Source organism: Quercus lobata, chromosome 2 (assembly GCF_001633185.2).
Source record: "Quercus lobata isolate SW786 chromosome 2, ValleyOak3.0 Primary Assembly, whole genome shotgun sequence".
Lineage (NCBI taxonomy): Eukaryota > Viridiplantae > Streptophyta > Magnoliopsida > Fagales > Fagaceae > Quercus > Quercus lobata.
The window spans coordinates 100290374-100402384 of NC_044905.1; the positions used below are offsets into that span (position 1 = coordinate 100290374).

Consider the following 112011-nt stretch of genomic DNA (forward strand, 5'->3'; position numbering starts at 1 on the left):
TCACATATTAGCAATTTATAGCAAATGTAAAGATGCAAACTTTGTAAGTAAATAGTAAACAAAACTCAATGTCAGAACCAAGAAGAAAGCACTCTAATCCGAAACTCAGTGCAAATGTAAAGATACAAACTTTGTAAGCAATTTATAACAAAGATGCAAACTCTGGCTTTGCTATCTTTTTGGAAATTATGCAATGTACCCAAACCAAGTTCTTATCACCGATACTAATCTCTTTGGTTTTCACATTTGACTACAAAATCAAGAAAAAACTTAATTAGCACAATAACTTACTTGACCCGATACATAGAAGTGGTTTTAATGAAAATGAGCCCACATACATTTAGCCACATGATGCAAAATTCAATTTCAATTTCAGATTCTAGACACATGGCACAAAATTAGAGTTCTAATTTGGAATTCAATTTCACACTCTCTCTGCTTCACCTATTATTTTATATATAGATTATAGGCACTATTAGTGTTTTTGTTTTTTTTTTTGTTTTTTTTTTGTTTTTGTTTTGTTTTGGAGAAAAGGCACTATTAGTACTTATTAGAAAAAAAGTAGCCCCACTCCCTACTTTTACCAATAAAGTATACTATAGCATAACATTTAAAAAAAAAATTAAAAAGTAATTAACTATATACAAGTTAGGGAAATATGGGAGTTGACCAAGTATATTATAACAATTTTTTGTTTTTGTTTATTTATTTTTTTAAAATTTATTATTATTATTATTATTATTATTATTTATTTATTTATTTTTGTGTTTGTGCTTTTTAAAAGTATCCCTTATCCCCCAGTTTATGCACAAGATGCAATAGCATCCTGACCAACAAAAAATCTTTGGGGGAAAAGAGAGCCATATTGTAAATATTCCAACTAGAAAATGGGGAAACAAATATTTGATATGTTCAATGATGGAAGGTATTATTTCATAAAGTAAAAAAACTGATGGAAGCTATTATGCCTCTCTGTAACAATCAATAAACATGTACCTTGCCCTTATCTACTTCATACCTCGTCGGTCCACACCTCACCTGTGATAAACATTGGGATCGTGAATATTCCAACAAGAAAAGAGGGAAGCAATTTTTTCATATCTTCAATGATGGAAACCATGACCTTCCCTACAACAATAAACCCTAACCCATATTCAAATTATATAATTGCCTCCCTAGTCCCTGCCCTCAAAGAAATTCCTCCTTGTTAATTGGCCCTAAGGAAAAAAAAAAAAAAAAAAAAAAAATCTAAATGATTATATTTAAATGAAAAAATAAAAAGTGATATATGATTGACTTTTCAATTTATATTTTTTTTAGATATATATTATTATCTTTATTTATTAATTAAAGTTTGGTACAATAGAGGGTAAGAATCAATTTGATAAGGGTGATACCCTTTGATAATACAAAATTACAACATTTGAATAGTAATTAAACCCAGCTATTCTGTTAGGTTGCGATCTCATCCCCCTCTTTTTCTAAAGGTTAGCACATTGATTGGCCTTAAGGTACTACACTCTACGGTGCACTCAGCAACTCCCTACAGTCCAAAACCAAAGATGCAAAAACAGGAGGAAAGCAATTGTTAGAAGTGATAAACTTCAATACAGTGTTAGAAATTTAGAATCAATGCCCATAATTCTACATGCATGATTGTTGCCTTTTCCAATGTTAATGGCAACAACTTAGATGCAGAGCTAGTATTTTGTGAGCCAAACGTATAGAGTGTGCTTCTCACATACATGTGAGTTCCATAAATGTGGGGTTCACATGTTTGTGAAAGACATGTTCCATATATCTAACGCATAAGATAATTTTTCCTAATTCAATTATTCATTTTTAACATTGATTTTATTATCTCAATTTATACTCTTTAAGTATTCAAATGATATTAGTTCAAAAGAAAAGTATTCAGATGAAATATTTAAACATATTATATTTAATGAATCTTTTAAGTTAATATATGAATTGATATTTTGGAGAAACATAAATATAATTAGATTATATTGAATCCTAACTAAACTTGACAGATATTTTGAATCTTAATTACAATTTACATTTACATTATATTTTGTATGATGATTAATTTTTGTTTATTTATTTATTTGAGTTTTTATTAGTTAATAATATTTTTTTGCAAATTAACTTTGCTGTCAACATCATCTTTTAATCTTTCATGTCTTCAAATTCAATGATAAAAGCTATGGCCTTATCTACTTATTCTGTTCACAATTGTGGGCTCCACACATGACTCGTGAAAAACATTGGGATCAAACTGGTGGTGGTGACATATATTAATATTGGTCTAGTTAAATCACGATAGAGGAACATTCTCGTCGTCGTTAAGGATCTTATCATTTTGATTTTGATTTTGATTGCCCACCAAAATAGACGCCATGGCAGCTAGCATGCATACACAAATTTTTGTTACTTTCTACCGAAATATGAAATAAGTCCATTAATTGTCTTGTAGTTTTTAACTTTGGTTGGCCATCCTTAACTTCATCTTTACTCTTTTAAGACGAATAAAGATTGAGAGAGCCTGAGGATATAGTTTGTCATAACTTGTTAAAATGGCTGATTGAGTAGTGAAAAAAAAATATATAAATTTGTGTGAAAGTAATTGTCTACTATTTACTGCCAATAACTTTAATAAATTGTAGTAAAAGTTATGTCCACAGAAAAAATATAAAATTTCCTCTATTTTATGGTCAAGATTTAATTTTCTACAATTGTTAAAATATTTTTGATTTTTATGTCATTTAAAGTAAGTTATCATTTCTTATTTGGTAAATGAAATTTTAGAAGATGTGGCAGCATGAAATTTTGGTATAATAGCAACATTAATGACTAACCTCTCACGATTTCACCACAAAGTCGGAAATTCCTAGAGAAAGAGAACAGAAGAGCGGTGAAAATGAAAAGAATGTAAACCTTTTCCATGAGATTAACAAGTCGGATGGTTAAATTGCATTTCCGAATTTGCAGTCTTAATGTCTTATCACTCTATCTCACAAAAGCACACATGGAGGCTTGCAAGTCAGATTATTGTTCTGCCTTTTGTTGTTAATAAAAACTGCAGTTTATCAAAAAATAAATAAAAAAGAACATATATCACCACAACACGTGCTACAAAATGTTTATGTGGAAACACTTGCCAACTTGATACATTGTAGAATATTAGTAAAAATTAGTTCACACACCCTGTTATACACACTTTCTAACTTGAAAATTATGACTTCGAGTCATGATTTATGTGTAGTTTGAGTGTGTGTGAAGGTGTGTAAATATACCCCACCCATAGAATATATAGCGCACATTTTTTAGTGCGGTTTATTTTATTTTTAAATACAATTGCATATTTGTAGAAATAAAATATTAGGTCAAAATCTCCCTGTACTTCCACTTTCATCATGCCCTCTCAAGCTACCTAAACCACTTGGAACTATACTCCCTCATCATCATTTTATGGTAGAAGAAAGTATATTATGCATTTGACATAGCGTATCTTCTCTTTCACATTTGAGTTCCATGTATTTATTTGTTATGCTAAAATTTTGTGTGTGTGTGGTTTCAATTATTTACCATACATATAAAAGAAATGCTCATTTTTTCACATGAATGATAGATTTTACCATATTTAATCAGTAACACTCATTATGATATAAGAAGAGAGAGCATTGCTCCCAAAGTAAAGAATAATTGCTCATCTTAAAGGCATGTGTTTCTATAGAGTTATGACTTCACGTCTAAAAATAAATGCAGGGAAGAGAAGTTTAGAGATGCAGTGGCCTGGAGAAGCTGAGGCGCCGATGATGGAGAACCTAGCGGTTGACATGATGAACATTTCTCAAAAGGGATTGATGCAAATTTTCCAAGGGTCTTTCATTAAATTGCTGTGTACATGGTGTAGAGAAAGGGTCAAAGCTTTTAGTGTGAGAAAAATGAACAATCTTGCTTTTGTTTGTTGATTTTGAGTTTATTAAGTTTTTGTTGTGTAATAAGGTTGCAGTTCTAGTGTAAGCTGGTTGATTTCATCAATATTTATGTCGGTGATTCCTTTGGTAGAACTGGTTGGATATGGTGATGATATAACCAACAAATAAGAACTGGGGGAAGTGAAGTATGAAACCATGTTAGATAAGTGCATTTTGGCAAGCGTCTTTTTCCCTAGCTTCTTTTTCTACTGTACTTTCAGTAAATAAACAATTCCGAATCATCACATTGGCCTTCCTTACAATTTACAGAGAATCTTATTGTATTAAATTGCATTTGAAATGAGTATGAGCATTGAATATTCAAAATCACTATTAGGATTCAACTAAATACTTACAATCCTCCATTAACATAAATAAATAAGCAACATTGAACATGCAAAATCACAATTAGGATTCAACTAAATACTTAAAATCCTCCATTAGCATAAATAAATAAACAGAATAGTGACAATCTTCTATTGCTTTTTTGACGTCTACATGAGTTGATCCATGTAACTACCTGTTTCTTGCTATGTTACATATCCTTCGAAAGGAGGCAGAAAGTGCTAACAAAAAAATTTACGCTAGTAGCCGAGGGGTTAACTAAAAAATGCCATCAGACTTCAGTTTCCAGAATTCCAGCATGAACAAGGGATAGCTCATGATATTACACAAAAATGGCCATAAAAGGGAATTTTCCCACAGAATATTGTTCCATCCATTCCATCAAGATCTATTAACTTTCCAACATAAATTTTCATTCAATTCTATAACATATTTGCGAGTCACTGTTATCCCTTCACCCTGCTGTCATGTAACCAGTGTGTATTGTCCAAGCCAGTTAAGTCAATAAGCCTGTGTTTGCGAAACTTACGTTTGGGGAACAAGAAATCATCATCAATGAATCTTTGTAGTGAATGGAGACCTCACCACCTTCAATAGGAGCCTTCAGATTCTTTTGCAACATTAACTAAACAGCTCTCTTACATTGATGAATTCACACCTAAATGCTTAATTTTACTGACTAATATTATGGCTGAGAGGGCAAGAATAAGGTGGGCTAGCATAGGTTAGTGCAAAAGAACTATTATGCATTTCATTCACCAGATGAGATGACCACAAAAACATCATCAATGGCCCATTTTCTTGGTTCTGACTTCTGTGGAGGGTTAATTATGGCACACTCTGCATTTGCAGTGCGGTAGCCAATCACAATTTCCTGCCTTTGACGACCCCTAATCATTATATCATAAAAGCAGAGTACTTCCTGGTCTAATAAATAGAATTCTGCAGGCTTGATGCATATCTCGTTCCCCTGCATGGAAACATGTCAAATTCGCACAAATTTCTAATTTTCTAGATTTGAATGGGTTATCATCAGTGATAGCATGTGCTGTAGCTGTTAAGATTGACAAGTTAAGCATCAGTATCTCCCCACTATAGAAAGAGCAAATAAATATATCCACCTAGCTAGAGGTGAAAACTGGAGGGTTGTCATTGTGGAAACTGACTCAAAAATCAGTATTGATGCTATCCTGGACTACACGGGTTGCCCCCAATGGGCTATCTCCTCTCTGGTGTCTGACATTTTGTTTTTGGCAAAAACTTTTGATTCAAGTTTGTTTTTCTGGGTAAAAAGAAGTGGAAATGCTGCTGCTCATGAAGCAGCAAAGTACGCACTAGAGTCCTTTATTTCCTTTTGTTTGTGTTCGGACAATCTTCCAGCCAAAGTGGCTTCAGCTTGTAAGGAAGATGCCCAGGCTTTGTTCCTTTCAGTTTGACTTTGAAATATATTGAAGTTTATCAAAAAAAAAAAAAACATTTTGCACTTGAGAAAACCATATTGAGTGACTCCTTCATTTTTTCATCAATATGGACCATCCATTTTTAAGTGAACATTCTCTTTTCGAAGGTTATCTTTCCTTGTATTTCCACTTGTCCATGTTAGTATTCTCAATTCAGTTACACTCATTTCATGAACATGGTACCTCGTAACAGCTTAACATTCAGTACCATAATGTATAATTGTCTCATAGCAGGCTTATAAATTTTTTTGTTTAACTTAATATGTAATTTATTGTGCACTTCTCCATTTCATCAACCCCACTCTTATCCCATGATTCACATCTTCAATCTCTCAATCTTTATGAATTATTGATCCAAGATATTAAAAGCTCTCGCTTTTTGGTACACCTTCACAATAAAGTCTTACGAACTCTTAATCTTTGTTTTATTCCTTAAATTCTAAAGTATATTTGTTTAGGTCCTATTTAACCTAGAGCGTTTAGATTCTAAAGCATCTTTTCAAATTTCTAACTTGACATTAACTACTTGTCTAGTTTCATTCATTAAAACTATATATATCATTTGCAAAAGGCATACACAAGAGACTTGATCTTGAATACTTCTAGTCAACTTTTCCATCACTAGTACAAAGATATATTGTCTTAATACTAATACTTGATGTAAATCTATAGTGATATTTGATAAGAAACTCACATTTGACGCCTCTATTTGTTTTCACACTGGTTACAACTGACAACTTAAATTCGGTTGTTGTTGAAATGTATGGATGAAATGATTGAATTTGTAATGATGTTTGACAAATTGCAGGTGGATTAATGGTTATTCTTTTGTATTATTCACTGCATAATTTTTGATATCAAATATATGATAAAACAAGTTCATACTCGATTTTTGAATCTGGAATAGGTGGTTAGCATTAGGCAGTTCTATTCTTAATTCTGGAGAGGTTGGAAAGCAGATATCATCACACCAAGTACTAACCATTATACGGAAGATATGCTATTACTATAGAATGATCTAAACTAAACTCAAAACACATGCGAATGTTATAATCCGACTTTACATTGTTTCCAAATACGTTATCGTGCATCATACGGGTGAGTACATCCCCATGGATCACACAGATTAGTGTCACACCATACGTGAGGTGTAGAGAATGGAGATATTGACGAAGACGAAGACGAGGAGTTGCTCTCCTTAGACTTTTGATCCAGCCAATTTCATTTGATTGGCTCATCTCTCCTGACTCTTGAAAGCATAATTTAAGTTTCTATATTTTATTTCTGTGTGGAATATTTTCCAAGCGGATTTTTCAGTTTGAACTGTTTTCTCCCGTTGCTATATTTTGTTTACTTGAAGAACTCCAAAAGGTCAAGCGCTCCCGTGCTTGGAAATGTAGTGGCAGTGTCAAACCCCAGCTCCTAGACTTAGAAAACTGACCATTATTTCCAGCTACCATACTCCGTTCACAATGGGTAACTGGAATTAAGAGTATTTTGGAAAATTCGGTTAAGCACCCTTAAATTAATTATATATAATGACTATATGTTTTGTTTGACATTTTGGTGGTTGGATTATTCAAAATTAAAATTTTAATATTTCAGTGCTATCATACTGTTCAACGTTATTTCGTCATTAACAAGTTGACTTTAAAATTTAGTATCATTATTGATTAATATATATATATATATATATTTTATGTTGCTATAAATGTCAATTACAATAAATCATTGCTACTTATTCTTAGCTTAGCTCAAGGTTTGATTTCCTCTCCAAAAAAAAAAAAGAAAAGCTCAAGGTTTGATTGAGAGACTATAAACCTTTTTAGATCTGAAGATATTTGTTTTTTAGTAAGTGAGTTACGTTTTATTCTAAAGAATTTACAAATTAAAAAAAAAAAAAAAAAAACTACTGAAAATGATATTTCACTATTATTATTATTATTATTATTTGATAGTTACAATTTACAATAATGAGGGGAGTAAGGATTTAAACTCTAAAAACACAATGGCGTGTAAGTTAGATACAAGACTCATTACAAATTTTACCATTACTAGCATAATATGGTTTTGATATCTCAATTTTTTTATTAAAAAAAAATTAAATATTTTTGAATTGTGCCAATGACTAATAAGAACAAGAAAATCAATTGATTTGTTTATAGAGTGGTTATAGGGGTTGTACTTATTTTAATAATTTCTATTGCAACAATGACACAACAAAATATAAGATGATATCATAACTAATTCTTTGATTTTTTATATCAAAATGAAAATTATTACGAATTTAGTTTAGAATTAATCACCAATTATTTTTAGAATGGGTAGTGATTAGTTTACGTGGACCCCAATGTAAATTTTTACGCCTATAAATTATTCATACGTAGTGATTAGTATTTGCTTGCCAGTTGCTCATCTTTGAGTTGAGAAACCAAAAACACGAACTTAGCGTCCAAAATTCCAAATGACCAAAACAACTATCTTCCTCTCCTTTCTTCTCCTCCTTTTAGGACATGCGAACTCTAAGTCTCAGCTAAATGACAAAGAACAAACAGTCCTCCTGAAACTAAAGCAACATTGGCATAACCCACCATCTCTAAGCCACTGGCACAATCCACTATCTCTAAGCCACTTAAACTCCTCCCACCATTGTAACTGGCCAGAGATCACTTGCACCAGTGGAACAGTCACCCAACTACTACTTCAAAACAAGAACATCAACCAAACAGTCCCACCCTTCATTTATGACCTTAAGAACCTCACAGTCATTAACCTTTCAAACAACTTCATTTCTCAAGAGTTTCCTAAAGCGCTCTATAACTGTTCCAAGCTTGAAGACCTTGACCTCTCACAGAATTACTTCAACGGCACAATCCCAGTTGACTTTCACCGCTTGTTTGGCCTGCGCCACCTCAACCTTGGAGCCAACAACTTCTATGGTAACATTCCAGCATCTATTGGACAGTTAACGGAGCTAAGGACGCTTCAGCTTTTCCAGTGTGCATTTAACGGTTCTTTCTCGCCAGAAATCGACAACTTGTTCAAACTTGAGTCACTGCAGTTGGCCTATAATGTAAACATGACAGCAGCAGAGTTGCCTTCGAGTTTCACGGAGTTGAAGAAGCTTAAGTTTTTATGGATTACTGCTTCTAATTTGAATGGGAAAATCCCAGACACGATTGGAGAAATGGAGGCTTTGGTGCATTTGGATTTGTCAATAAACAATCTGACTAGGAAAATTCCGAGCAGTTTGTTTATGCCAAAGAATTTAAGTATTGTGTTTCTTTTCAGAAACCAATTGTCTGGGGAGATTCCTCGGGTGGTTGAAGCATTAAACATTGATGTTATTGACCTCTCGGATAATAAATTGACCGGAAGCATACCTGATGACTTTGGCAGACTCAAAAACATGACAGGTCTGAGTTTGTACTTCAATCTGTTATCTGGAAAAATCCCGGACAGTATTGGCCGTCTTTAAAGTCTAGTGGTCCTTAAAGTGTCTAGCAACAATTTATCAGGGACTCTGGCTCCGGACTTTGGGCGGTATTCTATGCTTGTAGAGTTCCAGGTTGCAGACAATAAGCTTGAAGGCAAGTTACCAGAACACTTGTGTGATAACGGAAGGTTGGAAGCTATGGTAGCTTATAACAACAACATCACTGGACAATTGCCTAAGTCGCTTGGCAATTGCAATGGTTTGAAAATTGTGACTGTTTACAATAATAGGCTTTCTGGGGATATTCCTAGTGGCCTATGGACATCGTTGAATTTGAGGGTCTTGATTTTAAGCGACAATTCGTTTACAGGCGAGCTTCCTCAAAGAGTGGCAAGGAATCTCTCAAGATTGGAAATAAATAACAACTTCTTTTCTGGTACGATTCCAACTGGAGTGTCTTCCTGGAGGAATTTGGTGGTATTTGAGGCTAGTAATAACCTCTTTACTGGGACAATTCCTCGAGAATTAACATGTCTTCCTCATTTAACAACTCTTTTTCTTGATCAAAATTGACTCTCGAGCTCCCTTCCACTAGATATTGTATCGTGGAAAACATTAAATACTCTAAACCTTCGCCGAAATAAAATTTCTGGACCTATTCCAAAGAAATTAGGTAATTTGGCACGTCTTACAGAGTTGGACTTGTCAGAAAACCAACTTTTTGGCCAAATACCTCTCCAACTTGGCCTCCTGAACCTCACTTTACTCAATCTCTCTTCCAATCATTTGACTGGGAGGATCCCAACACAAGTTGAAAATGATGCATATGCCAGCAGCTTCTTGAACAATCTTGCTCTCTGTGCTAATAAGCCATCACTAAACATTAACAGCTGCAACAATTCTGACCATCATGAATCGAGAAAAGTTCTCTTCAAATATCTTCCTTTAATTATAAGTTTTGCGGGAGTAGCTCTACGAGGTTTAGTTGCAATGAGCAGTATTTATAGGAACAAAGAGCGCAATAATTAGATTTCACAAGGAAGTTGACCAAATTCCAGAGGGTGAATTTCAAGGAATCAGACATTTTATCAAGATTTACAGAAAATTTGATTGGTAGCAATGGATCAAGATGTTAGGATTAGTGTCCTAAAATCCTATTGCTCTATATGATATCATGTATGACATTATGATATAAATAATAAAATTTTATTATCTAAAATAATGGTAACATGAATATTTGGACTTTATCATATAATCTTTGAGATGCATAGTATGTGATTTAGTCATAGAAGATCTTTGTAAACTATAACGTGTCACTAAAATGGTTTGTCTTGATCATGGAAGTGAAGATCTCTAGTTGATATGTTGATGTGTCTTAAGTGTATAAGACATATTAAATTAGACCGTTGTGAGATTAATTATTCTATTAACTATTGCCACAAGGACACCAATCTATATATCTATATCTGTATCTATATCTATATCATATCATATACTACATATAATAGCAGAAGCCGAGAGAAAGTTGATTCCTACAATTAAGGAGGTGTTGCAATGTAGGAAAAGTATCTATCTAAAATTCAGCCACTTTTAAGTTAAAAAGCGATACATTATTTATTATTATTATTTTTTAAATAACTATAAAAGCCAAACTATTTTGTTAGTTAGCACATTTTTGAAACTATTTAGGTATCTAACAACTTGAGTCTGTTAAACTCGATTTCGCTGTAGCAAATCGAGTTTTAAAGACTCGATTTCCATGAGGTGTGTAGCTGAGGTGGATCAAAAAATCCACGTGGAAATCGAGTCTTTAAGACTTGATTTCCGTCATCTTCTTCCTTCATTCTTTTTCTTTTCTTTCTCCATCTACCGCCCTTTTCTTTTCTTTCTCCATCGTTCTTTTTCTTTATTTTCTCCATCTGCCATCCTTTTCTTTCTCAATCTGCCGTCCCACTCCCTTCTTTCAAGCCCCAAAAACCCAAGAAAGTCTAACTACATCTAAGATCTAACTGCTTCCTCAAAACCTTAAACAACATCGGTGGAAAACATTAGAGCTATATCATTTAGAACACTTAATTAACCATAAAAATCGAATCTTTGAAACATGGGTTCCATATAGAATAAAAATAAATAAAAGTAGATTTATACGGAATCAAGACTTTGATCATTTTCCACAACACCACCCAAATATGCGTATGCCGCTAAATGAAACTACAATCCAATGAAATAGAGCTCTACCAGAAATTTGAAGAAGATTTTGAATCAAAGTAGAAATGGAAGAGTGTTATCTTCTTGTTTTCTGGGTTGGTAAAGAAATGCGAGAAAAGTGTGGTTCCAATTTCCAAGCCCATGAAAGACAGAGATAAACTGGGTCTGTGAAATGTTGTGGGTTTTTTGGGATTTTTTGTTGCGGGTCTGTGTTTTCAGATGAGGGTAGAGACTCGAGTTCCATGTGGATTTTTGATCCACCTCAGGTACACACCTCATGGAAATCGAGTCTTTAAAACTCGATTTGTTACAATGAAATCAAGTCTAAAAGACTCAAGTTGTTAGACACTTAAATAGTTTCAAAAATGTGCTAACTAACAAAATAGATTGGCTTTTATAGTTATTTAAATTTTTTTTTTTTTTAAAAACCGGGATTTATCCATATATTAGATCTTTCTCTTAGTCAATATCTACGAATATTTAGAAACACCATATAGATATTGATTGATCTATATTTTCTAAGATTTCATTTATGCTGACACATAAGTTTTTGCAAACTCTAGCATCCTATTCCTAGTACAAAATAATAAAGACAATTTTGTGTATGAGAGGACGAAAGAGGGATTAAATGAGGCTCATTTAACATTTATTCTATAAATAGCTCCCATTAATTTAAACTTAATTATTTAATGAAGCTCTCTTTTTATGGGACAATGAAGCTCATATGTTATATAATTTATGTAAACGAATATTCTCCTAAAAAATTTGCAATCATATTAGGTTGTAAGCAATAAACCTATACGTGTCAAATATCTATATATATATATACCAAATATAAATTGTTTGATTGCTATATGGCATTGGTAAATTATATTTTTTTAAACAAATTGAGAAACTAGAAAAACCTAAAGTTGCAAAGTACAAATATATACAGACAAATATATCAAAAGTCTTAATACTTTAAAATAAAGTTAAAATGACTTTAACATTTGGCATATTTGAAGATTTCAACTCTTTACAAGTAGAAAATCATTTTGTTTCTCTTGTGTGCGCATGCATGTTGTGGGGATTCGAGGACCGAGAAAGACTAAGACTGCTATGACCATCATTTATTCCTTAGGTGGAAGCACTTTAAACCCGAGGAGTGGGCTTGCCCATAGAGAGGAGAGGAAGACAAAATATCTCCTGGAAACCTGAGTGGAGAGAATGGTGTTCAAAGAGAGAGTCAAGGTAGGTGAAAGAAGTTTCCTGTGAAAGCTTACCTACTACCTCCATATTAAATGACTGGCAACAGCTTTATCAGCTGCATTGATGAGGAAATGACCCCTGAATAGTACATTCACAGCTAAACAACCCCTTTTACCACCTTCCGCAGGAGTCTAATATGACAAGTGTCCTAAGGAGGACCTAGAGGATTGCAGATGGAGGGCTAAGATGCAAGAAGTATAGGATTATATAAAAGAAGAGAACTTCTAGATGAAGGGATCCGGAAAAAAAAATGAAGATATTAGAACAAGAACAATAAGAAGAAAGAGAGAGAGAGAGAGAACAATGTGTATCTTTGTGTAAGAACATCTTCCTCAGGCGGGCTTGAAAAGAACCATTAATGCTATTTGTTTTTAACTTCCGTTCATTCCTATTTGAATCTATGGACTTGAGCCCGACTTGTTTTCCCCACTCTCTTAACAAATATTTATCTGTTTGGGCCTAATTGGGTGGTGTAGGCCTCACAACTTTAAGTGGGTTTAGACCCCTAATTTTCGTGTCCTTACACATGTGTTTGTTTCTATAATTTTTAAAACAAAAAAAACAACTCTTGATAGGTAGAAAATTGTCTTGTGGCATAAGAAAAATTTTCAAATAATTTTATTCCTTCAACAAAATTGATAAAAGGGACAGATCACTCAACTATTTTATCAAACAATTTTTGTGTATGTGACAAAGAGTTTCGATAGCTACTTCCACACCCAAAAAAAAAAAATAATAATAATAAAAAATGAGATTAAATTCTATAATAATGTGGTATTAAACCCATGTTTTACCATTTCAATCCTAACTTGTCACATCATTTTATCATATATTTAAAAATAAACACAACCACACCTAATCAATTGTAATTTCTGTATACCACCGCATACCCTTGGTGCGATGGTCACTTTATAAATATAAGTGTTTATGGGGTGTGGGGGTAAGGACCGAGGTTCAAGTTCCCAAGAGAGAATTTCACACACACATACACTTAGATTAGACTAGAGTAGAATTTCTATCTTGTATCAAAATTCTAATTCCTATTTATAAATCCAACCAAATTGGAAGTTTATTGAGATGATATTAGATAAGTAGGATGTAATGAAGTTTAAGTGAAATGCTGATATAGTAATCACTTATTGGATGGTGTAAAATATAAGTTTTACACTTCATCCTTATCAAATTCGGACTCGTAATAAATTGTGTGTGATAGTGTGAAAGATAGAGGAATAGAGGATTAAATGAGGCTTATTTATTATATAATTAACTCCCATTTATTTAGGAATTCATTAATCAGGCTAATTAATTATATCATTAAATGTAAATATACAAGGCTATAAGCAATAAATTTAGGGAAAAGTTAATGTATGCTCTAAGGCCATTAGTTTCATAAATATATTTTAAAAATTTATATGGAAAAATAAAAAGAAAACAGATTTTTTTAGGTTAAACTACATGTTTGGTCCCTATTTTATACATCATATTTTAATTTGGTTCCTAACTTTTTAATTGTGTCAATTTGGTCTCCAACCTTTGAGTTTCGTGTCAATTTAGTCCCTATCATTATATTTTGGATGAAAATTGATGACACATCAAATAGCCAAAATAAAATTTTAGTGTATTTTCACATCAATGAAAGCTAATTTTTTATTTTGGCCATTAGATGCGCTATCAATTTTTATCCAAAAAATAACAGGAAGGATTAAATTGACGTGGTACTGAAAGGTTGGAGACCAAATTGACATAATTGAAAAAAAGTTTGTGACTAAATTGAAATATGATGTATAGGATAGAGACCAAATACATAGTTCACCCTTTTTTTTAATAACTTTTTTATATTTTCTATGAAAGTGGTATCAAAACTTTCCTCAAATGGTCCATTTACAAATACCCAAAGGACACCTGTTAAGAAGACCAATAAACATAATACACACCAAATGTGTGTGATGTGTACAATTTTTGTTTGACATTTGGCATTGGTAATTTATATCATTCTAAAAAAAATTGAGAAACTAGAAAATGCAAAAACCTTTACAAACTAAAGTTTATTATAAAAGCCTTACAAACTAATTGGTTCCACTTCAACAATTAAAAAATAAATATATGAATAAAATTTTTATAATTGCTGATAGTAATTTGTTGTAAGGATTATGTAGTAAAATTTGTAGTAGTACTTATGAGGAAATTTTTACTTGTCAAGAATTGGAAGCACCAAATATACAAAACGGAAGTAGGGATGGCAATGGGGCGGGGCGGGGCCGAAGGATGAGATCTTTGCCCCCGCCCCGCATGGATTTTTCTTGCCCCATCCCCGCCCCGCCCCGCATGATGGGGAAAATTTCTTGCCCCATCCCCGCCCCTTAAGGCCCCATGAAGACCCGCAGAGCCCCACCCTGCATCATAAAACTTTATTTCTTGTTAATTTTCCCTATAACTATTACTATTTTTTCAAATAAAATTACATGTTTCAATAATAAAAATATACTTGAAATTATAAATAAATTTATCCTATCAAATTAAACTAATTTTTAGCAAAAACTAAATAATATTATCTAAATGTTTAACAAGACAATATCACGACAAAAATCTCATAACATGATAAAATAAAATTTTAACAAGCTTAAAGAAACAGTGTTGTTAAGCAGCCAAATGCCCACACAAAATTACAAAAACAATTACACAGACACATATTTAGAGCCACAGACCCGTAACTCATTAAAAAAAATTATATTATGTACATGATGAAAAGTAAGTTGAGAAAGACCGTATGAATCATGAATGAAATCATTAATTCAATAGTATATAAATTTGTTTCCAATAAAGACAAAAAAAAGAAGTTAAAATTGGTACCTTATTTCCAACTTTGCTAGAGAGAAAAAAGAGGTAAAGCCACGTTAGGTAGAATAAAATAAGTTGATGATATTTTTGTTTAAATAGTAGGGTTTTAGGATACAATAAAATTACAATTTAACCCTTATTAATGCGGGGCGGGGTGGGTCTAAAAAGTGTAAACCCATCCCCGCCCCGCCCCGTGGTGTGGGTCTAAAATCTCGCCCCATCCCCGCCCCACCACCTTTGCGGGGCGGGGAAAACCCGCACGGGGCGAAGCGGGGAGGGGCGGGTCAAGCGGGGCGGGGAAAAATTGCCATCCCTAAACGGAAGAGTCCATATTTTTTTGACCAATTTCTGTTTTATATTAAGAGTTTCATGATATATTTCTACTTATATGTATTAAGATAAATTTGATTTGTCCTAATTTGGTAATAATAATAGCCCAAATTTCATTCTTAAAAAAAAGCCCAAGTTTTACAATAACACTTTCCTATTGGCGGAAGAAGCACACAAATTGTATTCCCAAAATATTGTAGAATTATTAGTAATTAATTGTTGGGAAATTTTTTTTCTTAAAATAAATTTTGGTTGGGAAATTAAAGAACAAAATGACAAAATTGATATGTACTATTTATATGCAATAAATAGCATTGACTTATAAATAACTAAATTATTGAGGTATCCTGCATAACACAGAGGTGCATTTTTCTTTATCAAAATGGAGTTTTATTTTGCTTTCCCTCTATTTATGGTGTTTTTCTTAGTTTTTTCAAGCGGTAATACGGTTCTCTCTTTTTCAAGTGGTGATCCGGTTCTCTCTTCCTCTTCTTGTAGTAAGTGGAAGTTCCTTACATTTTTTTAATGTGGTATTATTAAATTTTATAGTTCCTATATGATTATTTATAAATCAAGTTTTTGAAAACAAACCGAACATTTAAACAAATGAAAAAGAAAATGTTTGGAGTGTAAACAAGTTATAGATTTTTCTTCTGATTTTGATTTTAAAGGAATCCCTTTGTCTTTCTTTGTGCTCATGTTGCATTGTTGTTTGAAGTATAATTTTAATTAGTGAGTTTTAGGAGTATAGCTTCTGTATATAAAGTAATAACTAAAGTGATATATGAATATTTGGTGAATTATGATGAATAGCATATTGAAGTTATGAATTTATTGAACACTATAATATAAAGCATCGTCCTAAAAACTCCAAATTTTAACTTTAGTCTTAATTCTGTTTTCAGAGTCAAGGACCCTTAAAATTCTTCAGTGCACACCCCCCCCACCCCCCCACCCCCCCACAAAAAAAAAAAAAAAAAAAAAAAAAAAAAAAAAAAAAAAAACTAAACTTTTAAAGGCTAAAGCAGGTTTTGACAACTCTAAAAGCAAATGGACCTCAAAATCTATTTATCACTTCATTTTTGGGTCAAACCATAAAGTTGTGGGATTCCCTTCATAGTTGCAAATTAAAAAAAAAAAAAAAAATTATTATTATTATCAAGTCAAGTTTATAATGCAGCATATATTTGTATGAAACCCTCTCTTAAAAATTTGAATTCAGTGTTCCCATAATGCAATATTAAATTTTCATAGAATGGGCTACTTTTCTCTGTTGGCTGATTGTTAAATTAAGTTTAGTACAAAGACAACATAAGTTTTCATCTGTTACATTTTTATTTGGAATTTTAAAACATTTATGTACATATATAATGGTTTCCTTTTTACTCGGTTTTGAAAACAGATCCTCCAACATGCCCAGAACCAAATAGGACCATTGTCCTTCCTCCCTGTTTAAATAAAAAATGTTCCCGACATTGCACTGACGTTGCTCGAGAACCTGTCAATGGTTGCTGCATTTCCTTACGCACTTGCTGTTGCAAATTTGCTGTGTCAAATGAAACTATATAGAGATGGAAATCCTACCTCTTTTAAACATTTGATTACCTTGAAATGAATATCAAACATGAATAAAATAAATACATTTCATATGTGTGCTGATTTGTTTGGTAATTATTGATGACGTAACTCTCACTAAAAAGAGAAATGTTATATCCACAACATTTTCACAACAAATTTTAAGTATCAGATTGTTATATTTAGATATCTCACTAAAAATGGTATTTTTGTTATTTAGATATCCCAAAAAAAAAAAGCCAAAATTAATCCATACTTAAAGAGCAAATGTTTTTTTTTTCCTCCATACCCCCATAAAAAAATTTAGGCAAAAGTGGGCCTTCAAAAAAAAAAAAAAGGCTAAATTGTGCAAAATTTTGAGAGTTTTTTTTTTGTATAGAAGCAATGCTCATTTTTTCATATGAATGATAGATTTCACCATATTTAATTAGTAAGACTCATTATGATATAAGAAGAGAGAGCATTGCTCCCAAAGTAAATAAATAATTACTCATCTTAAAGGCATGTATTTCTATAGAGTTATGACTTAACGTCTAAAAGTAAATGCAAGGAAGAGAAGTTTAGAGATGCAGTGGTCTGGAGAAGCTGAGAGGCTGATGATGGAGAACCTAGCGGCATGGTTGTCAAAATCCCGATTTGGATCTTACGATTCTACGATTTTATGATTCCACCTACTCAAAACGATCTAGATCTTTCAAGGATCTTAGCGATCGTTCAGGATCGGTAGGATCGCATGATTTTGACGATCCTAAACAACTTTGGTTTCTTATAATCTTCTTTAACTTGACAGAAGGCTCAGTTGGACCAAAATGAAAAATAAAATCCCAATAGACCAAGTTTTTCCACTCTAATATAGAGAGAGTGTCAGTTGGACTCAAATAAAAAATATCCCAATAGAGTGTCACATTTTGAGGTTTTTGGCCTCTATAAATGATGCTTGCAAATGGATATAATGATGTATGGTAATTATATTAATGAATGTATAATTTATGTGATTATTTAACATACCAATATGTATTTTTTGTTTTTTTCTTAAATAATGTAGGATCTTACGATCCACGATCCGATCCTACGATTTACGATCCCACATACCTCCAACGATTTTACGTAGGATCCCGATTTTGACAACCTTGCCTAGCGGTCAACATGATGAACATTTCTCAAAAGGGATTGATGCAAATTTTCCAATAGTCTTTCATTAATTTGCTGTGTACATGGTGTAGAGAAAGGGTCAAAGCTTTTAGTGTGAGCAAAATGAACAATCTTACTTTTGTTTGTTCAGTTTGAGTTTATTAAGTTTTTGTTGTGTGATAAGGTTGCTGTTCTAGTGTAAGCTGGTTGATTTCATCAATATTTATGTCAGGGATTCCTTTGGTCGAACTGGTTGGATACGGTGATGATATAACCCAAAAAATAAAGAACTGGGGGAAGTGAAGTATGAAATCATGTTAGATCAGTGCATTTTGGCAAGCCTCTTTTTCCCTTCTTTTTCTACTGTACTTTCAGAAAATAAACAATTCCAAATCATCATATTGGCCTTCCTTACAATGTATAGAGAATCTTAATGGAATAAATTGCAATTGAAATAAATATGCAATTGAATATTCAAAATCACTATTAGGATTCAACTAAATACTTACAATCCTCAATTAACATAAATAAATAAGCAGCATTGAACATGCAAAATAACTATTAGGATTCAACTAAATACTTACAATCCTCCATTAGCATAAATAAATAAACAGAATAGTTACAATCTTCTATTGCTTTTTTGACGCCTACATGAGTTGATCCATGTAACTACCTGTTTCTTGCTATGTTACATATCATTCGAAAGGAGGCAGAAAGTGCTAACAAAAAAATTTACGCTAGTATCAGAGAGGTTAACTAAAAAATGCCATCAGATTTCAGTTTCCAGAATTCCATCATTGAACAAGGGATAGCTCATGATGTTACACAAAAATGGCCATAAAGGGGAATTTTTCCCACAGAATGTTGTTCCATCAATTCCATCAAGATCTATTAACTTTCCAACATAAATTTTCATTCAATTCTATAACATATTTGCGGGTCACTGTTATCCCTTCACCCTGCTGTCATGTAACCAGTGTGTATCGTCCAAGCCAGTTAAGTCAATAAGCCTGTGTTTGCAAAACTTACGTTTGGGGAACAAGAAATCATCATCAATGAATCTTTGTAGTGAACGGAGACCTCACCACCTTCAATAGGAGCCTTCAGATTCTTTTGCAACATTAACTAAACAACTTTCTTACATTGATGAATTCACACTAAATGCTTAATTTTACTGACTAATATTATGGCTAAGAGCGCAAGAATAAGGTGTAGCATAGGTTCGTGCAAAAGAACTATTATGCATTTCTTTCACCAGATGAGATGACCACAAAAACATCATCCATGGCCCATTTTCTTGGTTGTGACTTCTGTGGAGGGTTAATTATGGCACACTCCGCATTTGCAGTGCGGTAGCCAATCACAATTTCCTGTCTTTGACGACCCCTAATCATTATATCATAAAAGCAGAGTACTTCCTGGTCTAATAAATAGAATTCTGCAGGCTTGATGCACATCTCGTTCCCCTGCATGGAAACATGTCAAATTCGCACAAATTTCTAATTTTCTAGATTTGAATGGGTTATCATCAGTGATAGCATGTGCTGTAGCTGTTAAGATTGACAAGTTAAGCATCAGTATCCCCCCACTATAGAAAGAGCAAATAAATATATCCACCTAAGATCAGATTATTCTTGTGGTAAAAATAATTATGGATAAGTTCCCCAGCTAGGCAACTAAAGAGAGAGAGCTGAGTTAAATAAACATTAAAATAATATCAATTTACAAATTTAGGGTCCATTTGGTTGGAGGAGTGAAAAAGTGGAAGGATAGAAAATGAGGAGAGAATAGAAAAGTGGGAGGATAAAAGAGATTTAGTTTTCTCCCATTTGTGTTTAATTGGAAGGATGGAAAAGTGGAGAGATAAAAAACTTATTTGTTTGGTTGAGAAGAAAAATGAGAGAATGGAAAATGAAGTTGGTATAAAATTTACAATTATGTCTCCATTAATTAAAACAAAAAAGTAACATTTTTTTATTAAAAACATTGTGTATGGACACTCAAATATTTTTTTTAAATAGCACAAGCCAAAGGAAGATGAGCACAAAAAAAAAAAAAAAAAAAAAAACACTACTAAGAAGAACAAAAAAAGCCAAAAAAAAAAAAAAAAAAACACAACTGGCAAGAACAACGCCCATGTGCACTACGCACATGGGCATTTTGGTCAGCTCAAATTGAGCTTTTCTCCCACCAGTTTTCTCCTTATTTTGGGGGCCCAGAGAGAACACCCGGGCTGTAATACCCCAATTTTTGTTTTTTTTTATGATTATCACTGTACCTTGTCAATCTTATTATAGAGTTGAGGTAGTATATGTGTGTGCACAGTAAGATGGGAGTAGACAATTTTTGTGGTGCTACAAATAGGTGAGAAATTAAAATTTTAGTGCATACAATTTGGTGCGGCAATTAAAATAATAAATAAGAAGGATGAAGATGTTTTATGGGCTTCTTGGAGACTAAAGAGATAAGCTCAAGAGGATTTTAAAGTCCAGCCCATTATTCCACCAAGCCCACATCAGATTAAAATATAAAGGGGAGGAAAAGATAAATTAGGGTTTCATCACTAAGGAGGCTAAGAGGTGTTTCTTTTCTTGGAGTTTGGAGCACATACGATTGAAGAGGCAAAATTGTTTAGGGGCTTAAGATTTGGGCTACGAAATCAAGGTGAGAACTCCATCTTAATACTATTATACTGTTATAAACCTTGAGATATATTTATGGTTTTGGCAGAAAGATGTTGTATATTAGGTAGTTTTATCGTGTTTCTTGAGTTATATATATATATATATATATATATATATATATATATATTAAAGGATGGCTTATGTTAGGATGACTTTAAGATGGTTTCGTTGGGATATAAATATATATATAATCCAAAAGTTGAGCCACTGAATTTCAAGGATCTATGGTTATGGCATATGTCTTCCTACGGACATGTAAATTTATAATATATTTGAAGTCAATGATCTTGCCACCGTGTGTACCCATGGAAATAGACATGGATCAAAATATTAGTAATAATCATGGCCTTCACGTTTTTCATCGGAGTCATTTAATTAAATCCTAAGTTGGCCACTGTGTGTCTCTAGAATAAGCCATGGATTACAAATATCTATTCAGGTATATGGCTCTTACAATTTTTCATTGGGGTTTTATATTAAATCTTAGGTCAGTGATATTTTGGCTACTGCTCTCCTCATGGCGATATGAGTTTCGATTAATGCAAGGGAATATTATTAGTTAGAGAAACTTTAATTTGGTGTTAAGGTGTTATCAGTTCAGCACAGTATTTTTTCCTAGTGAGTCAGTTTGTATAATTCAATAAGTTTTATATTTTGTGGCGGATAGTAAGTAATTTCTATGATTGAATATAGGTCTTATTTAAGAGTGTTTTGAGGCCTTTGGAGGTTGTTTCGGCTGGACTTTCAGAGGGATTCAAGTACTGTAAGTAATTATGCATAATATGCACAAGTTTTGTCCATTAGGTTCTTAGAAGTTAAAAGTTTTCAAAAGTTTTGTATTTCAGACTTATATTTTCTAAAGTTTGTCAAAAGTATTTTTGCATCATTGAAAGAGAAATTTCGACTATTAAATAATGTTTTAAAGAGATACTTTGAATTTTAAATAACGTTTTGAATGTCCAAATCTCATTTAAAAGATGATTTATAAACTAAACTATTTTCCGTAAATAATTGAGTTTCAATGTAAATTTTCTAAAAAGGTTCTTGTCCTTGAAATTTGTTAAAACCAAGTGATTTTAGTCATATTCCTATTCTCAAATTGTATTTAAAATGTTTCTTTTAGCAAATTTAATTTTCATATTTACTCAAGAATTGTAATATATTTACATAAACTCCTCAGTCGCTATTCGTTTCCCAAGAGAGTCAAGCATCCTTTGATTTATGTTCTATTCAATATTGTGATCTTTGATATGCCTCTGTATTTGAAAGGAAATTGTTAATATCAAGCAAATTATTTTATTTTGTATAAACTTTGCTTTGTGATATGTGATTTAAAATAAGTGTTTTTAGAATTGATCAGAGATATCAGATATGTGTGTAAATCCGCTCACAGGATTGTATGTGAGAATATGTGTTGATCCCTCACCAACAGGGGTTAGATGTTGGTATCCGCTCACAGGATTGTATGTGAGAATATGTGATGTGTATATGTGACACTGTGTTCTGATCAATTATCTGTATGTGTTTTCGAATAACTTTAAGATTTGATTATATACATGTGTTTAGTGGTTCTTTATATGTTTGGAAAACTATATCGAATATTTTGAGTGAAATTGTGAAATCAAACTCGTGCTTTGCTTGACTCTATTCTGTTGTATATTGTGTATAATTGCTTACTGGATGTGTGGCTCACCCCATCAATTACAATTTTCAGATTAAAGTTTAGTTGGGGGAACAGAACCTTTGGATTGCTTCGTAAGGTGCAAGGTAGAGCGTGGGAGTTTTAGGCGAAGTCAATAATACTGGAAGTCTTAAAAGATTATTAGTTATTTCTTTTTTTTCCGCTTTAGATTGCACTGTTTTTTGGAGATTATTCTAAATTTGAGGAGTTTGGATTTTGTAAGAGGTTTTATTTAAGAGTATTGTTTCTTTGGAGTTTTTAATTTATTTTGGATTAATTACGTTTATGGAGTTATATAAGTTTAGTAGTTTGGTCATGCATCTAAATTCATGTTCCATGGATTTGGGTCGTGACACGGGCCCCACCACTTTTTTTTCCCTCTCCCCTCCCAACCAAACAACCGCTTAAAATGCTATCGTTCCACTTTTCTCTCTTAAATTTTTCATCCTCCCTAAAATCCCTCCACTATTTTTCTTCCTAGTAACTGTAATAGGAGATTTCATAACCTGGGGATGCAGTAGCAAATGTCATAACTTGGGGATGCAGTGGCAACTAGCCACATCAACGTGATAGCTTAAAAGGATTATTCAAAATTATTCAGACAGATCTAGTACCTACTCGATGTGGGAATTAACAGTTAACATATGCCCACAAAATGCTTCCAAGTTTCAAATCATTGGCAACTCACATTTCAAATTGTTGTCTTAAGGTGCTACAATCTCCTGCACTCAAATTTCTATTCAGTCCACATCATGTAGCAGTTCTCCTGAGCTACTAGAAGCTACCAAATTACTTTGTACTATTGATCACAACCCAAAGACAAACTAGCTTCACTCGTGTAATAACTTAAAGTGGACTAGTTGTAATTGGAACTTCTTGTAATCACTTGTATATCATACACAATGTGGAATGCAGTGATGGCTCCACAATGCCTTCACATTATAAATCATTGGCAATGTAATCCTTAGCACAAGGTAGCATGAGAAACAATTTTCACGTGCTTCATATGATATTGCATTGCAAGAGTCAAGGGAAGAAGTTTGACCACCATTAGTTTTGGAAAGTATTAGCAAACTCAACAATGCCTGTATCTGAAAATCCATTTCATTGAGAGTCCTTTTATGGAGAGACAAATTACCATGTCAACTAATAATGTGTTCTATTCTCAAATTACTCTGAAGGTTGACAACTCTGAAATATAGCTATACAACAAGTATACATCTAATATTATGATTAACCAAACTCTCTGCCCTGCTTAAGCATACTGAATATAGGCTTAGTCAACAGCAAGACTGCTAATAAGTATGACAAATTGAAAGAATAGGGATTATGATCACCCATTTTGAATAAGCAAGCCAACTAACTTTTATATGCATCAGCTCATATGGTATCAAAGACTAAAATTTTTACACACAAGGACTACTAATGTTCTTATTGTTTAGTCTCTTCTATCCACTGTAATAGAATCTAACAAAGAAATTTGGACTGGGTCATATTGCTCTCTTCCTAATTAGATTGCATTAGCACTCCTATTCTGTCTCCAGAAAGGTGAAATTATTTATCAGAAAAGAAGACATTTGTGGACTGATGAATTCCTGGCCATTATCAACAACATTATTGTGTTCATCAAACCAGAAATAAATAAATAAAGGATGGAGCATGAAAGGTACCTCCCCTGCGAACAGCTCCTCGAGAACGCGATTTATTTGCTTGTCTTCAGCCACCATTGCTAGTGCCATACTGACCAGTTCATTTGATAACACATAGTCACTGATTCTGGACACTGACACCAGGTTTCTAGTCCTAGAATCCAGGATTTCACTAAGAATTATTGATTTGTCTGAAGCATTCTGCATTTGACGGATCCAAGAGCTGTGAGAGAACCCAGAGAACCGTAAAGAAGGTGAATTTCTATCTTTGTGTTGAAGACGCTCTGACTGCAATCCATTAGATAACATGCAGATTTTATCAGCAGTCAGAAGTGAGAAATCCGTATGTACAATGACAATGTATGGTGGTTATAAAAGTTTTGGTTGAGCTATAAACAAAAAGGACAATCACAAACTTAAAACACACGAACACTCGAACAAAATATTGCAATTGTAGCTACCTGTATATCTCGTATAAGAAGAAGAGTGGCAAGAGATCGTGAATCAGCTTGCACAACAGAGTCCTCCAGCAATTCATCTGCAAGAATTAAAATCTGTCCATTTAGAGTTAGTAAGTTATTAAAGAATTAACAAAAGAAATTTCCAGAAGTTCTTGTTCATACTCAAAAAGGGAAAAATCTGCTTTGTAAATTAACTACCATGCTAATTTAGATGTTGTGAATAGCTTACATAAGTTAGTATGTATGGATGTAGCATGTATGGATGCGGCATAGAAGCCCCCGGTTTTAATTTTGGCATAAGTATTTTGTAGCAGATCAATATGTTAGAAAGAGGATTGGTTCTATGATTAAGTTTAGGGAAAAATTCTACATACACTGAAATTCCAAGCAAAATGAGTTGTCTAGTTCTGTTTCCAGAGACATACATTCTACATTTCAGATTTGTTTCCATGATTTTCAACCTAACTGCAGAACGGTTCTGTTCACCTAATTTTTAAAGCCATTAATTCAGTTAACTGTTAGGTCTAGTAAGGCCCTAAATTCATTCAACTTTCAAACATCATCAAGATTCACCAATTTACATTAATTATATTAGAAGCCATCTCTAAAAGGCACACATATATTAGAATCCTAATGTTTTTTCAACTTCCATTGATATCCATCAATCTCGTGGTAGTCCAAGAATCCTCACCATAAGCCTAACCTGCAAATCATGATCTTGCGCTTTCAAAACCCAATGTTACACACAAACTTCCAATCCATCCAGACTTAACAAAAACAAAGCCTTAGACCCAATTTTTTTGGGATTGGCTATGGATCCTCAACAAGATTAGTCAGGATCGGCTACACATTCTTTTCCACCATTCTATTCTATCCAAAGTCATAGCTTTTGTTACTTCCTTAATTGACAAGTCCTTATAATTACTTCTACTGATGTTATTTTTAATCTTTCTCTACCTTAAGTCTTCTAATTTTTTTTTTCAATGTTGTTATACTAAAACACACACACACACACACACAGAGGGAATACCAAAGAAGACTTACAGAATCAAATTTCTCTAAAGGAAGATTCTCTAAATGCCGTCTAATGACAGCATTCCCCTCATGATGGACAAGTTCTATGTTCTCTAATCTAGATACATCAAGTCCACCATCAGCCAGCTTCTTCTCTCTTTCTTTTTCTGGAACCTCATTAAACATCCACAGTTGCGAACCTGGAGCCAAACATGCCTCTAGAACCTGAAAAATGGCAAACCACTGATAAAGTTGGAGCTCCATATTGAAGTGTTACAGAGCTAGTTTCCATATTGCTTGATGACTTCTAATTTTCTTAATTTATTTATTTCTTTAATATTTAACTGGTAACTTGTCTCTGTTTTTGTATATTAGTATGAAAACCTCAGATTTCTTATACTTTGTTCACCATGCACAACTTATCTAAAAAAGCTAGGAGGTTATAGTAAAAATGAATTGAATAATGTGACAAAGTGGCACCTTAAGTTAACACTAAAAATTAAATTATAAACAATAATTTATTTTGTACGTGTAAGCAAGTTACCATAATCATATCATCAATGTCACGACGCCAGCCACAAAACAATATACACTCAGGATATTTTGGAGGGTCAGCTATTTTTGGAAAAAGACCCTTACGTACCTGCAAAAAGGACAGAGCATAAATGAGATAAGGAAAGACAACTGAAATTTTTTTTTCTACAACAAACCATCAAACATGATGAACATAAAAACATAATCATTATTTTTCATATACCTATAGGTGAAAATATAATAAAGATCAGACCGAGTGGTTATCAATAGCCCACTTTCTGTCAATCTATAAATACACGTCTACAGGTAAACACAACATGGAAAGATCAACTTGTTCACATTGATTTCTTTCACTATATTATAGTGACACATCACCAATAGAAACTCAACATAAAATTTATCTACTACAAATAGATTATACTACATGACATGTAAACGTTGGACATCTGTGCTTCTGGGCTTCATATCAAATCCAATAGCAGCTCAAACAATAGCGGTGGCCCTCTTGACACCCAAAAACCTGCACTCCAATTTCATAGACCTGCCCACTTTAAAACAGAGTGGTAAACTTGGACAGAAGGCTAATGATTGCTGGATCTTTTCAATTTCCCAAACGAACATCATGAAATTACAAAGCCAAATGTAAGAATTTAGTCAGACATAAAGTTTTGTAACTTCCTAAGCTGCAACTATCAATTTGAAAAAAATACACGTACACAGTTTGCTGCTACATGGATTTAGAAAAGAAAAAAAGAAGGAAAAATAACCTTTGGAAGGCGATCTGGAGCATAAGTGTCATCATCTTCAGCTATAACAAGGACTTCATCCCCTTTTTTCAAAACATAATCATCATCTGGATTTATGGCTATCTTTCCGCCTTCAGCAGCCACCTTAATTCCACAGGGAACTGCATCAGGAAATGAAATAAGAACATCTTTAAAATGCAGACCATCCAACTCAGGCCACCTTTTGATATAAAATTCAGCATTCTCAAACCCCAATATATTCTCCCATATCTGCCAAAAGAAGGGGAATTGAATAGATTAAAAAAATGTAGTTTAAATTTAGAATTCAAGGGGACCTAAAATTGTAGAAGAGAGGCTGTACAATTCATAGGTTTCATGTCATACAATACGACAAATGTGATATTTATATAATTAGAAACAGAATAGGAAAACATTAGTACTTATGACCACAAGACAGCCATGTTTTCTGTGTGCTTTTCTTTCTGAAGAATTTTTAACCAAAATCCGTTGATGAGACTCATCAATCTAATAATTAGTATTGTTAATTGAGTCTCATTAATTAGCCTCACCACTGTCCTATGAGACATCTCCTCATGATAACTGCCTCTACTTGACTTTTCCAATGAATTGTCTCCTTTCTCTCATTAAGGACGTATTTAACTTCTACTGTATTTATTTATAAATTACACAAGCACTACGGCTCAGTTATTTACAATTAAGATTACAACTGCTACATGCCTATTTAATTTGCAATTCATACTAAGAATTTTTTTCATTTTTAAAAGTCATTTAACATTTTAATTTAGTTAACTGAGAACAGAAAATTCAAATAACCTGACCATCTCAACTTAAGATAGTAATTTAACTGAGATTTTTCTAAAAAATCCACCAAGTTGATACTGATCTTTTCACATTTGCTTGTCATCTTTATGTACAGACAATTTGTTTAAAGACATAATGTTATTACCTTGCATAAACTTCACCACTAATTATTTATTATTGTTGGTCTTAAATAACATATACTGTAATTCAACTTTAAATTAAATACATGACTAATAAACAGGATTACAAGCTAGTTTAGAATTCAGTATGATGCAACACTGACAGAATAGCAGACAAGGATTTACATGTTAAAACCCTACAACTACAAGAGATCCACAAAGTGAACACATTCTGCACAAAATAACAGACCAGAATAATTGGCCCGAGAATGACATGAAAAGATTACTTAAGAATTGATTTTGTATCACCACCGCATTCAAGAGAAGTTAACAGAGAGAACTGAGAAAACATGCTGATGTACACAAAGCAGAATGCTAGATTATAGGTAACTATGGAAAGGAAGAGGCCTCTCATTTTTTTCCCCATTTGAGTCTGGCTCTAATTAAGAACAATCAATGTCAAATTTATAAGAACTTGAAACTAAGAGTGGAGCTCACTAAAGAAAGTTTGTCACACAAGCAAGAAAGCAGTTTGATGCAAACAACAGTGACATTTAGAAGAACCTAGAAAAAAAGGAGAGGGGGGGGGGGGGGGGGAGAGGGTGGCTAAGTCACTGGCTTCAAATTTGTGAGAGAAATGTAACTATAGCATAGCAAGTAACCTGTGCAAGGCCGGGTTGCAGAGCACATTGTATCATCAAGCGTCCAATTACATCATGTGCAACTACTGTTTCAATAAGATCCCCTCCAACAAGTTTCACCAGGGGCTCATTATCAATGTCACTCATCTCCACAACAACATGACCCCTCAAACCCTCTTTCACTCCAGTGAGACTGAGCACAACCCTCAAAGCACGTGCATCACTCTGTTAACAAATATATGAACATATAAGTTATTTTGTTCCAAAGAAACAATATAAATCACTGAGAAGCATAAGGACATTGAGAATTGGAAGTCACCAGATCAGAATTTTCATGTGACACTAATACAATGATAGCACGTGCCTTTGAAACTGAGACCTGTGAATATGGAGAGGGAAAAAATCTGAATGAAAGATGTATTTTTTAAAAGATGATGAAAGTAAAAGAGCAATCAACTACAGTGATCAGGGGGAAAAAAAAAAAAAGAGCGGGGGAGAAGGAATCTTAGATACCAAAAAGTACCTTCTTTAAGTCAGCCAGTATAAGAGGACTGCCACTTCGGCATATAACAGATGTCCCCATGAAGTCAAATTCTAGCTTTGCTATGTCTATCTCCATTTCCTCCTTGTCTCGTTCTGCAAGTACCACAACAACTCCACCACCAATGCTCTTGTTTGCTATTGCAAGCTGCTTCAAGAGTGGACCCTATAGCCAACAATCATAAATTAACTTTGAATTGTTTTATCTTAATAAATTTGACACTTTGATCTCAAGATTTATGCAGTTCACCCATTTCATCAAACTAAATATGTTCAGGCTTAGAGAAGCCAGAAACAGAAAGGGTCAAGGGCATATGAGGTTCGCTTTGCACTTTCAATAGGCATAGAGATATACCATTCAATAACTTAAGAACCAAAAATGTTAAGGGGTGCTAGCGGCAAATCTAACTCCGCATGCACCCTGTATATGCTGAAACAAAATTTTGGACAGAAACCTTGCACTTAAAAGGCAACACTCAGTTATTCATATCAACTCATTTTCCTTTTCTCATGGACCTCAAGAACCATAATTAGACATGAAATTCCAGTAACAGTTAAGTTCATGCTTTCTACAACTTCTTAATGGCTGAAAGATGAAACTTTTGGTTATATGTAACTAAAAATTAGCAGCATCTCAAAAGTTCCATGACAACTTCCCAAAGCTAAACCAGTATTTACCAATCACCCCAACACTACAATCTTAACAATATCCAGAAGTTAAAGGAAAATCTAGATATCACTTGAAGATTGCCAATGAAAATTAGATACTGGAGGTGAATCAAGCTCAAATGCACTCAAGAAGATTACCAATTTTTCACTCCATCCAAGAATAAGTACGTGATCCCTTTCAATGACTTCACTCTTTCCTTTCCGCAGTGAATCCACCTTCCCTGAGATAGCATCAGAAACAAGCCCAAGAATCATTGCAAATATAAGCATGCCTCCTGCACTTATGGAGACAGAAACAATCCTTGGCCCAATGCCAACCCTGTCTGCATGATTTCCTGCATCAGCTACAAAAGTCCAGGCAAGCCAAAGAGCTTCAGTAAAGCTACTCTCACTTACTGCATACAATGCCAATCCACCAAATCCTATAAGGAATATAGTTGCAAAGAGAAGTGCAAGCAGCTTTGCATATGGATATATAGAGAAACACACATCCACCATGTATGCAACTCTCTTCTTCAAGGGAACCTCCTCTTTGCTAATCTTTGTACTCTTTGAAAGTCTTTTGATTGGGGGAAGACGGTCCAGATATTTGAAAAACAGAAATGGCATAAAGATTGTGAACACCACAGTATACAAGGCAACAGTTCTACTAGCAGCATTACCAAAATGAGGAATTGAACCATTACAAATATAGTTATCACCACAAAGACAACAAAGGTTAGTTTTCCCTTCCTGCAAGCAAACAAAACCAAAATAAAATTGCGCATAAAAATTAACAAACAAAAGTCAAAAGGAATGTCCAACAATTGTCGAAAATATAAACCTGAAGTTTTGCAACTCTGTTTTGTAGATAAGCTGCATAAGGTACAGATACTATACAAGTGAAACTGAGCTGCAAAAGAAATTAGAAACAAAGTTATAAAACCCCCAAAAAAAATTTTGAGAAGCAAGTCATCAACTGCTGTCTCTGAGAAGCTCAAACAAAGAATACAAAAAATAGTTTGACACATCTACATCATTGGCTATCTTTTGAAAATAGAACTGTCAAATTTCAGACTTAACAATATGTACTGATATAAGCAGACACCATGTTAGCTAGATTTCCCATAGAACCATGATGGAAACCCCTTTGGCAGTGCATTAAAGATCTAATTCTCCAATAATGGCAACCAAAACTTCTCCCCCCAGCTCTAGAGAATGCCAATAAGTAACTGATATAAATGGAAATATAAGCACAGGGGAAGAAATCAAACTTGTTTATGGTTCATTGAGTTAATTCTTGACCTTAGTGAGCTACACCAGCAAAATGACTGGTGTGGTATATTTTTTATTTTAAAGGATGTTTTTGTCTAATGTGAAACAATAGGGTAAAGCCAATGTTATTTCCCCAAAACTCGTGGTATGTCTTTATAATTTTCCCAAAAGCAAAGCGGGGAAAAAGAAAAAGAGAGAAGAATAAATTTTTTATTAAAAAAAAACCATGGTTAAGGTGATTTTCTTCTCTGGTTAACCAAATCGACAAATTCCTTGATATTCAATCTCTAGTTATACTTCTCACTTCCTCTACCTTTCCAAAAACCGAATTAGTTTTAATAGTTTTCAGTTTGGGTTGTCTATAAAACTTGTCCAAAATTGGACCACATATATTCCCATAAAACCTATTTTCAAATTTGGTCTTTTCAAATGCACATTTCCTCCAAAAATAAGGTTATAAAATTTGCCATTTTCATATATCTTCCCGCCAAAATTGGTTTTAACTTGAGCCAGAAACTAGATATAAAATAAAACCACTTCAAAATTTGGCTTATATCAAAACTGAACATACAAACCAACCTGACTGACTAATTAACTAACTAACTGTGTTGGATAAAGCCGTCCACTAATTAACTAACTAACTGTGCTGGATAAAGCCGTACATGAAGGACGCATGTTAGGTTTTTGTGTGGGTAATTTTGAGGGAAGATCTTTGATGGTGTTGCATCTCCTCTTTGCTGATAACACTCCAATTTTCAGTGATGCTGACCTTGATCAGATTCTGATTCTCCATATGGTGTGTGGTTTGAGGTGGCTGTTTCTGGTCTAAAAACAAATCTGGGTAAGTCAGAATTGGTGTCTGTGGGAGTGGTTCATAATTTAGAGTTATTGGTGAATTTTCCTGGTTGTAAGCAAGGTACTCTCCCAATGAAATATTTGAGTCTTCCGTTGGATGCAAAATTCAAGGATAAGACATTATGGAACCCGATTTTGAAGAAGGTGTAAAGGAGACTAAAATTCAAGGATAAGACAATATGGAACCCGATTTTGGAGAAGTTGGAAAGGTGATTAACAAGATGAAAACGTTTGTACTTATCCAAGGGAGGTAGAGTAACTTTAATTAAAAGTACTCTATCAAATTTACCTACTTACCTTCTCTCTTTATTTCCTATTCTTGCTTTTGTGGCTAACTGAATTGCGAAACTCTAACGGAATTTCTTATGGGGTGGTCGAGGGGATGAACCCAAATTTCACCTAGTTAAATGGGCTATTGTTTGCACCCCACTTTCTTCAGGTAGTTTGGGGAAAAGAAATTTGAGACATTTTAATGAAGCTTTGCTTAAGAAGTGGTTGTGGAGATTTGGGCTTGAAAGAGATGCTCTTTGGCGGCAAGTAATAGAGGTGAAGTATGGTTGTGTTTGGGGTGACTGGTGTATTGGTTCAGTTGCTGGTCCCTATGGCGTTAGCTTGTGGAAAAATATTAGTCGGGGTTGGTCTTCTTTGTCTCGCTATATTCTATATGAAATTGGTGACGGGTTGAGGGTAAAGTTTTGGCAAGACAAGTGATGTGGGGAGATATGTCTTGCTCTTGTTGTTAAATATCCTAAATTATTTAGAATTTGTCGAAATAAGGTTGTCAAGATAAGGTGGTAAGTGTGGTTGAGCTTATGAAGCCCATTAATCGGGCCCTTCATTGGGATATAAGATTTTCAAGGTCCTTCATTGCGATGTAAGTTTTTTTAGGGTTGTCCATGATTGGGAATTTGAGGTTTTATCGAGTTTCGTGGATACCATATATGGCTCTTCTGTAAGAGGGATTGAGGAGAATAAAATGTGTTGGAAACCTGATAAAAATAAGGGGTTTAAGGTTAATGCTGATTACTATCTAATGATTTTTTTCCCCTTGTAAAAGCATATGGAAGCAAAAGATCCCTTCTCGAGTGGCTTTCTTTGTTTGGACCGTTGCATTGGGGAAATGTTTGACAATAGACAATTTAAGAAAAAGGAGGGTTTGGAATTTGGATTGGTGTTATATGTGAAGTGTAATGCTGAATCGGTTGACCATCTTTTCCTTCATTGTCCGGTTGCTATGGATTTGCAGTCTATGGTTATTGGATTATTTGGAGTAAGTTGGGTTATGCCTAAGTCAGTTATTGGGCCCTTAGCTTGCTAGAAAGGTCAATTTGGTCGTCATCAAAATGGACATATATGGATAATTACTCAAGTTATTTTTATTTAGAACCTTTATTGGATTGGTTGTCAACTTTGGGAAACCAATCATTTTCCTCTTTTCTTGTTTTTCTGGATTCATGTAATTTTTGTACTTGATTTATTAACCCCTGTGTACTTCCTCTCTACTACGTTGTCCCTTTTTTGATAAATAAATCTTATTACTCATAAAAAAAAAATAGAGGATTTTTTTTTTCCCCAATAACAAATAAAACTCAATATTTTCCCTCTTTTTTCATTCACTTTCTCAACAACAAAACTGATATAAAGCCATTAAAAAAAGGCTAAAATACAAAACCCTCCCTTTAAGTTTCATCATAATTCATTTCCATCCTCTAATTTTACTTTTGTTCATTCTAGTCCTCTAAATTTCAAGTTTATTCATTTAAGGCCTCTCCATCAACTTCCATTGAAATTTTTTAAAAAGAAATTCTAGAAAATATTTTTCAATCATTAATGGCATTTTATTTAATAAAGAAATTATGAAGAAAATAATTAAAAATTTGGACAACTAACCGCAATATTTAACAAAAGTCAATGTAGAGGCCTCAATTGAATAAAGTTGAAATTTAGAGAACTGAAATGAACAAATGCAAAGCTGGAGAACTGAAATGAATTATGGTGAAACATAGATAAAGAGTGATTTTTGCATTTTAGCCAAAAATAAAAGAAAGTATGTACCATAGAATGACCCGTAAATAAAACTAGTTCAAATTCTACTTATATAAAAACTGAGCCAGTTACCTCAAAATACAAACCAACTTTACTAGCTGATTAAATAGAGCTTTTCCCCCCTCTTTTCATTCAGTTTCTCAATAACCAAACATACATAAAGCCAATTTTTAACTAAATAGAGGGCTTTTTAGTTTTTTTTCAGTAACATTCAAAACTCAATTTTCTCTCTCTTTCTCTTGACTTTTCATTCACTTTAACAGCAACTAACCAGACACAAAGCCAAATTCTAGCTTCCTGATTCGCTAAATAGTCCTCATCACTATAGAAAATAATATTGACGTGATTAATAGACAAAATAAAATATAATTTCCTTACGACATAGATTGCCACTTGAACTGCCACGTGGCCTAAATTAATAATAATAAAAAACAATAAAAACCAAGTGAACGTGTAATCACATCCTTCAATCTATATTTTTCTTTTCGCACTTTCTCATCTTTCCTGGAAATTTTCCAACAAACACATCTAAAAAAATTTTTAACTAGAGATTAAAAATAGATTTAGATTTAGATTTTTCAACTAACTAACTAATTGAATAGATTTAGAATTTTTTTTTTTTTTTTTCATAACTTTCAAAGCTCAAAATAATCCCTCACTTTCTCAGCAACCAAACAAAAGCTAAAGCCGATTTAAAAACAAAGAAAAAAGAATATATGAAGAACTAACTAACCAAATATAGGATGAGTGAGTGATTAAATCTGCGAATTCTCCTTGCAACGATTTGACTGATCACCAAGAGCTTGTCAGTTTCAGAATCCAAATCCCTATTACTTATATCATTCCGAGGCTTGATGTGGACGCGAGATCTATTAGGATTGGCACCGAAAAAGGAACGGCAAACATAGTCTCGATCGGAGATGCTCGAGGAGAAGGAGGAGGATCGATCGAGACCGTCGGATGAAGAAGAAGGAGGTTTTGAGTTTGGAGTAGCGTTCGTCCTATGGTTTGGAGGGAGCGAATCTTCTTCTCCGTTAGATTTGGACATTGTAAAAGAAGAGGATTTTGGTGAGAGAGAGAAATTTACAAGTAAAAGAGAAAGATAAGAGTAGTAGAGTGCTTTTCTTCTTCTCAGATGAGTTCTCTTTTTTATAAAAAAGAAACTTGTTATGACTCGAATAAAGTTTCACTTGGTTTCACACAGGGAAATCTGAGTTAAAATTGTGAAAAAAAAAAAAACAAAAAAACAAAATTTATTTTATTTATTTTCAGTGGATTTTTCATTGGGTGAGACTCACTTTCATGAATTGTCTCAGACACTTTTTTTTTTCGTCTTTTTCCTCATCAGGCCTAGTTGTTCCCTCAGCTATTTCTTCTTTCTTTCTTTTCATCGATGCTTTTTTCTTACGTTTTCTTGAAAGTGGCTCAAAGAAGAAGCAAAAATTTCCGCCGCTACTATTTGTTAGTTACGTTTTTTGTGGGCTCCAATTTGTGTTGTTGAACTTGAAATCTTTGAAAGTTAGGAAGATAGTTTTAATTCACAATTACGTGAATGGCGGTGATGAATTGGGATTTGTCTGGTGGACTTGACTCTTGAGGGGACAGTTCGGTACGTAATTGCCCTTCTAAATTTTCGTTTTTAGTTTTTTTTTTTTTTTTGGTCAAACGTTTTTAGTTTTTACTTTTTATAGTTTACGGTTCTAAATCTTCTGTTACAGCCTGTGTGCTTTACTATATGTCCCACGAATTAAAATTTGTTATATGTTCACCTATTTCAGTCTAATTTTATATTCTTTCTCTTTTCTTTTACCTAAAATAAAAGAGATATATTAATAAACAAAAACCAATACAGCACAGCACAGCAGCAGCAGCACCGCCAACCTCTGCCGACACAAGTCGTCAGTGCTGCTGATTGTGGCGCACTAAACTCACCAATTTTGATCGGCAATCACTTTCATTGCTTAGAACTGCAACACAAATGGTTGTTCTTTACATCCCAATTGGATCAAACCCAATCTACGATTCTTCTCCACTTGGAATAACACACAAAAATCAAAGAATGTTCAGCTGCTGCCGTGCTGTGATGTATTGGTTTTTGTTTATTAATTTATTTTTTATTTTAGGTAAATGAAAGGAGAAAAGGCATGAAATTAGGCATTAATGAAATAAGTGAACATGTGGTAAATTTTAATTCGTGGAACATATAGTAGAGGAAAATTATTAGGTACTCCCAGAGTACCAGCGTACTCCCTCCTCTCACATGAATAGTGGGTCCCACCATGAATTTAATTAGTGGGACTCACCATTCATGTGAGAGGAGGGAGTACGCATTTATGGTACTCCGGGAGTATACAATAATTTCTCTATAGTAGAGCACAAAGGGTGTAAAGATTTGGACTCTTTATTTAGAATGAAACATGTTTTGATAAAATAAGTAGAAAAAAAATGGTTAATTGTCCTTTAATTTTAGGGTTTGTTTGGTTGGATGAGTGAAAAAATAGGAGGATAAAATAATAGTGGGAGGATAGAAAAGTGAGATGATAGAAAAAATTTAGTTTTCCCACATGTGGGTTCCAGTTAGCTCAACTAGTAAAAAAAAAAAAAAAAATAGTTTTCCCCCATGTATGTTTGGTTGAAGCGGTGGAAAAATGAGACTACTGTGAGAGGGTAGAAAATTTTTTCGTTTGGTTGAAGAGAAAAGTAGGAGGATAAATGTAGTTTATATAAATTGACTTTTATGTCATTGTTACATGATATATAAGTGAGAGGATAGAAAAAATTTAGTTTTTCCTCATATATGTTTGGTTGGAGGGGTAAAAAAGTGATTGTAGAAATTTTTTTTGTTTGGTTGAAGAGAAAAGTAGGAGGATAAATGTACTTTCTATAAATTAACTCTTATATCATTGTCACATAATATGTAAGAAATAATTTATTTGTACTCATTAAATAATATAAAAATTAACACATCATACAAATAAATTTATATATTTTTCTTTGTTATTATATATAATATATTGCTGGGAGGATAAATAAATAAAAAAACTGGGCAACAAAACACTGTTCAACTAGATTTTAACTAAATGACAGATATGTTAAATCTTGATGATGATCCTTGCTTTAGAATTTGTTTTTTAAAATTCTCATATCAAGTACCATTTATATTATATTATATTTTGCATGACGATTAATTAATTAGAGTTTTTATTAGTTAATATTTTTTCAAATTAGAGGTGTTTGGTAAAGGTGTTTGAGTAATATTGTTTGGGTGTTTTTGATATACGTGTGGGTGAAAAAATGTGTATAAATGTATTTAAAATGCTCAAAAGTGTGTTCGAAATGCCCTAACAAACCAGCTGTAACTTTGCTGTCAACGTATCTTCTAATCTTTCATGTCTTCAAATTCAATGATGAAGGCTATGGCCTTATCTAGTTATCATGTTCACTCGTGTGGATTCCACACATGACTCATGAAAAAGATAGGGATCAAATTGGTGGTGGGACATATATTTGTCTAGTTAAATAACGAGAGAGGATGTTTTGATTTTGATTGCCCACCAAATTAAATAGACGCCCTGGCAGCTAGCATATATGCCATACATAAATTTTTGTTACTTTATACCCAAATATGAAATGAGTCCATTGTCTTGTAGTTTTTGACTTTGATTGGCCATCCTTAACTTCATCTTTTCTCTTTTAAGACAAATAAAGATAGAGAAAGCGTAAATTGCTACAACTTTTTGAAATAGACGACTGCAAGTAGAAGAAAAAAAAAAAATAGATTCATCATTCATGTGAAAGTAGGTGGCTAATTGTACATTACTAGTTAACAGTTCAATAAATTGTAAAAAAAATTATGTCCGTAGAAAAAATGATAAAGATTCCCTATTTTATAGTTAAGATACAGATTTCTACTCTACTTTAAAAATATATATGAGTCTATATATGAGTCTATGTCATTCAAAATAAGTTATCTTGGTATAATGAAATTTTAGAAGATGTGGCAGCATGAAATTTTGGTATAGTTTATTGCTTCACGACTCTCACATTCCATACAAAATCCTATGAGATGGATAGCAACACTAACCTGACACGATTTCACCATAAATTCCTAGAGAAAGAGAACAGAAGAGGGGGTGAAAATGAAAAGAATGTAAACCTTTTCCATTATAGATTAACAATTTGGATAATTAAATTGCATTTTAGAATTTGCAGTCTATCACTCAATATCACAAAAGCACACATGGAGGCTTGCAAGTCAGATCATTGCTCAGCCTTTTGTTGTTAATAAAAATTGCAATTTATCAAAATAAATAAACAAAGCACACATGTCACGACAAGTACTACACGATGCTTTTGTGTATAACACTTTCCAACTTGATATATAGCAGAATATAGAGCAGAATTATTAGTGCTTTTTTTTAAAAAATTTTTTTTTTTATACAATTACATATTTGTAGGAATAAAATTTTAGGTCTAAAATTTTGATTTTTTTTTTCTTGCGTGGATAATTTTACACTCGGGAATGAAATATTTCAACTTTGAACATTTCCTTTGAAAACACTAAAAGATTAAAGTTGAGTTACAAGATTCTTTACTAAGATATAGGCAAAACTTCCACTTAGAACTTCAGTTACAATTGATTGGCAGGATTTGTGGCTAGATACTGAAATAACATTTTGCCATAAAATTAATGTACCAACTTTAACAGTTTTTATTAGCTGATACAGGTAAAAAATAACCTAAACGAGAAGGAAAAGGTGAAAGAGTAAAGCTATGATTTTGATTGGACTCATCGACATTGTCTAGTGTTGGCTCATTGTCTTCTTCCTCATCTTTTGTGATGGGAAGAGCATAAGGACATTTGCTTATTACCCTGCAAAACACAAACCATGTAATGAGTAGAGATTAATTAAGTACTTTCTGTTAACAAGATCTAGTTGAGTGCTTTTGCTGTGCAAAATGTGTGGTAGTCGTTCTAGCTAAATGCAAACCTTTAAATTCATAAGGGTTATATTTTATAAATTTTCAACCTATTCTTTTTGTAAGTACAAACGCTTATTGATATATAAGATAACAAGATTCTAATTTTATTGGAAAAGCCAAGAAACATTAAAAAAAAAATAATAATTCTAAATCTTAGAATTTTTGGGCTGACTATGGACCTTCAGCAAATTAGTTAGGGTCAATCATACGTATTTTTTTTCTATCATTCTATTATATTTTAAGTTTAATTACCTCCTCAGTACAAGAACAACATAAAAATATTAAAAATTTACGCTATACTTTTTCCAGAATCATAACAACTAATGATACCCATGCATGGCAATTTGTGAAGCCATACACATTCCATTTTGTTAATTTCAATATTTAGTAGAAAGAGCTACGTTTAGTTGACAAAGATAGAATAATAGTGAATTTGATAATGGTTGATTCTCTTCTAGGCCTGTACCTCGAATTCTAATTAATATGTATTTTTAATATGATACAGGGAAAATTAAATTATGAGTAATATTAGGATATTATAAATTCTACTTTAGAGATCTTATACTATATGTTAACTCTTAAATACAAAACAAAAAGTATTTAAAAAAAAATTATTTCATATATTGTTGATTTTTTACTAATCACATTCATTACCACCGCAATTTTTAAGCATTTTTTTTCCTTTTTTTGCTGTTACCTTTCTCTGCGCTTTTCAAGAAAACATTGGATGGAAAACCTTCTTGCCATTGGAATTCCTGAAAATGGCAATGAAATTTAGGCTTTGTTAGATATATTCTAAGCTGTGACATTGAAATAAAAAATATAAAACGTGCTTGGAATGTAATTTAATGATGCATCCATACACAAAGTACAAGATTAGAAGAAAATATATGCTAGCATTGTAGGGAAATATTTTGGGTTTGGTTCATTCTCTTGAGCAATATGTATGGTATGTTCTCTATAAAATTTTTAAGTTTTTAACACAAACTATATGGTTGAACATTTCTTGCATGCTCTAAATTGATCATGTCACTAATTATTTACTAAACATGACCTAATTACTCATTAATGATTGTGCTACAAATTATGATACCTTTTTCTAACTTGCTATTAATTGATGGTAAGTTGGATGGATGAGATGGTGTTCTCACTTCTGTTTTTGGCATTTCTGTGACAACAGGTTTTGACAAACAGCTTTGATTACCAGCAAGGAGCATAATTGCTTTGGCCTGCAATGAAAATGTGTGAGTAAATAATTTGTGTATAAAGGGAAAAAAATTTGTCTTCAAATCAGTGCATTTGGATTAGTTTTTTACTTATTTATTTTTTTGAAAATAGAAAATATGCACTTATAAATTAAAAAGAAAAATGTTAATGGATACCTTTGTGCACCCTTTAAGGATGTTTTAAAAACCAATAAACAAATACTATTTAAATTAAAAGTAACTCGACTTCTTATAGAAAGCTAATTAATTATAATAAAATGAAAAATCAAACATAAAATATGATAGTTTAAAAAGAAAACATAAACAAACATGCTAAATGAACTCCCCAAATTAAAAAGCTAAAACAAACACTTTGATCTAGTGAAATTTTTTGGAGGACTTGAAAAGTATATATAAGTTGCATACCTTGTCAACAGAAACATTGTCATAGACATTAATAGCTCCATTGTAGAATATAGTGAGTTGTGATGTTGAAGACCTCCCATCCAGAGAATTTGATTGTAATGAATCAGTCCTATAAACATAAGAAGTAACTAAAGAGATCTTTTTTTTTGACAAATGAAATTGTTATACAAATAATTTAACAAATGAAAAAAAAAATGTACCTAAGTACAGGAAGTAATGCTTGTTCTAGTAAAGAAGTAGGTCGATTCAAATTAGAACCAAATTTAGGTGGCAATAAAGGGCGAGAAGTTCTCCTCTTGAAGACTTCTGACTCTTCCATGTTTGATTTTCGTTTGTTCTGTTGAAATCTGGTGAGATATTTTTTAAACAAGCAAATAGTTTGAGACATGTCATATGATGTATCTGGGTTGGTCCTATTTTTTTCAGTGATGAATTCAACATATGAGTTTGAATCTTCTATTCTCATGAAATCCTTTGTTCTAGGAGTGCTGCAAGACATTTTGTCCACCCAAAACAAGGAGAATCCTTTAGTCCTGTTCAGGAATTGAAAAAGATGATTTAATATATATATATATATATATATTTATGATAACATGGTACAAAAGTTTTCACGGCAAAAGATTTTATCAATTAAACCAAATAGAATTTAGAACTAACTAATTATCATTTATTTTAAGTAAATGATAATAATCTAAAATTGTAATACTATAGCTGGACATAATATATATATATATATATATATAGTAATCTCTCCAGTTTCTGGATTTTGAAATGTAATATATCTTTTTCCCTCATATGTGCTATCACAGACTAAGGAGATCACTTGGGATTAAATTGTAATACCATAGTTCAGCAAGAGAGAGATGTGATGGCTCAAACATATATGCCAGACAGAAGTTCTATTATCAAAGACATCTATAAATTGCAGTAAGAGTGAAGAAGACTAGACTTGGGATCATATGCAGCATGCTTAAATTCCTTCACCCCCTTACATAATTGCGTGTATGTAGACAGCTTCTAGTACAACCATTACATCCAACGGATTTGAAGACTCAATAAAAGTAATTTTTCTAAAATATTTGAAAGAAAAATTTAGAAAATATATATCTAATTAGATTTGGACTCAAGAGTTACACCATTCCCACCCCACCTCTAAATTAATATTATTTTTTTAAATTCCTTTATTATAAGAAAAATATATAAGACTTATTAGACATCTCTCTCTCTCTCTCTAAAAAGTTATTAGGTATAACAAAATGAAGTATTATAGAAGCCTACTTCAATTATTATCACATTACAAAATATATGCATCTTTCTTGTAAACCTCATAGCTGTGTGAGATGTGGGATGGGCCTATAAACATCTCTTCTCTTCCTAATTGGGTCTCTTCTCTGGGCTCTAGAAATGGTTTTGAATCCTCTCTTTTTTTCTTTTTCTTTTTTTCTCTTAGTTAATATAATCCTTATTTATCCAACCAAAAAAAAAAAAAAAAACAAGGTCTATAGTTTTATAAAAATGGGTTGGGTTAACTAGCCGAAAATACAAAAATCTTGAGGCCTATTGACCAAGCTCATGAGCAGCTAAATTTGCCACCATACATTTTAACATATGTTTGGAACGGAGGAAGATGAGAAAGATCATCCATCCCCTCTTTCCCTTTCCTCTTCTCTCCTTCCATCATCTCCCATCATCCAAACATAAGGTTAGAGAAGTCATAGGAAGCAAAATCCTTCCTAAGCTCCTTGACATTAATGATTGAAAGAATATTCAGCTGGACCAAAAGGCAGTGCAATACAAATTGGACCACACGTTATATAACATTTTCCCTATTGATGCCTATATGTTCCTTTTGCCATGGTTCTCATCGAGCCAGTAAGTATGCAATGGTTCTTATGAAAGGAATGATAGAGAGTTAGGAGAGACAGAGAGAAATGCACCTGAACAAGTTGGAGGACAAGTTGTCTCAGTGCTAAGAATTCTTGCTCAACTGGATGGGGATCATATGAGTGTGAGTGTGTGTATGTGCCTATATATTAATATATGTATGTGGAGAGAGTGCAAGCTTAATTGGGAATTCCGTCCAGGAAAAATCAATAATATAGGTTGAATGCTTTCGATGTCTTCTGATCAAATTTAACCCATATGGATGTATCAATGTGGAAACTTGGCGTAGTCACTAGTCACCACTGAGTCCACCCTTTTCCATGTAATTTAAAGGGTAGACATCAAAACAGAAGGGTATATTTACCATAACAATAAGTCTAGTACATGAGGCATGAGCACAAGAAATCTTTTGAAATTAATAAGGTTTCTTTTAAAATTAATAAGGTGAGATGTTGTGATTGGTATACATTACAATAAAATGAATTTTTAATATATAAGTTGATGTTTACTCCAAATTGATAATTGCGTTTTCTCATCAAGTCAAGATAATAATTGATTTTTGGTGTAAACAAAATTCCATCCATGGTCATTTATTCAATGATATGAGAATAATTTTTTTTATAGATATGATAGATTTTTTTACAAACTTTACTAATTGAGTCAATTAAAATCAAATCAAAATGATGTTAGTAGTAGGTCATGTAAATGTTATATTGCATCACTAATAATTTACCTCTTCAGGAAAAATTATCTTATGAGACGGTCTTATAAGACATCTCTCTCACAATATATGTAAATTCTACAAATTGTGAGAGATGTCTCATAAGACTGTGTAGATCTCACGTACTATGAAAAAAATGTTTCATAAAACGGTCTAATGAGATACCTTCTCTACCAATAGGTTGTGAAAAATGTTTGTAAATGTTTGTCTTTTTGACATTTCTCTATTTGTCATTGAAAGCTCCAAAGCACACTAGAAGGTCCAATGCATTTCCTAGTGAGAAAAACAATTTCCTTGTCAGGTTTTGTAGCAATTCTAGCTTTTGGGAGGTAATGGTGAGAGAATTTTATATCCATGAACCGTTTTGATTTTGAGGGTATTGAAAAGAACGTGCACGTGAAATTCAAATGTGTTTTTCATGTTCCCATAATCATAGGGCCAACGAGAAAGACACCTCCTAAAATCTATAATAATTTAGTTTGTATAAATTGGCGTATTTTATTGGCTTCATCTATATCAAGACAGCTTTCCAAAAAAATCTATATGAAAAGTGACAATGCACAAGGAATTCATGTCGGGCAATTCAGGAATGCCCCTGATATATATAAATTTTAAAATGGAATGAACTTTAAAAATATAATTGTACTTTTACACAATAACTAAATAAGCTGTTATAAACTGATAAAAACAAACCCATTCAAGAGCACACAAGATAACCAAAGTGACAAATGATAGCCTAGTTAATTCCTTTTTTTCCTTTTTGATAGGGCTAGTTAATTCCATTGAAAATTAAGATTGTTACAATGGCAATTACAGAAATTCTACCTATAGTTGGAATGCCTATTGCATATATTACACTTGCCCAAAAAATATGGCCTATCATTTTCAATCACCATAAGAAAAAGGATGAAAATTGACCCAGTGTCTTGAAGGATCACAAGCCAACTTTGCTTGGTCTAAATCAAGCTGAAGAGGAAAAAAAAAATAGTAAATAAATAAATAAAAACTGGTAAGATCATCTAATCATTGTGTTGTGTAGCCCACTTTATCCCTTTGGAAGTTGATAGTGTTGTCTATAACAATACACAATCAGCTAGGAAATTAAGATGCCTCATGAAAGTTTCGTTCCAGTCATGAAAAGGGCATGTCATAGTAGAGATTAAAGTATAAGTCCCTACAATCCTATACCAATATGTGAACCATTCATCAAGTTGCATTCAGGCTGACCTCCCAACTTGAACTTGGATAAATGCTTAGCCAAGAATATGGACTTCAGAAGATCACCCCATAAAAGACAGAATTTTACCCTATGTTTGGATGGAGATAGAGAAAAAGAGCATAGGGGGAAAGGAAACCGAAATATAATAATGTTAGTACATTACAGTCACTTTTCCCCTGACTCTCCTATCCTCTCCTTCCGCTCTGTTCCAAACACACCCGTAGGAATTAATCACTTGTTTTTCCTCTGATGAATAGGGAATTAATCCCTTAACCAAGGAATGAGACATTTTGGGTATTTATGAGCTCTCATTGCGTAGCCCTTATGAGAAAAATGGGCTTAGCAATTAGCATTCACTAAGAGGCTCCCAGAATCATCCATGTTTTTATCCAGGCCACAGCCTAGTTTCATAATAAGCCGCCAAAATTTTAAGGAGCACTTCCTACTTTGAGTTGTGGGAGGATTAAGGTAAATTTTTTTGATTGGAAAAAACTTAGATATAACTCCTTAAGAGTTGTATGTTAAGTTTCCTAATTAAATTCAACCATGTGTTTTGCCAACAAGCTATGTGGTTAATTGTCCTTGGCAAAAATAACACTATTTGTGTGGCATAAAAGTCAATACAACCACATGGTTAAATTTAATTGGAAAACATCTAAGGAATTGTATCAAAGTTTTGCCTTCTTGTATACACACTTTTTATTGATGAGTAAACTTAAGCTTTTAACAATTCCAATGGAGTACACTCAAAAGGAGTTTTATAGTCACTTATCATCAATTTTAGGACTACTTTCAGAATCTGATGGGTTCTTGTATCTCCAAAGGAAACCCAAACTGCTACCCATCACATTCATTACCACAGCAGACACAGCTGGAGGTACCGCAACCATTGGCGAGGAAAAATGGGAGGTTGCTAAAACCACACCTAAGGAAGAATTTTGCATGCCAACCTGCAAGTGTCAATCAATGAAAATTATTGATTGGTATTACCATAAGCTATTGCCATTACAGATAAACTGGAGGCATTGCTTAATTACAATTTTTTTTTTTTTTTTCTATCAAAAACGGAAATTACAATTTTTTTCATTAGACTTAGACATTCCATTTCGATCTTAAAAGAAAAAAAACTGAAGACTTGAAATGAAGTTTAAAAAGTTGTTCCATAAAAGAACACAAGGAAAATATTGTGACATTTAAAATTATCAATCTTGAGCAGGGAACAAAAGCAAGAATTTTAAATGCAACCGGTTTGACATTCTATTGCATATACCTCAATTGATATTGATCGCCGTTGGGGTTCTTTAAACCCACAAATAGCTGCCGATATATACCTGCAGTTAAAAGCCCCGTCAATTGTATGCTATCACCATTGAAGCAACCAAAGGTGGTTAATACTAACACAAATTTTACATGATAAATAATAATTTTTAGTTAGCTATATTAGCTGAATTTATGAACCTCTATGGTAGTCAAAAACACCATCTATATCTTGCATCATATATTTAATGGCAAATAAGAAATGCACATATGAAGAAGAGGATAGAGATATAACATGAATCTAATTAAACTTTGCATTTTATTGCAATGATGTTGCACTTCACAGGGATATATCACAGGTCTAGACTATTCGGTTTTAGTAAATTGCAGTACTCAAATTCATTAAATAGTGGGTTTTTTCCTGAGTCATTTTTGTACTCAATGAAACTATAGTTAACATGAACATGAAGCAAACCATATGTTATGCCAAGAAAACACACACACACACACACACAAAGCTCAAAAACTAATCAGACCTGCACTTGTTACAGACTGAAACAAATATATGCATCACTATCATGTTGACGAATGAAGTGTACATTAGCAGATTAAAGTCATCAAATGAAGGGTAACACTTACCCCACAAAGAAACCAACATAATGTAATAATGCCACAGCAAGCATTACAACCCCCAGGTCACCAGATAATATTGCTTGAGCTTGGCGTAGTGGAGAGAGATCAGATGTCAATGATGCACCAACCATTGAATTGAGCAGAACAATATTTTCTGAAAATACACTGCCCCCCCGAAAAAGCATGGTTACATGCATCAGAAGGATCACATCTAAAATGAAGTATTTTCAAGACAACTGGTTAAGTGTAAAAAACCAAAACCTGCATGCGAGTAATGATGAAGCCAAAACAGCAAAAAGTGGGGCGAAAGGTGTCACAATTTTCACAACCGCAGGAAATGCACTCTGTATATAAGCACCTAACAGAATAGGTGTGACCACCACCTAGACAGGATGAATAAAGACCGCTATGTCATCCATACATGATTTTATATAATTGAAGCTTATTTAGATTTCAGTTCACCTGCAGGGTGCTGATGGAAAGTTGAATAGCATCTACAGGAACTAAAGTTCCTGCTAGTATCTTTGTCAAGAAAGGAGTCAGAAGCACTGCTCCAAGAGTAGTGCACGCTGTCACGATAATAGACAATGGAACATCCCCTCGAGCAATTAAGGTCACCTGAAACAATACACAAACAGAAGTAAATTGGAATCTCATAAAATTGAAGACCTTGCGTACTAGACGTAATTTATTTAACTTTCCATGTCAATTAGAAATAAAATCCCCGTCCATTTAACTAAATTGCCAAATTATAACGGATTCTCAATTCATTTGGCTTCAACAACACTACAATCAGTTTGTCAAGCTTCTAAGTATCTAGATCTAGAAAGCGAGGAGGGAGGGGGGGTGCGGGGGGCTGCTGCTACTAAAATAAAATCATGTAGTGGATTTAAGTCTTTTAAAATGAACTTGTATCAATTATAACTATCCCGATGATTGCAAGCTATCAAAGCAGCAAACTGAGCTCACCACCCTACTTGTTTGAGAAAATTGTCAGATCTTGCTCTCTAAAAGAAAGAGGTTAATTGTTCAACATAATTCCAATTTAAATTGGAATTCGGACAAATAAGTATGGCAACTCTACCTAAGTTTCCTGCCTGGACCAGATGTTACCTATCAAATATAGACTTTAAGAAATCTATATTTGATACCAGCAAGGAGTGATATGTTTCAGATTGACATCATACTCAAAATATAAGAAGTTCAGAAACAATATAAACTAACTGTGGGAAAGTATATCATATTCCACTACTTTACATAACATATGCTCAAGATTGAGCAAAGGGGGGAAAAAGTATTTTAGTTGTATAGATATATAAGCCACTTGAAAATACATCTTTAGTTTCCACTCTACTTCTATTTGTAAGATACCTAGCTAAACATGCACTCCCAAGAAGAATTGACAGAGACATGTATCCATCAAGTCAGAGATATGTAAGCCCACTATAATTTGAGATCCATAATAGAAGCTTTGCCACCCTATGTTTAGAACTGTGAAGAAAAGTATTCATAAATTCAAAAAATTGTAAGATTAATATCAGTTCTATCACAGGAATGCTTTGCCGCTTTATGACATTAATACTCGGTAAACAAACGGGATAATGATAAACATCAATTTTCCTTGTGATGCATGTGTTTGTCACAATATATAGTATTATTTCCCCACCATCCATTGAACTTAACATTGGAATCCTACAGGAAATTAAGGACATAGAAAGGACTAGATGATCCCAAACATTTGGAACAAGCATTAGTTGGGATAAAAGTTGAAATTGTGGTTCATACCTTAAAAGCATGGGTACAAACATCGGTAAACTTCTTCAAATGGCAAATGTTATGCCCAACAATAAAGTTTACAATCTTGTAGAACTCTAACAGCTTGATTTTATACTCATAATTATACAGATATCTGTATACTTCTATAGTAGCTGAAGGTGACCCTAACACAATGCCTGATGCTATGGTTTAAATTTTATTAAAAGCCCATTTGTAAAAGAATATATCTACTTGAAAATGAGCCATGAAAAATAACAAAAAACAGGTTGGTACTCTTAAGAGACAACTAGATGCAGAAGACTCTTGTTGAATAAGATTATGAGGTGGGGTTAATATAGTAATCATGGAAGTTTGTGATTCTTGTATGAGTTGGAGCATGGTCAAGGCCTCAGGAGCTTTTGTTAAATGATAGGGAGAGCTTAAAGCCCATAATATGCATGGACAAGGGCTCTTTTGTGCCAAATCGTTGGCTAATACTACTCTCAACCATTTGCTTGGGCTATTGGCTAACAATTCACCTCCAGAAGACCTAAATTTTATTATATCTGGTGAGTGTTCTAGAGTTGTGAGACCCAGGCTTTCATTGTAGGGCCCAATGCTCTTTAAAGTACTCCATAAAGAAAATACAGGAAACAGACAACCAGCACGTACTCAGCCTAACAGGAAATACGTTTTTTATAGTGGAAAATTGCTAATTCCACAACCATGGCAGGCCTTTTAAAAAAAAAATTCAATATAAAAAGACTGGCCAATATCTTTTCATCTCATGACCATTTGCCCTCTATATCTCTATCTGAACGACCAGTCTTGGAGATGTAAAGGATTTGCATTGACTTTCTTAATGAATCAATGGTTAGCTACATAACATTCCTAACTGGGGAGTAAGTCCCATAAGGGCTATCAAGTTTCTCCTGCCTCAAATTCTACCTCTTGGAATGTGCTAGAATCTAAAGAGAATGATCATTAGAAAGTAGTTAAAACACATCTTCCTAATTAGGGCATAAATGACTCTGTAAAACAGCTTTGCATACAAATTTCAGTATATAAGTTGAGAAAAAGAACAATGTAAGGGAAATAAAGGTAATCATACCACGTTGGAGGCGGTACCTCCGGGGCAACAACCAAGCAATATTAAACCAACTGAAAGAGAAGGTGAAAGCCCCAAGATTTTACTAATAGCAAATGCAGAGGCTGGCATAATTGTATACTGAGCAACACAACCGAACAATATCTGAACAAAAGGTCAAAGCAACAAACTCAGAAACTGGAAAATCATATTCAAGAACAGACATCAAGCTAGTGCTTCATTAAAATCTTGATACTCCTTAAGAAATCAATGAAAGCCATCAATAAGAATATATGAGCACTTAAAAAAAATTTAATCTGATTACGCAATGATCTAAGGTTTCATTTAGATGGAGGCATTTGAAGTGATCGATTTGCATTTTGATTTTTAGTTTAAATGACAAATTTTTCTGTTGATGAAATTCACGGATGGATTTAAGCTTTACTAATATATGAATTTGAAATTTTTTGGTATAAGATTTTATTCCAAATCTATAACATCACAAGTGTTTTTGTCAGAGCAAATCCTCATAGCTCAAACACATCATATACTGTTAAAATTCATATCAAGCAATTTATACTAGTAACTATTCTTCAAGTCCTTTTTAACTTTTTTAAATGACTAAATCCTGGGGACAAATATTTTTACAACTTGCTAAGGTGGCAAGTTGGGATTGGTGTGACACCAGTTTCACATGGACTCTCCACCACTAATATCACTGTTATTAAGCAACAATCATAACATGTCAGCAGTAGTGGAAAATTTTGTATCACTAGACATATTTCCTTAAATGCAAATGCAGCCTTAAGGAAAACAAGCAAAAGAGTTTAGGCATTAGTATTTATGGAACTATATGCAGAAAATATGTTGGCTGACTTATCTCCCAATTAAATATTCAATTCAATAACGAATTCCCATTTAATTAATTTCCTGAAACTGTTCAGATTAACAAAGGCTTATAGTAACAATTACAATATTCCAAAGAACGGACAGAAGTCCATGCAATGTAATGCAAAATGATACTGCAGCAAAGTCTTTCACTTTCACATAAAATTGAATTCCATATCTTCCAACTTGCTCATTTTCAGGAACTTCTATAAAAACCAACTCAAAGTTTCCAATCCTAAGCATACTCATATCTCAAATTTCACCAAGAACCCAAATTTATATGCAACTTCATAACACAACGCCTCCAAATATTTACAAGCATTTTGAACAAAAATCAAAACTTACTGAGAGTGGCCTTTGCAAGAACAGACGGATCATGTCCTTGAACTCCAAAGTGAGACCCATTGCCAACATAATCAATCCAAGAGTTAAGCTATACGAAGCTGGGCCTCTACTCACAAACCATGCAAAAGTAGATGGCTTTACACAAGCAACAAACCATCCGACAATCACATAAAGAGGGTACAAGCTTGCTGCAGTAGCCAAAAAGTTTTCCCAACTGGGTTTTGCTGGAGTGACTGGTGAATGTTCAGAATTTCCATTAACAGCTCTGATTATGGGTAAAGTTCGGGGCTTTGCAGTATATAACAAGTTTTCCCATCTGGGTTTTCCACGAACAGCTGTGATAGTGAGTAAATTTGTGGGCTTTGGTGGAAAAGAAATGGTGGGTGTTTTGGGTGTGAGTATGACTCTGGAAATTCTTTGGTTGGTTTTTGGGGGTGAAGTGAAGGGACTGAGTCTTGAATAGAGGGACATGGTTGATCAATGTGGAAGTGGGAGATAGTACAATGAGGTTTTAGATTTGTATTGACTTCAGAGTGTTTTGAATTTCTGTTCCTTGGAATCTCAATCTCAATGACACCATGACAATGGTGTTGCATTTTGATGGGGAGGTGAGCTTTGTATTTTGATACTATAAAATCATAGATTCACATACAGGCCAAGTAAAGTGGGCCAGGGGGAATCCAAGCGGCATATTTTTGCCATATGTGGCAACTTTGCTAGTACACAGCACGTGAGTGATGAGTTTGTGTGGTAGCCTAGCCATGCCTTCCCATTCAATAATTTATTTATTTTTTTAATTTTTTTTTCCCAATTATTGATTTGGTACTGCGTATTATGATACGTTGTAATTAAAAAAAAAAAAAAAAAAGAAAGATACATTGTAATTAATTGATAATAAAATGGATTTGGTTAATGTTTACTCCTTGCTCTGATAGAGTATTGTAGGGACAAGATTTGGAGCCCAAACTCAAATGTATGGAATCCTAATCTAACAAGCCCAATACAATGAATTTCGTAGAATATGGGTCAAAGAACTAGGTCTAGATGAGTTAGGTAACGGCTAGCATAGAGTTAAAAATCAATCAAACACAAATAAAAGCCATCATTGCCAAAGGATGTTCAGTCCGAGGAGACCAGAATTTGACGTATACAGATCACAATATTAAGATTTTTTAACATGCTACAATATTCTTTCTCACTCTTTTTTTTCTGCCCCCCTCCTTCATGGGAGCTTTTCCACATTATATAGCTCTTTTCTGATTATCTGGACCTTACACTTGTTGATCATCTGGATCCCCACTTGAGTACCCATCCCATCAGACACCCTTTCAACCTTCTGTGAGTTGTAGCAGCCAAGATAGCACTGTTCAGGGGTCTTCTCCACATTAATGCAGCTAGAAAAATAGCTGCAGTGCATTTAATGTGGTAGTGACAGCTTTTCCTTAGATATTTTGAGTTTTCTTCCCTCTCACGTGTTCAGGGGGCGCATCTCAATTGCTAGAGTACACATCTGTGTTTGCCATGTCCGAGGAGGAGTTCCTCCTCGGACCTTTTTCCCTTTGTCCCTCACTGATGAGACTTGTAATGTGGATCATTTAAATCGTATTCTCCTCCTCGGACTTGTTAGTGTCCTCGGACAAGGCCCAAGGCCCAATACATTATTTTTTGCCCTAGCCCCTACAAGTATATATTAATCATTAATTTTATGAAATTATTTATAAAAAATTAAAAAAAATTGTTAAAAATTTTAGTTACTTTTATTATTTTTTATAAAAAGTTTTCAAAAGTATTTTATTAATGAATGCTCTAAAATATATGTTAATAAAATCCTAATAAAGATTATCTAAATAAGATGAAATGATGATGTGATGTTGCTTAAATCATAATTTATGACTTAATAAATTTTGAAAGTTTTTTTTTTTTTAAACATTATTTAGTTCAAAATTTGAGTTAATATATTTTGGCGAAATGGAGGGGAGAAAGAAAAAAAAAATGAAAGGAACGTAGAGTTTAATTTGATTGGTAAAATATAGGGGAAGAGAAAGTAAATGAAAAAAAAAAGAGAAGAGAAGAAGATGGGAAAATAAGATTTCATGTTTCATAATATTTACTTACAACAAAAAAGGTGGGAGTAAATAATTTCTCTGGTGAATTTATTTTTACGAAAAATAAATTTTGAAATTTGAACAATTAATCAAAAACAAATTAAGCACAAAGACCCATAAGCCTACGTGTAAAACTCAGCTTATATATGTTACATAAATTACACTTCTTTGGGGGTGGGGTGAGAAGCATGACTCCATGATCAAACCCATGACAAAGGAGAGAAAAAGAAGAGAGGGTGCCATTGGATTGTGACTCCATTGGCTTCATAAATTTAACATTTGGATCTTGAAAAAGAATTGATATATGTACGGGTGTCTATGGGTTGGGTTTGGGCAGGTCTTTGTTCCACTTGTCACTCAATGAAATCAACTCTGACGCCTTGAGTTGGGCCGAGTACAACTATCGGATTGGTACACTTTTGATAACTATGCTATATATATATATATATATATATATCAATTTGATAAGGGGCTCAATAGGTACAATATGTTCAAATCATTTTAATTGAAATGGACTAAAATTAAAAAAAAAAAAAAATGTTACAACAAATCCTATATGACAGATTGTTATTTGTTATTACTAGTAGGCAAAAAAATAATTCTAATAGCAAATTTAAATTAAAAACTTGTAACAACTTGTCAATTAAAATTTGTTACAAAAATATTGTGAAAATGTTGTGAAATATATTCTCTAAAATTAATAACTTTGATAAGATAAAATAGTCATTCTATGATACTGATACACACTTATTTTTAATGTAAAATGACATATGAATATCTTTTTTTTTTTTTTTTTATAACAATGATATATGAATATCTACCTCATTTTAGTCGGTTACCTATTATATTTACACTTATTTTTAATGTATCATATATATTATATATATATATATATATTTTATCTATTATTACAAAAAAATAATTCTAATAGCAAATTTAAATTAAAAACTTGTAACAACTTGTCAATTAAAATTTGTTACAAAAATATTGTGAAAATGTTGTGAAATATATTCTCTAAAATTAATAACTTTGATAAGATAAAATAGTCATTCTATGATACTGATACACACTTATTTTTAATGTAAAATGACATATGAATATCTTTTTTTTTTTTTTTTTATAACAATGATATATGAATATCTACCTCATTTTAGTCGGTTACCTATTATATTTACACTTATTTTTAATGTATCATATATATTATATATATATATATATATATTTTATCTATTATTACAAAATATATATATAACAAAGTTTATATATATATATATATATATATAAAATAAAAATTCTACTTTAGAATAATTTAAGTGCTTTTAGGGCACTAGTTAAGAGTCCAATTAAAGAAAGTTTTGACATCACTTTTATGGGAAATGAAAAAAACTGTCAAAACATTAATTGTTTTTTTTTTCTTTTCCTATAAAAACTTTCTTTAACTAAATTCTTAACAAGTGCCCTAAGAGCATTCGCAGCAGTGGAGCTAAAATTTTAGCTTTTTAGCTCCACCAAAAGTTACTTTATCTATTTTACCTACACACATGCTGCAGCAGTGGATCTATTTTAGCTTTCAACACAATAAAATAATATAAACATCACAATAAAATAATATAAACATCACAATAAAATAATATATCCATTACAATAAATAACAATTACAACCACCTGCAACCGCCACCACTACCGTCGTCACCGCCACCGTTACCGCTGCCGCCACCGCCACCGTTACCGCCGACTCTTCTACAGCCACCATTGCCACAGAAAATTCTAAAATACCGCCGCTGACTCTTCTAAACTTCCCTGCACACAAAAAATCCCCAAACTTACATTTATATCAAAATTTAAAATACTTAGAATTATATCAATAGAACATGATTATGCATATCAAAACTCAAAACTTTTCTGCACACAGAAAATTCCCAATCGTACATTTATATCAAAACTCAAAACCAAACTAACAATTCCTCATTAAAATGACCACAAGAAATGTGTGCTCTGTTTCTAGTTTTGTGCAACAGAACATATCCAACAAAATCCACCCAAATCAGAGCACACCATATCACAAAATCCATAATCATCATCATCATCAATGAGAAACTACCGTATTCATCCATTAAGAACATTAATCATCATCATCATCACTCACACTTACCAAACCATAATCATCATCAATCTACCAAAATAATCTACCAAAATCACCAAGCCAATAATCCAGAACAACAATAAAAAATCATATATCAAAAATAAAAAACAGAGACATCCACATGAAGTGGATCCAAATCAAAAACCCAAAGTGGATCGGCGGAAGAGTATACCCAAATCAAAAACCTAAAGCATCCACATGAAGAAGACAGAGACTGACCTGAAGTGGATCGGCGGAAGAGAAGTGCGTCAAGGCAGATCGGCGGCGTGGGTCTGAACTTGACGATGGCGGCGACGTTGACGATGGTCGGGCCGGCGACGTTGAGAGAGTGAGCTTGAGAGGCTTGAGATGAGAGCTGACAGTGAAATAGAGAGAGTGAATGAGACCGGATTTGATAAAATGAAAAAAAAAAAAAATCAAGTTGTACCGGAGTGAGCTTGAGGTGGACGAGTCGACGTTGACGAGCTTGAGAGACTGGAGAGTGAATGAGAGAGATGAGTTCAGAGATGAGGATGAGTCGAGCTTCATAGGTCGGCGACGCTGACGAGCTTGAGAGACTGGAGAGTGAATGAGAGAGATGAGGATGAGTCGAGCTTCATGGGTCGGCGACATTGACGAGCTTGACAGACCGGAGAGTGAAATGAGATAGATGAGTTCAGAGAGTGAATGAGAGAGTGATGAGTTCAGAGAGAGATGAGAGAGGGACGGTGATAAAGAATGAATAAAAAAAGGTGCCGGCAGAATAAAAAATTATATTTTTTTTTTGCTCACAGCTACAGTGCACATCTATATATAGATGTGCACTGTAGCGAATCAGCTAAAAAAAATAACTATAGCTCCACTGCTGGGACTTGTTTTTTGTATATGGAGAGCTAAAATATACCAATATAGCTTTTTAGCACCACTGCTGTGAGTGCTCTAAGGACACTCGTTAGCATGACCCTTTAAATATATATGTATGTGAAACTCATTTCTAAAGACTTCAACCTCGACTTTTGTGCCTCCCACACTTCACACGTGCAGTGGTTATATAAAACAAAGTCAATAGAGAAGGACAGAGCATGTCCTTGGCGGGCCCATAGGAAGACAAGTTACACTGAATTTTTTCTCTCTCTCCTTTTGTTTTGTTTTGTTTTTGTTTTTTTTAATCAATATATTTTTTTCAACCACAAATGGACAATTCGGAGACTATGACTATGGACAATACAGAGGCAGATTTCATAAAATAAAAATAAAATGACTGTAATTTCTTCTAATTTATTATGCTCCCAATTCAAACTTACAATCTTTCAATCCAAAAAAGAAAAAAAAAAAAAGAAAAGACAAAAGTTAAAGCAAAATAACAAACGGAAGGGAGATCATGAAAAATAATGACACCCATGACCCATCAAACATAAAAAGCAAGCAACAAATGATCAATTTATTTGCCCGGTGTGACGGGGTACCCAATGCCATGCCTTCTAGTTGGGAAAACCACAAACAACATGCTGCAAATTAGGCCAACACCAACAGGCACAATGTCCAAAACCTCCTGAGCCTCATGTCCTGGCGTTGGATAAAAGCACCTCACAACATTCCTATCTCTCAGAGCCACAGCACCAAACACAAGCACAGTTAACACAGCATGAGCCACATCAATGAACTTTATGCTGTACTTACTCAGATCAGGCAAGCCTTGAGTTTCAGTGCCTGGATAGTCAAACAGCCAAAGCCCTTTGAAAGTGGCAAGGCCATGGTAGACTTGTCCATCTGAGGCCTTGATTGTGTCTGTGAAACAAGCAAGGAAGCAAGAGAGAGCTAGGATGACTAAGAGGACGAGTGTCATGGGGCGTGTGGCTGAGTCACATGTACCGTTTTGTGTGAACACTGGTATGAGGAGTTGGAAAGCCATGAGGGTTCCTGTGGGTAAAAGGTTGGCTAAGGTGGCTGTGGTTGATAAGGTTTGGGAGATTGCTCTTTGTGAGAGAGATTGTTGGCGTTGGAGTTGGGGTTTTGGTGTGTCATCAGGATCAGGGTCTGTATTGGTGGTGGTGTTGGGGGTTTTGGGTGTGGATGGTGGCTTTGTGGTGGGTGTGGGTCTTGGCCTAAGATTAGACATTTTTTGGGTTTTGGAAAAGATGGGCAAGGCTGAATTATAAAGTGGGTATTTAAGATTGAAGGTTGGATCTTGATGCGATAACAAGTGTTTTCCGCCCAGAGGAGTTTGCCACAAATTAGCCTTCGAAAGAAGATTGATCCTTACAAAAGTGAAAGCTTTGTGTACTAAATTTTAGAAAATTTGATTAGAGTTGGTGATTTTTGTGGTGGTGGCAAGGTGGATTGTAGAAGTGAAATGAGAGTTTTTGGTGAATGATGAAGATGGAGAAAGAGAAATGTGGGATGTGATGAATATGAGAAAGACAATTTGGCGTTAAGGAATTAGAAGAGTGGTTGTGAGGGTACTTGGAGAGTCAGACAACCGGATAAGTAAAGACTTTCGTGACTTGAAAGGTGGCTTTTTACCTTGAAGTTTCCCCCTAGTTTTAAGACTTAATTAATTTGAAAACAACATGGTTCTCATGAGATGGGTCGGTATTTTGAAGTTAATGTCAGCGTGACGTTTTGTGATAAGTAATATGATAATGATGTACATGAATATAAATTTGGCTTTTTATTTATTTATTTACAAAATTCCTTTTACATTTGAAAAAGGGAATATCCTCTAATATCCCACCAGGTGTACAACCTAAATTTTCAAAAAACCCATGAATTCAAAGTTAAATTCACAAGAGGGAGTTGCTGGTTTCAAGCTGATCAAGAATAAAATCAGAGAGTCCAATGCGTCATTGTTTTAAAAAATAGGAGTATATACCTTCAAGAAAATTTTGGAATCAAACAAAGATTCTAGTTATGAATTTGGATACATCATTTATGAAGGCGTTCATATATCGTAAAGTTTAGAGATTCGAGATTCTAGAGCTATAGCAAGTCACTAGAGTTAGTACATCTAATGGGTAGAGTTTGGGGATAAATGATTTACTAGATTGTAAACTTCTTTTCGTATAATGGATTGCTTTAGTTTAAGTTGCAGTGGTCATTCTTTTGGATATGTGTTTTTTTATTGGTTTTTAACTTTGTTTATTTCCTTCCTTACATGCTTTATAGCTTTGGTGACTTACTAGTTTCATTGCTCAATTGTTTTTAATTGAGATCACATGATTAAATTAATTGGTGAATTTGATCCACTGCATAACTGTTTTGGAGTCTAAACCGATTCTTTCAATTGGTATCAAAGCTAAATTCACTTAGTTAAGATTAAAATTCTTGAGTGAGATCCTTGACCTCATTGTTGATGAATCGTGGCCAATCTCAATCCGTTCCACTGCATTTTGATAGAAATAATTATGTTTATTGGCAGGTATGCATAAGAGCATTCCTAAATCTTTTACGAGAGAGTGTGGATAGGATATCTATAGCATATAAATTTGACTTTTTTTTTTCTTTTCTATACAAAATTCCTTTTACATTTGAGAAAAGGAATACCATCTAATATCATACGAGGTGCGTTAGATTTTAGATGGTAAATTCCATTACATTTTAACTATTAAATGAGTCAATTATAACAGGTCATTGTTCAAGATCATTTGTACAAGTAGCTCAAGAGAAGCAGTTTGTGTCATTCAATCAATATTTGATCGATTGAAATCTCAGAGTTTAACTGCCTTAAAGAAGCAATTTGCAAGATCTTCCAATATTTGTTATATGCCTATAGCTGTTCTTAAAGAAATCAAATCCTACCACTTGTGAATGCATTAAATTTAAAAGGCACACCATTATGTTCTACAACTTTAGTATGCACCCTATTGTGCCTAATTGAAAATTTGAATTGTTGCAAGAAAGCAAAAATTCAAGTTTCAAGGCCTAGTGATCTGTATTAAAAAAAAAAAAAAAAACTCATTGTAGACTAAATAATATTCCCAGTGCTTAATGGCTTGCACATTAAACTCTAGGTCATATGTCCAATATTTGAGCCATAAGACCATTCAACTTCTCATAGAAATAGGCTAGAGATATACTATCCTGACCTAACATTAACATTCACCTTATGCCAACTCCACTTGCATCACAGTCAAACTCACAGACCTTTTCAAAATGTGGAACAACCAATATGGGAGCTATAGTCAAGGCTTGTTTTAGGTCCTTGAAACTCTTGCTAGCTACATCAGTCCATTCAGAATAATCTCTTTTAAAACAATCAATCAGGGTTGTTGTTATAGTACTAAGCCTTTGATAAATCTTCCATAGAAAATAGCTAAACCATGAAAGCTCCTTACTTCCTGCACACTACGTGGTTTAAGCCATTTAAGGATAGGTTTGGCCTTATCCTTATCCATATGAATCCATAAATCATAGATCACATTACCTATGAAGCCTACCCTATTGGTTGCAAGTATACACTTCTTCAAATTAGCGTAGAATATTTGTTTTCTCAGCACTTCAAAGTTCAAACTAACATTTTTCTCAAATGCAGTATGCAAATGTTCTCTCAGGCTTTACGAATATAATCAAAGTATACAACCACACAAACCCCTAGGTGTGGCTGCAACAATTAAGTCATGACCTTCATGAAGGTACTAAGGGCTGGGCATTAGTGAGCCAAAAGGCATCACTTATAACCACCAAAAGAGTCCACGAGGTGTCATAAAGGTATATTTCCATTTATCACAAGTTTGACTTTTATTTGATAATAACTACTTCTCAAATTTATTTTGAAAAACAACTTTAATTCAGCCAAAATCAAACATGTCATCTAGTCTTAAATCTATCTTAGTTAACAAAGTAGGCATAGCACAAGTACATATACTTAGCAATGAATCGTTTAGCCAATAATGATTCTTATAGTTTCCTTTCCAATTCCTTATTTTCTTAGGGGTCATCCTATATGCATCCTTATTAGGTAGGGAAGACCATGGACAGTCTATAGCAGGTTGAATATCCCTAAGTGTTGGTAATTATAAAGACAATTCACCCAGAAAGTAATCTAAATACTCAAGCAACAAATCTTTCACTTCCATAGGCATATAAGGTTAATTAACTTTTTGGCTTAAGCGGTAACATGATTTTCTTACTATTTATCTTTAAGTGGTAGGTAATTCTCTTATCATCATTCATAGTGTTGCACCACATCACAAATAACCTGATTTTCAAAAAAATTTCTAATGTAGAATGAAACTAGGCATTGCTTTTGGTAGCTTAACATTATATTGTAATTAGCTTCATCATTGTTACATTCTCAGCACTAAACTTACTCCACTTGTATCTGTTTATAACTTTTTATAATATGATTTAGTTTCCTCCAATATTTCTAATAATAGAATATAGTAAAAAATTGGAGAAAAGTATTGCTTCTATTTTTTTTTTCTCCAAGGTATCAAGAATAAATTTTGATTCAAGTTCATATGAATTGTTTATATATAGAAATAGAAATATCATAATTGATCCAATTTTTTATTGGAAAAGATAATTCTTTAATTCTTAGACAATTAAATTTTGGATCCCAACTACATATTCACTTTAGTTGTAGGTTTATTGTAATATGCAAAAATTATAAAATCGTGATTTGTTAGGTTAAACATATTTCATCTTATATGTGTGAAGAGTACTATTGGAAAATGCAATTTATATGTGTGAAGAGTACTATTGGAAAATGCAATTCTTTTAATTTTGAATAGAAAAAATTACATAGGGAGTGAAATTTGTGTTCAAAGAATCCAAAGTAGATAGCAACAAATAGGAGCAAATTTCTGTTCTTTCACAATCACCTAACTTTTTTCCCTTGAATATTCACAATCACCTAACTAGATAGCATGCTTTTATCATTTTATGAAGAAGAATTGATATGCTGAATGTGATGATCTGTATAGCTTTTACTCGACAACTAGTTATTATTCTTATTTCCCAATTTTAGACTAAAAACAAGATTTATTGTCATATTTTTTAACATATGGACAACTCTACTTTTCAAGTCATTGAGTATTATTTAGTTATTTTAACTGTTTCTATCTTCTAAAAAAAAAAACACTGTTTGTTGTATTCAACGATTTAGCTAAAATTTCATCCGTTAGAATTGGTCCTAATTGGAAGATGCAATTCTTTTCCGCTCGTCATAGAATATCGAATCAAGATTCTAATTTACTACAAACAGTCCAAAATTTGTAAAGGGATTTTAAATTATTTTTTTTTTTAAAAGGACAACATTTAGATTCTGAGAGAAACAAAATGATTTAATTAATTTATCTTTTTACTAAAACAAACAATTCTGTTTCCTTCACTTTCTTTCATTCAAACTAAACAAACAAAAGCAAGGAAGATGATATATAGAACTTCCCTTTCTAAAAATAATTAAAAGTGTTATTTTTCCATTAAAAATTGATAGATTAAAATATGTACAATTATATGCCTTGTGTATGATGATGTACAACCCTTCCAAAAAATCAAAGGGTAAAAAATAAAAAAAATAAAAAATGAAAGCATTATTTGGTTGGTGCAAAAGGCAGAGGATCTAAAGAACATAGCATGACACTAGTAAATTCCATCTATTGATAGAGAAGGTAATCTTTTAGGTAGGATGGTCTCCTAATTGCTCTCTTGGATTTCTCACGTAAATCACCACCAAATGAAGTTGTGTTATGAGAATCATTTTCACTTGAGCTTGCAACATCACATTCATTATCGCTCTGTGCCACGTTGTTGTTTGAATCATCAGTACCACTAGAGCTTGTACTATCGGTTTCTACATCACTAGGATTGTATTGAGAATCGGTAGTACTGCCAAAGCTTGTGCCTTGAGATTCTTTGTCACTAGATTCTGTTGCGCCATTGAAGCTACAGAAACTGCTTCTTCATGTGGGGTTGGATAAGAATAACCCCTTTCTTGCACTGCTTGATAATGCATACCTCTTATTAGTCTTCAGCTTCTTCCAATGATTCAAATAACACAAAAATATTTCAAGAAGTTTTGAGGACATCAATTTTATTTTCTTCACGCTTACTGATATAGTATGATGTAATTGGTGCATAGCTATATCTTTAAACATTGTTAATTATAGCAAGAAATGCAGTAAGAAAGATTTCACTAGTAAAAAATTAACAAGTGGCTCATTAAATAATAAATTGAACCGGGAAGTGGGAACTAATTTATCATTTTAAAAAATGGAAATGTGTGTTGTAGACAACATTTGACCCGATTAATTTGGAGGTGTATCATCTCATTATTTTGACTGATAATTTCCTTGTGGAATAGTTGGCTGATTTTTTATTTGTTACAGGCAAAATGCAATTTAATGATTTCTTTTCCCCCACGTTCCTAGTTGACCATAAACAAAGTAACTCAAAGTCAGCCAAACTTATGAAGGACAAATATATATATAAAACAAGGACAAGAACACTTTAACAAAATTCAATTAGTTGAACTAATTTTTATTGTTGTTAATGAAACAAAGTAATCGTATCTCTTACACTTTCTTCCAACTAAAGCAAGTATACAAAATTAAAATGGTCAAGAAAATAAAAATAATTATAGAAAAAAAATGAAGAATTATTTGCCAGGTGTAACAGGGTAACCAATGCCATGCCTTGTGGTGGGAATTACTGTAAACAACAAGCTGCAAATGATCCCAATACCAATTGGAACAATGTTTAGAACCTCTTGAGTCTCCTTCCCAGGCGTTGGGTAAAAGCATTGCACAACATTCTTATCTCTCAAAGCCACAGCACCAAACACCAATACAGATACAACTGCATGTAGCCAATCACGAAACTCTCTTTTCTTATTTACATCAGCTGCTGCCGAGGCTTTAAAAGTAAGGTCTGGACAATCAAACAGCCACAACCCTTTGGAGGTGGCAAGGCCATAGTAGACTTGTCCATCCGAGTTCTTGACACTGTCAGTGAAGGAAGCGAGGAAGCATGAGAGGGCAAGGAGGGCGAGGAGGACAAGCGTCATGGCGCGTGTGGCGGAGTCACATGATCCATTTTGTGTGAAGACTGGCATGAGAAGTTGAAATGCTAGAAGAGTCCCCGTGGGGAGGAGGTTGGCTAGGTTGGCTACCGTGCTTGTTAGGCTTTGTGTTGCTCGTTGTTGTTTAGATGGTTGGCGTTGTAGTGAGGGGTTTAGGGCGTCTTGGTCAACATTGGGGGTTGCGGAGTCGGAGGCCTTTATTGATGGTTCCTTCGTGGGCACGGTAGGTCTTGATCTAATTGTAGGTGTAGACATTTTGGGTTTCAAAATAGATAATGGTTATTTTGGTGGCGATGATGATATGAGATTTTCAATTTGATGAGATTGTCACAATTGTTACAAACCTTTTTTTTTCCTTATAGCTGATGATGGTGTGGTGGTGGTGCTGATGATATGACTTCTTGATCTGTATCGATCTAGATATAGTTTGGTGTGTAATGAGAGAAGATGAATTAAGGAATTTTTTTGAGAGTTTTGGAGAAGGGGGAGTAGCTAGAAATGGTTGTGGGGTTCTTGGGGACACTTATATAGATAGATTTTGAGTTCGATGGAAAACATTGTAGGGGTTAGGTGTTGCATATTTTCTTGTCTTGGAAGGCTGTTATTTCCATGCTGTTTCCTATTTGTCAAGTCTATGCATAGGTTGACGACTTCCTTGTACATGTGCCGGATTATAAAATGTTTTTTTTTTTCCAACTTTGAAGGATAGACTCGTTTTTGCTTAATAGGTGAAGAACTCGTTTTCACATGCGTGACGTTATGGGGTATATATTATATGGTAAAGACTGAAGTCGTGCACATCAAGTTTGACATTTTCAATTTGTCCTTCGAGAAAAAGAGGTTACCTAACATCGCAGACCAAACACGCGGAGGAACCAATCTTCTGGTAACTAAAAAAAGCGTGACGAAAATTCAAGGATTTGGTAGGGAAGGGTCCGTTGGAATATTCACGTTATCAGGAATGAGTGGCGATGGTTTATTTAAGGTATTCATAAATATGCAGTCATTAATTAATAAAAGAAATAAAAGTAGAAAGAGAGAACATATGACAAGCTAAAAGATAATGGTTAATCATACCTAGCCTCTGAAAAATTACTTCATCACACATAATACTCACTAGCATGTAGTCCGTGCTTACGCACGGAAATATTAACAATTGTGATGATAAGATGTTTATCTTAGTAGATTCAATTTCCACATTGAGCATTATGAATGGAAGTAACTTAACACCAACATTTAAAAATCAAATTGGACACATAGCACAAAATTAAACTACAATTAGAAATCAATTTGAATTCTAAAATTGAACTTCAACTTAATATAATATATATGATTATATTTTTGTCACTTTTAACAAATTAACAAAATCTTAATCCAGACACACTAAAAACTATTAAAAAATAAGAACTAATCATTGAGCTTGGAATCTTCTTGGAGGCGCCAATGAAGCGCTAATGTATGAGAGTGTGAAGCAAGGAAGAGTGGGATTGAACATTGTGTTTGAACCCGGCCTTGCTCTAAAAAATCCGTAAGGAGGAGGAGAGGGCAGTGTGTGGATCTAGTTGGTAGAGGTTGAGAGAGGAGGAAACATGGGATGAAGATATGGAATTAGGAGGAGATGATGTTTTACTTTTATAGTCTTTCTCGTTGGACTCCTTGGTTCTGGTTGTGGGATTAGAAGAGCTCCAGACTCTATTGAGATCACCCATAAAAGTGTGCAGGTGAGATGTTCTTGCTTAGGCCAATGAGTATTATTATTGTGGTTTTCTTGGCTTCCGTGTTAAATGTTAATGCATCATTTATTTGGGTACAAAAATTAGAAAATTTAGATAAGATACATGACACAAAATTGGAGTCCAATTTATAATCTCCATGAAAGTGTGCAGGTAAGATGTTTTTGCTTAGGCCAATGAGCATTATTATTGTGGTTTTATTGGCTTCTGTGTTAAATGTTAATGCATCATTTATTTGGGCACAAAAATTAGAAAATTTAGATAAGATACATGACACAAAATTGAAGTCAAATTTATAATCTAATTTATTTTTTTTTTGAGTTTTGGTTAGGACAAGTGGCGCAAAATTGAGAATCCAATTGAAATCTAATTGGATTTTCTCTCTGCTTCACCTATTATTATATATATAGATTATATCTTTAGATTTTTTTTTAATTAAAAAATGTAGTAATCCCAAATTATAACAAATGTTCTAAATTAACCCTTATCCAAAAAATAGAACGCACATACTCAAAGACTAGTATAAAATTGATTTTTTTTTAGAATATTAAATATTTTTAATATACACAAAAAATAAGAAAATACCTTTAAAAAAAAACTTATAATGATGTATATTCAAAAAGACATTTTAATATTTTCTTTGTCAACCCATACAATTAATAAAGGTGTAATGTATTCCATTTCTCCGTCAAAAAAAGGTGTAGTACAGAAATTTGGGGAGGCCCAGAATTCTTTTTCTAAGTGATAATTTTTTATTCATCAACGTGTCAGAATAATATAATGGGGCTTTCACTTTTTTTTTTTCTTAAAAAAATTGGTAAACGATTCCAAAGTTGCAGGCTCCATTATATTTGTATGGATATATAAAATTTGTTTTTTCTTGGGGCTGGAGGAATAAAGTAATATACTATACGGTTTATAAAAAAAAAGAAAAGAAAAAGAAGGTATTATACTCTACGAAAGATTATCACTTCTCTCAAGTTAAGTCATTCTTAAATCTAGATGAGCTTGAAAAGTTTTTGTTTGTGGTACTAGGATTCGGATATTCTTAATTAAAGCTGGATGGCACTGGCATGTATATACTATATACAGTTTCGTAATTATATTTTATTTTTTGGCTCAATGCTTACTTGAAGTATCTAAACAACACAAAATCTTTAAATATTGCTGATATATAACAGGTGTATGTATTAATGTATTTCCCCTGCCAAATCCAACCCGGGAAGCCAAATATTAGTGTTTCCCTCAGTTTTGTTAATCATAATTCCGTATAAAACTAGATTAAACTGTACGTTTAAGATTTCATTTGATCTCTATTTAATGCTTGTATAGGACTCTAATTTGATTTGTCGGTATCACTACCCCTTTTACCCTCTCTAGCTATAATAATATATTTTTTCTTCGAATAGACATGAAAATCGAGAAAAATCAAATTTGAGTCGGAAAGACAACTAGTTAAAATAGTCAAATTAAGCCAAATCTAGAAGTTTTATAGCAAAATGCAATATCTAACCAAGTTTGACCCTTAAATTCGATGGTCCTATCAAAGTGAATGTTGGTCTGACTGTAGATATTTCAATTTCCTTTAAAAAGAGTGTTCACTCGTGAATATCAAATGTAAACCGCCAGAGAGATATTACAAAAAAAAAAATTATGAAAATTTTCACAACTTGCAACTTGCTTTTTTACACAAGTGTTGGAGAGTTTGACCAAATTGGTTAGATAATATTTTAAGAGGGGGAGGGGAAGTTCAAATTATAAATATCTCCATTAATAAGAAACATCAAAATGTGTGTGTGTGGTTTTTTTTTTTTTTTTTTTGAGAAGAAGATACTTGCATTTAAAGAAAAAACTTAAAATTGGCTACAAGAATAAAGTTGATTGGTGGTAAAACATCCTCTATCTACACAGAGATACCGCTAACATGTCTAGCATATCTCGTAAGGTTACGAGTAACAAAATTACCCTGCTTATCAAAATGTGTTATTTGACTTAAAGGTAAAGAATAAACAAACATCATAGGATTTGCGCTGATCAAGTGTAATTGGAAACCTCCAATAACAAATATTAATGTATATATTTTTTTGATAAGATAAATAGTGTATAAAAATAATATATTCTTGTATATACTATATTTTTGAGTAAAAGAAAAGTACTATTGAGAGCTTTAGATTCTTCAAGTGGTGTAGGCTTGAAAGGACAATTAGCAAGGTGGCTAGGTTGTTGTATGTAGGGGCAGCACGCATAATGTTGATAGTCTACTTCACCGGAAATTCCATAAACACGTGTAATGTCTCAATACAATGACATGGTCCACGCCTTAACCCACCATCTAAAAACTTATGAATTGATAGTAAATTTGTCACAACCCAAACCCATGGAACATGAATTTAGATGCATGACTAACTTGCTAAACTTATATAACTCTATAAACATAATTAGTCCAAACTAAATTAATACTTCAAAGAAACAATACTCTTAAAAACCTCTTACAAAAAAAAAAATCTATACTCCACATATTGGAAATAATCTCCACTATATAAAACATAAATTACAAAATAAAGGTAACTAAAATTTTATAAGTTTTCAAGTAATACTGAAGTCGCCTACAACTTCCATGCTCTACCTTGCATCTTACAAAGCGATCCAAAAGTTCTATATTCCCAACTACACTTTAATCTGAAAAATAGTAATTGATGGGGTGAGTCACACATCTAGTAAGTAATTATATAGAATACACAACTGAATAGAGTCAAGCAAAGCACGAGTATTTTGATTTTTCACAAACTCATTCAATGATATCAGAAATGATTATTCCAAAACATATAATGAATCACTTAATACATATGTAATCACATCTTAAAATTATTAGAAAACACATACACATAATTCATCAGAGCACAGTGTCACATATACATATCACATATTCTCACATACAATCCTGTAAGCGGATACCAACATCTAACCCCTGCTGGTGAGAGATCAACACATATTCTCATATACAATCCTATGAGCGGATTTACACATTTTACTGATCAATTCTAAAAACATTCATTTTGAGTCACATATCACAAAATAGAAAATATACAAAATAGAAAATATACAAAATAGAATAATTTTTTTAATATTAACAATTATTCCAAATATAAAGACATAGCAAATATCACAATATCGAATTGAACATAAATCAAAGGATGCTTGACTCTCTTAGGAAATGAATAAGGACTGAAGAGTTTATATAAATAATTTTTTTACAATTCTTGAGTAAGTTTGAAAACCCCATTTTGCTAAAAGAAACGTCTTAAATACCATTTGAAAAATAAGAATATGATTTTGAAATCACTTGGTTTTAAACAAACTTAAAGGACAAGAACCTTTTTAGAAAACTTACTTTGAAACTCAATTATTTTTTGAAAATAGTTTAGTTTAGAAATCATCTTTTAAATGAGATTTGGACATTCAAAACATTATTTAAAATTCGAAGTTTCTATTTAAAACATTGTCTAAAAGTCGAAGTTTCTCTTTCAACGATGTAAAAATAATGCTTTTGATAAACTTTAGAAAACGTAAGCTTTAAAAACATAACTTTTGAAAATCTTTTAACTTCTAAGAACCTAAAGAATAAAACTTGTGCATATTATATATAATTACTTATATCACTTGAATCACTCTGAAAGTCCAGCTGAAACACCCTTCAAATAGTCTCAAAATACTCTTAAACAGGACCTATAATCAATCATGGAAATATACTTAGGGTCCGTTTGGATACAGCTGAAAACTGAAAACTGAAACTGAAAACTGAAAAACACTGTAGCGAAATAATTTTTAAATGTGTGAATAGTATCGTGGGACCCATTTTTAATGAAAAAGTTGCTGAAAAGTGAAATTTGTGGGTCCGTGAACAGTACACGATGTGCTGTGATTGGTCCAAAAAAATTTGAAAAGTCAAAGTTTGCGGCTACTGTTCATTGAACAGTGCATGAACAGTAGCCGCAACACCCAAAACGCCCCAAAACGCGTGAAAAAAAAAAAAAAAAAAAAAAAAACGCAAACGCAGGATTGGGCAGAAAACGCCCAATCCAAACGCACTCTTAATATCTTCTACAAAATATAAAGCTTATAGAACTATACAAATGGACTCACTAGGATTATACTTTGCTGAACTAATAACACTTTTAACACTAAATTAAAGTTTCTCTAACCAATGATGCTCTAACCAATAATATTCCCTTATATTAATCGAAACTCATATTGCCACGAGGAAGGCAGTAGCCAAAAATTTCATTGACCTAGGATTTAATATAAAACCCCAATGAAAATGTAAGAGCCATATACCTAAATAGATATTTGTAATCCACAGCTTGTTCACATAGTGGGCAACCTAGAATTTTATTATATAACTCTGATGAACACGTGAAGGCCATCTCCATGAATAATATCTTAATCCATGACTTAGTTCATGGATTGCACATGGTGGCCCAAAACTATATATATATATATATCCTAATGAGAATGTAATAATACCTTTGTTCATGGATACATAGCGGCAAATCTAACCGTAAAATATAAGTAGAATTTTAGGACCAAAATCAAACTTCTGAACAATCTAACATCACAACTAATTCTAAGATAACCTTATAAACTTTTAATTCTTGTTTCTAATGGTGAGAAATCATACCTTGAACAATCTGATTGCCTCTTCACTTGTATGTGCTTTAAACTCCAAGGAAAATCTCTTAGCCTCTTTGATAAAACCCTTTCCATGAAAACCGTAACGGTCTCTTCCTCTACCCTATAGTTCGTATTAGAGATGTGAGCTTAATGGGATAGCGGATTGTAGTTACTAATAAAAAGAATAACTATGGCCCATCAATTATATTTAAAAGAAAATTTAATAATAACCTCAAATAAAAGTGTGTGGGGTATTACAAAATTATTCTCATGTTATAAGACTACTTTAAAGCATCATTAAGTTAATATCTCTCCACTATTCTCTAATTTTATGGTAAACTCTAATTTACATGATATGTGATTTTTTAAATGAAAATTTGAATATTATTTATCTATCAATTATTGTTTTTACAAACAACACAAGGTTACTATAGCAAACTTGTAAATTTACACGGTTATTGTAGCAAACTTGTAAATTTACACAATCATATACAAACTGATCAATGTAGGTCATTTTTAGAGTCTGTTTGGATATCGCTTATTGCTGAAAATTGAAAATTGAAAACACTATAGCAAAATAATTTTTAAATGTGTGAATAGTATTGTGGGACCCAGTTTTAAAGTTTTTAGTACTGAAAAAAGTTCTTGCGGGTCTTACGAATAGTGCACAAGACCCACTATTTAAACACAAAACGTAGGAAAACACGTTTTTCATGCGTTCCAAACGCACACTTCAAATTAACACACGTATCAATTTCTAAAAACTCATATAACAAAAAAAGCATTTTCGCATCTTGAGTGCATATATATATATATATATATATTGGTGACTTTTAAAATTTTTTTATTATATGAATAAATAAAATTTGTGATTTAGAAAATGGATTTTACTGTACCATAAGGGCACACAATAGTAAACCAATATTGAAAAAAGTTTATCGAAAATTAAAAAAGTTTTGATTTATTAATATATGTCCTATCAAAAATTGATTTATTAATGTATGTCCTATCAGACCCTTATAAAGTATATTAATTTTAAAACTATTATGCACTTTAAAGTTTGTGACATTAATAATAGCATGACACATGTCAGTAATTTTGTCGTAGCAAAACCATGGTGATTGGCGGGAAGACAAACAGCTCTACAAATGGAAGTTGAAGAGAGAGTGACATGCAAGAAGTTGAAGACACGACATGAAATCACATCTCATATACATGCACCTCTACCGCACGGTTAACGAAGAAGCCATTTTACCAGCTCTGTACTAATTAATTATCATGCACATCAATCATCATCATCGGACCATTCGCATGTCTGTCTCTTCACATTTCAAAGCCTTAAATATCCCCCAAAACCTCAAACTTTCCAAGCACCTCTTCCTCTTTCAAGTATTTGCATCACCAAGGTCTCTCTGAGTTAAGAGTTTTGTGCATAAGGTATGATCTTTTGCCAATTTATGAATTTAATGACACAATTTCACAATTTTTTTTTAGTTTTTAGAACTATTGAGGTGATTGATTATAATTAGTAACTATAAAAGTAGTGTCATTCACTTGAAATTAAGTGATGTTGTACTAGTCATAATTTGCCATCTCATCAACAAGTGGTCAAAAAAGTAGTAAATTTTATTTTGCTTGTAGCATCATATGGTGATTGAACTGGCTCTAAAGAAGTTGAAATGTGACATAGGGATACATTTTATTCAGTAATATATTCAAAGCTCAATTTTCAACTTCTTTTGTTTATGGTTACTGCACTTGATTTTCTGTTGCTTATGAAAGCTCATGAAGTTTTTTTTTTTCCTATCTGTAGTGCAGTAATCTAGAGCTCATTTTTTGTTGCTTGTGAAATCTCATAAATTTTTGCTTCTAGTTCAGTAATTTAAGCTCTTTTTTCTTTCTTCCTTTTTTTGGTGTGTGGGTGTGGCCTAACAAATATTTGTATGTGAAGCATCTTTGTGGATAGAACATGAAACGCAGGCGTATGTTTAGAAAGAACGGTACCAAGACAAAAAGGCCCTCTGTAGTTACCAAGAACAAAGAAGCGTGTGAGAAATTTGATGATGAAAATCCTGAAGATAATGATGAATTTGATAGGGATTGTGAGGGCAGAGGCAATGAAGAAATTGACACTGAAATGGATGGTGGTGCATTTTCCTCTAATTATTTAACTGGGAGCGACAGCAATTGGTCATGTAGCTCTGAAGATATGAGTTCTGAATATAGTAGTTATGAGTCTTCGGATGAGTCAATGGAGAGGCCAGTGCAGAAATTGGTTAATTGGCCTAGTAAAGGGAAGCTAAAGAGGGTGAAATTGTCCAGGAAAAGTGATGATTACTCGCAGCCTAAGTCTTCAAGGGGCTTGGTATCTTCAAGTGGATACAAAAAAGAGAGAAAGTCGATCCATGAGGATCCTCGATATAATGAGCAAGAATTATGTGCTGCCTTAATGGTATGATGGAAATTTTTGTAATGCGTTTCTGTTTAAAAATTTTATTAGGTAGTATATTTGATTAGTAGTTTGATTGATAGATTTGTTGCTTTTCATGTAAATAATTTTAGAAAAAGAAAACTTTTTCTTGAAAAGATAGAAATTTTTTGTAGAATGATAACCTAACAAAGCCTATGGTTGCTATTTCTATTTATTTATTTTTTTTGATATGCTTAGTTAGACTTTGTTGTTGTTGTTTCCAATTGTTTATTTCTAGGTGATTATCAAGGTTATGAAAATGGACGAGGCTAAACCTTTCAATGTTCCAGCAGATCCGGCTGCTTTGGGAACATCTGTAAGTGACACGTTTTGTAAGTATATTTTTCGGCATGCATAGATGGTGCTAAGGAACAATGCTTCAGTCTGCCCTTAAGTAAGGAGGAAATTGCAGGATAGACAATTAAATTATTCATCTCTTTGTATTGTGAGATATAGAGGTTAATTAGGCCTTACACCTGAATATGCATCTGTCTTTGAACTCTGGTGCTGAAGATATAATGTAGCCAAGAAAATAGGAGCTCTTGTCGATTTTTAATCACTCATCACTAGCTATTCATCCTTGATGAGTTTGAAGTGGATTATTTCTTCTAAAGTTTGATTCAATAACATATGAGGGCAATGCATTTGTTTGTTTATTCCCTTCTTAAAGATCTACAAGTTCTGTGTGTAGCTTGTTATCCCATCTCCCTTGTCAGCCTTTTGTAACTGTCATGTATTAAAAAGAAAGAGTCTTTTTGTAACTATCATGTAATTGGAAGAAAAGAGTATATTCTTAACTAAATCTCATGGTTTTTAAAATTCCATTATGCTTCCTGAAGTCATAAAGTATCGTATACAGTAACTTAGAAATTATTTTACGAAGTACTATATGTTTTCATGTCCTAATCCTTATTTCCTTTTTTCCTTTTTTTGGTTTGGTGGTTGGAACCAGGATTACGTCAATGTCATAGATACACCAATGGATTTTGGAACAATATACAGCAATCTTCAAAATGGTTCGAAGTATTTGAATTCTGAGGATGTATATAAGGATGTACAACTCATTTGGAGACATTGGTGCAAGTATAATTACAAAGGTGATTATGTTTTGGAACTTATGACAAGTGTGAAGAAGAAATTCATGAAGCACTGGATAGCAGCTAATTTGTACTGTGAACCAACTCAAAAGACCAATGGTAAGAGTTTCATGTTTATGCTATTTCTCATTTATGTACACTTTTCACATGACTATACCAGTTTTTGCTAGTTCTCATTAATGCATTTGATTCTTTTGACTACACTAATTTTTAGAAGTTCACATCTTAGCTGATTTCTTTGTAAATAATTATAATCTTAAGTGTTGTGTGTGTGATTGTTGATACATAAAGGATCACCGTGAATTTCGAAACATGTATATGAATCATGAGCATTCCATTATTTAGATATCTATTTTGTATCTGTTAATGGTATTGGGATCCATTCTTTGGTAGGACATTCACTACCTCCTATGCGGTATGACACAAGGCGCAAAAAATACGTGGCTAAATATCCAGAGGGCCACATGATTGGCGGACCCAACCAGTCCCAGCCCCAATTGATCAAAAACGAACCATGTCACTCGCAGAAGCTGCCACAAAGCATTAGCCAACCACAGGCCTCCCAACCACAGGCTGGCAGTGATATCGGTAGCATAGGTATGCGATGCACTTAATTCTTCATATCAGGGATGATTGTTTCTTTAAGCTTTCAATCTATGTAATATGTTATTAATTATATATAGATTAATGCTTTATCTCTTCAAAATTGATATTACAACTCCTATGACAGTATCAATCTGCATATTCGTTATACTTTTGCTGACACAGGCCCACAATTCGGGCCATGGTAACCAGTATCATAACTACATACTCCGATCTTGTTTTTGTCAGTTGCTTTATGAAAGGTACTGTTTTGTCTGTTGCATTTGGCATTGTGAGATTCTTATTGACATTATATACGTATTCCTGTTGTAACTGTTACTGATTGGTCTTTTTTTCACTCTTGTAGCAAACTCACCACCTCATGCAGGCTATACAAATGATTGTGCAGGTGAGTTACATGTCAAATATAAATCCTCTTCAATGCCAGTTGAATATAAATTATATGTAACTTTTCAGTCATACATTTGGATTATATGTTCGTCTCCAATTTCAATATTAAGATATCTATTTTGAAATTTTTATTGATTGGCTTTTTATCCATTGTAGGACAATCTCACTTACCACCTCATAGGGATCATGGCTTGAGGAGAAAAAATTACATGCTGAATCATCCGGTGGGTCCGATGATCAACAAACACTGCCAGCCTAAGCCACAGCAGCCCATACTAAGTTTCAACCAGTCATATCATTTACAGCAGCCGCAGCAGACGACTTGCCAAGCCCAGCCCTCCCATCCTCAGGCTGACACTGGAGGTATGCTAGATGATAAATCCTTTAACTTGCTATCTGTTTAGTATTTAACATACTAATATTTATGTTGTATAAACTTATTCATTATAGTTCCTTATTTTAGTACTATTTTATCTTTATCTGCTTATTTATCTATCCAAGGAACAAGTTGATCTATGAAGCATCTAATTAAAATTTTCCAAACAGCATTATAGGTATCTTGTTTTCATTTCCACTTGGTTATGTTACTTAAAATGTCTGCTAGTTTATACAACCAGGATTTAAGACAAACTTGAATATATGTAAACAATGAGGACCTGGCTCTCATTATATAGGAATTAATTTTGTAGCTAATATCGATATTTCCTTACTATTTTATGTAGGACAATCACCTACAAACTCTGTCATGGGGTGCAGTAATTATAAGTCAAGTTGTCCATCAGGTCCTGTGATCAACAATCCTGGTTCACAGCAGCAGATTCAGGAGGCCCCAGAATGCCACAACCAACCATGCAAGTCAGTGTGCAAGCCTAGGAAAAAGAGGTGTCGAGGCCCTGCACGATGCCGCTTCTTGTGGGACTTGTCTGATGGTGAGCGAATAGATGTTTCAATCAACAGATTTGGGCAGCCCATTGGCCGTGAGGCTGCCAAGCTCAGCAGTTTCATGGGTACCATAGCACGGAATGGCTACATTGCACCCCTTACTTATGTCAGCTGGAAGGCTGTACCTTATGCAGCCAAAGAGGATATGTGGCAGATTGTCCAGGTACTACCAAAAAGTTTTTCTTTTTTAAGTAAATGAAACTTACATACAGTTCCTTAGGTTTTCAGAAGGAAATGTACCTAAGTTACATCAATAAGTTTTAGTCCTAAACCATCTCAAAAAGAGTATCCAACTTATAAGATAGCTCAGGCATATATAAGTTCATTTTGCTGTGTTATGTAATTGAATGCTTTCCTTTTGTGCTATAGTCAAGGTTCAACATTGATCCGAAGGGGAAAAGTTGGGTCATTAAGTCTCTTGCAACAAAATGGAGGAGCTTTAAGTCCTTAGTAAAGGCTAAATATGAGCAACTAAGGCACCGTGATAGGAGGGTCCTTCCGCATCAATGGCCGATCCTCATATCCCACTGGAACTCTGAAAGGGAAAAGGTATATTCTACATGCTGGCCAAAGGTTTTTTTTGTTTGTTTGCTTGTTTGTTTGTTTGGTTTGTTTTGTATTGTTTTGGTGGTCTGAATGCTTGGCCCAAGACTGACATTCACATTTTGAGACGTGAGTTAAACATTCAATTAATCTTTTACTCTACTTTCCAGATGAAATTTGGAAATGTGATAATTTATAGATCAAACTTCGTAGGTGCGAACTGCTATAAATAAGGCTTGCCGCGCAAAGATGAAGGATGTGCATACTTTAGGGAGGAAGAGCTATGCGAGGTTACGTGAGGAGGAGGTAACTTATATTTTTGTAAATTTTTATTGGCTCTGTGTGGTCCATAATGTACTATAACTTGTTCTCTATGTGAGGTCAGAGGGAGAAGAGGCCAAATGGGGAGGAGCCAACTAGGGATGAGATGTATATATTAACCCACACACATAAAGATGGGAAACCTGTTAATGAGGAAGCAGCAGCCAAAATTGTATGTTTTATTTACTTTTTAAAGTAACTTGTATTTTACCAATCTAAGTTTTGGCACGAGTTTGCCTTTTCTATCTCAAAGTGTTATTCTGCCTGCTAGTGCTTCATTATGTTATGCATTTTGTTAAAATTGCTGTGTGTTAGGAATAGAGGTAGATGAGGAGAGTGGAGAAGAGTCCTCATCACTCTCCAACCAACCAGAAATAGGATAAGAGAAAACATATCAGGCTTAACAATAGCAGGCAAAGTGAACATTTTATAAATCAAGTTAGTCAAAAGGCACAATAACAAAATCACTGGTGATTCAAGTGTAATGGAAAAATTACACAAAACCCCTTTGTGGTTTTCATAAACCATGGAACCCCTCAAGTTTTGAGTGTAACACTTAGCCTCATGTGGTATTATTTTTTGTGTAAACCGTTAATTGTATAAAACCTAGCCTCCTGTAGTATTGTTTTTTGAGCAAACCATTAATTGAATAACACATGGGGGTTTTGTATATTTTCCCAAGTGTAATTTTCAAGGTGACTTATAATCTGAACTCTTGAATCTTCTCCATGCCAGTCAAAGCTCCGTGAATTAGCATCTCAGCAACCAAAGACCTCAAATGACCGGGATGATATCTTCTTTAAAGTCATGGGACAAGAAAAACCTGGATACGTGCGCACATATGGCTTGGTACCAAACCCCTCTGATGTATTGGGCTCAACATCTAGCCTTACAGAGGCCAAGATGGTAGCTACTGCAGAGATGAGTAAGATGGTGGAGAAAATGGAGGCCATGGAGCAAAGATACACTTGCATGGAAGCACAGATAACTAAGATGACATCATACATGGAAAGATTCCTCAAGAAGCAAGTAAGATGACATACTTTGGATGTTAAGACTCTGATTTTGAATATTAGTGAATGCAATTGTGTTAGTAAATGAGATTTATTGTACAAGTTCATTAAATATGACTTTAAGAACTTGAAGAACGAATCAATCTGTAGTCTGTACATTCTGAAAATGTGTTCTGGGTTTCTAGTTCAATTTTGTGACACTGTGAGGAATGAATCAATCTATACATTCTGAAATGTGGCCTCTCATGCCTGTAAATCTGTACCGATTTGCTGATTGTTGACTTAATGATGGGTGGTGTATACTGTATAGGGACATTTTTTTTTTTAAAGCTTCATACTTGTTTCTTGCATTTTTGCTCAAGTATTCTTAGTGGTTTGATGTATCAATTTCATGAAAGATGGCTAATTGTCTAACATTGTTTATGTTATGAAGCAATTAAAGATGTGACTTGGTCGTCTACTAACCTGTTTCATTATACATTAGCTTTGCTAGTTATTCACTTGTGCGGTTATGCCACTAACCAAAATCTTAACTGTACAGATCCTAATTCAGTTTCTTTTACATTCTCATTCTGTTTGCAGGATGAACAGAGTGGCAGTGATGGTTGAAACAAATGGAGCCATTTAGCAAGCACTGTCTTACTGAATTGATTGGAACTTACTGGATTTTGTTGATAATAATGCTTGAGTTGTAAACAAGTTTCATTAATATGGTTTTCTTTTAAGATTATGATCAGAATGTAATGAATAAGGTCCATATATAAACTTCATAACTGTCAATGCTGCACAGATAATTCATTCGAATTTTTATACGTAGTAGCTTTTAATTTTATTCAAGTCTCCTTTGAAAGGATATCTTTTCTCTGATATTTACGACCCTCATGACAGTATTTAATTTTTTTTGGTTTTCGTTTTACGTTCTTTTTTTTATAGCAAAATATTTTTAATCAGACAACTATTTTTAACAATTCCAACCCTTGTTGAAAAATATTTAAGCAACATCATGTCTAAATAGTTTTACTAAAATATATGAAAATTTAAGAAGCACGATATTATTTGGGAAAAAATAAAAAATAAAAAGGGGTGTACATTTTTTTAGTTTCTTTTTCCTTTGTTTTTTTCTTTTTTCTTAAGTTTTTAATACTTACTAAGACACGACCACTCTCCAATTTCAACACAAAATTCTATTCCTAATGTTATTAGCAACTTTAATTCTTCAAATAATCTAAGAAGAAACATTATCTTAGTTATTCTTCAACAGCCTTTCCTCAACTTTGTGATTAGTTATTGGTTTTTGGGCTTGATGCATCTTAGTTCATGTGTATGGGGTTTATTAATTATGCGTGCAGGCCAAATATTGATTTTTTTAGTATGTAATAAGTTTATATCCCTTTATGAGTTAGGGTTTAATGTAAATGTCATAATCATAGAGTTTTTATTTATTTTTTATTATTATTATTATTTTTTATAGATAGTTATAAGAGGAATGAAGGTTTAAACCCTAAATTTCTCCATTGGAAATACTAGAAAATGTCAATTAGTTGAGTTACAAAATTCAACTAATTGACACTTAGTTCATGTGTATGGGGTTTATTAATTATGCGTGCGGGCCAAATATTGATTTTTTTACTATGGAATAAGTTTATATCCCTTTATGAGTTAGGGTTTATTGTAAATGTCATAAACGTAGGGTTTTTTCTCTCTCTTCTTTTTTGATAATTGGATACGGATATTTAAACCCCAAATGTCTCCATTAGAAACACTAGAAAATGTCAATTAGCTGAGTTACTATTAGCAAATACAAGGGTTAATCCTTGCTCCCACTCTATTAATTAGTTAGTCTTACCATTAGACCTAGTATCTTCCATGTTGCACAACTTTTCTTTGCAGCCAAAGACAAGTACAAGTCATTTATTAATTTTAAGGGTAGCTTCAAACTAAATAGCTAGTTTCAAAATTTAAAGGTTTAATTTGTAGCAATGTTAAGCTCCAATCTTTAATTTGAAAAATTTGAAACTATAAACTTTAATTTGAAATCACCCTTATAACATGCCCCATTAAGTTTCCAACAATATTAAGTCGCGGACATACAAAGTAAACTAAATATTACATTCCTTGGTATCGAAATTATAGTGAAATTATTTTGTGCATTAATTTGATGTGCATCTTCCTCTAACATATAGGTCAATACTACATATGTGATTCCTGTACATATATGACCTATATTTATATGAGAGGAACATGTAATATACCATGTATATGTGAATATTAGATTAGTTTTTCCTAATTATATTAAACATTGGTACTAGAAGCTACATACATGCCAAATGAGACCTATATTTATGTGAGAGAAATATATAATATACCATCAATGTATACAGGTTTATTAGATTAGTTATTCCTAATTAGAATTAACATTGCCCTTTGGCATATATATATATATATATATATATATATATGGAGCTTCTAGTACTTGGAAGCTCCACTTCAAGCACTATAAATGCCAAATGGCAAAGTCTTAATGTGTGTATGAGAGAGAGTGAGAATAAATGAGCTCATTTATTCTTTAATTAATTAAATCCCATGTATTTAGAAATTATTTAATGAGACATATTCATTATATTTCATAATAATTAAATCTCATTTATTATTATATACATACACACATATATATATTTTTTAACATGTAGCGTTTTTCCTATGATGATTATTCTTTATTATCAGGGTAAAATACAATCAATTTTTTGTATAAGGGGAGTTTAAACCTGAAATCTCTTATCTAATAACAAAAGACTAATTGGAATCCACAAATCTCATTTGTTTTTCTGTTGATTCGCCTTGGCAAAATTGGTATTTTATATTAGATAGGAATTTTCTACTTGTCATATTATATATAGAGATTAGATCTGTCAACTTTACATATACCAACTTTACTTATGTATGGCATAAATTAGCATTTGCTTATATATAGCGAGATTTTTGAGGTTGAAATCTGCATAACATTGAGGTACATTTTCTTATTCAAGATGAAGTGCTTTTCATCTTTCGCTTTGCTTTTGGTGTTTTTCTTAGTTTTTTTAAGTAGCAATACGATCCTCGCCTCCTCTCGTTTTGGTAAGCATAGTTCCTTCTAATTTTGAAGTTCGGGTGTGTATATTTTATATTCTGTATATGATTATTAATAACTCAAAATGTAGAAAATAGACCTAATATTCAAACAATTAAGAAAGAAAATGTTCTAACTATAAACATGCAATAGTTTTAATTTATGTGATTCACTTCATTATCATCAAGTCAAGTGAGATCCATAATACAACACCGATTTTTCTTAGAATGTGCTTTTATCCTCTACTTATTGGATGATCGTTAAATTAACTAAATGGTCTAATACAAAGCCTACATATATAAATCTCCATTTGCTAAGTCTGGAGTTATTTGAAAACATGGGTGTACTACATATCTAACTACGTTAAATACTAGTGTACTCTAGTCGCTGCAATTTTGAACTGAAATCATAACTTGATTTCAGTGCAAAAAGAATTCGCGTGTACAATTGTGTGCAACAACTAGTATGAAATAAACATTGTTCATCTAACTAATGGATTTTTTTTCCTTTCTACTTGGTTTTGAAAACAGGTCGTGAGTTGTACAACTATGAAGAATGTGACCTAACCATCGTTCCTTGGAGGCAGTGTAACAAGGAGACATGCAACGTGCGCTGCGAAGAACACTTCACACAAGGTCAAAATGCTCGTTGCATTGCACAACCGCATGGCCATTTTACTTGCTGCTGCGATCTTTGAAATGAATATCATGCAAATAACAAGTTCATATGAATAAAAGAAATCAAACAAGTTGTATTTGTTTGTGAGCTGAGAATTTATTGATGGCAAAACCCCGGCCCCACTTAAAAGAGAAAGATTCTAAAATTATTATAAATTTTATTAGAAAAAATTTACAATTGATGTTGCAAGAATATGATTGGCATCACTTAAGGCTTCGTTTGGGAGTTTATAAGGCAATGGTAAGGAAAGATCATAAGGGAATGGAAATAAATTGAATCTATTTTAGCAAAAGAAATGATTGAAAAAGAAATGAATGGAATGAAATGTAATTAAGTAACCTTGTCTAGATGTTTTAAAATAAAAGAACGAAATTGAATGAAAATAAATGGAATTGAGTAACAATTGAATGAAAATAAATGGAATTGAGTAACCTTATTTGGGACTAACATAGAGAGAAATGAATGGAATCATTTTATGACAATTTTATTATTAGACCTTGCTTTAAAATAAGTGTTTGAATATATAGGGGTATTTTAGGATTTTTAGTAAAAAATTCATTAAATCTAATTTCATTCCCTCTAATTCCTCCTAATTTTGGAGGGAATGAAAATTTGAGATTTTAAGGGAATAGAGGAATGGGAATTCCTTCCTATCTATTCAATTCCCTCCCACTTAAACTTTCCATTAAAACTCCCAAATAAGATAAGGGAAGAATATTCTAAAATAATTCTTTTCATTCATTTCCATTTCCACTACATTACCTCCTCCCAAACGAGAGCTAAATAAAATAATAAATTATGATTTGAATTACTTTTTTTGAAATTGGTGATACAACAGTTTGTAAAGTTTATACAGTAAAATTTGTAGTATTACATCCCTAGCATGAATCAATTCTCTTGGAACAATTAGGGATGACAAAAATTGCCCGACTTGCGGATACCTGACCTGACCCAACCCTAATGGGGCAGGTTTTACCTTACTTATGAAATAATAGGGGTGCGTATGGGTTTTAAAATCCCAACCCATAGCAAATTCGGGTTGGCTGCGGGAATTAGTCATACCCACCCTGAACCCGACCAGTATTCTTATAATATTATTAAAAAAATCGTAACTATATATACCCTATTTTCGATTTTGCAAACCCTAATCCTAACTTCTTCTCTCCTTCACCTTTAGTGAGTTCAACTGCCTCCCTCATGGCAGCCACCCTCTCACAGCCTTGCAACCTCATTCAGCCTCACGGTCATGCTCAGCTGCTCCCTCCTCCCTGTGTCTCCACCTCATTCTCCATCTTTCTTTTGGGGGGGGGGGGGTTCATTTCCTCTCTCATTGCCAAAGCTGTGAATCTCAAGGTTTTACTTTCTTTTCTTTTTCTTTTTTTAATTTCATTAATGAATGTTTATTATTTACAATTTAGTTCATTGTTAAATGTGAGTTTGTGTTTGTGATTTTTGTTTTTGTGTTTGTGATTTTGAAAAGGAAATTCATAAACCTGAAATTATTGTATGAGAAATTAGGAAAACATATTTTTGCTTTTTGCTTTTTTTTTTATTAAAAAAAAAATTTTCGATTGGGTCATGGATTGGGGCTTTTATATTGGGCCCTAAAGGGACATGATGGGTTGGGGCCTGCGGGACCCATGGAGACTCGTAGGAGCGGGTATGGGGGCAAAAAAACCCGTTTGGTAAACAGGGCAAGTTTGGGTAACGAGGAGTGGGTGGCAGGTGGCAAGTTGGGTTCAAGAATAAAGAAACTCGCCCCAAACCCAAACCCAAACCCAAACCATTGCCATTTCTAGGAGCAATGCTCCCTTTTCTTATATAAATAATTGATCCTATTGTAATTGTAATCCAACATTATGTGAGAGAACAGTTAATTGCTCCCCGAGTACTAAAAAATTAGTCACTAAAAAAGACTAAATTTTTTCATTTGTCTTTGTCTTGGTAATGTGGATAGAGATCCGTGACTCCAATTTTATGGAAAGTTTAAAAAATGTCGTATAATAATTCAGAAAATTGCAATAGAAATGAAAAGGGAAGCTTGTGACGATGAGTTTTAGATCTTTTACCATGGGCTTGATTGAGCCTTGCTATGAAACATACCAAAGTGATAACTTTCAAATTCAAATAAATAAAGGTTCAAAAGAAAGCCAAAAAATTTTAGGATGAGTGCAGAGACTCAATGGATGGAAGTTGTTTTAACAAATGGGTCGACTTCCTTATGTTATTAAATTAAAGTAATCCAACTGTCAAAACTACTAAGAGGGAAGGATAAGCCTATATACACATATATGTATTTAGGTTTTTGTTTTTTTTTGTTTTTGCTTAATAAAAATTTACTTTTATTTAAACATGATCACAGTTGCAATTAATCATTAAAGAATTAATTGTGAAGGGTGTTTATTTGTTTAGACCCCTTAAACTAGATTGTTTAACCTAATTAATTAACCAAGTTGATTATTAGGTTTATTATTCAGATTTAGGTTAAACAAGCATATATCATATCATGCACAAATGCAGAAAAGTAAATAACACACGATATGATGACCCAGAAAAACCGATGAAATTAACCGTTTCAAGATAAAAACCTGGGGATGATTTGACCTAGCTATCCTCAACGTAAAGTAAATCCACTATAAGAGAATTGAAGTTTTTACAATTAGATTTAACCCTAAATCTATTGCTACCTCCAGTAGTAACTTACTGACACAACCACATGCAAATTCCGAATCCATAGACTCTTTCTCTTCTTGGATCTTGCTTGTGACTTTGAGATCTCACTCAAAGGTTTCAGATCACCTTCAGTAACGATCTTGACGCAGCAATTATGTTCTACCAATGCTTGATTGTAGATCTAGCTCTAGTAGATTCTTGTGTAGTTAAAAGGTACAAAACTTCTCAAATCTCACAAAGAGTAACACACAAGTCTTCCAAAAAAAAAAAATGAAAAATGTAGCTAGGGTTTCTCTTTTATATGTGGAGAAGTTGGAATGAAACCCTAAGCGTTTTCGCAGGCTTGGACCTGGTTTAAAAATTCTGCAGAATTTTGTTCCTGCGATTTTCGATCAGTTGAGTCTAATTCTTGATTGGTCAAGCAAGGCAGAAACTCACTTCTTTTTTCTGCAGTCAGCTGGACTTGAAACTTTGAAACAAACACTTTTAAGCATTGCCTAACACCTAGACTAGACATATTTTGTTCTCGATTTGCCAGTACAGTAAAAATATGATTCTAAACATTTAAACCTAAATCTTTAGAACCTAACAAAGGGAAGTGGGTTCAACCATAACTTATATACAGCCCCATGAAGTTTCTAATTACACCAAGCAGTGGACATACTAAGTAAACTAAATTAAAATTGGTAATTAGCCGAAATTGGGGTCTAAGCCATTGCTTTTCAATCGGTATAAGAGCTTGGTATACTTGTTTGGAATCATTTTCTTATGTTATATGTGACCCCATTGTTATGTAAAAAGTTATGTGTGATCGTATGCATAATTATGGTGCATTATATTTCTTTTCTTTTTTTTCTTTTTTTTTTCTTTTTTTAATTTTTTTTATAAGATTGAAATTCTACTCTAGTTTAATCTAAGTGTATACATGTGCGAAATTCCCTCTTGAAAACTATAAACTTTGGCATTTGCCTCCCTTCTCCCTAACTCCACAAGAGCTTTATATTTGTTAAGTGACCATAACTCTATGTGTGCTTCTAAGATTACATGTAATTATATTTTTAGGGAATTGGCAAAATCAAGCTAAAATATTCCAAAAGAGGTTAAGAAGGATTGAGATTGAAAATGCCATTCTACTCGATAAATGGGTTGAAACAAATCTTTTGGTGGATAGATATAAAGAGGAGAATATGTCAAGCAAGCACTGTGATCGGTGTCACTTCAAAAAATAATTAAATAAATATATGAATTACCTTTCAATGACTAGTAACACATCATCAGTTTGTAAGTTTAATATAGTAAAAAAAATTTAGTATCTCTACCATCACTCATATAAATTAAGTAGAATTGAGAGTCTAGCAATGTACCATTTGGCATATTTGGGGCTTCCCGTACTTGACATTGACAAGTAGCAAATTTTTCAAGAGTGATGCTAATATGATAATATATATACTTTGCCACTTGCCGTATTTGGAGGTTCCAGTGCTTGACAAGTAGCTGTTCCGTCATTGGTGACTGTTCCGTCATTGGATGTTCCTGCAAATTGACAAAGTACACAAAATTTCCCCGATAAGAATGGATAGAACAGCTGATTAATTCTAAAATGCCATCTTTTTTTTAGCAAAGGTTCTACATGCAACTGGAAACTGAAGAATTAAAAATGGAACTATCAAGCAAAGTTCCATGCTTTTATATAAAACTTCCTTAGTAAAGAATGAGGAACAAAGGGAGAAAATTTTCTTTCTACACATGTATGTTTAAGGGTTTCAGATGTTTTCGGGTCAAGTATCTAGCTAGATATGGTATTACCACACAAGTGCCAAATTAATCAACCGCAATATTTTTTAAGAATGCATATAAAATTATGCTTTTCTTAAAGGAACAACCTAACATAAATTCCGTATGATTTATTATAGAACTTAACTGAGCTTGTTAATCTTTGGACCTTGAATTTCATTAAAAAAAATTTTAAATGATCAATTTTAGTTCTCTATAATAAGTTATTAATTTTAATTAAAATATATTTTTTGAGGGAAAGTTTCTAAATTATTATAATATTCAATATAAATAAGTAAGTTGCATAGGGTTTTAAAACTCAATTGGCACATTTTGGTATTTCCATTTGAGACATTCAGAATTCAAACCCCTACTCTAATTATGTATTAACAAAATATGGTCATTTCACTAGTAGAAGTTCTTGTGGGGTGGGAGAGATAAGAGTCGAGGTTCAAGTTTCCAGAAAAGAGTTTCACGCACATGCACTTAGATTAGGCAAAAGTAGAATTTCTATCTTAGATAATAAAAAAACAAAAGAAAAAAAAAATTAAGTCAATGGATGCTATAAACATGTAATCTTTGTTGGTTAAATGATCAAATAAATGCAATTCAATTTAAGATCACATTTAGGAATTTTTTTACATACCTCAATAATCTTCTCTCTCTCCCGTCCTTCTTCATATTGTCGTAATGTGTGTCTCTCTTTCCTCCTTATTATCTCTCATTTGAATCTTACGAGGGAGAAAGGGAAAGATGGGTGTGTTCCCTTCATGGACGTAATAGAGAGAGTTGCCATTTTTTTGGGAGGTTAGGGATAACTCTTGTGAGAAGTATATAAATTTATATTATTCATTATATTTTATTGGTAAATTACACAAATCTTTCTTGAAATTTTAGGAAATGACACTTCATTCTAAATGGATATAATTTTCTCGAGATTTGAGGAAATTATCACATTAGTCCTTCCATTAATAATAACTAGTGTGTAATCTCGTGCATCTGCACGGATATATTTAAAAACAATCACAATTACATATATATAATTTAGAATCTAATTAGATCTAGACTCTTCTATTTTTGCATTCAATAATTTACTTGCCACAAAAATTAAAAAATTAGATGGAACACATACGCAAAATTGAACTCCAACTAAAATTCAATTTAGAATCTAATTGAATTTAGACTCTTTAATTTTTGCATCTAATAATTCACTTGACACACAAATTTAAAAATTAGATGAGACACGTGGTGCAAAATTAGACTCTAGTTTAGAATTTAATTGGATTTTCTCTTAGCTTTGGCTATTAATATATATATGACTTATATAAACTTGAATTGTTTTTAGTTATACAAAAAAAAAAGGCTCATAAATATAAAATCATTCAAAAATTATATTTTTTATGGTTTACTTATATTGGGCTTCTCGTTTTTTACACTAAAGGTTTACTTATATTGGGCTCCTCGTTTTTTACACTAAATTAACTCATTTGACACAAAAATTAAAAAAACTTAGATTAGATGGGACATATTTCACAAAATTAAACTCTTCATCTGTCTCTCTCTCAAACGGTAACACAATCAAAACACAAACACAATCTAAAATCAGAATAGAAACAACAAATCAAGAACATGGAAAAATACAAATTTAATTAGAACAACAAATCTAAAATCAAAACAAAAACAACAGATCAAGAGCATGAAAGCCTATCTAAGCTCCACTGTAACAACAAAGTGAATCAGAACAAGAAAAGAAGGAAGAAAAGAAGAAGAAGAAGAAGAAGATAGACGAAGGCCATGTCGGCTGTGTGTGTGTGTGAAGTGAGCTGAAGAGGAAAGAAAATAGAAGTCAAAAGATCATGCTAGAGAGTGTTCTAGAATCAAGTAGAAATAGAAAAAGTAAAAAAAGAGAGAGCTAGAGAATGAAAGAGAGTCTGGAATGAACTAGAAAAAGAAAAAGAAGAGTAGATAGAGATAGGAGTGGGATACGTGTGTGGTGGAGAATAAACCAAGAGAAAAAAAAAAAAAAAAAACCGTATGGATGAAATTAAGAAAGGAAAAATAATATAAAAAATAAGAAATGCTACCACAATATTTTCACAATAAATTTTAAGTAATAGATTGTTATTAGCTAATATTGGTAAGTAAAAAAATAATTTCAGCGGTGGGTTCAAATTAGAACTAGTAACAGCTTTCCACATAAGATTTTGATGTGATTCTTGTAAAAGTATTGTGAAAAATGTTGTGTATATAACACTTTTCATTGAAAAATATAATTGTTGGGAATGAATATAGGAAGAATAAACGATGATCAAAAAAAGAATAAAGAATGAATGAAGAAATAATATTTAAATGAGATGGAGAAAATGATAGAGAATTTGTTGGAAAGTGTATTTGAAAAAATAGGTAGGTAAAAGCTAAATGTCACCTACATCAATTTATCTATTATACACACTATTTTCTTTAAATAATCATTATATTTATATATATATATATATATATATATTTTTTTTTTTCAAAAACCTTACCAGTCAAACCCACTTTCTCACTTTTCTTTTCTAAACACTATTCTCTCTCTCTCTCTCTCTCACATGGTGAATTTTCTTTCTTTATCTTCTTTGTCTCATCTTTCTTCACCGGTCAATATTTCTTCTTTCGCCCATTTCTTCACTGGAAAACTCCATAAACAAAGGAAAAATCTTCACTTCAACATAAACCCATGTCAATCTAAGTCCATTTGGGTTGGATCTGGCGATGGCAGCAAGGCAGATGCGGCGGCGGCAGCAGCAAGGTAGATCTAGCGGTAGATTTGATTGATTTCTGTTGGGTTTTTCTTGTGAGTTTTTGTTAGATTTTTCTTATAGGTTTTCCATTGGATTTAGTTTTTATTGATTTTGGTTTGGATCTGGAATGGGTTTTTCGACAGGTTTGGGTTGTGGTGGTGATAATTAGGTTGTGCTGAGTTGGTGGTTGGAAAATTGTCTTCTTCTTCTTTGCTGAGTTGCTATGACCGTTGGGAAAGAGAGGGAACCCAAATGAGGTGGAGAGTCAGACCAGAGAGAAAAAGAGAGAGGTGGAGAGAGAAAAAAAAAATAAAATACTAAATGCAAGAGCTATATGCACGGTTACTGTAGCAAATGTGCAAATATGCACACTTTTAGAAGCACTGATGTGGAGCATTATTGAGACAAAATGTATAAAATTTGTGTCTTTTTCTATTATGCAAGACGTTGCATCCACTGATGTGAATGCTCTTAGGATTTATTGGGTGGAGCTGTGGAAGATGACATGACATAATCTAAACTATTTATTTTTAAAGAACAATAAAGACTAAAGGAACTTTATGTGATAGAGTATTGTAAGAATTCTAGTCCTTATTGAGAATACAACATATTTTATTCACTACAAGAAAAATGCCTATTAGCAACCAAGAATTTTTTACGAACCCAAAAAGCCCTCTCAAAAAATCTTATTTGCGATGGCAAAATAAAGCCCTCGCAAATAGTTGGTAAAATGTGAAATATTTGTGACCAATAAGAAAAGCTATGGCAATTATGTGTTATAACCATCACAAATACTAATATTTTGGAGAGAAATTTTCCCTCCATATTATTTGTGAGGGACAATTAAAAATCTCTCACAAAAATTGTATTATTTGTGACAGTTAAAAAAAAGCCGTCACTAATACTAAATTATTTGTGAGGGATAGGATCGACCTTCACAAATAATCATTAAAATGTCAAAATTTTTGGAGGGAAATGTTCCCACCAAATTATTTCCAAGGGACAATAAAAATCCCTTGCAAAAAGTTTATTTTTTGTGTGGGTTAGAAATATGCCCTTACTAACACTAAATTATTTACGAGGGCCACGATCGACCTTCGCAAAAAATATTAAAATATTAATTTTTTTAGAGATAAAAGTTATTCTAAAATTCCAAGAAAAATAAAAAGAAACGTATAAACATATAGCACTTTGTATTCTTTAGATGAATCTTTTGTTTATAGTCTAAAAAAAAAACCTTTTATACATATCCTATATAAGAAAGGTTTGTCCTTATTTTCTAAACAATTGTACCCATAAAAAAATGATAACACTTTCAACTTCAAAATGGTAGCCTAAAATTCAAGAATTTCAGTCTTTTGTACTCTCTCTCTCTCTCTCAAAAGTGAATAAAAATTTCTTCCCATTAAAATAATGCATAAAAGATGAGTCTATAGATCTAACGGTAAATTACATCCGATTGGCATGAAAATTGGCATGCATGTTAAGACCATATAGAATATGTAATCCAATAGTTGGATTTTAAAAATATGAATTCAGTGATAAGTTATCGGGTGATGTAACATGTTTTAGAGTTACATCACGTGTAACTTGAACTCAACTCTATATTTCTTAATTTGATTTGAATTTTGACAAATTTACCGTTAGATTACATTATCTTCATATATTTTTCATGCTTATAAAATTTCAAGGTGATCAAATATTAATTGCCATGTCATCAATCAATTGTTTAAATTCAAGCTTTTATAGTTTAAAATAATGCATAAAAGATGAGTTTATAGATCAACGGTAAATTACATCCGATTGGTATGAAAATTGGCATGCATGTTAAGACCATATAGAACATGTAATCCAAAAGTTGGATTTTGAAAAATATGAATTCAATAATAAGTTATTGGGTAGTTTAACATTTTTTAGAGTTGTATTAAGTGTAACTGAAACCCAACCCTGTATTTCTTAATTCAATGTTAATTTTGATAAGTCTACCGTTATATTACATTATCTTCATATATTTTTCATGCTTACAAAATTTCAACGTGATCAAAGATTAATAGCCCTATCATCAACTAATTGTTTAAATTCAAGTTTTTGTAGTTTAAAATAATGCATAAAAGATGAGTTTATAGATCAAATGGTAAATTATATCCAATTGGCATGAAAATTGGCATGCATGTTAAGACCATATAGAACATGTAATCCAATGGTTGGATTTTGAAAAATATGAATTCAATAATAAGTTATCGGGTGGTGTAATATTTTTTTGAGTTACGTTAGGCGTAACTTGAACCCAACCTTGTATTTCTTAATTCGATGTGAATTGTGACAAATTTACCGTTAGATTACATTATCTTCATATATTTTTCATGCTTATAAAATTTCAAGGTGATCAAATATTAATTGTCATGTCATCAATCAATTGTTTAAATTCAAGATTTTGTAGTTAAAAATAATGCATAAAAGATGAGTTTATAGATCAAATGGTAAATTACATCCGATTGACATGAAAATTAGCATGCATGTTAAGGCCATATAGAACATGTAATCCAACGGTTGGATTTTCAAAATATGAATTCAATAATAAGTTATCGGGTGGTGTCACATTTTTTTGAGTTACGTTAGGCGTAACTTGAACCCTATCTTGCATTTCTTAATTCGATGTGAATTGTGACAAATTTACCGTTAGATTACATTATCTTCATATATTTTTCATGCTTATAAAATTTCAAGGTGATCAAATATTAATTTCCATGTCATCAATCAATTGTTTAAATTCAAGATTTTGTAGTTTAAAATAATGCATAAAAGATGAGTTAATAGATCAAATGGTAAATTACATCCGATTGGCATGAAAATTGGCATACATGTTAAGACCATATAAAACATGTAATCCAATGGTTGGATTTTCAAAATATGAATTCAATAATAAGTTACTGGGTGGTGTAACATTTTTTAGAGTTGCATCAGGTGTAACTTGAACCCAAGCCTGCATTTCTTAATTTGATGTGAATTTTGAATAATCTACCGTTAGATTACATTATCTTCATATATTTTTCATGCTTACAAAATTTCAAGGTGATCAAAGATTAGTAGCCATATCATTAATCAATTGTTTAAATTCAAGTTTTTGTAGATTAAAATAATGCATAAAAGATGAGTTTATAGATCAAATGGTAAATTACATCCGATTGACATGAAAATTAGCATGCATGTTAAGGCCATATAGAACATGTAATCCAACGGTTGGATTTTCAAAATATGAATTCAATAATAAGTTATCGGGTGGTGTCACATTTTTTTGAGTTACGTTAGGCGTAACTTGAACCCTATCTTGCATTTCTTAATTCGATGTGAATTGTGACAAATTTACCGTTAGATTACATTATCTTCATATATTTTTCATGCTTATAAAATTTCAAGGTGATCAAATATTAATTTCCATATCATCAATCAATTGTTTAAATTCAAGATTTTGTAGTTTAAAATAATGCATAAAAGATGAGTTAATAGATCAAATGGTAAATTACATCCGATTGGCATGAAAATTGGCATACATGTTAAGACCATATAAAACATGTAATCCAATGGTTGGATTTTCAAAATATGAATTCAATAATAAGTTACTGGGTGGTGTAACATTTTTTAGAGTTGCATCAGGTGTAACTTGAACCCAAGCCTGCATTTCTTAATTTGATGTGAATTTTGAATAATCTACCGTTAGATTACATTATCTTCATATATTTTTCATGCTTACAAAATTTCAAGGTGATCAAAGATTAGTAGCCATATCATTAATCAATTGTTTAAATTCAAGTTTTTGTAGATTAAAATAATGCATAAAAGATGAGTTTATAGATCAAATGGTAAATTACATCCGATTGGCATGAAAATTGACATGCATGTTAAGACCATATAGAACATGTAATCCAACGGTTTGATTTTCAAAATATGAATTCAATAATAAGTTATCGGGTGGTGTAACATTTTTTTGAGTTACGTTAGGCGCAACTTGAACCCAACCCTGTATTTCTTAATTCGATGTGAATTGTGACAAATTTACCGTTAGATTACATTATCTTCATATATTTTTCGTGCTTATAAAATTTCAAGGTGATCAAATATTAATTGTCATGTCATCAATCAATTGTTTAAATTCAAGATTTTGTAGTTTAAAATAATGCATAAAAGATGAGTTTATAGATCAAATGGTAAGTTACATCCGATTGACATGAAAATTGGCATGCATGTTAAGACCATATAGTACATGTAATCCAACGGTTGGATTTTCAAAATATGAATTCAATAATAAGTTATTGGGTGGTGTAACTTTTTTAGAGTTACCTCATGTGTAACTTGAACCCAACCTTATATTTCTTAATTCGATGTGAATTTTGACAAATCTACTGTTAGATTACATTTTCTTCATACATTTTCTTCAACATTATGAGACAAAGGGAGAGAGGTGATGTTATCTTTAATGCTTGGCTTGTCTGAATTCGGAACCATCAAACAATCTGACTTCAACAAAGACGAGGAGGTTGAAGACAACGACGAAGAAGAAGACGAACAACAAGCCCCCGTAATCCAGATTTGATTTTTGTTTTTTGTTTTTCTGGTTTCATTTTTTGGGTTTAGGTATTTGATTTTCGGGTTTGATTTTTTGGGTTTGGGTATTTGTTCTGGGTTTGATTTTTTCAGTAAGCAGATCTGCTCGCCGTTGGTTCCAGCACCGAGCGAGCCCAGCAAGATCGAGATGTACTCACCAGCCTTCTACGCCGCCTGCACCGTCGACTGTATTCTCAGCTGTGGTCTCACTCGCCAATCTTCCGTTTTCAGCTTCTTTTTCTTCGATTTGATTCTACTTTACATTTATTTACTCGGATTAGATCTATGTGAGAGGAGAGCGAGCTCGGGTATGAGCCATGAGAGAAGAGAGAGTTTGAGATGGAGGAGAGAGTTTGAGATGAGAGAATAGTGTGTGGCCGTGTAGTTTGAGTTTGAGATGAGAGAATAGAGTTTGAGTTTGAGATGAAAGTGTGTGGCCGGTTTGAGAATAGTGTTCAAGTTTGGATCTTATGTTAATTTGTTGGGTTTTAAAATTTTTGGGTTGGTGTTCTTGTTCAAGAAACTTTTAGATCTTAATTCATGTGAATTTTGGTTTTTAATTCTGTTTTTATTTTTTTTGTTTAGTTAAAATTAATAAATTAATTTTTTAAATTTATATGCTGATGTGTCATGGGTGATGTGGCATTTTTTATAATATTTTAATTCCTTTGGTTGCCACCTTAGCTATTTCAGTCGGTTGACTGATGGAAAGGAAGAAAATAACACATGTTAATTGGTTTAGGAACTAAAAGTGATAAATTTAAAATGTAGGGACTAAAAAAAAAAAAAAGCCAAAATGTAAGGACTAAAAGTGCATTTACGCCAAAACCAATGTTATCAGTACCGCGTTCTCAATTTTTTTGCGTGGTGCCATGCCTTATTTTCGGCGCGTTCAAATTTTTTTTTATTCAATATTTTTAAAACTTAGTCTAAACAAAACCCAATACCCACAGACCTTTCAACTTCCTGCCTTCTCAAAAAAAAAGAAAAAAAGAAAAAAAAAAGCTCTCAACCTCACGTCTAAACAAAGCCCAATACCCACAAACCTCATGCCTTTTAGCCTCCCTCATCAATTGGTAAGCTCTCTCTCTCTCTCATCGATCCTCTCTCTCTTTCTCTCTCATCGATCCTCTCTCTATTTGTAGGAATCGTTTTTCTCTTTGCGCCATTTTCAGTAACCCATTTCAGGTACGCTTTGATTTTCCCCTAAAGTTTATTCATCCTGATCGAAACCCATGTGAAATTTTATCCATTGAGGATGGGTATGATGCCCGATTGTGTGTGCGTGTCAAATTTTGGCGTTGGTGGTGGCTTTGGGTTTAATAGAGTTGATAGATTTGTAAATTTCATATGGGTATCATGCTTTTTTTTTTTTTTTAGGTTTAATTCTTACTGGTATATCTTCTACCAGTTCTTAGTTTTGATTTTGCTTATTGTGGATTTTTGGGTTTGAAGCCATGGGAACAAGATATTTAACTTGGAAAATTTTGAAGTAATTTACGGTGGTTTTAGTTTTGTTTAGTTAGTAAAATTTTTGAAGTAATTTATGGTGGGTGTATTATGTAATCTGAGGAATGGGTAGTTGATTAACTTATCCTAATATATATATGCTATTAGAGGATGGGTATTAGGAATGGGTAATATGAGGAAGGGGTTTTTTGTAATATGAGGAATGGGTATTAGTTAAATGGTCAAATATTATACTATTAAAGGGAAGCTCCTTAATCCATTTGACCTCAGCCATTCTTTAGGTAAGTATATATATTTAGTAAACAGTAATACTTATTAGAGTACACACGAAAATAGTAATGCATGCATTCACATCTTTTATTTCTTCTATAGTCTCTCCTCTTTCATGTTTTCTTGGACGAAAGTATGTACGGTTTTGTAATTGTAGCATTATTTCAGAAAATTGAACCCTATGCTGTTGAGCCCTATACGGTTTTGTAATTGTATCAATAGATTCAATACTATTGATAAAGGGATGGGACCAGAATTAAATTTTTGGGGGCCAAAACTAGGGAAAAGATTAACCAATTAAAAATAAGAAATATATTTCTATCTTTTTGTCAAAAAAAAAAGAAAAAAAGAATAAGCATGTAGAGATTAGATTGCAAAAGATCTTAATTAGCCTTTCACATACGATTAGTAATATTTTTGTGTAGTGTTCGTATTTTCTATTTGAATTCTAGTGTGCAAGTTGCCGCATTTTTGTACTCAATAGGCACCAAAAAGGAAAAATGCTTTTAAAAGATATGGAAGGAGCGGTCCAGGATATTGTTGAAGCAACCATTCTTGAAGGGTTCACAAGTGCATCCAGTCAAGAAGGAAGTGACACAACAAATTGTTAGGTTCTAAAGACTTAGGTTTTTATATATTTAGAACTCTAATGTGTATTGTTGGCAAACCATGATCAAAACAATGTGTTTAGTAGTGTTTAGTCTTGCTCAAAGTTGTATCTTTTATGTAAAGTTGGAATTGAGCTAATGCAGAAGTTACTGTGCATTTCGGCCTGGCTCGATCAATCGAAGCTTAGGCTCGATCGATCGAATCTTGGGCAGAATGCGTTTTTCTGTAGATTTCTAACTCAGCCTTAGTTGTTTAAAACGTTTAGGGTTTTCTAATTTATCCTAAGTATAAAAGGCAAACCCTAGCCACGTTTTAGTGTTGCTCATATTACTGTTTGTGTAAATCTTTTGTGAGATCTAGAGGAGCTTTCCTTTACACAAACTTAGGGTTTTCAAGGAGAGATTTTATCTACACCTTGATGATCAACTCAGTTGCTGCCATTAGAGTTTAAAGAAACACAAACAGGGTGTGCTTGTATCTGGTGGTGAATCTAAGAAAGAAGGAGTCCGTGGATTCGGAGCTTGCATGTGGTCGTGTCAGTAAGTTCTACTGGTGGGTAGCAATAAGAAGTCGAGCGTGGGGGCTTATAAGTCTTATTGTATGAACTTCGATTCTTTCAAGATAGTGGATTCAAGTTTACCTTGAGGATAGTTAGGTCAAATCCTCCCTAGGTTTTTACCGGTTTGGTTTCCTGGGTGATCATATCATTATGTTATTTATCTTTCCGCTGCTTTGCATGATATGATTTCTATGATTGTGATAACCTAGATTTGTTAAATTGAACTAACTAACAACTTGGCTAATTACCTAGGTTAATTCAATTGTGTTTTAAGGGGTCTAAAAACTATCACAAATGAATCAAGTGTGCAAGATAGCGAAGGAGAAACTCCTACTATTGAAGAGGCCAAAGAGCCTCTTAAATGATTAATATTCAAGGTTCCTGCACATGTACGTGAAGTTGACAAAAGAGCTACAACCCCAAGGTTGTCTCCATTGGTCCATTTCATCATGATGAACCGGGGTTGAGATTCATGGAAGCTCAAAAGTTGCGGGTTTACAATCACCTCTTAGAGAAAATAGGAGGGCATACTGGTGAACAAAGTCTTGAAAATGCCATGAAAGAATTGGAGGAAAATACCAGAGAATGCTATTCAGAAGATTTTGAGAATATAAATAGTCATGATTTTGTCAAGATGATGACCCTTGACGGTTGCTTCATTGTAGAGCTCTTGCGCTTACATAGACAGAGTTACCAGGTAATTTTAGCAATGCAGCATCAAGCTATGTTTAGATTTTTTTTATTTTTTATTTTGATAATTAGCTATGTTTAGATATGGTTTGTCTGTCTAATTATCTTTTAGAACTCAATAGACCCATGCAAAGTTATACTATATGAATTGATTTTTTTTCTTTTCTTTTTTAAGGGAAAAGATATGGAGGAGCCCATTTTTGAAATGCGTTGGATGTTGCCAACTATTGCTCGTGATTTACTTATGCTTGAGAACCGATATGTGAGATAGAGTTGGTGTGGAGAGATTTAAATTCTAAATATTTCCGTTTGATAAGAGGCAAAAGCTTTGACAAAATTGGTTGTAGTCTTAAGTTACAACCTTAATAAATATTTTTTTATTGGAGGTGAATTTTGACAAATCCACCATTGGATTACATCTTTTTCTTATATCCTCCATGCTTGCAAAATTTCTAAAAAATTAAAGATCAATAGCAACGTCATCGATAAATTGATCAAATTGCAAATTTTTATAGTTTAAAATTATACATAGAATATAAGCGTATAGATAGTAAACAATATCCGATTGACATAAAATTTGACATGTGTATTAAGAGCATAAAAAACATGCAATTCAATGGATAGATTTTCAAAATATGTAATAATGTTTATTTTATTGACTAAGATTGTAACCTAAGGCTATAACCTATTTTGTAGCTAATTAAACTTTGTGCCAAAAGCTTTCTTTGTCTTCTTCTTTTTTAGCTAAATGTCATACAGTTAATATAAAATTTACCAAAATTATATCTTTTGATAAATACTATGCAAAATAGTACCATAACTAAATTGATATATGCTGGCTCTAAGAGGTTTCTATAAAGTTACAATACTCTTAATATATTTTTTTTCCTTATAAAATGACGAAAGACATTAAATATTATAGTTGGTGAAACATGGACAAAGAATTTTTACAGTAACAGACATACATGGTTAAGAATTTTCACCATACATAGTTAAATATCCTTGAAAATGCGTGAAAAAGAAAAGAGGAAAATCATCAAATGGCTATACCAAACTTTCAAATCATTATAAAGATTGTAAGGTTGAATTTGAACATTCAAAGATGTTTTTGCTTCCACTAATTAAAGGGGAGAGGGAGCGGGAGCGGGAGCAGGGGCGAGAGCGAGAGAGGGACAGGGACATGGGGTGGGAGAGGAAGAGGATTTATGAGCTGTGAAATCTACTTTATTTACAATTTGGATGATGGCAACAGATAATATCATCCAACCTAAGTAGCCAATCTTGCTAAGAACAAGGATAAACAGAACTCTAAACCTGTGTGACTAATAAAAACGATTGACATCTTCAATTTTCTTAGTTATGCAGCAGTCATGTATGTCAACCTGAAGGTGTTTACTGAGACTATTAAGAAGATTCACCACTTCCTCATTGCCACCCTTCACTTGTTTGATAATCCCAACATCACGAAGAATATCGATATCTTCTATCGTGTCCACTAAGCTATCCAAGAGAATTGCAAGACAAGAAAAACATGAAGCTGGATATCTGTCGCCCTGTTCATAAGCTATCAAGGTCCTCAACAAAGGGCCGATAATATCATCGATGAATAGAGTGGGAATCTTCAACTTTCCACTTTTAAACTCCATACCAAGAAGGTTACCAGATTTTTTGTGAAAACGAACACCAGCATGTTTTAGTGATGTGGCATTATGTACCCAACCTTTGCCAGGAAGTTTATCATATTTTTTCCACTCTTTAACCTCTTTTACTGGTGAGGGTTGTTTTTTGTGATCCCTAGAAACAAAAGTAGAATGAAACAAAGCCAATAGATGTGGATACTTGCCTTCTGTTTCAAGTATATCTTCTTTCAATTTGTCCTTCCCAGGTCTCAAGGGTTCAAAAAATTGGAGAGCAAGCATGTTCAGAGTAGGTTCTCGCTTGATGGTAGTAAGCTCAAATATTTTCTGTAGCACGAACATAGGAACACTACAACAAAAAATGTTTATTACAACAAAAAAAATCGTTGCAATAACATCAAAGTCATTGCAATAGTTTATGAGAAGTGTTGTAATAAAATTTGAGGTAATAAGTTTGTGCTACAAAAAATTTTTGTTGCAATAAACCTTAAATATTTTAATGAAAATTTTGATGTAATAATATATTTGCTATTGCAATAAACAATTTATTACTTCGAATATCTTGTAGCAATAGGCTATTATTTCATGAATTTTATTACAATAGATTGTAAAGAATTGACAAAAATAATTTGGGTTCAAATTATTGCAATGGTATATTTATTGTAAGAGTTAATTTTTTCATTTTTTTACAATAGATTGTAAAATAATTGGAATTAGATCATTGTAATAATATATTCATTGCAGCTTCATGTTTGTCATTGCAATAAATTGTAAAATAATTGATATTTTAGTTATTGCAATGTTAAATTTGTTGCAATAAGCCATCTCTTTGAAATTTCTATTATAATATATCGCAAAAAATATATATATGTATATATAATTGGTATCAAGTTATTACAATGGTTTCTTCAATTTAAGTTATTAAAAAAAATTGATTTCTTCAATTTAAGTTATTGCAAAAAATTTCTAAATTCAATTTAGTATTAAAATCTCTATTGCAACTGAAAATTATAAATTATTACAACTAATTATTATTAATGTAATAATTTACTATTTTTAAGTTATTATTGCAACGATTTTTAATTTTTAGATGTGATATTATGTCTAATACCACTATACTAATTTTGTTGTATTAACACTTGATGTAATAGACTTATTTTGGTGTAATGAAGGCATGTCAAAAAAAGAAAAAAGAAAAATGCTTCAGACATAAAGCAATGCTTAGAAGATTCAGATCAAACAAATACAAATTCTTTGTTTCACTTTATACCCCACAAAAAATTGTAGTACGTTGTAACTTTTTTTACGCTCTATTTGTTTTGACGATAATATTTTCTAGAAAATGAGTCATTTTTCAAAAGTATTTTCTATAAAACTATCTCATTTTACTATGTTTGGTAATAACATTAAATGAGTTGAAAAATAATCTCCTAACTTTCCTTATTTTGTTTGCTGCAAGCTTGTGAGTACGAACCAATTTTAATTATTATCAAAGCCAATTTGAATTTTCTTAGCCACGGTTTGGTTCAATCATCACCCTCTCTCTCTCTCTCTCTCTCTCTCTCTCTCTCTCTCTCTCTCTCTCTCTCAAAAACTGAAAATGTGTCTCTATCTCCTCTCCATCTATTTTGTAAGAATGAATTTGGTATTTTTAATATTCACATGCGTCTCAAGTGGGTAATTCGTTAGTTTATTAATGGCGAGCTAACTAAAGTATTAATTTGGCATGTGTGAAGTTTAGGGAGCAAATTAGCTAAAATAAAAGTTCAAGATGTATAATGGCTACTACCCTAAAGTTCAAGGGATGCCAAGGAATTTTTCTCTTTATAGAATATTAATATATAAAAATGGAAGCACAATAATTAATTTTCTATTCTTATTGTGCCACATCATCTACCTACGAGCCAATTTGATCATCAAAGCCAATTTGAATCTTCTTAACGATGGAATAACTAAAGTATTAATTTGACACATGTTTGAAGTTTAGAGAGCAAAATGGCTAAAATAAAATTTTAGGGTGTGTAATGGCTACCATCCTAAAGTTCAAAGAGTGTCAAGGCATTTTTGCCTCTATATAATGTTTATATATAAAACTGAAAGTGTAGCAATTAATTTTGCTAAATTTCTTACTTCCTCCAACATTTTCCCCTCCCTTTCACCTTTTACTCACCATTACTCTATGCCTTATGGTTATTCTTACTCTTCCTTTTATTTTGACTCTTCTTCTCCCTATCTTCTTTATTATAAATTTGTTATTTTCTCCCATTTAATCCACATCTTTCACACACAAAAAGTGATTTCTCTCTCTCTCTCTCTCTCTCTCTCTCTCTCTCAATTGGTGGATTTTTAATTTCTTGCATCTTTAGTTTAGGTTGATGAATTTTTGTGTTGAACTCTACTCCCACACACAAAGGTGATTATTCTCTCTCTCTCTCTCTCTCTAGAGAATTTTTTTTCTTACTTTTGGTAGATTTTTAATTCTTTCTTGCATCTCTACTTTAGGTTGGTGAATTTTTGTGTTGAACTTTACTTTGGGTTAATGCAATTTGGTTGTGTTTTTAAGTACTCCCCCCCCCCCCCCCTTTTCTTTAATTGTTAGATATTATCCTATAACATTAGTGTGAGAGATTGCGCCCTCAACCGTTCTCAAGATCAGGTCAAATCCACGGTAATGGTGAAGTCGAGTTGGTGCCTCTCAAGGAGTGGAGATTTTAATAATTGTATCTTCCTCTCTAGATTAATGCTTTTACATGGAGTTATCACTTATTTTATTATTTGAAAAAAAATAAGAAAACCGCAATTGAAAAATATGTTTTTATTGAATAAATGAAAAAAGTTTACATCAGGATGTAAAATCCAACTTGACCAAACTTTAGGGATGTGATTAGATGGAGACACGGTAATTGAGGCAATCTGAATAACGAGTTGAAAGTGAAAGAAGAGAGAAAAAAAGGAAAAACAAAGTGAAAACTAAGAGAAAGAAAAGAGTGATTATGGCAGAAACATCATGCACCACTGGATAGTCTTTTCCCTCTCTCATGTAACAAAACCAAACCCTTCGTAATTTCATTAAAAAAGGCTGCTACTCTAACCTATCCTCTAAATCGCACAACTTTATAGCTTCATAGGGTAATAAGGTTGTGTAAATTGGAGTTTGGGCTCTTTTTAGTCTACATCTTGCTGAGATTCCTCCTTTATTTGCATCATTATGTCTGTCATTCTAACTATTCATAACTACTGACAGAACCTTTGGACTAATAATCATTCTGCTACTCTATATACATTTTTCTTGTTTTGGAGTATTTGTCTTGTGCGCAGACTAGTTCTAGGGGAATCTCGCGGAGAGAACCAAGCCCAACTCCCACACCCACTGCAGCAGCCTTAGCCCAAAAGCATAAAAGGCCCCTACACCAATCTACTTAGTTATTTTTGGAAATGTTTGATTGAATGTACAAACTCTTGGTCAAAAAACAAGAGAAATCCCAATAATCAACACAAAAAACAAAACTAGATATAAGTTTAGGAATTATCTCACAGATTTATAGAATCAAGCAAATGCATTGACTTCAAAGATTGATTCGTGCCACTTGAAATAAAAATTAGTGCGAAGCAGTTCTTGGAAAAAACAATCCCCCAAAATTATATTATAATGTCAACATTTGTATTGGAAGCACTTCCACATACAAAGGTATAAGAACAACTTTCTATAAGAACCTTTCCTTTAATCAATTAATTTAAAAAAAGATGAAGTTATACAATCCCTTCTACTGACAAATTTTGAAAACAAAAAGTGATTGATAAGAGATAAAATGTGATCTTAAAATGCTGATATAAGTGTTCGTTTGGTAAAGATTATTTTTGCCAACTTATTTATTTATTCAGCTTTTTTTTTTATACTATTCATAAGCCCCACTTCACTTTTTGGTACTATTCATGAGTCCCGCTATACTATTTCAGTTAACTTTTACCTTTATCTATAGTACTTTTGGTAAAAAATTTTCAGTTTTAACAAAATAAACGGATCTCAAACGGGCCCTAAGAGTAATAAAGTGTGTGAGTTTGAAATGATAATAAATAAGAGAGAGAGAGAGAGAGAGAGAGAGAGGACAACAAATAATACATGTTGCAATTTAGATGCATATAAGACCAAAAACACTTAAGCACAAACCACAACGAGAAGGATCAAAACAATAAAGACGAATCCAAAGACATCGTCTCTGAGCTGACCTGAGTCCCATTTCCCAACTGTTAGGAAAATATCAAATGCTATAATAATGGAATAATAACAAAAAAAATTTAGTCCAAAATAATACAATAAAGGGAACAATTAATTAACAATAAAGAATGTAAAGAGACAAAATAAATAAAGCATGTGTGTGTATGTGTGTTAATATATATATATAATGTAAATACATATCATGTAAATAAAGCAACTCCAATGCATTTTTGTCTATTTTATTTGTGAGCAAATATATCAATACAAATTATAATACTGCGTACATCCTTTCTAAATATAAATTAAAACAAGAAAAAAATAGTTTAAAAAAATAAATAAATAAACAAATTATACCTATATTATTGTGAAAACCCACTTTTTCCATGCTTGTGTTGTTTGTTAAAGCAAAAAAGATAGTGTGAGCAATTCTTTGCATCAAATACAAGAATAATTATAATAAATAAATATAGCTCTGGCTTGGGCCATGGACTAAACCTCAGTAAATCTTCCATTAAAAATCACGCAACATTATTCGGGTCAGGTTGGGTTGTCAACCGGATCAAACATAACTAGGCTCCACAAAGCCCAACACTCTCCCCACTTACAAAATTTTATCTTTCATGCTCAAGCTAACCCTCACTTGATCTTTCTGTTTGTCTGTGATTCCAAATTCCAAAATGTCATTTTACTCTTTCTTTTTCCCTTTTCGCCACCTTATCCAATGTTCTCAAATCTACTCTTATCTCCTCATGTTTCTTTATATATGTTCCATGCATGATTTGGACCTTTGTTTCTTATGTTTGGATCTGCTTTATCATATTTGGTATCATCCTCTTCCAAATGCTCCTTATAAATGCATCAATTAATCTAAAATCCATTGTTCATGTTTAGCATTAATAGTGGCTCTTCACAAGTACAAGTACAATGCCGTGGATCACTCCTACCATGCTAAGAGTCTGTTTGGGATCCACTTATTTTGCTGAAATTGAAAACTTTTTGTTGAAAATATTGTAGATAAATGTAAAAGTTAATTGAAATAGTATAGTGGAACCCATGAATAGTACCAAAAAGTGCAGTGAGACTTATAAATAGTAATAAAAATAAGTTGAATAGTAAAATAAGTGGTACCAAATAGACACTAAATATGTGTCAACCATTTCGGTCTCGCTTTGTTAATTTCTTCTGTCTTTGGATGTTGTAAGTGCCTTAGTTATGCCTATTTGTGCTTTAATTTTAATGTATTTAATCTAGTGGTATGCCAAATTGTGAGAAGCATAGATGGAATCAAGAATTACATAAATATTATTTTATTTTTGTTGAAGTGTGTGTCTTTGGTTTCATTTGTGTAGTGGTGCTTGTCTCTCAATTCTTATTGTTTTTATACTAAAGGTTCATTTTTGCTTCTTATATTTTTTTTTTTTTTTGGATTTCTAATAAAAATAACCAAAAAAAAAAATCACTAATTTCAAATGTTTGACATGATGAAAAACTTCTTTACAAATTAGAAGCCCCAATTTTTTTTCTTCAACTACTTCCTTAGTAACTTGAGGAGGAAAAAAAAAAGTGTCTATGGCTTAGTGGAATAGCCGGTGAAAACCAGCATCAAGATCATTCACTGTAGGTTATCTTTTTTTGCTCATATAATTCAAACTCTTTGAATTTCTCGACATATATTTGTTTGAAGTTTTGTTGTTTCTTTGCTAGCTAAGTTTTCGTTACTCATATATTCAAATTAATTCTTTGAATTTTCAAACGTATATTTGTTTGTAGTTTTATCAGTTGATCGTAAGGTTAAATTATGTTTTTGTGTACCTTTAATTGTGATGGAATTTATGATTTGACTATAGAAAAAAAAAAAAAAAATCCTTTGCTTGGCTGATAAGGAAGTTAATTTGAGGAATAAACATTAAAAGTTTTTTACTTTTTCTATTGTGTGTTCTTTAGGGAATTGATCAACCAAATTGGACAAACAATTGAAAGTTATTTGGTTTTAAATCTATGTATTACTTTCACATTCCCTATATTTCTCATTTAAAATAAGGAGAAACATGTGAAATTTATATGAGAAACTATGAATTTCAAGCATTCATCTGCCCAAATATTTACATAAAAAGTAGCACCTCAGAAAAATTCCTTGAAAGTATTCCTACCAAACTCCTTTATATACACTTATTCATAGCCTTTCATGCCATCCCATGTCAAATACACATAGACCAAAATGATGTTATTTATTTTCAATCTTTTGACGACACCTACCTAGCTTCAACATTGTTGTCCCATCTAATATTAACCCGTATGAGTTTACTACAACTAAAGAAGGGGGCTTGCATATTACATTTGAGTGACGGCAATTACAATTTTGATGTTGAGGTCGAACATTTTGGACTTGTGGGTTTTTTAAAGGTCGTGATTGATTGTGGGCATTTCAAATGTTGATGTGGGAAAGCTTTATGTGCATTTTGTTTTAGCATTAAGGAGAAAAAGAAAAACACATTCAATATCAACTTTTGTTCTACAATATTCCTCCAAAGTTGTTTTTTTGCCATTCATTACTTAAATTGAATAATTATAATTAATATGTGTATTCAATTTATAATTAGCTTTTGTTATGATGAACTCATTATTAACAAATCTATATATATCTAAAAACTGAAGCATAACATTCATTGTTGCTACGCTCCTGTTAAGCCACCTCATCCTCCACGTCATTGCCACATCATTATTGTTTTTCATATTTATTTTTTACCTTTAATTTTTTTTGACAATATTAAATATATAAATACATTGGCTTTACAAATTCATCTTAGATTGTTTTAACTTTACATATTCACTTACTTTAATTTTGATTTTATAACTAAGTATTGTCTATATATATTCCTCTTAGACAGTTTTAACTTTACATATAATTGACTCTTTACATTCCTTTATTTTGACTTTTCTTATTATCATATTTTTACTATAAATTTGTCACTCTCTCCTATTTTATGCATATTTTTCCCACATAAAAGGGTTATTTCTCGCCCTCTCTCTCTCTCTCTCTCTCTCTTCATTTTTTGTTGGATTTTTTTATGAGGTTTGTACTCCCATTGTCTTATTATTAACTAATTTATATGTGTTACTTGATGCAAGTATTTTTTTTTTATCATTTTATTTACAACACAAAATAGTTTTTATGTTGTTGACCAGATGTAGGGAAAAATCATATTATAATATGTTCATATTTTGTGTTGTTGTCATGTTTTAATTTATTTGGAAAATAGCATGATAGTTTGGACAAAACGATGAAGAACAGTTAATGCAGTTAAAGAAGATGGTATTTGTGCAGTTTCCTTTCATTATTTGTAAATATTTTGTTTAACAAATTAGCAGCAAATTGTTATGTCTTTATTATATGATATTTTTAGATGTTTGAGTAATTGTTTTAAGCATTTACGAATATTTTGTATTGCTCATATTCCTTATCTCATGTGTATTCTTTGAGATTTTTAATAAAAAAAATTTCAATTTTATGTTTAAAATTATTTATTTATCTACTCATTTTTCATATGTTGGATTTGGTGTTAGATTAGATTATGATAGTATTAAAACCATACTTCTTATTTTTACAAAAAAAAACAAAAAAAAAATTCTCTAAATTTCCCCTTTGTACTCTTGGTTACAATCATTATATATAAAGTTATAATCAATGCTTTTTTTTTTCTTGGGAATAATGACATATTTCTATTGCGTCATTTCAAAATCTTATTAAAAATTTTGAATTTAATTATGCATTGGATATTTGGCTTGATCACATCACGTTTGAAATGTTTTACATATTTGGAAGAAGAAGTTTGACTTTGATGTGATTTTTATTTTTCCCTTTTTTTTTTAATTGAAATTTTTGTTGATTTTTTTAAAAATGTTTTTTGGTGTTTTTGATTGTACACTGGATACAATTGGATTTGAAAAAGTTTTTTTAAAACTTTAAAAAAAAAAATTCAAAATTTATATACTTTTTAATGATACAAAAAATGTTATAAATATTTTTTATTAAAAAAATTAATATTTTTGCTACCTTTTGAATTCTTGAGAAAAATTGTATTCTTTTCATTTTGGTATGACAAAAATTATATATATTACATTTGTGATTGTTTCTATAATAAATGAAAATATGATTATGAAATACATTACTATTATTAAATTAGTCTAAACTACAAAAAATGAATTTAATGAGATCATCCTAAAAATATTATCACGCGTAATGCGCGGGTCCGCGACTAGTTTATATAACATTCTTCAAACCATCTTACATAACACATTACAACATTATCCATGTGCATCGCACGGACATCTTACTAGTTCTTAAATTCTGTCACTCATGATTCATCTACAAACAAATCAATCACATATCTATTGATCGACTTCTTTTATTGAAGTAGCTAAAGTTTTATTTTTGGATCTCCACAATTTGAAATTACTTTTGTTTCTATGTAATTTAAAAAACCCAATGAGCAATGATCATGGCAGGAAATTAATTCCTTCGGCTCAAAACAAATTATTTATAAACTCCACTTTGTTTTTTTCTCAAATCTTCAATTTTCAAGCGTTGAAGTGAATGACCAAGAAGATATTTGATGTAACTCAACCAACTGACCTGTAGCAGCAGAAAAACCAACTCTGACCCATTCTGGCAAAACATTCCTCAAGTCAATAGCAATTGATAGGCTAGAAATCATCCAAATGCCTCTAATGTCAACGGAAGCTGCGGTGACATCCAGAAGTTTGGCTGTTGAGTAATAACTTACCCAAGCATGTACAATTGACCCCATTTGAATGCTACTTGTTAACTCTGCCACTGACACTGATTGAATGGAATTGACATCGATTCCAACATGATTAGAAACTGGATCCCAAGGATATTTATAATTGTCAAACTCAACTGCAACAATTTGATTCCTCGAAGGGGTCAAAGCAAATTCAGGATTAAACAGTCCAAGATACCCACCACTTGAGTTGTTAGGGATGTTAGACTCAAATGGTGCAATGAAGAATGAGAGCCCATCACCATGCAGTGGTGATGTAGTATTTACGGCTTTTATGATAAAGAAGAATTCGGTGTGAAAGTCTGTAAGTTTCCCTGTACTGGCATCCCAAAGGTGCATTGGTTCTGCATAAGAGGCACGACCAGCGCTACTATTGATGGGGCCGTCTAGTTGATTTTTTGTGAGTTGGAGAACTCCATTGGATGAAAATGCATCACCTTGGAAAGTTATTTTGTTATTTAAGTTTGACTGGAAACTAGGGAAGTTGAAGGAAATTGAGTTTGCATGGGGAAGCAGCAATAAAAAGAAGATGAAAAGCGGATTGAGAAGAGACTGGATCTTCTGAGGTTGAAGAACGTAAGAACAAATGTTGAAGCCGAAGTGAGTCATGGTTGAAATGCAAATTGTAGGAAAGAATGAAAGTATGTTGGATATGTCAAAGGCCTAAATAAAGTTCAACTATATATAGAGTTTGAAGTTTGGACTATTATACGGTACAAGGAGAACAATTGAAAAGTTTCTATAAAAATAAGAGATCAAAGACAAAGGGATGAAGTTAAATATAAAAACATTGTGTATAATTTCTTAAATAAAGCCAATTGCAGTCCGAAGGTGTTCGGAATTTTTGAAGTTACTATATACTATAATATTACATAGTTTGACTTTTTTTTGTTTTTTGTTTTTAGAACCATCATAGTTTGGCTTTTTCATTAAAAAGAAAGCATTACATTGTTTGAGTTAGAACTTAGAATGTCATCTACATTTTGTCTTTCCACTAAACGAAAATATAGGACTATTATATAGGTTTATCATGGTCAGTTCTACAGCTGCCAAATTTCCTTGCTGCAACTTTCTTCCAAGTTTGGATACTTTGTGTTTGGAATAGCCATCATAGATATGCTACTAGCTAGGCAACACAAAAGGCTTGTCTTCGTGACCTCATTTTGTTACAAGATACTAGAGAACATGTTTTGAATGATATAACATTACTTACACATATTAAACCTAAATGCAACCCTTGTTATTAAGGTGATGTTGAGGTTCATAGCATGTTTAGTAAATCATAATTGATAGGTTATGTGGTATAACATATCAGCAATGCTACTTACACAAAAAATTTCACAACATTTTTCACAATAGTTGAGCTATCAAACTTTTACTGGTTCTTATCTAGACCTACTATTGTATTACTTTTTTACCTACCACTAATGCCACATCAATTGGTGAGAAATTTTTTGTCAAATTCTTTGTGTATATCTAGACTTTCTCATTATGTATTGTTGCTTGAAAATCAACTCCATTCCACCATTCTTAATTTTGGAAGATTTTTTTTGTCAAAGGCCAGATAAACAACAAGATGAAAGATTTTCCCTCATTAGACCTACGCATAGTGTCCTAAAAAAAATAAGGCATTTTTGGTGGTATAGAACATCTTGAAACAAGATTACTTCAGTACTCCACGGGCCGTCCTTGCTATCATCACTGCTGCTGTACTTCTCCATGCACTCTCACCCAAATAGTTTTCTGTTCTGTTCTGTTTTCTCTCTGTAAATTGTTTAAGCCATGAACCTTCCTTAATTAAGATGATAGTAACTATGCATTCCATGTCAAGAATAACAAAATTTTCACATACCAAATAGTATATTAGTGCTCTCAAATGATAACTAAATATGTTTCTTTCCGAAATAAAACACAGATTTAGAACTCTTAAAACATGCTGAGATTGCCTTGACTGCATTATTTTCATAAGTTACCATACAAATGGGGCAATTATAAATGATGTAGATCCTTCCAACTTAGACAAAACCACCGCACCTATCAGTTGGCCTAGGCTGAATTGAGCAGTATTATGGCATTATGGCCTCCACCAACAAAACAAAAACCATCTTCTAAACCATTTTTGCCTCCTCTCTGGAGTTCCATCTGTGTTCTTACATAAAAGGACCTCTTTATAGAGTTTGTGTTGATGCATGAATTACGGAAACCACAATAGCGCTTGCATTTAGTTGACTATCTAATAAATGGTAGACAAGCTTTCTAGTTCCTATGCGGCCTTCTTTTTCCCAAACAATAAGCTCATTGAATAAGTGTTTCCCTTCTGTGCAGCAACTCCAACTTGCTTCCCTCCAATCTACAAGTTATTTTTATCAAGTACTCCATCAAAAAAATAAATAAATAAGTAAAAATCAAAAGCAATTCATAGCATTATTTTGCAAGCTGCATTGGATTCATAAATAAATGACAGCATCTAACATAGTCCACATGATGTAGTAGGAGGTATAGATTTACTGATTTAAAAGGTACAGAAGATACATTGTGGATGAGCCAAGAGCCAATGGTTGGCATGTTCTGCACCAAATACATAACAACAAGCACAGGCTGCACGAGATAACCAAATGATTTGAGATTATTAAACAAGAAATGTCAATGATAAGAGCAAGGAATAGTCATTTAATTTCCCATTATAAACAAAAAAGAAGTGTATGTACTCCTACACTATAGCATTAAAGGCGAAGGGACAAGGACATTTTGGAGCTTCGTTTGAAGCCAGTCTTTCATGTGTACTCTTGCTTAATAGTTTCAAATTTTTTAGTATAATTTACAGTTATTTGCATTGTCATATTCACAAAATTAGAGAAAATTAAAGTCTTAGAATATTTCAAATCTCTAAACCTTATTCTAACAAAAAAAGAATTTAAAAATTAATTAATTAATTAAAAATAAATTTAAAAAAAAATAATAATAAAAAAGGAGGGCCTAAAAAAATAAAAAATATAAGAAAGTGTGAAAAGAAGATAAATAGAAGAATGGCATCTTGTAAAAAGTCCCCCTCAAAAACTGATGGAGACTAGGAGCTTTCATCCTGCTTGATCAGGAAGACAAATAGAAGAATGGCACATTGTAAAAAGCCTTGATCCACACTCTCGCACTCTAAATAATGTGCAAGAATCCTACTTGGAATAAGTCACCTTTACTAACATATTATACACTAAGCTCCAAATTGCACCCTCATTAAGGTTTGGAGTCGTTTTGATTTTGCCACCAAAAGTTTAAAATTTTGGATTTAGACCCCTAACATGATGTAGCATATAGATTGGAGCCATTCCATCCATACTTATGACAGTGGTGGTTGATAGGTATCATATTTAATTGATCCAATTAAATCAGGTCACATTAATAGAAATAATAACGAGGACGTTGGGTGGGTCGAATCCTGAGTGCCCCGTTCCCTCTTCTGTTGTGTAGCATTGTAGCTCACCATATGAATACATTATTTCATCACATGATTGGCAGAGTTTAGGTGTTTTTATTTTCATATTTGGAACAATTTCAATGATATCAGTATTTACTTTTTATTTGTTTATTAATTAACTAATGTTTGCACAGTATATTGCTAGCATCATAGCATAAATAATTTATAAATTAAAATTTTATAAAGAATACTTATAATAAAGACTACAAAATCCTCATTCGAAAAGATCTTGCTACAATATATTCTTAAATTAAATAAAAGGTAATTCTATGTATAGAGACAATCCTAATAGAACCAATAAATTACTCTCTCACATTTGCCTCGCACTATTTAGACTATAAGAATTAAAGTCCACTCTCTTGTTTTTGAGAATCAATTAAAGTCCACTATCTAAAATCCAATTGAAAACAGATATGGATTAATGATGAAGATTAAAGAAAAAAAAACACTTATCCCATCACCTCGACAAGCTCAGTCGTGATGAAAGGGGAAAGGAGCACCATATCTGGAAGAAAGTTTATGGATTATGTTTTCTAGGCAAGTCTTCTTACAACTTGTTTAGATTCTCAGTTGGAGTTTACTTGGATTTAGATCTTGGTATATGAAAGAGCGACAGAGGTAAATTGATAAGATTAAAATGAGTGGTATGGTTGAAATTTTAAAATTATATTTTAATTTTACAAAAAAATTAAAAATACTTTCTAAAATTTTTATGAAAAAATGTGGTACTTTTAGTGACGTGATTTGAATCCATTCAGGATCTAAAATCATGGGACTCAAACACAACACTGAGCTAACATACCATGGGTCTATTGGAAATCGTGATTGAACCCAAATACTGTGAGTTGAACTCACTTTTTTAAAGTGTAGCAGCTTTCATATAAAGTTTCAGAAATTGTTATTATTTTTCAACCAAATGATTCCTTTGTGTGCTGCTGGGGTGGCTTACCAGTAGAGAAGGCAATCTGTTTGGTGAAAAGTAGGTAGACAAGGTAGCATTTAATTATTGGCAGTTGTCAGCAATAAGTTTCAAACGCACACAAGATTTCACTTCTTCATTAACAAGTTTTTAAACTTTCGCAGATGTATTACCATTGCCACTATAAATGTGACATAAGTTACAGACCAATATAAAAGTGCAGTCAGTGGCAAGAAACCTCCGCAACTTGTTAAAAATGTTATCAATTTGTGTACGTATGAAAACTTATTGCTACACCAAAGACCAAACTTGAGAGAGTATATGTGTTTATCATTTGTTATTGTTTTATATCTTCATATATTAATGTGCATATAATTGAAAGGAATTGACAAACCAGGGTAAAATATGAAGTCGAGCTTAGTAACGTAAGCTTGTAACCAAGTTGGGGCATTAAAGTAGTTGAATGTATGATGGACCAGGCTAGGTGGGAGAGGTGGCTGTTGGTCTGTCCCAAATGACAATAGGGTCTTGTGGCTCTAGTGTGTATAGGGAGTCCATCTCAGCTTGCCCTCATCCTTGGGTTAAAAGGCACCCCCATCCACCAAGGGTGGGTAGCTCTCAATATCAAATTGATTAAAGGATATTGGATTGGGGGAAACCCCCCCTACAGATCAAAGGGTAAAATATGAACATTCAAAAAGAATATGGGCTTCAAGAAGAAAGAATATAACAGATATTTCTAGGACTCTAAATCAAATTCATATGTAAAGAAAGGTTCTAAGTGGTAAAATTAGAGTCCAAAGATTTGAAAAAAGGGTATGGTCATTTCAACAGCATTACACACTTTAATAATATAGGAACGTGGAATACACGAGGTTTCTATACAAATCCAATCGTTTGATGCTTTAGACATCAAACTGAAACGCAACACTCATTTGATGCTTTAGACATCAGACATGCTATTATGCCATCAAGCTGAAACGCAACACTCGGTACATCTCCAGTTCAAGAATTGGATCAAGGTAATATCTAAGCCTAAAGCACCACGCTGACAGG

The 112011-nt window shown here is 32.7% G+C and overlaps 8 protein-coding genes and 1 long non-coding RNA gene across 16 annotated transcripts; 3 read left to right on the forward strand and 6 right to left on the reverse strand.

Moving 5' to 3' along the window:
* Positions 1-7257: 7257 nt before the first annotated feature.
* LOC115974039 (receptor-like protein 52) lies at positions 7258-9794 on the forward strand. The gene is made up of 3 exons (XM_031094264.1): positions 7258-7261; positions 8296-9201; positions 9304-9794. The coding sequence occupies exons 1-3, from the start codon at positions 7258-7260 to the stop codon at positions 9792-9794; spliced, it is 1401 nt and encodes a 466-aa protein (XP_030950124.1).
* Positions 9795-19047: 9253 nt separating this feature from the next.
* Positions 19048-35705, reverse strand: LOC115977549 (ion channel DMI1-like). Of its 2 annotated transcripts, XM_031099455.1 has the most exons (12): positions 35000-35704; positions 30935-31003; positions 30250-30843; positions 29426-29608; positions 29222-29281; positions 28924-29127; positions 27342-27590; positions 26585-26683; positions 26071-26265; positions 25027-25119; positions 24587-24853; positions 19048-20017 (listed from the first exon to the last, which is right to left on the reverse strand). In XM_031099455.1, the coding sequence occupies exons 1-12, from the start codon at positions 35312-35314 to the stop codon at positions 19790-19792; spliced, it is 2556 nt and encodes an 851-aa protein (XP_030955315.1). In that variant the 5' UTR covers positions 35315-35704; the 3' UTR covers positions 19048-19789. The 2 variants fall into 2 exon arrangements, with proteins under 2 accessions (XP_030955315.1, XP_030955316.1); XM_031099456.1 differs by lacking the exon at positions 19048-20017 and having other exon boundaries at positions 24648-24853; positions 25027-25103; positions 35000-35705.
* LOC115977550 lies at positions 20642-23265 on the forward strand. Its single transcript, XR_004088572.1, has 3 exons — positions 20642-21215; positions 21929-21998; positions 22950-23265. It is a non-coding gene; the product is annotated as an uncharacterized LOC115977550 (long non-coding RNA).
* A 3126-nt stretch (positions 35706-38831) lies between the features above and the next one.
* Positions 38832-43811, reverse strand: LOC115977551 (protein TIFY 7-like). 7 transcript variants are annotated; one of them, XM_031099459.1, is made up of 6 exons: positions 43651-43811; positions 41081-41413; positions 40881-40989; positions 40343-40478; positions 39947-40004; positions 38832-39139 (listed from the first exon to the last, which is right to left on the reverse strand). In XM_031099459.1, the coding sequence occupies exons 2-6, from the start codon at positions 41377-41379 to the stop codon at positions 38968-38970; spliced, it is 774 nt and encodes a 257-aa protein (XP_030955319.1). In that variant the 5' UTR covers positions 41380-41413; positions 43651-43811; the 3' UTR covers positions 38832-38967. The 7 variants fall into 7 exon arrangements, with proteins under 7 accessions (XP_030955319.1, XP_030955322.1, XP_030955320.1 ...); XM_031099462.1 differs by lacking the exon at positions 43651-43811 and adding an exon at positions 43498-43639 and having other exon boundaries at positions 41081-41368; XM_031099460.1 differs by lacking the exon at positions 43651-43811 and adding an exon at positions 43498-43639.
* A 1356-nt stretch (positions 43812-45167) lies between these two features.
* On the reverse strand, positions 45168-51294 carry LOC115977552 (probable sodium/metabolite cotransporter BASS1, chloroplastic). The gene is made up of 7 exons (XM_031099465.1): positions 50670-51294; positions 49461-49601; positions 47057-47212; positions 46856-46977; positions 46601-46759; positions 45975-46035; positions 45168-45654 (listed from the first exon to the last, which is right to left on the reverse strand). Exons 1-7 carry the CDS (start codon positions 51138-51140, stop codon positions 45469-45471), a joined length of 1296 nt encoding a protein of 431 aa, XP_030955325.1. The 5' UTR covers positions 51141-51294; the 3' UTR covers positions 45168-45468.
* A 3104-nt stretch (positions 51295-54398) lies between these two features.
* Positions 54399-55618, reverse strand: LOC115977553. Its single transcript, XM_031099466.1, has 3 exons — positions 55345-55618; positions 55137-55272; positions 54399-54574 (listed from the first exon to the last, which is right to left on the reverse strand). The coding sequence occupies exons 1-3, from the start codon at positions 55527-55529 to the stop codon at positions 54542-54544; spliced, it is 354 nt and encodes a 117-aa protein (XP_030955326.1). The 5' UTR covers positions 55530-55618; the 3' UTR covers positions 54399-54541.
* Positions 55619-56133: 515 nt separating this feature from the next.
* Positions 56134-57376, reverse strand: LOC115977554 (protein DMP3-like). The gene has a single exon (XM_031099467.1). It carries the CDS (start codon positions 57013-57015, stop codon positions 56338-56340), a length of 678 nt encoding a protein of 225 aa, XP_030955327.1. The 5' UTR covers positions 57016-57376; the 3' UTR covers positions 56134-56337.
* A 4988-nt stretch (positions 57377-62364) lies between these two features.
* On the reverse strand, positions 62365-63454 carry LOC115963733 (protein DMP3-like). The gene has a single exon (XM_031082873.1). The coding sequence runs from the start codon at positions 63169-63171 to the stop codon at positions 62494-62496; it is 678 nt and encodes a 225-aa protein (XP_030938733.1). The 5' UTR covers positions 63172-63454; the 3' UTR covers positions 62365-62493.
* Positions 63455-72769: 9315 nt separating this feature from the next.
* Positions 72770-77476, forward strand: LOC115974040. The gene is made up of 10 exons (XM_031094265.1): positions 72770-72986; positions 73281-73484; positions 73837-73878; positions 74037-74243; positions 74603-74985; positions 75192-75371; positions 75579-75671; positions 75751-75858; positions 76422-76715; positions 77282-77476. Exons 1-10 carry the CDS (start codon positions 72770-72772, stop codon positions 77306-77308), a joined length of 1755 nt encoding a protein of 584 aa, XP_030950125.1. The 3' UTR covers positions 77309-77476.
* The last annotated feature ends 34535 nt before the right edge of the window (positions 77477-112011 follow it).

Excerpts from the sequence above, each read along its gene's own strand:
- LOC115974039 (XM_031094264.1), top strand. Across the intron at positions 9,202-9,303 it reads CAGACTCAAAAACATGACAG|GGACTCTGGCTCCGGACTTT; the intron begins GTCTGAGTTTGT and ends ACAATTTATCAG.
- LOC115977549 (XM_031099455.1), bottom strand. The coding sequence starts at position 35,314 with ATGTCCAAATCTAACGGAGAAGAAGATTCGCTCCCTCCAAACCATAGG. Across the intron at positions 30,844-30,934 it reads ACAGAGTTGCAAAACTTCAG|GAAGGGAAAACTAACCTTTG; the intron begins GTTTATATTTTC and ends GTTTGCTTGCAG. Across the intron at positions 29,609-30,249 it reads TTGGATGGAGTGAAAAATTG|GGTCCACTCTTGAAGCAGCT; the intron begins GTAATCTTCTTG and ends TGTTGGCTATAG.
- LOC115977551 (XM_031099459.1), bottom strand. The coding sequence starts at position 41,379 with ATGTCTTGCAGCACTCCTAGAACAAAGGATTTCATGAGAATAGAAGAT. Across the intron at positions 40,479-40,880 it reads ACAATGTTTCTGTTGACAAG|GCCAAAGCAATTATGCTCCT; the intron begins GTATGCAACTTA and ends TTTTCATTGCAG. Across the intron at positions 39,140-39,946 it reads CTTGAAAAGCGCAGAGAAAG|GGTAATAAGCAAATGTCCTT; the intron begins GTAACAGCAAAA and ends TGTGTTTTGCAG.
- LOC115977552 (XM_031099465.1), bottom strand. The coding sequence starts at position 51,140 with ATGTCCCTCTATTCAAGACTCAGTCCCTTCACTTCACCCCCAAAAACC. Across the intron at positions 46,978-47,056 it reads TTTCCATCAGCACCCTGCAG|GTGGTGGTCACACCTATTCT; the intron begins GTGAACTGAAAT and ends CATCCTGTCTAG. Across the intron at positions 45,655-45,974 it reads GGCGATCAATATCAATTGAG|GTTGGCATGCAAAATTCTTC; the intron begins GTATATGCAATA and ends TGACACTTGCAG.
- LOC115977553 (XM_031099466.1), bottom strand. The coding sequence starts at position 55,529 with ATGTCGCCGACCCATGAAGCTCGACTCATCCTCATCTCTCTCATTCAC. Across the intron at positions 55,273-55,344 it reads TCCACCTCAAGCTCACTCCG|CTCTCATCTCAAGCCTCTCA; the intron begins GTACAACTTGAT and ends TTTCACTGTCAG. Across the intron at positions 54,575-55,136 it reads CTTCCGCCGATCCACTTCAG|GGAAGTTTAGAAGAGTCAGC; the intron begins GTCAGTCTCTGT and ends TTTTGTGTGCAG.
- LOC115977554 (XM_031099467.1), bottom strand. The coding sequence starts at position 57,015 with ATGTCTAATCTTAGGCCAAGACCCACACCCACCACAAAGCCACCATCC.
- LOC115963733 (XM_031082873.1), bottom strand. The coding sequence starts at position 63,171 with ATGTCTACACCTACAATTAGATCAAGACCTACCGTGCCCACGAAGGAA.
- LOC115974040 (XM_031094265.1), top strand. The coding sequence starts at position 72,770 with ATGGATTTTGGAACAATATACAGCAATCTTCAAAATGGTTCGAAGTAT. Across the intron at positions 73,879-74,036 it reads CTATACAAATGATTGTGCAG|GACAATCTCACTTACCACCT; the intron begins GTGAGTTACATG and ends TATCCATTGTAG. Across the intron at positions 75,372-75,578 it reads GGAACTCTGAAAGGGAAAAG|GTGCGAACTGCTATAAATAA; the intron begins GTATATTCTACA and ends CAAACTTCGTAG.